The sequence below is a fragment of the Chanodichthys erythropterus genome, chromosome 16 (genome assembly GCF_024489055.1).
Source record: "Chanodichthys erythropterus isolate Z2021 chromosome 16, ASM2448905v1, whole genome shotgun sequence".
Lineage (NCBI taxonomy): Eukaryota > Metazoa > Chordata > Actinopteri > Cypriniformes > Xenocyprididae > Chanodichthys > Chanodichthys erythropterus.
In genome coordinates, this window is record NC_090236.1 from 5,965,839 (window position 1) to 6,082,815 (window position 116,977).

General features: G+C 38.9%; 3 protein-coding genes across 9 annotated transcripts; 1 reads left to right on the plus strand and 2 right to left on the minus strand.

The window, feature by feature from the left end:
* Positions 1–4,109: 4,109 nt before the first annotated feature.
* camsap2b (calmodulin regulated spectrin-associated protein family, member 2b) lies at positions 4,110–88,392 on the plus strand. 3 transcript variants are annotated; one of them, XM_067364147.1, is made up of 18 exons: positions 4,110–4,698; positions 11,891–12,150; positions 28,921–29,082; positions 45,999–46,076; positions 66,766–66,907; positions 72,170–72,309; positions 75,107–75,197; positions 75,283–75,370; positions 75,458–75,483; positions 75,729–75,798; positions 75,889–76,137; positions 76,603–78,373; positions 79,519–79,655; positions 80,029–80,249; positions 81,125–81,221; positions 84,926–85,038; positions 86,553–86,671; positions 86,915–88,392. In XM_067364147.1, the coding sequence occupies exons 1-18, from the start codon at positions 4,536–4,538 to the stop codon at positions 87,209–87,211; spliced, it is 4,224 nt and encodes a 1,407-aa protein (XP_067220248.1). In that variant the 5' UTR covers positions 4,110–4,535; the 3' UTR covers positions 87,212–88,392. The 3 variants fall into 3 exon arrangements, with proteins under 3 accessions (XP_067220248.1, XP_067220249.1, XP_067220250.1); XM_067364148.1 differs by having other exon boundaries at positions 75,732–75,798; XM_067364149.1 differs by lacking the exon at positions 4,110–4,698 and adding an exon at positions 10,684–10,702.
* LOC137003878 (sterile alpha motif domain-containing protein 9-like) lies at positions 29,900–58,190 on the minus strand. Of its 4 annotated transcripts, XM_067364144.1 has the most exons (5): positions 58,138–58,190; positions 45,519–45,588; positions 42,149–42,224; positions 41,674–41,730; positions 29,900–35,376 (listed from the first exon to the last, which is right to left on the minus strand). In XM_067364144.1, the coding sequence occupies exon 5, from the start codon at positions 35,373–35,375 to the stop codon at positions 30,471–30,473; it is 4,905 nt and encodes a 1,634-aa protein (XP_067220245.1). In that variant the 5' UTR covers position 35,376; positions 41,674–41,730; positions 42,149–42,224; positions 45,519–45,588; positions 58,138–58,190; the 3' UTR covers positions 29,900–30,470. The 4 variants fall into 4 exon arrangements, with proteins under 4 accessions (XP_067220245.1, XP_067220244.1, XP_067220247.1 ...); XM_067364143.1 differs by lacking the exon at positions 41,674–41,730; XM_067364146.1 differs by lacking the exons at positions 41,674–41,730; positions 42,149–42,224 and having other exon boundaries at positions 58,138–58,179.
* A 2,116-nt stretch (positions 88,393–90,508) lies between the features above and the next one.
* Positions 90,509–107,164, minus strand: LOC137002873 (sterile alpha motif domain-containing protein 9-like). 2 transcript variants are annotated; one of them, XM_067362800.1, is made up of 2 exons: positions 106,651–107,164; positions 90,509–95,738 (listed from the first exon to the last, which is right to left on the minus strand). In XM_067362800.1, the coding sequence occupies exon 2, from the start codon at positions 95,735–95,737 to the stop codon at positions 90,812–90,814; it is 4,926 nt and encodes a 1,641-aa protein (XP_067218901.1). In that variant the 5' UTR covers position 95,738; positions 106,651–107,164; the 3' UTR covers positions 90,509–90,811. The 2 variants fall into 2 exon arrangements, with proteins under 2 accessions (XP_067218901.1, XP_067218902.1); XM_067362801.1 differs by lacking the exon at positions 106,651–107,164 and adding an exon at positions 99,889–100,039.
* Between the last annotated feature and the right edge of the window lie 9,813 nt (positions 107,165–116,977).

Below are 116,977 nucleotides of genomic sequence, written 5' to 3' on the forward strand. Positions count from 1 at the left end.
AAAGTTAAATGCAAATGAATCTTAATGATTCTTTTTTCACCAGTTTCATAATATACTATCAGATGGCTGAATGATTTAAAAATTTTTTTGTTGTTTTTGTTTTTATTTCATCATGATCACTATAAAAATATAGTGTGAAGTTGTGTGTAAGTCTGTTTTATGTTTTATTTTACCTTCTGATTGTCTTATAGTTGTTTTATTTATAATATTTTATATTGACATTGAGGTCAAACTGTATTGCCAATTTCTTTATTTTACATTGTGAAGCTTTTATAGTTGTATTTGAATATTTTGACATTGTATGAAATTGTATTATTTGTTTTTATACTTGTGAAGCACTTTGAGTTGCATTCCATGAAAAGTGCTATACAAATAAATGTTTATTATTATCACCACTGTGTGTAGTATTTATATTAATAGATAGATAGATAGATAGATAGATAGATAGATAGATAGATAGATAGATAGATAGATAGATAGATAGATAGATAGATAGATAGATAGATAGATAGATAGATAGATAGATAGATAGATAGATAGATGATAGATATTTTGTAGTCAAAAAAGAATGAAGAAAAATTAAACCTTTGTATGATTAGAATAAATTAATGCTGCCATCTAGTGGTAGAAATACAACAACGCAGGTCAACCTACCGCTGTTGATAAGGCGATATAAAAGACAAGCGACTTATTAGAGAATTTAAATCTAATCTTATGAATATCTACCACTTATAAACAGTAAAAGCTCAGTATTTCATCACTGAGTGGATGATCAGCATTAATTATTAATTATTTAATTAGTTTCAGTCGAGAGGTTCTTGTTTTTATATAGTATATCCTAAACGGCTAGGCCATTTTTATCTATTCCCTAAATAGAAATTTAGATTGCAGATTTTTTTTTTTTTTTAATTCCTCTCATCTTTTCCAGCTGATGTTTAGCCTTCAAGCTGTACAAATGCTGTATGCTTCGTCGATCTCAAAAAAATGCGCCGGTATCCGCTAGAGGGCGACATTACTCTGTATGCACCATGGTGTGGATAGTTGGCACAGATTTTGGCACTGAAATGGAAAAACACAAACAGGTGGTCATCAGTAGTGAGACTAAATATATTAATAATCAGTTAGCTATTTTTAGTCAAGATCGTCGTTTAACATCTGATTCAGTGCACATAATGGGTGTGATGTCATTGAAACAGGGTCAGGAGCTTCAACAGTGAGTAACAGAGCCAACTGCTAAAATTAGCAGGAGAGATTTCAGTCACATCTGGGTGGAACTCTCTCTCTCTCTCTCTCTCTCTCTCTCTCTCTCTCTCTCAATAAATGACTTCCATTTGTGTTTGAGAACTAGGAGCCTCACTCCCTCACACATGAAAGGCTAGTGTGAGTGTGTGTTTGATGAAAGGGTTGTGTGTGTGTGTGTGTGTGTGTGTGTGTGTGTGTGTGTGTGTGTGTGTGTGTATGTGTGTGTGTAGAGGGCAGTAATTACAGCTATTCTCCAGAGCTGATAGTCAGAAGCCGCCACAGACGTGGTCACACCCCTTCCTGTCTGAGAGAGCCGATCCATGACTCCTGCTGCTAATACAACCTGAAGACTCACATCTGCCTCGACATCTCACGGTCTGGACTCTACTCACTATTCAGCTGTAAATGTCACAGTTAATACTCCACCTCATCAGCATCAAAGGATATGAATATCATTTTTTTTTATTGATTGAACATGCTAACAAATTTAGAAACAAAAAAACAACTGAAGGTTTTGTATCAAATATCATTTTCTATTATCTGATTGACATGTTCAGAGGTATTCATCTATGTTTGGGTGCAATCTGTTGGTGATGTCTCAAGAGTCATGACCAACAGATATCAAAATAATTAGTCAAATATTTATAAATATATTTAGTATTCGCTTTAATGAATATCTTGCACACCAGAGCCTGTCTGACCTTTAAATATGAAAAGAGGATCATGACATTAATTCATTTTTTTTTCTTTTTACATTTTCATAAATATCTGAGGCTGATGTCAAAAAACAAAACAAAAATAACACACACACGTGCTTGTTTTTGTGAATTGTCAGGACATTCTATAGGTGTAATGGTTTTTACATCTACCCCAACCCTACCCCTGAACCTACCCATCACAGAAAACTGCACGTTTTTACTTTCTCAAAAAAATTAATTCTGTATGATTTATAAGCCTTTTGATAAATGGGGGCATGGGGTAATGTCCTCATAAGTCACCTCTTCTTGTAATGTCATACCAATGTCATTACAAATTTGTGTCCTGATATGTAAAAAAAAAAAAACATGCACACACACACACACACACACACACACACACACACACACACACACACACACACACACACACACACACACACACACACACACACACACACACACACACACACGTACATATATAAATATGTGTGTGCTTATATATACTGTAAACATTTTTCAATACATACAGTATATATATATATATATATATATATATATATATATATATATATATATATATATATATATATATATATATATATATATATATATATATATATATATATATATATATATATAGCTATATATATATAAAAAAGTTGTAAATAAAACATTTAAAAAAGGAGTAGGCTATCTTTAATGTGAAATACTATTTCAGTCTTTCTACTTAAAAATGTCATGTTTAATTCATGTTACATGCCATTTTTGTAATTAGTTGTGAAATTTATTAGGAATTTTTGAGTGAAAATTGTTTCAAAGGAAATCCTACTTTAATCCTAAACATAAATATTACACACACACACACACTACAAGGATGTACTTCTATTTATTATTACAATATTTTAATATCTACGTTGTGGTCTGAGAACAGTTTTAGGGGTAGTGAGAGATCATGTAATATATTGATAAAGAGGTACATTAAAGGTGCCCTAGAACCAGTTTTTACAAGATGTAATATAACTTTAAGGTGTCCCCTGAATGTGTCTGTGAAGTTTCAGCTCAAAATACCCCATAGATTTTTTTTTTAATTAATTTTTAACTGCCTATTTTGGGGCATCATTAACTATGCACCGATTCAGGCTGCGGCCCCTTTAAATCATATGAGTTTGATGGTGTTCCGTGGCTAAAGCTAACATTACACACTGTTGGAGAGATTTATAAAGAATAAAGATGTGTTTATGAATTATACAGACTGCAAGTGTTTAATAATGAAAATAGCGATGGCTCTCTTGTCTCCGTGAATACAGTAAGAAACGATGGTAACTTTAACCACATTTAACAGTACATTAGCAACATGCTAACGAAAAATTTAGAAATAACAATTCACAAATATCACTAAAAATATCATGATATCATGGATCATGTCAGTTATTATTTCTTCATCTGCCATTTTTCGTTATTGTCCTTGCTTGCTTACCTAGTCTGATGATTCGGCTGTGCAGATCCAGCCGTTAATACTGGCTGCCCTTGTGTAATGCCTTGAACATGGGCTGGCATATGCAAATATTGGGGGTGTACATATTAATGATCCCGACTGTTACGTAACAGTCAGTGTTATTTTGAGATTCTCCTTTTCTTTGGAGGTCTTTTAAACAAATGAGATTTACATAAGAAGGAGGAAGCAATGGAGTTTGAAACTCAATGTATGTCATTTCCATGTACTGAACTCTTGTTATTCAACTATGCCCAGGTAAATTCAATTTTTTATTCTAGGGCACCTTTAAATCTCATTTAATCTGATTTTAAGATTGAAAATAGCTATAAGGCTTTAAGTTGTGGGAAATCAAGAGCTTTAAAAGTCCATAAGTGAATTGGGGTTTTGAGTCATATTTATTCAAAATTACCTGAAGTCACCATTTTTAACATTCACAACAAGTTAAATCCAAACAATATAGTAAAGCAAATTTTAGGCCTATTATATTTGTATTCAGAGTAGCCTACAAACATAATCAGCATGAGCATATTTACATAACTAAAAGGGTAGATGCGTGTGTGTAAAATTTCCTTTTTTTTGACATCTGCGTGAATCTGCCTCATCCAGCAGTGCTTGTCTGCGTCTGGGCGTTTCGCACATGCGCACTCTTCTGTCTACTTTTTTTCCAGGCCAGTGCGGCAGGCGCGGACCGCAGGGAGAAGGAGAGATTTTAAGAAGGACAGTTACAAAAGTTAAAGAAGAGGAGAAATCATGACACAAAACAGTGAACTGATCGATCGCCTCTCCTCGCCATTAAACGTGACATCCCTCATCATGGCGCGTGTGTCACCTATGAAATATTGATTTTTGTCATCTACACCAACTTGAGGATATAATGCCGGGAAACGGATGAGAACTACTGTAGACGCTTGGAATCGCTTGTTGGATATTGAATCCGGCACTAGGGGATGCAGTCGGGATCGTTTTCGTGTATATAATCAATATATGAGAGGAGGATTATTGGACTGCACGAGTGTTTGGGCCGATCCGTTATATTTCTCATCATATTTGAGCATGGGAATGTCGTCTAGCGCTCTGAGCTCATAGTCCCGTGGGACGTGATGCAGCCACGCGTAGATGTCAAGATGGGTGATGCCGCAGAGATCAAGGAGAGCAATAGGACGTTCATCGTGCCCACGATCAAATCTGTTGATCACTATGATTTCACAAGGGCCAAGATATCATGCAGTTTGACGTGGCTCATCGCCAAAGCCTTTGGATCTGGTAGGTGGCGCTTGAAGGTTTGAAAATCATTATTTTGAGTGCTGGGGGAAGTTGTCACAATAAGGGCAATACTGTATCTTTCAGTTGCTTTATACAGGGGTTTTCAAATTGGGGTCTTGGACTCCTAGTGGGACCCCAAGGGGGGTCGTGCAAGGGGGTCCGTAGAAATGTTTACAGAAAAAGTGTAAAAACCACATTTTTTAAAAAAAAGATCTAAATAAATAATCAAATAAAATTAGATCTAAATAAAAAGATTAAAATAATTAAGTAAATTAATGTGTATAAAATAAATGTAAAAAATGAATACATACAATTAGATTAACAAAAATGTTGAATATGTGTAAATAAATTATATTATTAATTTATTATATTATTTATAATTATTACGAGTATTATGTAACCAAAATTAACTAAATGTTTTCAAAATAATATTTTAGACATTTATAATATAATTTTTTCACAGTATAATTGGGTCTTTAAGAAACTATATAGATGTCTTTTAAAATAGTAGTTCAGCCAAAATGAGAAACTTCACAGGTTTGGAACAACATGAGGGTGAGTAAGTGATGACAAAATTTTAATTTTGGGTGAACTGGCCCTTTAAATTTTTAGGATGGGTCCCTTCTACAAGGATAATGAAAGGCAGTGGCATTTAGAAGATTTAAAACCCCTGGTTTGATATCTTTTGCTCAATTGTTTTGCCTTCCATAACTATATTTATTTCTGCTTACATTTATCTGTAAAGTATGTTTAATGGGAGTTTCCGTTGTGACAACTTACCCCATATAGTATGACAACATACCTCTCTATTGGTCACCATGTATTCAATCAACTGTATCTTTTTTCGTAGGCAATAACAGTGGGCATGCTTTTTTGTTAACAAGACTTTAAAGTATGTCTATATCGAAGGTGACTTTTATAATAAATGTAATAAATGTTGACTGGAGTAAAAAATTGTGACAACATACCCTGATCTCCCCTACCAGTGTTTAGAAATGCTGTGGGCATATTTTTAAATTTAAGGTCATAAGCATTTATTGGAGATATTTTGTTAATGGGTAACAGCAATTTGTTCAATTTTGAAGAAAGAAATTTGCATAAACTCAGTTGTTTTCTAATGAGTCATAAACAAGATTATACGTTAAAATTTGCCATTTTAAAGGAATAATTCACCCCAAAATGAAAATTCTGTCATCATTCAAGTTGTTCCAAACTTGTATACATTTCTTTGTTGTGCTGTACCAGAGGAAGATATTTGGAAGAATGTCAGTAACCAAACAGATCTTGACCCCCATTTACTACCATAGGAAAAAAATACTATAGTAGTCAATGGGAGGGGGCGAGATCTGTTTGGTTACAAACATTCTTCCAAATATCTTCCTCTGGTACAACACAACAAAGAAATGTATACAGGCTGGAACAACTTGAGGGTGAGTAAATAATGACAGAATTTTCATTTTTGGGTGAACTATCCCTTTAAGGTATTTTAAGTGCACATGTGTCTCACGAGAAGCAGTATACAGAGGTTAAAAACAGTGAATTTGACAAAAATCCACATGGTGGTAAGTAACTACTGCCAAGTCTGCAGAAATCATTAGCCTAGATCCCTGCATAGACTCATGAAAGGCCACAGTCTGGCTTATGGCTCTGAGTCCGTCCCCACAGTCCGTAATAAATGCTCAAAGCAGATTCCCCGCTTCTGCACACTGTAATAGGATTGAATTTTCCAAAATAACTCTCAATTGAGGATGCTGGAATTAACATAAACACAGACAAACAAACTTGCATGGACATAAAGTAATGCGTTTTTTATTGCTAGTGCGCCGCTGCGCCCACAACAGAGATGCCTAGGGAGTGCAGTGCAACAGGGCCAAGATGAAGACAGCTCCTTACAGTGTGTGTGTGTGTGTGTGTGTGTGTGTAAACCTTTTTTCTGGTGGACATAAACTCTAATGCGGTTGATAAAGCATGGATTTACTCTGATCTCTATTGCAGATGCCTCTGAATCCCCTATATTAGTGCTGACAGTCAGTGACATTAACAAAAAAAACTACTCTGCTACAACTGTCGTTTTTGGACATAGCAGCCCTTGTGAAAAACAAGTGTGCTTAACTGTATTTAATGTACACTTAAACTCTTAAAAGGCCATCTCCCTCCTGAACAGTTAAAAGCCTCCCAAGGCCACTCTTAGTGCAATACTTCCACAAAATCTTGTTAATTCACTTTTATTTATTATCAGTAATATTCTTAACTGTAAATATGTTCATATCTGTAAATATGTCTATTCTGTGTCTTTATACTTTTCATATTTTTTTTTAATTTTGTCTTTTGTTTTTATATGTGTGCACTGTAAGCTCCATTTACAGAGAAAAAATCCTTGTGATATATATATATATATATATATATATATATATATATATATATATATAATTTATTATTATTATCTTTTATAATAATAATAATAATGTATATTATAATTGTTTATTATTATAAATTATTATTTATTGTTATCAATAATAATTATATTTTATATATATATATATATATATATATATATATATATATATATATATATATATATATTATGTAAGGAATAATCCATGGCTAGCTGTGCATTAAACAATTTTAATGCACGCTGTGTAGGAAAAGAATATATTAATAATTATATATATATATAATATAATATATATATATATATATAATTAATATTATATCATGGTCAGTCTGAATACTTTATTCAGAAACACAGAATCAATTCTGCCCTGTGACCTTTATTAATAAAACAACTTTATTAATAAAATAACTTGGTTCTTTTTCTCCACAGCATGCATTAAAATAGTTTGATGCACAGCTAGCCATGGATTATCCCTTAATATTACTTATTTCAGTAATATATGTAACTTACATATATTACTGAAATAAGTAATATTAGGCTACTTAATTATACTTAGACTTTCATGACTATTTTCCTTAACACACTTAAGTATACTTTAAAAGAGAGCACTTTGTAATAATTAAACATAAAAAGTTTTAATTTAAAGTACATTTATGAGATAAAAATCATTTGTCATGCTTTAAAGAAGTTGTTGACTAGTACCACTACTTGATTATCATTTTAACTGTAGTTTGTTACTCAGTATTACATTTAAATTGAATATACTTTAAATTTACTAAATTGCTTGTCTGGCTATCACCAGACCAAGCTCAATTTAAAATCGAACATTGGTCTGGAGAGTCTGTTTGTATTTTCTACTGCACAAGAGGCGTGATCAATTAGCATTATTCACGCAATTGGATAGTCCTTCAACCAATCAGATCAACAATCCAGGTGACATACTTTGCAAAGCGATGCGAAAACTCCAGACAGGTTTAGTTTGTATTGGTTTGTAGCATTGATTGTAGAAGCAGCAATGGCATCGAGCGATTTTGCAGGTTGTGCAAAAAAAAACATGAAACTGAGTGGTATTTACACCCACTCGAGCGATTTGTTTGCTAAACTAAAGAAGTCGTTCAGCATCGTCGAGAGGTTAAAAGGAATTGGATTGATGGTCGTGCTTGCCGTCGTTTCTCTATATTCATCGTGTTATACCCGCCAATAGAAATCAAGGTGGATAAGCCAGTCTGTGATTGGTTCCCGCAAAAGTGTAACAGACACAGTAGAAATGAACGTACGGGTTTCCAGACTTAGTTGCCGGGCGAAATCAAATCGCCGGCAGATCAGGCTGGGTTTACCCAGTCTACTAAATTGCAGCATGTGTAATTACAAATATATTTAAACACATGACACAAGTTTCAACAGAAATTATATATTTTAGTTGTCATGAATGCTTGTCAGTATATTCGACAGTAACCATAAGACAATAGAAGTAAATCAAAATTATATATATTAATTTCCTTTTTAAGTGGGTCAAAAAGGCACAAATTGTATTTAATAGAAATGCAAATGAATTATTTCTGTCATAATTTTTCTTGCTAAAGTGTACTTTTCTTCACAAGAGAGGGATAGTAAAATAACATTTTTTTTTTTTTACATTTACATTAATAATCCTATTTTGGGATATATATTAATGCCATGCAAATACCAAGAGTACCATGGTGCTCTTTTTGTACGGGTGATAACATCTCCCCATCAGTCACTGTTCTTCGCAGTAAAGTGAAACTGCTGATCAGCATGAGAAACAAACACAGGAAAATGAGCCCCACCGTTGCATGGCATCCTTAGATTGAAAATAGAGTCTGGTGGATGTCTGTTCATTCAGATACTTTGCTCGGAAATGAAAAATAAACAAGGTCACAAACAGCTGTTTTGAGTGCCAGTAGGCCCTCATGGCTGTGTTGTGCATGTTGTGCTTTCTTTCCCCCCAGCCTAACATCTGTGGCATACTGCACATACCACGACAGAGAACATTCGTTTCTGTTACATCACTGAAGCCTGAGGGGTGCTGGGAGTGTGTGACGTTCACATGTGACTGTGTGCACTGTTATTCTCCTTATTAAGGCCTTTAAATGTAGCATGTCCATTACATTAAGAAATCCAGTGCTGAATGTGAAAATGATTACATTATATGCTTTTAAAGTACCTTAAATATGCTATTTTAAAGGGTACTAATTTAGTCTCCCACAATAGGTTTACATGCATCCAAGGTAAAAAAAAAAACACTTTAATTTTCTCATAATACACATTACAGCATAATTTCTTTTCTCAGTGTCTGAAACAGTTCGATCAAGGATTCAGTCTGTCTAAACCCCTTGTTTCTGAGAGCCTACTGTTTTCTGATTGATCAAATGGCCCACTCTGTTGTGATTGGTTTACCGCTTACAGCTCATGTCGGAAACAAAACATCCATTACCATATCTGAATTTCAGCTCCAGATCTTCCTCAGCGCTTGATACAAAGTTGATGTGACCAGTAATGATGCCGTTGGTGTTACTGTATCAATTTGAGCCTGATTCTTTATCCTTTGGAAGTGTATGCAAAATGGATTTGCTTTCGCAGCACAGAAAACAGCATCTTTTCAACATGTCAACAACACACACCAAACTCTTCCAGACCTTGATGCTGGGGCAAATTAGACGTTTAAAATGATAGCGTCAGCAGATTTTTATATGAATATGAGACTGATTGAATATGTTTTCTTATATCTTATAAGAAATGTAAATATCACAACTTAGTGTGAGAAACAAGCCTTCATTTCTGCCCTGCTCTCCTTTCTTTGTTCAAGAGAACTGTTTATAAGAGAACTGGCATTGTCTGATTTGTGAGGCACTGTTTTGATATTTTTATGAATCACAAAATTGGTGATAATGACTCATTTAAAAATTAAACCAGTTCGCGAGTTTAAACTAGTTGATAGTATGATCCCGTTTCAGTCAGACAACCCACTGAAGAGGAAGATTTTCAGTAAATTACTTCAATTTTGGTCTGTTTTTAAACATGGTTTCAGATAACTTGGAAATGGAATATGGTCCACAAGCTGAATTGACCACTTTTATAAGTCTTTCATAATTATTTTTGGCATTTTTGTGAAAAAGAAAGCCTGGAAGTGTTTGGAACAAAAAGTAAATCATTTCATGTTTTCATTTTTGGCAGAACTATTCCAAGTTTTTCAAAGGACATGTTTGGAATCATTATGCATAATCATATGCCTAGAATATCTTCAGAATCCAACAGAATGTAGGATATTATCTGCAGTAAAAACCTAGATAATTGACCTTAAAATAATCAGGTCTTAAAGGAACTGAGTAATGTTTCTTTACTGTAACATTTAAACTCACAAAAGTGCAGAATTGAACTTTTGAAAGGCTTTTGTGAGCTGTGGTGACTTGCTGCCTCAGGCTTTTCTCTTCTGACCCCTCACTTCCTCCCTGTGTTTGTCATGCCTTCGAGAGCCGCTTCCTGCCTCTGTCCTCAATCTACTTGGGATGAAATGCAGGGAAAAAACCTTTCCATAACCAGGCGGCACTTTATGAGCGTGTTCAGGAAAAACTGTGAGCTTTGTAGAAGGTGTGTGTGTGTGTGTGTGTGTTATGGTTTTGGCTCTGAACTGGCGGACACTGGCAGGGAAAGGGTTTCCATTGACGCAGCAACTTTACGTAAAGGTTAGGGGGAATGATTTTAACTTTCCAAGCAGTTTTAATTTAAAGCTAATTAACTTTCTTAAATCAGTTATTTTACATTTATTTGCATTATGCTACATGCCACATTCTGCTTGTACAATGTCAACAGATGATAACAACAAGCATAATAATGGAACAAAATAATTTAAAATAAAAAGCACACAGACATAGCTGATTAATAGAGATTTTTATTTACCTATCTTTTTTTTTGTTTACATTCAGTTAATTTAAACTTAAAATATTTTTTTTCATTTTGTTATTTTGTAATGTTTAATTTTTAAGCAGGAGCTGTACTGTACCTTTAAGACATGTTTCCTGCTGCTGAAAAAGAAAATGAACACACATACTCAAAGACATACTGAAAGGAAATGACCCGGGAAGAGCAGGAATCTACATTGCCTGTAGTCTGACTCACACTGAAGCATTATGGGATGCCAGGAATTTCCTTGGCCTTCTAGACTCAGACATTTGCAGCAAGCGTCAGAAACAGAGCTGAATTGTCAGTCTGTTTGCAGATGTTATTCTGATGCTGTTATTTTCAGTTTGCGTGCATCACGACTGCTGTATAATTATTATTATTATTTTTTATGGGCGATTGCTCGTGACTCAGTTTTTGCTGGCCTGTACCTGGGTGTTTACGTGTGTGTGTGTGTGTGTAATTGTGTCTGCCCAGTGATTTTAGTCTGTGTGTGTGTGACTGAATTCATGCATGCCTGTACCTGTCTGTTTGTACAGTATGTGTTTGAATCTATGGTGCTATTTTGAAGAGCGTCAGTAAATCAGATTAAGTGAGAGCCATAATGGAATTAGTCTGAAAACTGTGTGTCTTTCTTTTCAGATTCCACTCATTGACCTCACATCAGTGTGTCTAACCAAGCATTGATCCTGAATCAGATTTAAAGGCACATTGTTCTTTTTTTCCACCTAAAAAAATAAAATAGAACTGTTTTGTAACTAATATGTTGTACCTACTTCACATGATCAGCTCGAGTCATCACTTTTTCTCATTACCCTTCAAATTCTTGGACACTTTTGGTTGTGTAATCAATCACGGTCTCTTTCTTTCTCTCTTTAGACTGTGTACCCGTGGAGTTGGACGATCCGTTTTACCGGGACCAGTATGATCAAGAGCATGTGAAGCCGCCTGTTGTGTCTCTGCTGCTGTCTGCGGAGTTGTATTGCCGTGCGGGGAGTCTGATCCTCAGGAGCGACGCGGCTAAACCTCTGCTGGGTCATAACGCCATCATCCAGGCCCTCGCTCAGAAAGGCCTCTACGTCACTGACGAGGAGAGACTCGTGACTGAAAGAGACCTCTGCAAGACCCCCATACAGATGGCAAGTGATTTGGCACTACGCCTTCATTTTTTCTGTTGCAGAACTGACATGCATTCAGATTAGAGTGTAACGGTTTATCTTATTAGTGATGTGAACCTGCAAATGATTTCAAAAGACTGTAGTAATGTGTACCAATAAGGAATGCACAATTGGTACTAGGGCTGCACAATTGGGGGGAAAAGATTTTTTTTTTTTTTTTTTCTGATTAAAAAATGTTGATTTGCAATTTTAAATAACAAAATATTAAAAAAAAAAAAAAAAAAAAAAAAGCTTTAGGTTTGCTGTGCTTATATGTAGGGCTGCACAATTTAGCCAAAAATGTTGTGATTATATATTAATAATAATAATACTATTATTATTAAAATAAAATATTAAGTAAAAGAAATATTACTACTATAATATTTCACTGTGAATAAGAGTTTAAAGTCAATAATAATATTTTTTTTACCGTAGAACTGTAAAATGACAGTAATATTTATGTCTTAATTTCTTTATTTTCAAACCATAAACCATCAAGCTTTTATTTTGCACATTTTGCCTGATCTGCCTTTGCCATCATCTAACGCTCACTCAAAATTAACATTTAAAAACACCAATAATTTAATAACACTGTTAAATGTTTAGCAAATCTCAAAATTAATATCCATTTTCATGCTGTGAATTATAAAGTTGTGATGCCTAAATTGAACCACTAGCATTAAAAACAAGCTGTTTTATTGTTTTATTTTTCGATTTATTAATTATTATAATTTAATATGCCCAAAATAATATAGAATATTAATATTGACCATAATTATCGGCCTATAGGTATCAGAATTTTAATATCAGTGCATCCCTATTACCGATTGTATCTAAAGCTGTTCTCAACAAAGCAAATCTCAACATAAATATCCGTTTTTCATACTGATTTTTAGCCTTTTGTTTTTATATTATTATGAATTCAGTAACACTTCAATTTAGAGTCAAATGCTTACTATTAACTAGTTGCTTATTAGCATGCACATTGCTAGGATATTGCATGTTTATTAGTTCTTATAAAACACATATTAATGCTTATTAACACTTATTCTGCATGACAGATGGCCTCATTTAGAAAATGTGCAGAAACCATCCTAAATTTGATCTTATGATCATTTCTCAGATGTTGTCACGTGTGATTCATAGAATGAGCGTACACACAGAAAACGAGTGTACGCCTCTCTTTCAGATGTGAAATCTATTAATCGCAAATGATCTTGAACTTGCATGCAGCTGAGTGGTTTCAGTTCTCCGTGTTGTAAACGACACCTAATTAATGTCCTTTACATATAAAAGATCACCAGTCATCGTCCAAATCCTTTCATTTAGAATGGCGAACTGCAAGAATAGCTTAGATTTCCAAAAACCTACCAAGGAAAAGTGCGTACGTCTGCTCAGACCCTGACGTGGCACTAAGCACTTTTCCACGTCAAATACCGTTGTTATATTTAACCCTCAGGGGTCTGAGGATTTTTGGAACCCTGGAGAAGTTTTGACATGCCCTGACATTTGTGCTTTTTTCAGTTGTTCATAAACATATTAATGGAAAAAGTGTCATTACACTATATTCAGCACAAACTAGGCTACAGTAATATGTGAGGAACATGTATGTACATGTTTGTGTTTTTGAAGGAATAACGTTTATGCGTGGTTATTGAAAAAACAAAAAACTTAAGTCACTGAAATAAAGCCAAAAAATATATATTAAATCTTTGTTCACACGACTTCTAGGTATTTGAGGTTGTAGACTTGAGTTTTTGCTTCAAAATGAGGTAAAAATTATGCTGCCTGCTTGTTCATATAAAACAATAGAGAGATTTAAATTTTCTAAAACATCTTTGGTCAAGAAACACAGTATGCATGGAGACGTGAATCCTCATGTATAATGGGTGATTCTCACCTGAGAAGACAAAAGAATCACATAATAATGACCTGAATACACTTGCATATTAATGAGCTCTTTTAGACAGGTAGGCTGTAAAAAAAACCCTCTGTGATCATGATTCATCATGGTGTAAGTCATACATACAGAAAAAACAGCAATACTGTGAAATATTATTACAATTTAAAATAATGGTATTCTATTATATTCTTTAAAATATAATGTATTTCTGTGATGCAAAGTGTCTGAACAATTATGTTACCTCTATGGCATTTCATATAGGCTTTTAGCTTAAAAGAATGCACATTTGGAGAAATATTGATGGATTCTCATATGTTTGTCAATTTTCTATGCAGAGGAGTAATATTTACTAAAGAAGAATAGGCAATCCAGGAACTAACCGAACTAACAGAGGACAGAGATCGCTAACTATGGCTATTCACAACACTTTTCAAGACGATAAATACACGATTGAGACGATGAATGACGTATTGAATCAGAATTTGCGTCTGATTAGCGCTGGCTCCGTGGGCGTGGCTGCATTAGCGGATAATGAGCTGAATCACGGATTTCTGACATGGCTCTCTTTTCATACAGATTACATAAACATAGAATGTTTGTTTTCGATTTGACTTACACGATTTAAAACCTGATATTTCAACGTTTCTTTAGACATAAGTCTAATTTGTTTGTGATTAGTATTCACTAAGTTACAGTTCATTTTCTGAGAACTATCAGATTGGACTTCCTTCAGAGGGAGACGAGAGATCACGCATCATGTTAGTTTTCTTTATTTTACAAAAAGCACAACATTTTGTTTGTACACAAATAAAAGAAGATATTCCACAGATTAAAATGGTGTATAACTCTTAATTGTGTGTGCAACATTAACTGAGTATTTTGAGTCTCTTTCACACTGGTAAGAAAAAAACCGCGGTGGTATCGCCGGCGATACCCTCAGACCTCAGAGTGTTAAGTGTACGCATACGCTAAGATCAGATCTGTGATAAATGTGGCCCCATATTCTACATCCCTTAATCCTACCCAATACCTAAACTTAGCAAATCCCTTCTAACTATTAATAAGCAGTAATTACGAATTTATTGAGGCAATAGTCATAGTTAATAGTGAGAATAGGACCCTAATCTAAAGTGTGACCATCAATTCTTTTGTCAAAATAGTATAGAATAGTATAGTATTGCCAGCAGCCATATCAAACTGTAGCCCAAGACTGGTTGCCCACTGAAACTAAGCAGGGCTGAGCCTGGTTAGTACCTGGATGGGAGACCTCCTGGGAAAACTATGTTGCTGCTGGAAGAGGTGTTAATGAGGCCAGCAGGGGGTGCTCACCCTGTGGTCTGTGTGGGTCCTAATGCCCCAGTATAGTGATGGGGACACTATACTGTCAAAAAGCACCGTCCTTCGGATGAGACATTAAACCAAGGTCCTGACTCTCTGTGGTCATTAAAAATCCCAGGATGTCCTTAGAAAAGAGTAGGGGTGTAACCCTGACATCCTGGCCAAACTTGCCCATTGGCCTCTGTCCATCATGGCCCCCTAATCATCCCCATACACTGATTGGCTTCATCACTCTGTCTCCTCTCCATCAATAAGCTGGTGTGTGGTGGGCGTTCTGGCGCAATATGGCTGCCGTCGCATCATCCAGGTGGATGCTGCACATTGGTGGTGGTTGAGGAGATTCCCCCTTCAATATGTAAAGCGCTTTGAGTGCCCAGAAAAGCGCTATATAAAAAAGTAAGGAATTATTATTATTAGAATTTTAATATCAGCTACTTATTGGCCAAAATAATTGCTTATTGGTATTGACCAGCATTTTAATATTAGTGCATTCTTAGTACAGACTAAAACTTTCATTAGTCATAATGCCTGCACAGTGATTTTCATAGAACAAGCATGCAATGTGGAAATTATTTTGGAGTGGCCATATTTTCTTCAGGCTTTCCTTGCTGTTACTATCATAAGTAAGGCATAAATCTGGTAATGCATACTTTGCTGCTTTTGGTCGCTACCTGTATATGTAAGCTGCAGTGTGCCCTTCATTTAAGGGTGTTATAGGGTGTAAAGTGTAGGGTGGATGAGGAGGAGAACTGGACACTGCCATATTAGGAACTGCTGATGTCTGCATTGCAGTACTCCCTTTCTCTCCCTCTCTCTGTCTCTGCAGTAACAGTCAGTATCCTTTCAGTATTCAATTTAGGTGCTTTTACCTCACCGAGAGCACAGCGCTCAGTCTAGACCATCTGTTTTAACACACACAACACACACATTAAGTCACGAACACAGATACATCCACAACCTTGCAGAGTCACCCTACGTACAGTAAGCTCCAAAATGAAAACACATCTCCACATGCTATCAGATTTGTCTTTGCAGCAGCCACAGTGTGTGTTTATGATTGGCAGGGTTGTTCGGATAAGACATGCACATGTGAGATGAGCTTCAGGGGAAGGATGTGACCTTCGTTTGCCTTGCAGTCTGCAAATCTCATCCACTTATAAACAGATTGACCCACCATGTCCACAAACACAAGTCATTCTCCTGTCTCTATGAGTTTAAACTAATATGTTCACATGGGTGGGTTTTTCTGTTGGCATGGCGATTAGCACTGCGGCAGTGTGTCGAGGTGTGTGTGACTCAATTGGACAGGAGGAGTCTGCACTGCTGTGAAACTGCATTGATGATATTCCCTTTAATCAGCATATTTGGGAGAAAAAGTGTTGACTGAACATATGCTCTCACTTGACTATGTAGCAGGTTAAACACAGAAGGTAATAGTTTAAACTGTATGTACAGTGGAGACTGAAGGTCTGAAACTACTGATGAAAATGCTTCTGTTTTACATTCTTTTCTATTTTAATTCAACATTTTGCATTACCATCTAATCAGTTCCCCATGGACAAAATCAAGTTTTTCAAGTTCCAAAACATAGTTTTTTTTTGTCCACTCGGATAAATGTCACAATTGGGGAAAAAATTGATCACATCTTCATGCCGACTTCAAGGTGCGATCACATTAGTCGTGGGTCACATCAAGTTGTTCTAAACCTGTATGAGTTTCTTTCTTCAGTTGCATACAAAAGATGATGTTTTGAAGATTGTTGGTATTGGTAAATAAACAGTTTCTGGTCCCCATTGACTTCCATAGTATTTTTTTCATACTATGGAAGTCAGTGGGGACCAGAAACTCAAACAGGTTTAAAACAACTTTAGAAAATATCAAACCAAGTGGCAATTTTTTTAAAGAAATAGAGCACAATCACACATTTTAATCAAAACATTACACAAAAAAAGTAATTTTTTAGTAGCAGCTATTTGCACTGAGTGCACAAATTGCAAATAGCTGTAGATGCTATTTACACTAAGTGCAAATAGCAATATATTCTATTTACACTAAGTGAAAATAGCAGTATAATCTTTCTAATTATACTAAGTGACAATTGCAGCATTTTCTTAGTGATATGCTAATATATACACTAGATTCTATTTACAGCAATTTTGCGCGTCTTTTTTAAAACTTGAGTGGCACAACCAGACATTGGTGGGTGGAGCTAGTGTAAATAGTGTTTGCCAACAAGGCAGGCTATTTGCACTTAGTGTAAATGAAGAGTTTGGTTCCAAAACGCGATAAAACGCCATTTTCAAAAGAAATGAGTTTCCGCCAAAATCAGTATTGTATCTGGTCGGTATTGAAAAGTCATTTATTAATTTTGCGCAAAATGCAATATCCGTCGTGTTATTCTGTCATGTTTTCTCCCTTTCTTTCCAAAACATGACAAACGCCAGTCTCCTTTCTCTGCAGAATGCGATATATCCGCTCAACCAATCAAAGCGCACCATTCCACGCACTGTAAACATTGAAGGCTTTTTTAAAATGCTGTTTTTAATACCAATGTACTCGGCAAATGTGTTTATTTAACCGTGCGGTGGCGCCAGATACTCTTTAATCGGTAATGACAAATAATTTATAACATTAACAAGATGACCCGTTGAATTCATTTTGGGAGCGACGGTTGAATGTATTTTTAGTAAAATGCCTGTATATAAGTTAAATATTGGCAAAATTTAGACTCTGTCATATATGTGAATCAACTTACTTTATTGTGTATTTTCTATTTGAAAAATAACTTTTATATTGATGGATTAATTGCATATTGAAAAAAAAAAGTGTCATGGATTTATTGCATTTTGGGAAAAAAATTATAAGTTTTTATAATAAACTTTTTAAAATCAAAATGTAGATTTTAATTTTTAATGTTTTTATAGCCAAAAGTTGTTATGTGAAAGTTTGAAACAGAAAATAGTGGTTTTCATCTTGCCACTTTCTTGGTAAAGAAAACGTCCCTGAGTAAGGGAACGAGACGCTGCGTGAAACGCATTGGGAACCTTCTGCGTGATATCGTCATTGAAGCACTCCTGTATCCAACCAATCGTGTAACGAGACGTCAGAGACGGGTGACGTCACGGACCAGGAAACTATAAAGCATGCCCGGCTGCAGAGAACACTAGCTTCTGTGGTAAATCTGAAGCAAGCAATCGCAAGCATGCAGGGGTACGGCAAGAGACGCAGCGTCTCGTTCCCTTACTCAGGGAACCAGGGTTACATCTGTAACCCGAGACGTTCCCTTTCGTGGGAACTATCGACGCTGCGTGAAACGCATTGGGAACGCAATCCCAACTGTGCCGTACTTCAAGTGCTTGTTCATGTTAGCTTGAGAGTACGGAGGAGCCCGGAGTGGAGCCTACATCAAGGTTGTAATATCTGATAAACGTAAGCTGGCTTGACCATCCAGCTGCGTCACAAACGTCACTCATAGAGACGCCCGACATCAAAGCTCTTGACGCCGCCATACCCCTTGTGGAATGAGCATGGACATTAAATGGAGAGGCCTGTCCGGCCGCTTTGTATGCTAGTGAGATGGCCTCGACCACCCACTTACTCATTCTCTGCTTGGACGCCGGTCCCCCTTTATTAGGGGAGCCGTAACAGACGAACAGTTGCTCTGTTTTCCGCCACAGGGCAGCTCTGTGGATGTATGCATCCAAAGCCCTAACTGGGCAGAGCAGATTCAGTTTTTCCTGATCCAAGGATGTAAATGGAGGAGGATGGAAAGCTTGAAGCACAATAGGACCCGGGACATTGGTGGGGACCTTTGGCACATAGCCTGGTCTAGCATGAAAAAATGCTCTCACCATTCCAGGAGCGAACTCCAGATACGAGGGGGCCACTGAAAGGGCCTGAAGATCTCCAATTCTTCTCAGAGAAGTAATAGCAAGCAAAAATATAGTCTTTAAAGTTAGGAACTTTATAGACACCTCCTCCAGTGGTTCAAAGGGAGCCTCGGCTAACCCTTGTAGAACCACTGATAAGTCCCAAGCCGGGGTCCTTGTGCGTACTGGAGGTCTCAACCTCAGTGTACCACGGAGGAAGCGTGACACGAGGGGGTCTCGACCCACCGAGGAATCCCCCCCAACATGGTAGGCTGATATAGCCGCAACATAAACCTTCAAGGTTGAGTAAGATAGGCCTTCCGAGAATTTTTCTTGGAGAAAGCATAGCACAGAGCTTATTGGAGCATGAAAAGGGTCTATTTCATGTCGTCTACACCAAGTAGAGAATAGATTCCATTTATAGGAATAAAGCTTCCTCGTGGAGGGAGCCCTGGAGCTAAGTATGGTCTCAACAACCTTAGTTGAGAGACCAGCCTCTATGAACCTGGCCCCCTCAGAGGCCAGGCCCACAGTTTCCATAGTTCTGGGCGGGGATGTACTATCGTGCCGCCCGCCTGAGATAGGAGATCTGGCCTTAAGGGAAGCTCCATTGGAGAGCCATCTATCATGGACACCAAGTCCGAGAACCATATTCGGGTCGGCCAGTGCGGGGCCACCAGTATTAGGCTGACCCCTTCTTGGCGTACTTTCTCCAGGACTCGTGGGAGCAGAGCGAACGGGGGAAAAGCATACAGACGTAGCCTCGGCCACGTCTGTACCATGGCATCCAAACCCAGGGGTGCTGGATGTGTGAGGGAGTACCAGAGTGGACACTGGGTTGACTCTCCCGAAGCAAACAGGTCTACTTGTGCCTGACCGAAATTTTTCCAAATGAGATCCACCACTTCTGGATGGAGTCTCCACTCCCCGGGCCTTGGCCCCTGCCTCGACAGGGCGTCTGCCCCCACATTCTGACTCCCGGGGATATAAGCTGCCTTCAACGAAAGCAGCTTCCCCTGAGACCACAGGAGGATCCGACGGGCCAAGTAATTTAGTTGGCAAGACCGTAGGCCCCCCTGATGATTTATATAAGAGACCACTGACATATTGTCTGTGCGGACCAGCACATGGTAGTCTCTCAGGTCTGGGAGGAAGTGTTTTAGTGCTAGAAACACCGCCATCATCTCCAGCCGATTTATGTGCCAGGAGAGATGATGGTCTTCCCAAAGACCTTGGGCTGAGCGACCCCCTGCGATCTCCCTCGGGGAGAACCCCCTGGTCCTGAGCCACCACTGTAGGGGTCTCATGTGCAGGAGGCCAAACGGAATTATGTTGGACGCAGCTGCCATTAGACCCAACAGTTTCTGAAACTGTTTCACAGTGAGAGACTGGCCTAACTTCACCCCTTTTACGGTTGACAGAACAGAGCTCACACGGGCAGGAGTCAGACGTGCCCGCATTGTTGTGGAGTCCCACATAACACCTAGATAGTTGGTGATCTGAGCTGGTATCAGTACACTCTTCTTGGCATTGAGCCTCAGCCCAAGCCTTTTCATGTGAGCCAGAACAGCATCTCGATGTTGAACTGCTTGTTGCTCTGAATGAGATAGAATCAACCAATCGTCGATGTAATTCAGTATGCGAATGCCCTGGAGTCTCAAGGGAGCCAGGGCTGCATCCACGCACTTCGTGAATGTGCGGGGTGATAAAGATAGGCCAAACGGAAGAACCTTGTATTGGTAAGCTTCGCCCCCGAAAGCAAACCTGAGGAACTTCCAGTGAGAAGGATGGATGGACACATGAAAGTATGCATCTTTCAGGTCTATCGTCACAAACCAGTCCTCGGACCTGATTTGGGGAATGATCTGTTTGAGTGTAAGCATCTTGAATTTTAATTTTTGTACAGATCGATTTAACACACGTAAATCTATGATAGGACGAAGTCCTCCATCCTTCTTTGGAACTATGAAGTAACGGCTGTAAAAACCGACAGCTTGCTGGGAGGAGGAACCCTTTCTATAGCTCCTTTCTGCAAAAGTGTCATGACTTCCTGTTCCATAACCAGAGACTGCTCGGGGGTCACCACTGTGGGAAGGACCCCGTTGAATCTGGGCGGGTGAGACCCGAACTGTATTTTGTAACCCTTTTCTATCATGAGCAGCACCCAATTTGATATATTCGGTAGAGTTTTCCATTCTTCTAGAAAATCTACTAAGGGAACCAGCCTCTCGAGACTGGTCTCTGGTGTTTTTTGAGCACTTGGCTCGGCGCTCTGAAACGGCACGCCGGCAGAGGTCAGCCGAATCAAGTGACCTGACGCACACTGGATGATAGATATGGCGAGGTCCCCGGAGGGCGCTGGAGGGAAGCGGGTGTCAGATGTGTTAACACCAGGCTTCCTCCAGACGGGGGCCACCCTCCTGGGTCCTGACCCACAGATATCAGGACCGCTTTTTAGAAGCCTTCCGCGCCACAATGACGGCCCGCAGGTCTGTCTTGGCGTGGGAAGGCTTCTGTTGTGCGGCTCGCCCCTGTCCCCAGAATCTACGTGGGGGAGCACGGGCGGCCACACTTATTTTTTGTTGCGCTCTGTGGTGCGCTGAGGAGCTCGTTGCGGGCCGAGACTGCTCCCGTTCAACAGTCTCGGCGGGGACTTTAGACCGGCGGGGGAAGAACCTCTGAAACGCCGCAGATTGTTTCTTGGTCTCCTGGAACCTCTCCACGACAGTTGTAACTGCGTCGCCGAAGAGGCCCGCAGGAGACAGCGGCGCATCCATAAGGGCAGCTTTGTCTCTGTCCCTTATGTCTGAGAGGTTCAGCCACAAGTGCCTCTCCGTGGCCACCAGGGCTGCCATAGCCTCCCCGCTGGTATCAATTTCCCCCAGCAGGTCGGCTTGGTAAGCCTGCAGCAGCGCCATAGTATGGAGACACGCTGCTGCCTGACCTGCCGCCGCATATGCTTTGCCCACCAAGTTGGATGTAGTTTTAAGGGGCTTGGTGGGCAGCGTCGGTGCTTTCAGGGACGATGCCGACTCAGGCGAGAGATAGCCCGCGAGCGTCTCTTCAACCCGGGGCATCGCCGCGTAACCATGCTGTTTCAGCCCCACGATGTTACTATAGAGTGAAGTCTGGGGGCTGAACACTCGATGTTGTACTGGTCTATTCCAGGACCTAGACACCTCAGTGTGTAGATCCGGGAAGAACGGTAAGCACCGACGCTGGGGTAGTGAATGCGCGGGGAGAAAGCGTTCATCAAGCTTACTTTTCTGTTTTAAGTCTCCCCGCTCTGTTTCAGGCCAACTGATATTTAACTTGTCTACAGCTCTGGTCACTACCCCTAAGAGCTCCTCATATGCGGGGGAAGAGGATGGCGGTCCCTCTTCCCCTGCGTCGACGCTCATCACATCAACATCCTCAGATGAAGATAGATGAAGCGCCGATGTCTCTCCCCGAGGGGAAGAAACCGCAGGGCGTGCTTCCACCACGGCAGGAGAGACATTGGGTCTGGCAGCTAAAGGGAGAGATAGGGCGGAGCCCGTCTCAACCCCCGCTGCCAGATCCATCTGTGAACCCCACGAATGGAGTCTCCGCTCCGCCGGGACCCGATCCGCGGGGAACACCGACCGAGGCACCCTCTCTCTTGTCAAAGAGTGCCCGGCGAGATCTCAACACTCTAAGGGTGAGCTTCTCACAGTGCACGCAGACAGCTCCCTCGAGAGCTCAACCCCCAGGCAAACTACACACATATCGTGAGTGTCCCCGTCAGGAATAAATCGAGTGCAGGGAGACGCACACTTCCTGAACTGTTTGCCTTCCGCCATTATTTATATATATATATTGTGTCTTTTTTTGTGTATATATACAGTGTTGTGGAACTCTTGTCCTCAGACAAAGAGACGACAAACAAACACTAAATAAGACGCACAGACAGCGGTAACAATATACACAAGTGTTGCTGAAACTCTTGTCCTCAGACAAAGAGTGAAATCAGGGATGATAATAAGACAGACAAACACTAAATAAGACACACGGGATAACATGGAGCGCTTGCTGAAGATAGCAGAAGCTAGTGTTCTCTGCAGCCGGGCATGCTTTATAGTTTCCTGGTCCGTGACGTCACCCGTCTCTGACGTCTCGTTACACGATTGGTTGGATACAGGAGTGCTTCAATGACGATATCACGCAGAAGGTTCCCAGTGCGTTTCACGCAGCGTCGATAGTTCCCACGAAAGGGAACACATTTTTACTCAAATTTATCAAAATGGAGTTATTGGGTTTTGGAACCAAACTCTTCAAATAGACACTGCGTAAAGGCTCAAAATTAAGATGCAAAGTGTTGGACCCTTTGCTAATTGTCAAATAATATGTTTATTGTCAATGTGATGACCTTTTTAAATATAATGACTATTGTTAAAAATTACCTTGAGACCAGTTAAAAAGTTGTTCAGAAAAGTTTGTTCTGAGAAAAACTCTAGCATCATTTGTTGTAGGGCTGCACAATTAATCGAATTTCTAATCGCGATTACGATTACGGACGCCACAATTTCATAATCGTTCAAAGGCGCAATTACAAGGAAAAATATCCCCTTAGATTATTCTGCATGTTTAAGAGGTGTGTTATGAGCATGTCACGTTGTGAGAGGCGAATCACGACTTCAGAGTGTAAAAGGGCACCCAGCACAAAAAGAGCCATAGACAGAGCTACCAGTGACGTAGGTGTTGATATGTCGAACGCACACGAAACACCAGGACCAGCCATTTTCAAAAAGCCGTGTACACAGCCTAGTGCTGTCAAAAATATCTATATTTATATATGTATCTATACTGAAATATCAGAAAGGATACAATACTCCTTTCTGCAGTATCGATACACCGATACCAGCTGCGCGTTCTTGCTCTCCTCTTTGACAGCGAGACGAGCGAGTTGAGACGCACGCGCCTCTTCTCATTAAATCGTCTCATGATCTCCAGTTTAATAGTGTTGGTGTGACCGGGTCTGAATTTCGGCGCGGGATTGCGCATAATTCTATTCATTCCTGCAGATTTCGCGATGCGCAGACACATAATAAAGCTGCCTTTGGCTTTGACAAACAAGCGCCAAAATAAGCTCTTTTTTGCAGATTATTAATGGTCAAATACACTCAGAAACAATGCCACAATGCCCATCATGGTGAGTAGCTATTAACGTAAAACAGTTCAGGAAAAATGTGTCTGTCAAATCTTAAAGGGACAGTAGCCGAATAAACATGTCGCTCTCTATGTTGTTAATGTTAATCAAACAACAAAAGAATAAAAATAAATAAATAAATAAATGTAAAAAATCACTTACTGCTCTTGACTGATTAACTTCTGTAACTTTAATTGATTAATCTGTATTCAATTTTTACAATGAAGATTATCCAATGTTATTTTCATTTGATTAGCCTACTTTGTTTCTTTATTCAGTTTCTTACCTGATCACTACTGTTAGACCTACCTGAAAAAAGAAAGCAGTCTATTTAATTTCTATCTTTATTCTATTGTATTTATTTGTGCTATTGTTAGTAATTTGTTAATTACTGTTATTTTCTTATTTTATTACTGTTAAATTTTTTTTTTTTTTTAAATTCAGTTTACCATTTGAAATCAAGCAGACCAAGCAAAAAATTATTATTGCTTCAAACAATGGTATAAAGCTATTCAAAACATCATTCAATGTAAATTGTGATAATCGTAATTAATAATCGCAATTACAATTTCAAGGGAATAATCGACAATTATGATTTTTGTCATAATCGTGCAGCCCTAATTTGATGAATATGCCATATATTTGTTGCTTTGATATTTGTGACTTGTGAAGTGTGACAAATGTACAAATTCTTTTTGGGGCCAATGTAGGGCTGGGCGATATATCGCATGCGATTGACGCGCATTTCATCAGTAAAGCCGGTTCCCTGATTACCGCTAAATCGCCATCACCTGCTTTCAAAAGGAGCGGCATTTAATAGACAGAAACGTAGTTCACTGATAAGCCACACAATATCACGTTCATTATCGAAGGCGATTCATCTGTGATAATGAGCACGATATCGCATAGCTTATCAGTGATCTACGGCTCTGTCTATTAAATGCTGCTCCTTTTGAAAGCAGGTGTTGGTGATTTAGCGGTAATCAGGGAACCGGCTTTACTGCCGAAATGCGTGTGACAATCGCATGCGATATATCGCCCAGCCCTAGGCCAATGTATACTGTGTCTAACACAGGTAACACATTTATCTAATTTGACATTAAGCCTCTTCCTCAATTTACCCATGGTGGCAATTGTAATGCACTTACAATTTGTTCACAAATTGTACCATCCAGTCTTGAATGGGTTACTTTTTGAATCTCCTGTAAACTGCTGAATGTATGTTTATGTGTGTGAGCATTATAGTGTTATTGTAGGTGAGGCTGAAAGTCAAGAGCAGGTGAACAGGATGAAAACTCCATGCAGAATAGTTCCTAGAATTACTCTTTACCTTCTTTGGTTTGCAGTGCTCCACCCTTCAGCTGCTCTGTAAGTAGAATGGAGGACAAACACAACGGGTCTTTATGCAGAGAGAGAAAGAGAAGAAAAGCATGTTTGCATAGCAAAGCATGAGCCCTCTAAAAATGGCACCACATACATCAACACTTTATGTCTTTCAGTGAGAGATACCTGAGCTCTCAGAAGCAGTTCCAGACCTGCCGCTCTCAGCCTTTGATGATGTGAAAGCACTTCCTGTTGATGCACACTGTACCAGGCCAGTTTTCAGTGCCCAGTTCAGCACTTGAGCACTTCTTTGGATCTCTACTTTACATTTAGACTGTTAATTAGCCAGTGGATGTACGTTATGCTCCACTTTTTTATGTAAAAAAAGACTTTGAAGACTAAAACTGGACATTATTGTTTTTTAAAAGAACAGCTGAAAGTATATAATAGAGAAATGTGAAAACCTCATTAAAGGGTTAGTTCACCAAAAAATGAAAATTCTGTCATTAATTACTCACCCGCATGTCATTCTACACCTGTAAGACTTTCGTTCATCTTCGGTCACGTATATGTATGGTTTAGTCCAAATTTTCTGAAGAGACACAATCGCTTAATATGATGAACAGATTGAATTCTTGTGTGTTACACAGCACGTTTGAGCTTCCGCAAGAGGTTTGTTCTTGCACGTCAAGCAGGATCGGTTGAACATTTGTTTTTATTGGCTGATCAATGTTTATATATAAATAAAAGCCTACTTTCAATCTGTTCATCATATAAATCGATCAAGTCTCTTCAGAAAATTTGCACTAAACTGCTCAACTCATATGGATTAGTTTTATGATCTCTTTGAAAACTTTTTGAAGTGTCAAAGTGTCAGTTGCGTGGCTGTCTATGGAGAGTACAGAAAGCTCTCAGATTGCATCAAAAAGATCTTTATTTGTGTTCCGAAGATGAACCAAAGGTTTTAGGGTGTGGAATGACTTGAGGGTGACTAATGACAGAATTTTCATTTTTGGCTGAACTAACCCTTTAATAATTTACTGATTGTGTACAAAGCTGAGTAGCCATAAAAAGGAAGAGGGGATACATGCAAAGGATAAAGGCATGTATGAAGCTATTACTCATATCGTAATAATAATAGGCAAATAATAAAATATAGGGCCTATCACATATGTTATGTTGCTTGCTATGCTGTTGCATTGGGCAACAATATAATTTTTTTTCTGTTCAACTAGCTTACATAACCAGACAGTAAAATGTGATTTTTTTAAACAAACGTAATATCCCTCAATTTAATATTTTACTGTAAAGTTGTGCAGTTTTGGGGGATTTATGGTATTTTTGTTATTTATTTGGGTGAATTTTAAGATATTTTTGAAAAATACAGTTAATTACAAGGCTGTAGAGAACAGTGAACTATTGCAGACTTATATACTGAGGTTTTAATTACATTATTTTAATATAGTCAGTCGTGAATTAAAGTGTGCCGGTCTAAGGCATGAAAAATGAGTCCCAATCCAGCCCTGGTCTGTAGTGTACAGACAAACTTATCAGATTCAATCTGACACGGCTTTACAATTATCTGCTATCTCTAAACAGCACTGTTTGAGATGAACTACAGGCTTTGTGTTTGTTTTTACAATAAAGATGAAAAAATTTGTGTAAATATGAGTTTAATCCCTAAAAAAGGATTTCCATGCATTCGTTTGATTTTTGTTATGTTGTATTATGATCAAGAAGTCAGTAAATTAATGTAAGGAGGCATAGTTCACCCATAAATTAAAGGGATAGTTCACCCAGAAATCAAATGTTTTCCACCCACTGTAAACATTTGATTAAAAATTACCTTGATTCACCCAACTGTGGCTGAATGTCCAGCTGAGAGAAAGATTTTTGGACATTTAAGATAAACGCTTGGTAAGATACTTAAAAGATGTAAAACAGATTAAAGTATTCTGTCAGTATTCATAAAAAGGGATTTATATTTGCATATTGAATTAGTTTTTACTAATCAAACTGTCTAAATGGCGTTTCTTCTGAAATTGATTGATATAGCATGTTTGGATTTTAATCTAAATCTTTGCTTCATCATTTAGGGATGGTGAAAAGCCTAGGCTTGCTGATCTCCATGGATTAAACTGTAATTTCTTCATTTTAGTGGCTTGAGGATTTGTTTGGTTAAGTAACATGTCCTTTTTATAATTTTAATCAGAAAGTTACGCTTTCTTTAAGGATGGTCAAAGAGATTTTATTCCAGTCAAAGTTTACAGATATATTCTTTTATCAAGTTGGAATAAGCATCATTTTAAATGGCAAAGCACCATCACATATGGACTTTCCCAGTGTACAAATACACAAGTAATGGTTTACCACTGCTGCACTTTCCAAAGATATGACTGTTATAGTAATTAAGTGTTTTATATTGGTAAATGGGGAGAGTATATGGAGTTTTGGTTAGGCATTCCTCCAGGACACCACTTCCACAGGAGGCCTGAGACCAGAAGTGGCTGTTCCATGTCTGCTTTTCCATTCATTGCTATCAAAGCTACTTTTATGTATTTCAACAAACATTATAACATTTTCTATTTTCTGAGAAAGAATTGTGCACAGCTGAACATGGACTTTTCACTACTTTCTCCATACGTCTGGCTAAAATGGCTTCACTATCACCCTCTAGAGGACTGAAACTGTCACTGCATGCGTTGATGTTCGAGTCAACAGAAGTTAGAAAAGGGACCAAAACCAGAAACACATTGTGTGTTGCAGCTTCTTTTATTGTTTCTAAAATTAAGCTCCATTTAGCAGGTGACCTTGTGTATAAGGAGAATCTAATTTTTTTAGGTCATATTCAGTAAATTTGTATACATGCAATCTAAATCTAAAGCCAATTGTAAGCCAAGTAGATATGTTTAATTGTTCATTTTTTAACTAAAAAAGAAGATATACACTTAATTTTTTTAATTTAAATGTATCTCAACCTTTTGCTAATTTAGATAATAATGTGAAGCATTGTGAAATGGTTATGTACAGGATGTAGCTGTAAATTATGGATGTTTCTGACTGTTATATGTCAAGGCCTGCCATTATCAGTGAAATACTTGCATATGTGTTGTTATAGGAAATCATGTAATTTTTCGTATTTTTTATTTCAGAGTTCTCACCTTGCGATGATCGACACTTTAATGATGGCATACACTGTTGAAATGGTCAGCGTGGAAAGAGTTCTGACCTGCATACAGAAATTTACTCCTGTACTTCCTGAAGAGGACTTCCCTTATGATGCTGAAGAGGCAATAACCACTTGGATCAATAAGGTAAGAATCCTACTGCATTTATTATCCACTTGTTACGTCACCTGCTACCGTTTACAGTCCAAACACTTTATCAGATGGCAAAAGCAACAAATGGTGCTGAAAAATCATGATTGTAACCTTTATCTCCATACTGCAATCTCAGTTGGTCAGACAGTGATTCATATTTTATGAATCATTAAAATACTGGTGCCAGAGTCTATGTAAGCTCAGAGACAGTGTGACTTTTTAAAAGCTTAGCTTTAATGTGCGATATGAAAAAACAGTGCTCATAAATGGCTGCATGATCAGTATTCCTTACGTCCTGACTTAACAAGCAGATTCTAAATAGAAAGACTTGAGGGTTTTTCAATTTCCAATTTTCAGTGGAGGAGACCCAGAGATCGGTGTGGTCACCACAATGCCAGTGTATTGTAATAATGTGTACAATAGCAAATTAAGTTTGAATCAATCTTTTCAAAATATTTTTTGAAAAAAGTGACTAAAAGGAAAGCTAACAGTTATGTTCATCTGCAAAGTAATTGCAGTTGTCAGCTTATGCCAGTAATGTCTAAATGTAAAATATTGATGTAATAACTTCACAGTAAGGTTTAATTTGATAATATTAGTTAATGCATTATCATTAGGTATTATGAACTAACAAATGAACAACACTTTTACAGTATTTATTGATCTTGGTCAATGTTAATCTTTACAATCTTCATGTTATTGTAAAAGACTAATAATGTATTACAGTATTTTTTTATTTTTGCATTATCACACATTTACAATGATGTTGTAAAGCACTTTTTACATGCTTCTTATGTGTATATCTGTATTTTTGTATGTTGTCAAGCATTGTAAGGTGTTCTGTTCTGTACATACATTTTACCTAATAGAAAATATTGAAATAATAACTGTCAAGTGCAACATTTATTTTCTCACATATGATCTTTTATTGTGCATTTCAACTTGTAATAAAATACCATATAATTTGCTTTTGCCTTGCTACAATGTCACTATTGTACTGTTTTCATTTATTTTATTTTTATAAGTTTTTCCCATTCATTGTACTTTAATATCAAACAAATATCAACAACATCACTAAAATGAATCATAAAACAGAAAAGCATGAGGCTGACAAATATTATTTGGATACAAACATCAGGCTGACAAAAGTTACATCTGATTACATCTCATCATCACATATAATAGTAATATAAGAATAAGTGTGTAACATGTAATATAACTGATATCATTTGAGAATTGGCTCCTTGATTGAAAAATGGATTACAATGCAAAGAATCATAATAACCATGCACAATTTTTTTTTTCTTCTCTAGACTCTGTTTAGGAAGATCCTTTCTGCCAGTATATTTAGATGAAGGACAGAAATTAACAATTCATTTAGTTCATTTATCCACTCTCATGTCTGCATACTGAATGTCATAAGCAAGTGGACCATCAATAGCGAAGCCGATGTAGAAAGTCACCCTCTCTGTACTATGACCACTTCTTAGCCCTCCAAGGTAGGTGCGTCGTACAGGGATCTTTAGCTTTCCATACTCTGCATAAAGCTCACCAAGCTCCAATGTGCCATTTACTCTGAAGAGCTTGTCTTTAATTGCCTGTTCTTTGAAAATGTCTGCATTTTGCCATAGGACATTACGGTCTCTTACTTTACTGAAATCGCTGTCAAGGCTTGCTTTGGAAACCAGTCTTTCTAATCCATCAGACTTCCCTAGATAGAAGTGGGCAATTGGATTTCTGAATCTAAAAATGTGTGAGAGTTGCTTTCTGGAGGATTTTTTTAGCATTTCCACATATGTTGTTATTCGTGGATCAGTGTTATTTCTTCCAGGCCACAGCAACAATACAGCAAGGTAGTAGGGCTCTGGGTGTTGATGCTGTGTTCCAGCTTCTTGCAAGAGTTCTTTCAAAAGATCAGCAAGTTCTCTTTGGGTTTTTGCAAAAGTTGAATTTGGTTTATTCAGCTTAAGAATTATGTGGGCAAGCAAATGGTTTGTTTTGTCCTTGAGAGATTTGGTGACACAATTATTGTATATGAATGAATGTTTTTCAACAATTTGTTCAATCATGTTTTTTCTGAACTCCAGAAACTGAAGAATTCTTGGGAAATTGTTTGCTCTGTTTTCCTCTAGGAACATTCGACATTCCTCAATTTCCATGTTCATGCTGAGCTTTGGTTTACGTTTTTTCTCATTTAGTGTTTCCTCTGATGAAGAGCAAAACAGGGTGATGTATTTTTTAAAGTGATCAGAGAGCTTTTCCCTGTTCTTAAACTGCTTTTCTTTGTCAACAATGCCCCTTTCCCTTGTGTAAGTGAAAAAAACTTCAAGGAAATCAAAGGCTTTGTCTACTTGTGTCTTCAAAGAAACAAGGAATGGTTCATACTCCTTAAGAATATCAGCCCGTTTGTTGTTAGCATCATTCTGGAATATGGGAATATGCGTTATGGACATTTTTCCTTTGAAAAACTGCTGAAAGTAATAGTCTTTCATCAAGTCCCTTTCCTCAAACAATGGCAGTCCCCTCACAATGTCAAAGACTGTCATAGCAATGTCAATCTCACTCATGTATCCAGATATGTTGTAGGTGTTTGGTTTTCTATGAAGTGTCTCTTCCTGATCAGGAGTATCATCTTCCTTTGCCATGATTTGTGCCCTCTGGAAAGCTTTTATCGCTGCATCAGCTAGATCCAGATATTCTTTCAAGTCATCAGGTGTGGATTTTTTGTTCTCTTGTTTATTGTAATCAATTTTATGTTTTAGCTCACTTCTAGAGACCTGTCCAACTGTGTCGAGAGTGTATGAATTTGGTTTGATGGTTGTAGCTTTGTTTGCCCATTCCTTTGCTAAACCAAAGTTCTTTTCATTCAGATAAAAATGTCTTGCTAAAGCTTGAGGAATTACAAAGTCCTTATCAAATCGTCTTGATGCCTCTGTAAAGATTTCCTGGATTTTTTTCAGTCCGTCATTCTGTTTATTGATGTCCTCTATCAAAAGTGAAAAGAGTGTGTCTTTCTCATCACCTTCTGTTTTGCGTTGTCGTGTGATTAACATGCATTTTACTGACTGCAAGAGGTTATCTTTTCCTATTCCACTTTTGAAAAACAAGTCAGAATGCAGCAAATTTTGGACTATATCAGATCTTGGGATTTTGTGTGTCTCTTCTAACTCCTTTACACACTCTGTTGCAATACGTTGATGAACAAAACGGATTGCTTTGTACACTCCCCATTCCTCAGCTTCAAACTCAATTAGCAAGCAGGACTGAGGTTCCATTTCATCCAAAACGGTTTGCTTCCCCAGTAAATTTCTTTTAATGCCAAGAAAATCCTCACAAAGTGACACAGAAATTGCTGATTCAGCCACATAGGAATTCAGTAATGCCAGAATTGAAAGAAGTTGTGCTTGTTTTCTTTCAATATCAAGATCTTTCAGAATATTACGAGTAACATTTGTAACATACTCTTGACTGAAGTTTGTTTTCATGATCATGAAACTATAGAAATTTTCTGGTTTTTCATGCGTTTGTTGCAGTTCCTGTAGTTTCATTTCAAAGGCATCCATTTCTTCTTTAGATAGTGTTGCTGTGATGTACTGACTCTCAATGACACTGTTTGAATATCTCACTTTTGGGGTTCTTGAACGTAAACAATTTAGAATGACAACAAGTGCATTTGGAGAAATTTCCTCAAGAGTTTTTCGTATACAGTGCTGAAGTTCCTCTGTATTTTCTGTCTCTTCGGAATCATCAACTAATAAAAGTACTGGTGTTGTTCGCATAGTCTCGTTTTTTCCACACCGTACCAAGTAGGCAACTTCTTGTGCTACATCGAGTTTGGAAACAGTGTTGTCTCTCAGAACTGCACAACGGAAATCTTTCCTCAGATTCCACATTACATGCATGGCTAAAGTGGTGCCCCCACACCCGGGGTGATGAAAAAGATTCAGCATGACGCATGTGCTTGTTGGATTTTTGGTTTTAGATTCGATTATTCGTTTAAGTTGATCATATTTGTCCCGTTTTATGAATGGTTTTGCTGTATTTTTTTCTGAAAAATAGAAATTCCACCATTTTACTTCGTCACCTCTGTAGAATTTAGCTTCTTTTTCAATTTGGAATTCCTGGAATTCTGGACTATTCTCATCATACACATTCTCACACTCATTTTCACAAAGGATCTCAAGCGAAGGCATGAGGTCTTCATCATTCTTTTGGAGAACCACTGTACTTCCCTCAGCAGATGGAAGAAGTCTCTGCGCATTTTGCTTGTTCTGTCCCAGTTTCAGTATTGTCCCATTGATTTCACTGAGCTCCAGGTCATAAATGCTCCGGTGGCTGATGTCACGTTCACATCTGGCTTGAATAAAATCTCTCCATTTTTGAAAGGAAGCATCTGAAGTACATATACTTAAAATGCTCTCTGTACCCCCAAGGTTTTTATAAAATGACATGAATGTGTCAAACATTGGATCATTCATGGCTTCAACAGTGGAGAGAAGGAGGAATATGACTAAGAATCGACCTCTTGGAAGAGTGTCTGGGTTGCAGAGGAATGAAATCATGTGTTGTACCTCTCCTGCTTTGTGTATTAACCATTCGCTTGGTCTGAGTGGCCTGTCAGATTCAGTGCTGAGATCTTCTCTGCAATTACAAAATACCCAACTTGTTTGTTTGCGCAAATTGAGATTTTTCACAACTATTCCTGGATCCGCATTGAACTGACTTGGCATGTGAAGGTTTGCAATTCGCACTTTTCTATAGTTGTGGCAGGACCCACTTACTGCAGAGTTGGAATCATAGTCCAATACACAGAGCAATTTCAATATTGTCATGAACTCAAGATGCTGGAGTTGTTCAGGGTGGCTTTTGTTTGTTACAATGATAAAGTGTTCATAATAATCCAGTTTGCCGCTTCCACATGTCAGCAGATTCTTCAGCTTTTCCCCCTGGTTTGATGTTCTTTTGCTTTCAGGCTTCTTTTCCGCCTCCTTCCTCCTTTCATCCAGAACATTTTTTTGGTAATTTATTCGGGTCAGTTCATCTTGTATGTCTTTTGGATTACCAATTTTATAGATATCTCGTGTTGCAGCCCCATCTCTGATGAAGAGTGATTTTCCTTTGCTCTTTTTCCATTGATTGTCCTCATCCAGAGTATGGATATTAAACAGCTTACCTTGAACTATGCTGTGGGATGGAACAACATCCACCTCTATGACATATTTGCCAGATAGAGTGCCGTCAGGGCAGAGCACTTCTACAAAGCGTGGCTGCCTGATGCATGCCTTTGCTTTATCTGTGTGTTCTTCAAAGTATGATTTAATACCTTGATTAAAGTGATCAATGATCGTGTCCTTCTTGTCAACACTGACCCCAGTGATCTCAGCATGAGCGTATTGAGAATCTTTGGAGTCTGCTACACCAAAGTGGATGGTTCCATTTGTGCGGCTGTTCATACAACCAGCAGCAAACCTGAACACCTCTTTATTGAACTTCTTCTTTATCACATTCATATCATCGGTTCTGCCCATGAACTTGTACTCATGAACTGGATCGGTCAGATTACCTGGTCCAGTCTCTGGTGGTAAAGTGTAGTTTTGAATGTATCTGTGAGAAGCAGAGTTCTGATCAAATGGATAGAGAGTACATGAGTGTTGCAAGGATCCAGACTTCCTCATATGCTTTTCCTTTTCAGCTACTTCATAAACATTAATGTCTGATGTTTTAGGGTCAGCTGACTCTGTTGGTTCGGTTTCTTTGGAAGATGTACAACTTGTTCCTGAAATTGGAGTAGTTTTGTTTTGTGGTTGTGGGTGTTCTATTGAAGTGCTTCTTTGAGAGATGTCATCCATTAAATCTTCTTCCATAGAATTAGTCCTTCTAAAGTCAGTTTTTTCTCTTTTGTGTGATTTTCTATTTGATTTTTTAGCATTTTTGAATATTTGTGTTTCATCTGTTGAAATGCTGTCTTTGTTTTCCACGGTTGTGTCTGGTCTTGCTTCTGTGTATTGTGTGTGGGAATGGTCAGAAGAATATGATCCTTGTTGTTTAATTTTTAACTTCTCTAACCGGGTGATAATCTTAACTGCTGGACCATGCTTAATACCAAGACCCAGCAGATGTTTGAGCTCGTAACAGACTAGTTCTTCTCCTGATACTTCTTCCTCGTACAGCTTATCTGCATATATTTTATTCACTTGTGTCACCGCAGTCAGCCAGTAGTAAACTTGCTCTCTCGTCCACTCCTCCACTCGAAGAGGAAGTTCTATCTGTTGATTCATTGTAGCCATACTATAACAAATAAGAAACAAATATTTATATATATTTTTTTAAAAAAAGTAAACAACAGTCAAATGCACAGACCAATGTACAGCATAAGAAGCAAGAACTTTTGAGCATTTGAACTTTTACCATTCTTGAGCTGTATGCATGTACAGGTGTTGGTCATATAATTAGATTATCATCAAAAAGTTGATTTATTTAATTAATTCCATTCAAAAAGTGAAACTTGTATATTATATTCATTCATTACACACAGACTGATATATTTCAAATGTTTATTTCTTTTAATTTTGATGATTATAAATGACAACTAAGGAAAATCCCAAATTCAGTATCTCAGAAAATTAGAATATTGTGAAAAGGTTCAATATTGAAGACACCTGGTGCCACACTCTAATCAGCTAATTAACTCAAATCATGTGCAAAGGCCTTTAAATGGTCTCTCAGTCTAGTTCTGTAGGCTACACAATCATGGGGAAGACTGCTGACTTGACAGTTGTCCAAAAGATGACCATTGACACCTTGCACAAGGAGGGCAAGACACAAAAGGTCATTGCAAAAGAGGCTGGCTGCTCACAGAGCTCTGTGTCCAAGCACATTAATAGAGAGGTGAAGGGAAGGAAAAGATGTGGTAGAAAAAAAAGTGTACAAGCAATGGGGATAACCGCACCCTGGAGAGGATTGTGAAACAAAACCTAGGGCTGGGCGATATGACTTAAAAAAAAAATCTCCGATTTTTTCACACCAAACCCGATTTTCGATTTTAATCGATTTTTTTTTTTTTCTATTTAAAAACAAACAACAACCGACAAAGAAATTGCTCAAAACAAATGTACTCTTTATTTTGTTCAGATTTTCGCTTATGCAGTTTATGATGACCACAAACATTACTTGTTCATCCTTCTGAGATTGTCCCCATTGTAAAACCGATCGTTTAAAAATATAGTAAATACATCATTTGATAGAAAACACTTATTTAAAAATAAAAAAGACAATATTACCACTTTAACCAGCAGGTGGCGGCAAAGTAGCATGTATTTGCGCATTTGTGAGCCATTTCCTCTAATCGTTTTTCACTTTATTTTTGACTAAATGTTAAACATTATAAAGTAACTAGGTTTACAAATATATCTTGTCATTGTGAAGTATGAAATACTTACAAAACTTAAGAAAAACAATAACTTTTATGGTGAATTAATTAAACAGGAAGTGATACTGCACTTTTACCTTGTAATCACAGCAGCTGTCAGTCAATGCAGCGCAAGATCAATGATTTCAGCACTCTTATAAAAACACACATTTTATTAAATGAATCTAACTAAAGTGTACAATAAATATTTAATTTTTGAAGCTTTTTTTTCACATAAAAGTGTGAAAACTGATGGTCGAATTGAATTTAGCCGAGGAGGAACACTTAGGTACGTCCTTATTTATTTATTTTGTATGCGTGTTATGTTTGAATAACTAAATTGATGCTATGCCTATTTAAGTGACTATAATCTGATTATAAACTAAGTATTACACTACTGATGCTCAACACACCAGCAAATGACATCTCACCGGACGTTTTCGAGCTGGCTTATATTAATGCGGAAGTTCTAAAGAACGCTCCGTGCATATAGTCCATTCCAAACAACGGATGAAACGGTGCCTTTCTTTGGAAGGAGCTCTGCGCTGTTACCTGCCATGTTGTCTGTGTGCGGCTGACTGTAAGGTAAGCGGGGGGAGGGCGAGCCCACTCTGAACTACGGAAGCCTAAGGGGAGAGCCGGTGGTGGAAGTTAAAGAGAAAAACGATTTTCATTAAAAACAAATCGCCCTTAACGTCAAATTCGAGTTATCGCCCAGCCCTAACAAAACCCATTCAAAAATGTGGGGGAGATTCACAAAGAGTGGACTGCAGCTGGAGACAGTGCTTCAAGAACCACAGACGTATGCAAGACATGGGTTTCAGCTGTCGCATTCCTTGTGTCAAGCCACTCTTGAACAACAGACAGCGTCAGAAGTGGCTAAAGAAAAAAATGACTGGACTGCTGCTGAGTGGTCCAAAGTTATGTTCTCTGATGAAAGTAAATTTTGCATTTCCTTTGGAAATCAGGGTCCCAGAGTCTTGAGGAAGAGAGGGGAGGCACACAATCCATGTTGCTTGAGGTCCAGTGTAAAGTTTCCACAGTCAGTGATGGTTTGGGGTGCCATGTCATCTGCTGGTGTTGGTCCACTGTGTTTTCTGAGGTCCAAGGTCAACACAGCCGTATACCAGGAAGTTTTAGAGCACTTCATGCTTCCCGCTGCTGACCAACTTTATGGAGATGCAGATTTCATTTTCCAACAGGACTTGGCACCTGCACACAGTGCCAAAGCTACCAGTACCTGGTTTAAGGACCATGGTATCCCTGTTCTTAATTGGCCAGCAAACTCGCCTGACCTTAACCCCATAGAAAATCTATGGGGCATTGTGAAGAGGAAGATGCGATATGCCAGACCCAACAATGCAGAAGAGCTGAAGGCCACTATCAGAGCAACCTGGGCTCTCATAACACCTGAGCAGTGCCACAGACTGATGGACTCCATGCCACGCCGCATTGCTGCAGTAATTCAGGCAAAAGGAGCCCCAACTAAGTATTGAGTGCTGTACATGCTCATACTTTTCATGTTCATACTTTTCAGTTGGCCAAGATTTCTAAAAATCCTTTCTTTGTGTTGGTCTTAAGTAATATTCTAATTTTGACATACTGAATTTGGGATTTTCCTTAGTTGTCAGTTATAATCATCAAAATTAAAAGAAATAAACATTTGAAATACAGTGGGTACTGAAAGTATTCAGACCCCCTTAAATTTTTCACTGTTTGTTATATTGCAGCCATTTGCTAAAATCATTTAAGTTAATTTTTTTCTTCATTAACTCCCTGAGGTCTGAAAATGCGCCGCCGCATTTTGCAGGGTTTTTTTTCACATTGCAGCAAAACAGACTTAAAATACTCCGTCATTTTTTGTCATAGAGACATAAGTAATATATCAATTGAAACGATAGAATATCTTCTTTTATTTGTGTACACTCAGAGTAAAAACAAAATGTTGTGCTTTTTGCAAAATAAAGAAAACTGAAATGATGCATGATCTGTCCTCTCCCACTGAACAAAGTTTAATCTGATAGTTCTCAGAAAATGAACTATAACTTAGTGAATACTAATCAAAAAAAATTAGACCTATGTCTAAAGACACATTGAAATGTCAGGTTTTAAATCATGTAAGTCATATCAAAAACAAAAATTCTGTGTTTATGTAATCTGTATGAAAAGAGACACATGTCAGAAGTCCGTGATTCAGCTCATTATCCGCTCATGCGGCCACGCCCACGGAGCCAGCGCTATTCAGAGGCAAATTATGAATCATACAGGCATACATCATCTCAATCATGTATTTATTGTCTTGAAAAGTGTTTATCTGTATTTAAAAGCCATGGTTAGCGACCTCTGGAAGACATGCCGTTAGTTCCTGATATGTCCTCTTCTTCTTTAGAATAATTTGTGGACTAAATGTGCACACAGAGTGCCCTCCGGCTGCAAGTATGAATTGAAAACACCATTCCTAAAATGTCATCTTCTTCTTTAGAATAATTTGTGGACTAAAGGTGTACAGAGCGCCCTTCGACTGCAAGTATGAATTGAAAACACCAGCGCTCATAGTGATGACAATGAATATAGAATAAATTTAACTCCTCTGTATAGAAAATTGACATAAACATATGAGAATCCATCAATATTTCTCCAAATGTGCATGCTTTTAAACTAAAAACCTATATTCAGACTCTTTGCATCACAGAAATACATTATATTTTAAAGAATATAATAGAATACCATTATTTTAAATTGAGTTGAGACATGATTACAGAGGTTTTTTTCACAGCCTACCTGACTGAAAGGCCTCATTATTATGCAGCACCATTAGAGGTTCTTTATGCGATTCTTTTGTCTTCTCAGGTATAAATGACCCATTATTCATGATGACTCACACCTCCACGCATATTGTGTTTCTTGACAAAAAGTGTCTTACAAAAACTAAATCAATATATTGTTTTATATGAACAAGTAGGCATTATAATTTTTACATAATTTTGAAGCAAAAACTCTAGCCTACAACCTCCAATACCCAGAAGACTTGTAAACACAGATTTAATATATATTTTTGGCCTTATTTCAGTGACTTAATTTTTTTGTTTTTTCAATAACCACGCATAAACGTTATTCCTTCAAAAACACAAACATGTGCATACATGTTCCTCACATATTATTGTAGCCTAGTTTGTGCCGAATACAGTGTAATGACACCTTTGTCATTAATATGTTTATGAACAACTGAAAAAAGCACAAAATGTCAGGGCATGTCAAAACTTCTCCAGGCCCCAAATCAGCCTCAGACTCCAGAGGGTTAATGTACACCCAGCACCCCATAAAGCCCCGACTGGTGGAGGGCTGCAGTTGACTTTCTACAACTTTCTCCCATCTCCTGACTGCATCTCTGGAGCTCAGCCACAGTGATCTTTGGGTTCTTCTTTACCTCTCTCACCAAGGCTCTTCTCCCCCGATAGCTCAGTTTGGCCGGACGGCCAGCTCTAGGAAGGGTTCTGGTCGTCCCAAGCATCTTCCATTTAAGGATTATGGAGGCCACTGTGCTCTTAGGAACCTTAAGTGCAGCAGAAAGTTTTTTGTAACCTTGGCCAGATCTGTGCCTTGCCACAATTCTGTCTCTGAGCTCTTCAGGCAGTTCCTTTGACCTCACGATTCTCATTTGCTCTGACATGCACTGTGAGCTGTAAGGTCTTATATAGACAGGTGTGTGGCTTTCCTAGTCAAGTCCAATCAGTATAATCAAACACAGCTGGACTCAAATGAAGGTGTAGAACCATCTCAAGGATGATCAGAAGAAATGGACAGCACCTGAGTTAAATATATAAGTGTCACAGCAAAGGGTCTGAATACTTAGGACCATGTGATATTTCAGTTTTTCTTTTTTAATAGATCTGCAAAAATGTCAACAATTCTGTGTTTTTCTGTCAATATGGGGTGCTGTGTGTACATTAATGAGGAAAACAAATGAACTTAAATGATTTTAACAAATGGCTGCAATATAACAAAGAGTGAAAAATTTAAGGGGGTCTGAATACTTTCCGTACCCACTGTATATTCTGCCATGTAAATGGCTATCCACCATGGTACAATACAAGTGCAGATGGCAGACAAGTCCATGACTCATTAAGAGTCTAGATTCAACCCTTTTGGACCATGCGCCTGGCGTGACGACCATTTTTTTCATCGTTCAACTAGTAAAAGTGGATTCGGACTAGGGCTGGGTAAAAAATATCGATTTCTCGATTTTAATTGATTCTCATTTTTACGAACCAATATCAATTCTTAAATCCGAAGAATCAATTAGTCTGTTTGCAGTTGATGAATGAGCAGAATATGTAGCGCCTCCCATCCAATAAATCGCAATAATCTTTGTGCTTTGTTACTTTTGATATGAAACAAAGTCTCTGATTTCAAATGACGTCCATCTTATTGTGAGATTCAAAAAATAAATACTGTTTTGGCACTTGTTAATGTGACGCCTCAGTTAAAGAGAAGCGGCAGCAAGAGCGCATGTGAACATCCTCTCCTCTGCTTTAATACCAGTTACAGCGTGAAATAAACACGACTAAACATCTGAAGGTATGTTAAAATATACAGTACATCTTACCGAAATCCGTATCATGTCTCGTGTAATAGCTCAATCAGTGTTTCAAACTCGGAAAGACGTCAATAAAACAGCTTGTAAGCAATGTCACGTAACGTCATATTTACCTCAGTAAAACATATTCAGAGACAATAAACTCAATATAACCTTCAATAGTAGTACCTACTGACTTACATGTGTAGTTTACAGCATTAATTGAGAGATTTTTTTCCTCTAGAAAATTTGCCATGTACTGTAACTGAAATACTATATCCAAAATAATCGATATTGAATCAAATCGAAAATGTAATTGAATCGAATCGAAAGCATGTGAATAGTAATCGAATCGAATTGTGAAAATTGTGTCAATTCTCAGCCCTAATTCGGACACGCTTTAAGTGCACCTGTGCCACACGCTTCAGACCATGCGCAGGTCATTAAAATAGGGCCCTTCATTTATGATGTCATACGACTTTGATTTCATACACCGATCAGTCTGTGTAGCACCTCTTCAAGTCAAACACACCTAATAGTTAATTCCTGAATGAATCAGCTGTCTGAATTAATCAAATTAATGAATGACTCAATGACTTACTCATTTAGACATTAACGGCCACCTTCTGGCAGTTTTAGTTTCTTATTTAGAGTTCTCCTGTTGGTAAAATAAAATTTCAGTGTTTCAGTGTCATGTTTTTTATTGGTTTGGTTTTAATATTTTATATGCAATTCGATTTTTACAATTTTGTTTCTCTTTGAATGACAGTGTTCATAATGTCTTTTGCAACTCTAAATTTTAAGAGAGTTTACTTGATTTCATCAAGTATTTTTTAATACTTTATTGTTAAAAAGTAAAAACTGATGATGTATTTTAAAGTGATGTATTTTTGAATCAGGTGCATTTTTTGACATTCAAACACATTTGTCCATTAGCTTGTCCTTTCATTTTGTGATGACAGACAAAATTAAATGTGTCCTTATGGTGTTTAGCATCATGCTGTAAACTAAGACTTAAAACTTTCACTTTGTAGGAAGTAGAATATCAAAATAGTATGTTCTGTTGTTTATCTTACCTTTTGTGGAGAATGAAAACACTCTAAGCTCTGTCCATCCCTGTTTTTGTCTCACCTTGTGCTACCAAGCATACGGCTGACAAGACAAATTAAGACAAAGATATTTTAGTTAAATCCACACACAGTAATTCACTGTTTCAGAGGCCCATTACTCTACACTACAAGATAATTCATAATTGCACAGACATGCACACATCTGTGCATTGTTTCCTTAAGACAACTGTATACAGTAGGTAGTTAACCACAATAATAGTTTCAAATTGGGGACGTGTATTTGCTGCCTTTTATCGCCAAGTGGCTCTATAATCACAGACTGAGACAATTAGGAAAAAATAGGTTGTGTCTTATACTTATACAACCCCAGTCCCTGGTTAGGCTTTTTTAACAATAAAAAAGTAACAATAATCAACAACAATAATCACAAAAAAAAAAAAAAACTAAACAAAAAATAAAAAATATAACAATAATAAATAAACTGAGACTACATGACCATCAAACCTGCTGTTGTTTGAACCACTTTTTTTCAATTTCTTTGAAAAAAGTTGAACTCTGTTTGCATTTTCAGTTCATCTGGCAGGCTGTTCCAAAGCAGTGTACCTTGAACTGAAAATGTGGATTGTGCAAATTTAGTTTTTCTCTTTAGCACTGTGCAATTCTGATTAGTTGCACCTCTTGTAGTGATCCCTTTACTACTCTCTTTTGATATTAATAGTCATATAATTTCTGGAGCAAGATTATGTACACATTTAAACACCATTTTAATAAGAGACAAATTTATAACATTTTCAAAATTAAGCAAACTATATTTTTCTAAAATATTACAATGACGCCATCTATTTGGTTTCTTGTCCAGAATTTTTAGTGTTTGTTTATATAGAGATCTAACAGGTTTGATAGTCAGTTGAGAAACCTAACTCCAGACTCCAGTTATGATCAGCAGTTATGATCAGCATAATTGTCTTTAATTAATAATGAAAATATTTGAAGTAAGCAGTAATTGATGACTGGAATAATAAATAACATTATAATATTTAAAAATGAAACTAAATAGTTTTTTTTTTTTTTTTTTAATGGTTACAACACATATAGTACAGTACAGAGAAATTAAATGTTAAAATGATTGACATGATTTGACCAGCAGCTGATTAACAGATGTGACCCAAGTGTCACATCTTTCTAATCACCTGCTTATTTTTAAAATAGTCTGCCCAATCCGGGGCCCCTGCACACTGCAGCCCATGCAAACCTTTGCATTAATCTGCACCTGACTGCTTCACTCGCATCCGTTTCTGTAGAGTTAGCATGAATGCTTTCTTCAACAGTTCATTTTTAGTTAATACCCAATTGACAATCATAACACTGCTCAAACATTCTAAAACTCTACAAAACCAGATGAAACAAATGGAATGAACACTTCAATTGAACATTTTTATGAAAAACCTTTAAATACATCACAATATTTATAATGTTAGTTGGAGCTATAAAATCTCAGTTGGCGTGCCATAATGCTCCACTCAAAACTGGACTTTAGTCCGTTACTAACCTGACACAGATTTGTGGTAAAAATGGATGCAACGTAATCTACGTGATTCAATAATTTTAGAGTAAGTCGGAATATAATAAAATGTAGCAATGCATTATTGTCAGGTAAATGTATCATGTCAATTACATAATCAATTAAAAGATTATCAGTACAAAACATCAAATGCTCAGAAATAAGAGTAAAAGATGCATACCTGACATCTGGAAAATACATAATGTTGAGTGTCTGGAAAACACTGCGTTATGAGCTTATCTGGCTACAGAATCGTGCCGAGCATTTTGCTAAATCTCTTTAAATACTCAGACCAAGACAAAACATCCCCCAATGTGGGGCATGAACTTACAATAGGAATTTTTTATTGATTAGGGTTATAGACCTATGGGAGTTCGCACCTTGTTGGGGAAAAGGAGGTAGTTTGGATGAAGGACCCTGGGAAAGGGGCACACCCACCACAGTAAGCAAAGTATCTCTAAACCTTTATTACCTTTTGGTTTACTTTTGTGTGAATGAGTCCTTTGCACCAGCATTTCACCAGCATTTCACTTGCATTGACATCATAGAACATTATAATTTTTTATATATTTTACTAAGTGAACTGAGTGAAGGGGAGAATGTGTATAGGAAAGGGGGTGTAGTAGAAGGAACAAATGTGAAGGAAGGACAGGATAGAAAGAAGCTTTCCTACAACTTCACTCTGTGGGGTGTGGAGACAAATGGCTGTACGTGTTTGTGCTGTCCATATCTTAGGAGATCAAAGTATCTGAGGTTCTGTTTATTTTATAAAGTCAACAATAAGTGCTACCCTTGATATATATGCGGTACACACACCTATGTGTATATATATATATATATATATATATATATTACTGCTGTCAATCGATATAAGAATTAAATTTTATGTAATTAATCACAATTAATCGCACCTAACATTCAAGTTTTTTATATTGTAGGAATTTCACATTTAATCTCCAAATTAATGTAGTAACAACATTATAACAGTACCCTATATTTTACATATTTGTTTAATGGCATCTTTTCTGAAGGAGGACCAGTATCACCGATACCAATTTTGAAAACGACTGCACCATTGACCAACAAAAACCTGGTCTAAAGTCAATGGCGCAGTATTTTTTGTTGTTGTTGTTTTGTTATTTAAACACGGCCTAAGTGCACCTGCGCCACACGCTTCAGACCATGCGCAGGTCATTAAAATAGGGCCCTTCATTTATGATGTCATACGACTTTGATTTCATACACCGATCAGTCTGTGTAGCACCTCTTCAAGTCAAACACACCTAATAGTTAATTCCTGAATGAATCAGCTGTCTGAATGAATCAAATTAATAAATGACTCAATGACTTACTCATTTAGACATTTACGGCCACCTTCTGGCAGTTTTAGTTTCTTATTTAGAGTTCTCCTGGTGGTAGGGTAACATTTTTTTACAACAATACCACACATGTTTTTTCATTGGTTTGGTTTGGATATTTTATATGCAGTTTGATTTTTACAATTATGTTTCTCTTTGTATGACCATGTTCATTATGTGTTTTGCAACTCTAAAATCTAAATGAGAGTTTACTTGATTTCCTCAAGTATTTTTTAATACTTTATTGTTAAAAAGTAAAAACCTATAAAGTGATGTATTTTTGAATCGGGTACATTTTTTTTTGACATTCAAACACGTTTGTCCATTCATTTTGTGATGACAGACAAAATTAAATGTGTGCTTGTGGTGTTTAGCATCATGCTGTAAACTAAATCTTAAAACTTTCACTTTGTAGGAAGTAGAATATCAAAATAGTATGTTCTGTTGTTTATCTTACCTTTTGTGGAGAACACTCTAAGCTCTGTCCATCCCTGCTTTTGTCTCACCTTGTGCTACCAAGCATACGGCTGACAAGACAAATTAAGACAAAGATATTTTAGTTAAATCCACTGTTTTAATTCACTAATTCACTGTTTCAGAGGCCCATTACTCTACACTACAAGATACATACTACAAGATTCATAATTGCACAGAAATGCACACATCTGTGAATTGTTTCCTTAAGACAACTGTATACCTTGCCCAGGCATCTTAAAAGATTTCTTGAAACCCATTATTTAACCATTCAACCATAAAAAAACATTAATTTAGATCATAGACATGATTTAAATAAAAATATGAATGAACAGTTTATTTTTAAAATGTGTGTAAATGAGCCTGTTAGCAGAATGCACAGAAAAATGTATGTATGAATCTTGTTCTTGTGTGTCCCTATGTAGGCCACTTGCTTATTGTACATGTTTATTTCCCAATGCAGGTAAATGAACATCTTAGAGACCTTTTGGCCCAAGAACAGAGAGTCCAAGATATAGGAGAACCCTGCACAGTTCAAAAGGTGAGGAGATATTCAGAATATTTTGAGTCTGAAATAATTTTTTTTCCATGAAGTCCCCCTGCAGTCAATAATCTTATCCCTTAAATCTCATCTTTGATAATCAAAATGACATATTTCATAAACATTTCTTCTTGTGAAAATAATTTCTTTATGCCTTTAAATAACTGTAGCGTAACTCTACACCAGTGCTTCATTTAGTATATATGCATCCATGCATATGCCAATTAGTCTCCATCTCCACTCAATCACATCAGCTCGGACAACTCAGTCAACTGTAGATAATGCTACACAATGGCAAATGCAAATACTGGTTTAATTCAGCCAAAAATGTTTGAACCAGAAACTGATTCAGAACAAGAGGAAGAGAAAATTATATAGGCAGGCCTGGTTCTACAGGAGTGCTCAAATGAAAGCAAAAGCACCCTCAGTTGATATAGTAATATTATCAAATTTTATTTATTTTATTTGTTAATTTAACAGGGACAATGCAGTATAACATTGCTACAATTTCAAGCAGCCAGTGAAGGCTAATTTGCATCCCCAGTCCCTGGTTAGACTTTTTTTTTAACAACAGTTAAACAATAATCACAAAAAAACTAAACAAAAAATAAAAAAAATATAATAATAATAAACAAACTGAGACTGTGCATGACCATTAGTGTTCACAAACCTGCTGTTGTTTGAACCACTTTTTTAAATTTCTTTGAAAAATGTTTAACTCTGTTTGCATTTTCAGTTCAGCTGGCAGACTGTTCCAAAGCAGTGTACCTTGAACTGAAAATGTGGATTGTGTAAATTTTGTTTTTCTCTTTGGTATTTTGCAATTCTGATTAGTTGCACCTCTTGTAGTGATCCCCTTACTACTCAGTTTTTATATTAATTGGCATATAATTTTTGGAGCAAGATTATGTACACATTTAAACACCATTTTAATAAGAGAGAAATAAAATAGTACAATGATGCCATCTATTTGGTTTCTTGTCCAAAATTTTTAGTGTTTGTTTATATAGAGATCTAACAGGTTTGATAGTCAGTTGAGAAACCTGACTCCAGACAGTCACACAATATGATAAATGTGAGAAGACCATTGCGTGCATGTATAATGTAGCTGCTTTTAGAGATATGTGTGGTCTAATCATATAAAAACAATTCAGGTTTGTTCTGAGTGTTCTACACAGTCTCTTCACATGCACATCGAATTTCTAATGAGAATCTAAAATAACACTTAAATATTTAAAATGGTTAACTAGCTCTATTGCCTTTTGATTGATCTTAATTATAAAATCATTCATTTCCTTCCTCCTAATTGAAAAACAAATTGAGGCAGTCTAAAAACACTGCACCTACCACATTACCATTAACTAAAGCTCCCTTAATAAATTCTGTGAGAAAGTTTGTCATTTCTGTTGAATACTTAGGCCTAAAACCAAACAGATTTGGTAAACGCTGCAGTGTGTGTTTGTGAACATCGGTGAGCTATGGACCAACGGTCTAGGAGTAGTTTGAAAAAATATGATTTGAAAGCAAATCAAAATGGCGGACAGGAAGTTTGGGTGACTAAGGCACAATTGATTGACAAGCGATTTAACCAATCAGAACGCAGAATTTGCCATTTTGTCAGACAAAGCAGTCAGGAGTTAGAAGATTAACCTCGGTGGAGTTAAACTTGAAAAATGGTGTGTATTGACGTCTTTCCACATTTGAAACAACATTCATTCATGTTTATTTGATGCTATAAATGGACTAGTAGGAAGAGATGATCGGTTTACGAGCCTCTTGAGCTGAGGCACTACAGCAATCTGTCACAACCATGGTTACGACACATTAAAGAGCCACAAAACGTTTTTTATTGTTTGAATTTCTTAAAAAAACTACACAGTTTGAAAGCTGGGACTTTGAAAAGCTGGCACTTGGGACTTAATATCATAAGTAACCTGCTTTGTCTTGTCTGTCGATGTGTTGTCTGTATCCTCTTTGCTCCGCAATGTATTTTTCACTGTGTGTGGCGTGTCAGAGCCATGGCTTGTCGGACAAAGCAACAGTAACTAAGGGGGGCGGGTCTTTGCGAAGGGTCAATTGACATCAATGTTCTCAGCATAAAGCTATTAGCATTTTTTAAAATTTCATCATAACATTTGACCACAAGGAGGTGCTGTCCCAAAACCTTTTAAATGTGTGTCTTTTAAACCTTAAGAGCATGGTGCCGATGACACATACATTCATAATGGTACACATGGTACACCAATGCATTCAAATATGTAAGTAATAAAGTACGAGAGGCTGTGCTGTATTGTGAATAAGTCATGGCGTGAGGCACAACGCTAAGGGGAAAAATAGTCCCTGACAGTGAACAGCCACAGAAGTTACATTATTACACCATTAGATGGTGGCAAAGGCTTTATGATTCTGTCAGTCAGTAGTGAAGACTTTTACATTGAAAAGACTGAACTGTTGTAAACAATTTGCGTTTTATTATGTGTTAAAGGTGAGGTGGGTTAGCCTTCCATTCAGTGCACCACAGCTGGTTCTTTGTCCTTAGAAGACAGCTATTGTGTGTCAAATTTGGGAAAAATATCTTTTTGGAATTATAGACATTTATTTGTATGAGTGCATTAAAAAATTACCCATGGGTGACTTTGATTTGATTTTTTTTGGCACTTCCTATCAAAATTTTGACATTTGGGCATTAGCGCTTAGTTAACTAAATATAGTTCCGTGTTTACTATGCTTGTTTCGAATAGATCGGACTAACGGTTTTGAAGATATTCACTAAAATTTTTTAAATGCTGTATGTTTCCTCAGGTCATGCTTGTGATGACATACCAAGTTTGGTCTGCATACGCGAAAGCGTTGCGGAGATACAGCCTTATGTATCTCTCCTTATGTCTATTTTTTGCATGCGCATTTTTAAAATTGAACTTGAATTCCATAACTTTTCGTCGGCTTGGTCTGAAGATGATCTGGTTCAATTTTGTGCAAATTGGAGCAATGGCCTTGGAGGAGTTTTTCGAAAAAAATTCAAAATGGCGGGAAATTTATCATGATGGAAAATGACGTTATAGTAAGAGTCTGTTAATGTGGGTTTTTGGAGAGTTACCATCATGGTTATATAGTGAATTTCTTAACTTAAAAATTGAGGCAACTGATTGCCTCTATTTTTTTGAGTATTGGCAACTTACAGTGTACTAAAACTTTGAGTTGCATTAAATTAAGATGAACAAAACACTAAATATATATTTTGATTTAAATTAATGTTTATTTGTAATTTACAGTTTTTCACAAAAACTTGCTTACTGATGATATTTAAGTTTGCAAACTTACAAAAAGAGAGCCAATCTTTGTGTGGAAATAAAAAAATGATTTTGTTAGAATAGTACTTCACTTTCTTATTATTTAGGTTACCATTATTTACTGATATTTATTTCATAGTTTTACAGGCGTGTCATTTCACTGACGGAATAGCTAAAATAAACATGCACGTCTGTTTCAAAATGGGTATTTGAGCATTTGTTTAGGACAATTTATTTTTTCATATTTCAAAATTTATTTCATAGAGGTATATACACACACAAACATACACACACATGCTCCAAATATTTATATGTATGATTACCATCATATTTCATGTTTTTAAAAATAGGCTAGTTAAATATAATAGTAAAATAGTTCCAACAGATTTTCCTGTGGTACCGAAATTGGTACATACTCAGAGAACCGTAAATTTTTACTGGTATTGGTACCGACTACTGGAATTTTGGTACCGTGACAACACTGTTTGGTGGAATAGATCTGCTACGCTGCTGCTTCTGTTGATAGGACAAAACACAACCCCAACAAGCAGATCTACCGCAAGACATATGTACTGCTGCTGCTCCAAAGAGCCATGAGACTACACGTTTTAATATCTGTGTGTGTCTGGGCCCGTTTTGCGAATGGCTTAACTCTAGTGGCCTATGACTGTGTGCGCCTGGGTTACCACGCTGAATGCCTTAGCTCTAGAAACATGCACTGTTTGTTCTCATGAACAGTAGATATCACGTTGCAAGCTGATAGAGATAACAAACCCCAGCAACCACCTGAACAAGTATTATATTATAATAATATTATACATTTTATAATATCATTGACATTAACCCCGCATTGCGGTGCCAAACTTGTATAGTGTGAAATGATGCAGTGTTAGAATTTTACAGCTAAACGCTTAGCAATAGACAACCAATCGCATAATTGCCTGCTTTGGACAGTCACGGAAACACTGCGCATTGTATATAAACAGTAAATTCAGCGTTTGAGAAGAAAAATGTCAAATGCTGACAGAAAACGCGACAGTTTGAGGGAAAAAGAGACCGTTTCATTCTTACCTTTATAGTCCGATATGTCCATTCAGTATAAACCCGATAATACAGTCAGCAATACGAGGTGAGGATGCACAATGCTAGAGCTATGATTTCATGATCTGTGACATCTGAAGCTTAATTTTCGCACACAACCCAAGTCTAGGTCTATAGGTGCAAAACAGTAGTGGACAGTTACCAGATCAGTGGGCAAGGCCATAGTGTGGGTAGGGTTAAGGGTGGGGTCAGGTGAAGGGGATCATTTGCATTGCATGATTTATAAACACCCACAAATTCAAAAATGCTTACTTTAGTTCCACAGAGACCCCATACTCACACAACCATGTGGCTGCTTCGTATTCCAATTCAAAAAATAGCATGAATCTCTTGTGCAGCTCATTTACTTTTTTGATAAGAATAAATCATAATACAAATATTTACATGTGTAGTATTGTGCATGTTCAAATTCAGTATTAATTCCCAGTTCACAAGAACTTCAACTGACCATTCCACAATTTATTTTGATCATATTCCTACATGAGCCTTTTCTATGAACTCGTAGGTTTAGGACATATGCAAAAGTTTATGCGAATAAGGCTGCTTGTGTTGATCGAAGCATATTCCTAAAAAATGATATAGAAGCCTACTGTATGACACTACAGTACACAATTACTTAATTTATTAATTTGCAATTTATTATTTATTTTTAGTATTTATCACAGAGTCACACATTTATTCAGGTTTATTAATACATTAGGTAATTAAGGACCTGAAAGCCTATTATTTGTATTAAATATTTGTATTGCTTTATATGGTTTTCGTAACAAAGAGAATTATTATTTGAAGCAATCGAAATGGCTGGATAATCCACCTTTTGAACACTAGATGTCTTTAGTGTGCACCGTGTTGAAAAGCTTAGAGTAATGAACCAATTTATGATACAGTTGAGGGGAAAGCCGCAGTGCCTTGCAAAGCTTAATTTCATCATCACTATTGGTTACTTCATAAGAAATTGACAAAGCAGACCACACAAAAACGCATAGTGATAGCATAAGAAAGACCGTTCACTTATATGTTGTATTTCAGAGGGTTTCTGAAAGCATGCTGCAGACTGCTAACAGTTGTCACAGACACGTCAGGTTCCACCTCACTGCAGTACCCACGCACTCAATCACCAGTCTTCTAATCACCGCCACCTGCACGTCATTAACTCTGCAATCACCAGCACCATAAAGCCACCACACTCACACACACTCACTGTCCGGTCTCGTTCGCACTACGACATATGTATGCTTACCTTAAGGACTCCCAAACGACTTACCTACCTGCTCCAGCGATCTCCTTCATCTCCTTCGTCTCCTGGTCTCCCCGTGTGCAAACCTACCTGTGTGTGTGAGTGTCTCCATCGTCTCCCTCCACTGCATCTCTCATCCAGCATCTGCAAGTTTAAAAGGACAGTATTATATCCCATTCATCTCTCATCACGCTATATCTGCTTGTTATCACTCTGTGCTCAACTGCTTGTTAATAAATACTTAACTGGATTGCTTCTACTTCAGTCTCCGTGTCTCTGTTGTAACAGAAGACCGGACCATAACAACTTCACAGTATGAGCACCAACGACCCGTTTCAAGAGCTCGTGGACACGCTGCGCCGAGCACTCACACCACAGCTATCGTCATCTTCCTCCAGCAACGCTTCCACTCCAGCACCAGCCAGCACCGCTTCCTCACCAGCATTCACCGCCAGTCCCATGGCCAAACCGGCGCCCTACTCTGGATCGGCGGAGGAATGCAGCGGATTCCTTCTCCAATGCGAACTGGTCCTGGAGATGCAGCCGCAATTCTACACCACCGACACGGCTAAAATAGCGTTCATCATCTCGCAATTGCAAGGTAAGGCCCTGCAATGGGCAGACTCTCTGTGGACTCAAAAGGGCCCTGTGGTCAGATCTTACTCGGCGTTCGTCTCTCACTTCCGGGAGGTCTTCGGGAAACCTCTGACGGATTCATCGACTGGTGAGAAACTCTACAATCTAAAACAACGTAATCTCTCTGTTAACGAATATGCCTTGCAGTTCCGAACGCTAGCCGCCACCAGCGGATGGAATGAACAAGCTCTCATCACATCATTCCGTCAGGGGTTGGAACCCAATATGCGGCTGCATCTCGCTGCATACGAGGACTCCATTGGACTTGAACGCTTCATCCAACTCGCCATTCGCGTGGGGTCCCGTATGCAGTCGTGTCTCCTAGAGCACCAGGGCCAGTCAACCATCACCAACCTCCTCCGTCGGTCCGAACCCGTCAGCCCTCCAGAACCAGCCACCGAACCCATGCAGATTGATCATTCTCGTCTCACCACAAATGAAAGACAAAGAAGGCTGACCCTGAACTTATGTTTATATTGTGGATTACCGGGGCATGTCATCTCCACATGCCCAACCCGTCCTCCTCGGCCCGTGGTGAGTGCAATTTTTCCCTCTATCCAAAAAATGAAACCACTCACTACTGTTGTAATCCTTACTGCTGCAAACACCTCTGTTCCAGTGGTGGCGCTCCTCGACTCAGGGTCAGCAGGAAATTTCATCTCTGGTGCCCTCTGCCGACAACTCAACCTCAAAGTCTCCCCGTCTCCGACTAGCTATCAAATCCACTCCATCACGGGCAAACCCCTGAGCCGTAAGAACATCCGTCATTATGTGGGACCTCTTCAACTCTGTGTCGGCATCCTGCACTCTGAGAAGGTACATCTGCTGGTTCTGGAGGAATCCACCGCTGACGTGGTTCTAGGGCGCCCGTGGCTAGAACAACACAATCCCACCATCTCTTGGCGCACGGGCGAAGTCCATAAGTGGGGCGATCACTGCTTTCCCGACTGTTTCCCAGCGCTTCCTGTTCCAAAGTCTCCACTCTCCAAGTCTCTCTCCATGAACGCCACCTCTATCGAAAGCCCTGTCGAGAAACGCTCCGTGGATGTCCCCCCGGACTACGCCCCCTTCAGTGACGTTTTCTGCCCGCAGCGCGCCTCCAAACTTCCTCCACACCGGCCATGGGACTGTGCCATCGATCTGCTACCGGGTGAACCAGTGCCTAGGGGACGCATCTACCCCCTATCACTACCGGAGGAGAAGGCCATGGAGGAATACATCAAAGAGGCACTCGAACAGGGATACATCCGCCCGTCTACTTCCCCTGCTGCTTCAAGCTTCTTTTTCGTGGCAAAGAAGGACGGAGGCTTGAGGCCCTGCATCGACTACCGTGCCCTCAACAAAATCACCGTCAAATTCCGCTACCCACTTCCCCTCGTCCCAGCGGCCCTGGAACATCTCCGCGGTGCCACTGTGTTCACCAAGTTGGACCTCCGCAGCGCGTACAACCTCATCCGGATACGTGAGGGGGACGAGTGGAAGACCGCCTTTGTCACGCCCACCGGACACTACGAATATCTCGTCATGCCGTATGGCCTGGTCAACGCCCCCTCCGTATTCCAGGATTTCATTCACGAGGTGCTCCGGGAGTATCTCCACAAGTTTGTTCTGGTATATATTGATGACATCCTCATCTACTCCCGGAGCTTGGCCGAACATCGCCACCACGTTGCGGAGGTCCTTCAACGCTTACGGCAGTTTCACCTCTTCCTAAAAGCTGAAAAGTGCTCCTTTCACCAACCCTCCGTGCAGTTTCTAGGATACATCATTGACCACAGTGGCATCCGGATGGACGAGGGGAAGGTCACCGCTATCCAGTCCTGGCCCACTCCATCAACTATCAAAGAGCTCCAACGATTCCTAGGTTTCTCCAACTTCTACCGCAGATTTATCAAGAATTACAGTACCATCGTCAGTCCACTCACCAACTTACTCCGTAACCAGCCCAAGTCTCTGTCCTGGTCCCAACTTGCCACCAACGCCTTCGAGACCCTGAAAAGAGCCTTCACCACCGCTCCCCTCCTCGTCCACCCTAACCCGGACCTACCATTCATCGTGGAAGTGGACGCCTCCACCACCGGAGTGGGAGCGGTCCTTTCACAGCAGCAGGGGACGCCAAGTAGACTCCATCCATGCGCCTTCTTCTCCCGCAAGCTCAACCCGGCGGAGGTCAATTATAACATCGGTGACCGCGAACTCCTGGCCGTCAAGCTTGCCCTCGAGGAGTGGAGGCATTGGTTGGAGGGGGCTACTCATCCGTTTCAAGTTCTCACTGACCATAAAAATCTCGAATATCTGAAGGCTGCCAAAAGACTCAACCCTCGCCAAGCTCGCTGGGCCATGTTTTTCTCTAGATTCAATTTCTCCATCTCTTACCGCCCTGGTTCTAAGAACACTAAAGCTGACGCTCTGTCTCGTATCCATTCCCCTGAGGAAAAGCCCGAAGAGCCTGAAAAGATCCTGCCGGAGTCTATCTTCGTGAACCCTATCCAGTGGTCTGAAGAAACCATTCCCTCCTCCAATGCCTCCACACGCACTCTGCCGGGTTGCCCCCAAGGCTTGCAATACGTCACACGGGCACGTCGCACTCCACTTCTGCACAATACCCACTCATCACTTGGCACTGGTCACCCGGGGGTCAATGAGACCCTCTCGTTGCTCAAACAACGCTTCTGGTGGCCCAACATGGCCAACGACGTCAGAAGGTACGTGCAGGGCTGCAGGGAGTGCGCCATCTCCAAAAGTCCACGCCATCTTCCCACCGGCAAGCTACTTCCTCTGCCCGTTCCTGAGCGACCATGGTCAGACCTGGGAGTGGACTTCGTCACCGATCTCCCTGAGTCTGACGGTCACACGTGCATCCTGGTGGTGGTAGACCGCTTCTCTAAGTCCTGCCGTTTGATACCCCTGGAGGGTCTACCTACCGCTATGGCCACGGCAGAGATGCTATTCAACCATGTTTTTCGCTATTATGGAATACCTGAAGATATAGTCTCCAACAGAGGACCTCAATTCATTTCCCACGTCTGGAAGGCCTTCTTCTCCCTCCTGGGTGTGACCGTCAGCCTGTCATCTGGATACCATCCTCAGTCGAACGGGCAGACGGAAAGGAAGATCCAGGAGATTGGCCGCTTCCTGCGTACCTTCTGTCACGGCCACCAGAACTCCTGGAACCAGTACCTGGGTTGGGCCGAGTACGCACAGAACTCCCTCCGTCAAGCCACAACTGGACTAACACCCTTCCAGTGCGTACTCGGCTACCAACCCCCGCTGTTCCCCTGGGATGGGGAACCCTCCAACGTCCCTGCAGTCGACTACTGGTTCCGGGAGAGCGAGAGGGTATGGGACTCAGCTCACCACCAACTGCAGAGAGCCCTGCGCAGACGCAAGAGGACAGCCGACCTTCGACGCTCCGACGCTCCAGTCTATCAACCGGGGCAGAAGGTCTGGCTGTCCACCAGGGACATCAGGATGCGTCTGCCCTGCAAGAAGCTGAGTCCCCGCTTCATTGGCCCGTTCACCATCCTTCGGCAGATCAACCCCGTCACTTACCGTCTCCAACTCCCTGCACAGTATAGTAGAATTCATCCTACTTTCCACGTTTCTCTGCTAAAACCTCACCACCCTTCTGTTGTTCCCTCCACAGAACCTGACGTGGCAGCCGCCGAGCCCCCCCTTCCACTCATCCTGGAGGACGGCACAGCTTACGTGGTTCATGAGATCCTGGATTCCCGGCGCCGTGGTGGTCAGCTCGAGTACCTCGTTGACTGGGAAGGTTATGGCCCCGAGGAACGCTCATGGGTACCCAAGAATGATATCCTTGATCCTATCCTATTACAGAACTTCCACGCCAATCACCCGGACAGACCTGCCCCACGACCTAGAGGACGACCACCACGGCGTCGAGGTCCGCGGCCCTCAGGAGCGGGCCGTGGGAGGGGGGGTACTGTCACAGACACGTCAGGTTCCACCTCACTGCAGTACCCACGCACTCAATCACCAGTCTTCTAATCACCGCCACCTGCACGTCATTAACTCTGCAATCACCAGCACCATAAAGCCACCACACTCACACACACTCACTGTCCGGTCTCGTTCGCACTACGACATATGTATGCTTACCTTAAGGACTCCCAAACGACTTACCTACCTGCTCCAGCGATCTCCTTCATCTCCTTCGTCTCCTGGTCTCCCCGTGTGCAAACCTACCTGTGTGTGTGAGTGTCTCCATCGTCTCCCTCCACTGCATCTCTCATCCAGCATCTGCAAGTTTAAAAGGACAGTATTATATCCCATTCATCTCTCATCACGCTATATCTGCTTGTTATCACTCTGTGCTCAACTGCTTGTTAATAAATACTTAACTGGATTGCTTCTACTTCAGTCTCCGTGTCTCTGTTGTAACAACAGTAAACAATGGCAAGTATTTTAATGTTTGAGCAGCAAGCTCATTGGCTGCTGATTCCACAGCAAATAATCAGATGCACTATGTAGATAGCGATGTGAGAGCTACAAATTTAGTTGAGGACCTATCAGCCAGCATCTAGATGCAGAACTTTGTATATATTAGTGAATAATCAGAATAATGAATATTTCATGTAAACTGGAGTGAAGAGTTCTGCTTGTGTCATGTAAACATCTTACTGCGATTAAGACCTTACTCTGATTATTAGAAATAATCGCATGATTAGTGCACATAAACGTGGTTTCAATGTTAGGTGTCTACTTTTGATCTTCTGATGTTGTGGTTTTGTAGCTAGCTTCCGCTTCTGCCTGCTCTCTCTCTCTCCAAAAGATCTTCCTCCCCGATAGCTCTAAAGGCCCTGCTTTTTTAAATCACTAATGACACACACTGTCTGTACATTTATGCACATGTTGCTTCTACTTGCGTTAGCATACATGTTGCTTCTATGTGTATTAATTGTTACATTAGTTGAATCAATTGCTCTGTTTAACTGTGTCAACACATTTCTTGTTTGCTTTAATGACATTAGCAATACACACATTGTACATTTTAGCAGATTTCTATCTTTCTAGACATTTCATTACTGTCATTCCTGACAGTCTCCATATTTGGCACAACAATGATCTTGTCCCCCAGAAACCATTATTCACCCACATGCACATGCAACGTAATCCAACGTACGTCATCTTTACAGGATGTGGTGAGTGCACACTGCACAGTATGCATTTTTGTCACCTTATGAAAACTTAATGGCCACGAGAGAATCTCTAAGATCCTTGATTTTCTTTTTGCTTTTTATTATATCTTTTCTTATAATTTATATCTTTATCTAATTGTTTGGAAGAGAACAATCAATTTCTCTTGTCATGAAAAATAAATTCTGTCTACAGAGTCCTCGTTTACTTTTATCTTACAGAACGATTTGATCTGTACATAACTTAAAAATCAAGTTTATTCAAACACTTTCTTAGAATTTCTACATGAAATAATCATGGCTACACTCAAAAAAAAAAAAAAAAAAAAGCTCAAAAGTGGTCTCTGCGGTGGTACCATATACTCCTAAAGGGTGTATAATAATGCCTTAAAGGCCCCAGTGACAGCTTTTTTTTACCAGGCTTTGTACCAAGCCTTTTACAAAATGTTTTTTTTTTTTGGGGGGGGGGGCATCATTTATCTGATTTATTAACATTTGACAATTATTTAAATAACTAATAAGTAAGCTACATTCAAAAAAAAATTATAGAAAGTAGTTAAAAATATAACATAGCTACTAAACAATTAGTACATCATTCTACAGCTTGAGAAATCAGTGAAAATTTCAGCAGTACTTACCCTGTAAATCTTCTTTTTGAGTTAATGCCTGACTGGGTGCTGCTTTCAGGTTGTTCTTACTAAAATAGGCATGCAAATACAGTCACAGTGAAGCTAGTGTTGAGGAACACTTCCGTATTAACATGCGCAACGCCTATAAACTGCATTCACATGTCCAAAAATAGTTTTATTGTTTACCTGCCTTTGTAAATATGACCACACCTAAACCACAGCAAACTCAAACACACCCACAACCCATAATATCTATTCGGCCAAAAACAAATATCAGAAAGTCAACACTATAAACTAGAGATGAAATGAAGACTTCAGATGCAAATGTCTCTAAGTGCCGTCTGAAATTTTCTTCTAAAATAAGCATTTTTATCAAGCTTGTATGTTTATTTTCAGTTATTTTGCTTTAATGGCAATGAAAAGGACCTATTAATTGCCATTAAAGTAGAATTAATGAACCTTAAAAACTACAATATGATTTAAGTAACATTCTTTATTAACAATCTGGTTAAAAAAGTTCCATTCCAAGTGCACCACACATGAAGTAATCAACATGGTGTAAATGTAAAACAATTGGTTAAATATCTTTGCAGAAATATGCCTGAAATATGAAGACAAATGTTGTACAAACTTATTTTAAACACATCCTATATACTCAGAAATAATATAAAATAAGAAAATGCTAAATATTTCTTAGCCAAAAAGTAATAGCAATAAATAACACCAGTAATAGGCTATTATTAACAGCAAATGCTTTGTAAAAACAGAAAACAACAGCAGCTTTCAGCCTGTCACCATCATGCAAACGTCTCGGGTTACAGATGTAACCCTGGTTCCCTGAGTAGGGAACGAGACGCTGCGTGACAACGCATTGGGAACCTTCTGCGTGATGTCGTCACTGAAGCACTCATGTATCTAACCAATCGCGTAGCGAGACGTCAGAGACGGGTGACGTCACGGACCAGGAAACTATAAAGCACACCTGGATGCAGAGCACGGTAGCTTCTGGATAAGTCTGAAGCAAGCACTCACAAGTGTGCAGGGGTACGGCAAGAGACGCAGCGTCTCGTTCCCTACTCAGGGAACCAGGGTTACATCTGTAACCCGAGACGTTCCCTTTCGTGGGAACTATCGACGCTGCGTGACAACGCATTGGGAACGCAATCCCAACTGAGCCGTAGCTCAAACACTTGTCAAAGTTATCTTGACAACCCGGAGGACCCTAGGGTGGAGCCGATATCAAAGTTATAATACTTAATAAATGTGTGCTGGTATGACCATCCAGCTGCATCACATATATCACCCATGGAAACTCCTGACATCAAAGCTTTTGATGCCGCCATACCCCTAGTTGAATGGGCGCGAACATTCAAAGGAGAAGGCTGTCCGGCCGCTTCATAGGCAAGTGAGATGGCCTCGACCACCCACTTGCTCATTCTCTGCTTCGATGCTGGGCCGCCTTTTTTTAGGGGACCAATAACAGACAAACAATTGATCTGACTTACGCCACAGGGCAGCTCTGTGGACATAAGCATCCAAAGCCCTTACTGGGCACAGCAGATTAAATTTTTCCTGATCCGCAGATTCAAATGGAGGAGGATAGAAGGCCTGAAGCACAATGGGGCCTGGGACATTGGTAGGGACCTTTGGGACATAACCCGGTCTAGGATACGGGAATGCTTTCACCATTCCCGGAGCAAATTCAAGAAAAGAAGGAGCAACAGAAAGTGCTTGTAAGTCTCCTATCCGCTTCAGAGAAGTGATAGCCAATAAAAGAATCGTTTTAAGAGTGAGGAACCTCTCAGGAACCTCCTCTAGTGGTTCAAAGGGAGCCTCATCTAACCCCTGTAAGACCACGGCCAAGTCCCAGGCCGGAACCCTTGTGCGCACTGGAGGCCTCAACCTCAATGTGCCACGGAGGAAGCATGTGACGAGGGGGTCTCGACCTACCGAGATATTCCCCTCAAGAGGAGCATGTTATGCTGAAATTGCTGCAATGTAAAACCTTCAAGGTTGAGTGAGATAGGCCCTCCGAGAATTTTTCCTGGAGGAATTTTAGCACACAGCTAATAGAAGAAAGGACAGGGTCCGTATTATTGTTTCTACACCAGGTAGAAAACAAATTCCATTTGTAGGCATGCAACTTCCTCGTGGCGGCAGCATGGGTCCCTGGGACAGGAATCAAGGCTTTTTCCACATGACCCGAGCACGAAGGCATCGCTGCGTGACTTCGATCATGCGAAAAGGGTTTCCCCTCAGGGAAAACCCCTTGGTCCTGTGCCACCACTGTAAGGGTCTCATGTGCAGAAGGCCAATAGTAATCACGTTGGACGCAGCTGCCATCAGACCCAACAGTCTCTGAAACTGTTTTAAAGTGAGAGTGGTTCGAAGGGAGCCTCAGCTAACCCTTGTAATACCACAGCCAAGTCCCAGGCTGGCCTCAACCTCAGTGTGCCACAGAGGAAGCGAGTAACGAGGGGGTCTCGACCCACCGAGAAGCCACCCTCAAGAGAAGCATGAAAGGCTGAGATAGCCGCAACGTAAACCTTCAAGGTTGAAGGCGATAGGCCCTCCGATAATTTTTCTTGGAGAAATCTTAGCACAAAGCTGATAGGAGGGTGGACAGAGTCCATATTATTCTGTCTGCACCAAGCAGAAAATAAATTCCGTTTATAGGAATAAAGCTTCCTCGTGGCGGGATCTCTGGAGTTAACACTCTGAGGTCTAAAAACGCGCCGGCGCGTTTTGCAGTTTTTTTTTCACATTGCAGCAAAACAGACTTCAAATACTCCGTCATTTTTTGTCATAGAGACATAAGTAATATATCAATTGAAACTATAGAATGTCTTCTTTTATTTATATACACTCAAAGTAAAAACAAAATGTTGTGCTTTTTGTAAAATAAAGAAAACTAACATGATGCGTGATCTCTCCTCTCCCTCTGAACGAAATCCAATCTGATAATTCTCAGAAAATGAACTGTAACTTAGTGAATACTAATCGCAGAAAAATTAAACTTATGTCTAAAAAAACGTTAAGATGTCAGGTTTTAAATCATGTAAGTCAAATCGAAAACAAACCTTCTGTGTTTATGTAATCTGTATGAAAAGAGAGCCATGTCAGAAGACTGTGATTCAGCTCATTATCCGCTAATGCGGCCACACCCACGGAGCCAGCGCTATTCAGACGCAAATTCAGAGGCAATACATGCATTCATCATCTCAATCGTGTATTTATTGTCTTGAAAAGTGTTTATCTGGATGTAAAATTCATGGTTAGCGATCTCTAGAAGACATACAGTTAGTTCCTGTTTACTTTTCTTCTATGGATGAATTTTAGATGAGTTTTTGTTTCTTTAGCGCCCTCCTGCAGCTGTATGAATTGGAAACTCCATTCATGGAATAGCCTCTTCTTCTTTTAGATGAATTTGTGGACTAAAAATGCATAGAGCGCCCTCCGACTTCAAGGATGAATTGAAAACACCAGCGCTCATAGTAATGACAGTGAATATTAAATAAAAATAACTCCTCTGTATAGAAAATTGACATAAGCATATGAGAATCCAATATTTCTCCAAATGTGCATGCTTTTAAACTAAAAGCCTATATTCAGACTCTTTGCATCACAGAAATACATTATATTTTAAAGTATAATATAAAACCATTACTTTATATTGTAATAATATTTTTCTGTATGTTTCATATATCATAATGAGCTTGAGACATCACAGGAGGTTTTTTTTCACAGCCTACCTGACTGAAATGCCTCATTAATATGCAAGTCATTTCAGCTCATTACTATCCAATTCTTTTGTCTTCTCAGGTGAGAATGGCCCATTTTCAGTGGTGATTCACGCCTCCTCGCATACTGTGTTCCTTGGCAAAAAGTGTCTTACAAAAACTAAATCAATATATTGTTTTATATGAAGGAGTAGGCAGCATAATTTTTACATAATTCTGAAGCAAAAATTCTAGTCTACAACCTCCAATACCCAAAAGTCTTGTGAACACAGATTTACTATACTTTTTTTGGCCTTATTTCAGTGACTTAAGTTTTTTGTTTTTTCAATAACCACGCATAAATGTTATTCCTTCAAAAACACAAACATGTACATACATGTTCCTCACATATTATTGTAGCCTAGTTTGTGCTGAATACAGTGTAATGACACTTTTTCCATTAATATGTTTATGAAGAACTGAAAAAAGCACAAATGTCAGAGCATGTCAAAACTTCTCCAGGCCCCAAATCAGCCTCAGACTCCAGAGGGTTAAGGATGGTCTCCACAACCTCAGTTGGAAGACCAGCATCTATGAGCCTGGCCCCCTCAGAGGCTAGGCCCATAGCTTCCACAGTTCTGGGCGGGGATGTATTATCGAGCCGCCCGCTTGCGAAAGGAGGTCCTGTCTAAGGGAAAGCTCCATTGGGGAGCCGTCTAGTAAGGACACTAGGTCCGAGAACCATATTCTGGTTGGCCAGAAGGGGGCTACCAGTATTAGGCTGACCCCTTCCCGGTGTACTTTCTCCAGAACTCCCGGGAACAAGGTGATCGGGGGAAATGCATACAGACGTAGTTTCGGCCACGTCTGTACCATGGTATCCAGACCCAGAGGTGCTGGATGTGTTCGGGAGTACCAGAGTGGTCACTGGGTTGACTCTCCCAAAGCAAATAGGTCGACTTCCGCTCGACCGAAATTTTTCCATAGGAGATCCACCACTTCTGGGTGGAGTCTCCACTCCCCGGGCCTCGGCCCCTGCCTCGACAGGGCGTCTGCTCCCTTTATACCCAAGGATGAAAGCTGGCTTCAGAGAGAGCAGCTTCCCTAGGGACCATCGGAGGATCCGACGGGCCAAGTAGTAAAGTTGGCAAGACCGCAGACCCCCCTGATGGTTTATATATAAGACCACTGCCGTGTTGTCCGTGCGGACCAACACGTGATGGCCTCTCTGGTCTGGGAGAAAGTGTTTTAATGCTAGAAACACCACCATCATCTCCAACCGATTTATGTGCCGGCCTGGTATGCAGAAAGGCTTTCACCATACCAGGTGCAAACTGCTGACAGCGCTTGTAAATCACCAATTCTCTTCAAAGAAGAGACAGCCAGGAGAAAGATAGTTTTAAGTGTCAAGAACTTGTCTGACACCTTCCAGGACCTCCCATAGACCCTGAGCTGAGCGACCACTCATGATCGCCCCCAGCCCGTGAGGGAGGCATCTGTCGTAAGCATTACATGACGACCAGAAATCCCCAGCACGGGTACCTGGGACAGGAACCAGGGATCTTTCCACATGGCCAGAGCACGAAGGCATTGCCGCGCGACTTTTGATCATGCGAAAAGGATTTCCCCTCGGAGAAAATCCCCTGGTCCTGAGTCACCACTGTAAGAGTCATATGTGCAGAAGGCCAAAAAGGTATGACGTTGGACGCAGCTGCCATAAGACCCAACAGTTTCTGGAACTGTTTTACAGTGAGTGACTGGCCTAACTTCACCCCTTTCACGGCTGCGAGAATGGAACTCACACGAGCAGGAAACAAATGTGCCTGCATCATGGTGGAGTCCCAAACTACACCTAGATAAGTGGTAGTCTGAGCCGGAACTAGCACACTCTTTTTTTTTTTTTTTTTTTTTTTGGCATTGAGCCTCAGCCCGAGCCTTTTCATGTGGTACAGAGCAGCATCTCGATGCTGAACTGCTAGTTGCTCTGATTGAGCTAGAATCACTTTCTATGTAATTCAGTACGCGGATGCCCTGGAGTCTCAGTGGAGCCAGCACTGCATCCACGCACTTCGTGAATGTGCGGGGTGATAATAACAGGCCGAAAGGAAGAACCCTGTATTGGTAAGCTTTGCCCCCGAAAGCAAACCTGAGGAACTTCCTATGGGAAGGATGGATGGACACCTGAAAGTATGCCTCTCTCAGGTCTATCGCCACAAACCAGTCCTTGGACCTGATCTGTGGGATAATCTGTTTAAGTGTAAGCATCTTGAATTTGAGCTTTCGTATTGAGTGATTTAACACATGTAAATCTATGATAGGACACATCCTTCTTTGGAACAATGAAGTAGCGGCTGTAGAAGCCTGACAGCTTGCTGGGAGGAGGAACCCTTTCTATAGCTCCATTTCGCAAGAGTGTCATAACCTCTTGTTCCATAACCAGAGACTGCTTGGGGGTCACCACTATGGGAAAGACCCCATTGAATCTGGGCGGGCGAGACCCTGTAACCCTCTGATGAGCAGCATCCATTTTGATATATTCGGTAGAAGTTTCCATTCTACCATAAAATCTACTAAGGGAACCAGTCTCTCGAGACTGACCTCTGGTGTTTTTGAGCACTCGATTCAACGTTCTGGAGCGGCGCACCGGCAGAAAACAGACGAATCAAGTCATAACCGGCTCTCCTCGGAGAGTCGGTGGAGACCGTTGTGCCCTGACGCACACTGGGTGGCAGGGTTAGCATAACGGCCCCCTGAGGGCGCCAAAGGGGGACGGGTGTCAGATATTCTAACACAGGACCCCCTCCGGAGGGGGCTGCCCTCATGGATCCTGGCCCACAGATGTCAGGACCTCTTTGAAGCCTTCTTGGTGGTAATAACAGTCCGCAGATCTGTCCTACTTCACAAGGACTTCAGCTGTGTCACCTGTCCCGGTCCCCAAGCTTTCTGCGGGGGAGCAAGGGTGGTGACACCCTTTTTTTCCTTTAAATTCCTCAGAATTTAATGTATTCAATATTTCATTTAATCCTTAAATTAAATGCAGCCCAAAACAGTCAAAAATGACAGGCTGAATATATTAGAATACAAAGAGAATTATAGCTCGTAATAGTTTGCAAGGTATTATAGGGAAAGAGAGAAAGGGAAACTCCCGTCTGCTCAGTTCCCTCCAGATATATATATTATGTATAAACATTATATACAATATATACTACGTGCACGCAATCTATGCGCAGCCTTGGCAAACGCAAGATCCGAGCGAGCCGTATATTTTTTGTTGCACACTTAATCCACGCGCTGCCTCGGCAAACGCGAGATCTAAGCCTCGTGTTAGACTTTTATTCCCTCGAGAATAAAGCCAACAGGAGTGGAGATAAAAACTCCCGCTAGTTCATTTCTTTTACACTCCGGGACATTTTTATGAATGAACCGTCAGCTGCTTTGTTTTTGAACTGACGTGCATGCTCCACTCCCTAACACGATGTGTGTGAGGTGGCGAGTCCTCAGATCGATATCACAATATCCACCTCCTCAGAGCTGGCATGTGAAATACCGGTGCCTCAACCCGGGGAAGAAACCGTAGAGCGTGCTTCCACCTGGGAGACGGCACTGAACCTGGCAGGTAAGGGCAGAGAAAGGGCAACGCCCGTCTCTAACCCCTCTGTCAGATCCATTTGTGAACCCCACGAATGGCTTCTTTTCCGCGATCCGCGGGGAACACTGGAACACAGTATTCTGAGAGCGAGTTTTTTTTTTTTTTTTTATAGTGCACACAGACGGCTCCCTCGAGAGCTGCCCAGGCTTACTCAACTCCCATTCAACTGCTGTTTCTCGCCATAATACGTGTCTTTTTTATATATATATATATATATATGGATTGGTGTGAGATACTCTTGTCCTCAGACAAAGATATCGTGACTTGTTTATATGAAATAAGACAAACAACACCAAATAAGACACACGATAACATAGAGTGCTTGCTGAAGACACAGAAGCTACCGTGCTCTGCATCCAGGTGTGCTTTATAGTTTCCTGGTCCGTGACGTCACCCGTCTCTGACGTCTCGCTACGCGATTGGTTAGATACATGAGTGCTTCAGTGACGACATCACGCAGAAGGTTCCCAATGCGTTGTCACGCAGCGTCGATAGTTCCCACGAAAGGGAACATTAAATATCAAACAGGTTTACAGGATTTTGCATTCCATTGTGCTATTTGTTCTACTGGTTTTATGTTTGGCGGACATATTTAGGTGTTGCACTTGTCTCGTGTCTTTTGCAGCATCTCGCCCATGAAACGGCATAGTAAAAACACGACGGTCAAGTTAAAAAAAAGCTCAACTCTCATTCCACTGCCTGCGTCTCATTTTTATAACGCAATAACGGATTTCTGAATGAACAGTGATGTGTTCTACGTTCATAGAGCATCACGCGAGAGTGGTTAATCAGGTCGGATCATTTTCTTCTCTTAATACATTATCATGTATTATTATTGCTGTATTGTCAACATGTCTAATTGAAACACTTGCTAACATTTTTATTCAAGATTTAAAAAATAATAAAATCGAGGCAAAAGATAAATTCGAATTAATCGAAAAAAATCTTAAAAAATCACCCAAACCTAGAACTTATGGCTTTTGCATCTGAAGTCCTCAAATGCTAAGTTGGAGAGATGCTAGGTTTGCTTTTACAGATCAAATAACAAGAAGATATCAGATTTCTGTAGTGACCTCATATTCCTTGCATTCTTTTTTATTGCAATGGCTGCAAGCTAATCTGGTTAATTCACATCAGCCCTAGCACTATATGTAATATGTAATATAAGTAATTTGATTAGGTAATTTTGTGTGTGTGTCCCTTTACTAACTTGAGTGCATTTTAACAATCTTGCTGTCATGGTAACCATTCTGCATGTGTAATCCACAGGGTCGCTACAGGAGAGAGGACTCTAAAGCACGTCCGGCTCTATGTTTCCCCCTGGTGGACAATCTCCTGAAGGACAACACAGATGGCTGTTCACTGGCTGCACTACTGCACTTCTACTGTCCTGATGCTGTGCCACTGGAAGGTACTGCTGCTAGAAATTCTTCTTTGTAATGTGAGAAATATCAATCTGTTTCTCCTAATCAGTTTATATATATACAAATACAAATTATATATATATATATATATATATATATATATATATATATATATATATATATATATATATATATATATATATATATATATATATATATATATTATATTTGTATATATGTGTGTGTGTGTTAAGCAGCCAAAACTGTTTTCAAAATTGATAATAATAATAACAATAAATGTTTCTTGAGCAACAAAACAGCTTATTAGAATGATTTCTGAAGGAGAGAGAGAGAGTTGCATTTGATTTATATTTATAGAACTGCATTAGGGCCATGATGGTTACATGTCAGAAGAGGGCCTTGGCTCATTGATTGATTCTGAGACCATGAGCGGTTGGTTTTATTGTAGACTTTCTTTTTAATTTAAAGGTATAGCTCACACAAAATTAAAATTCTGTCATTATTTATCCACCCTGATGTTAATGATTTTCTTCAATGGAACACAAAAGAAGAAGTTTTGAAAAAAAAAAAAACCAGAAAAAAACAACAACTGCTTTTTGCAGTGACCAGGGAATGTCAATTTCCAAAAAGGACAAAAAGGTAGTTTAATAATGTATGCTCTATATTCAAGGTCTTCTGAATCCATACACTAGCTTTGTGTGAGCTTTATGAAAATGATCAGATTGCATTTTTTATGTCTTTTAATAAATTCTTTTATGTTGAACTGCATATTTAATTTTTGAGGAGAGCGTCAGGATTGGGAAGTGCCATGAGTTGAACTCAGATTTGTGTCACCCGCATGAGCACCATGGTAGAGCCCTGCGCGGGACTGATTTCCTTAACCCGCACCCGCCCGCTCCCGCTGAATGTCTGACCAGGACCACCCGCTCCCGCAACCCGCGTGTTCCACTCCCACCCGCGCCCGCAATGTTTGTGTCCACTCCCGCCCGCTCCCGCGGACTTTCTCTCAGAGCTTGTAAAAAATAGGCCTAAACAAAAACTCTCAGACTAAATTCTTTCAAGTTAACATCTAGAATAATAGACTTTAAACATGATTGCGTAAAAATAAGATGAAGTAGCCGCAAAACCAAAGCACCACACGTGATAAAAACATTGGGTATTTTTATTAGCATTATAAAACATTAACCGTTAAAACAAAACCAAAACTAGCGGCACCTCAGTTTTTAAACGCAGGCTACTGCATACACACTCACCGAACGATTAACTAAACAAGAAGTTTAAATAACATTTTAAGTAAATAAGCCAAAGCACAATACGAAATAACTTTAACTTATTAAATAAACACATACTAGATATACTTTAAACAAATTAAATACAAAACGAAATAAATAAAATAAATAGAATGCCTTGCTTAACAGGCTATTGCAAAGAAAATAAATAATACTAATAAATAAATAAAAATAACGTGGTGAATGATCACCGGGCCTTGCATTGCTTACTCCATATTACTATGAAGGAAAAGTATATTGCTGACTGACTGCGGTCGCAGACTTGTGCATCTTTCTTCCATGATCCGCCCACACACACTAATGTCCTCTCTGACAGTGCACTACTAGATCATGTGAGAATGCTCAAAATAAAATGAATTTTAAGAATTGTTTCCAAGTGTCTTGACTTGTCTTGCTTTGCTTTTGTCAAGTAAAGAGCCGCTTTAAATTTCTTCTTAACTTCATTTGATGACTCCGTTTCTATTACACGCCAAATCCCACCGTTTCCTGCGGGTCTCCCGCAAAGTTTTCTGACCGCCCACTCCCGCCCGGGAAAACTGGGACGCCATGTCATCCTAACTAAAGAGGACAAGGACAACCCAAGTTGTTCTCAGCGCTCAGTTCAGAAGCCTGCATCTCTGATGGTATGGGGTTGCATGAGTGCATGTGGCATGGACAGCTTACACATCTGGAAAGGCATCATCAATGCTGAAAGGTACATCCAAGTTCTAGAACAACTTATGCTCCCATCCAGATGTTGTCTCTTTCAGGGAAGACCTTGCATTTTCCAACATGACAATGCCAGACCGCATACTGCATCAATTACAACATCATGGCTGCGTAGAAGAAGGATTCAGGTACTGAAATGGCCAGCCTGCAGTCCAGATCTTTCACCCATAGAAAACATTTGGTGCATCATAAAGAAGAAGATGAGACAAAGAAGACCTAAGACAGTTGAGCAACTAGAAGCCTGTATTAGACAAGAATGGGACAACATTCCTATTCCTAAACTTGAGCAACTTGTCTCCTCAGTCCCCAGACGTTTGCAGACTGTTATAAAAAGAAGAGGGGATGCCACATAGTGGTAAACATGGCCTTGTCCCAACTTTTTTTGAGATGTGTTGATGCCATGAAATTTAAAATCAACTTATTTTTCCCTTAAAATGATACATTTTCTCAGTTTAAACATTTGATATGTCATCTATGTTGTATTCTGAATAAAATATTGAAATTTGAAACTTCCACATCATTGCATTCTGTTTTTATTCACAATTTGTACAGTGTCCCAACTTTTCTGGAATCAGGTTTGTACATGTTTATACGATGGGCATTTCAAGCAAAAATAATATTCAATGATCGCTGGGAATTATTCGATTATTATTTGTAAATCATACCCCTCCCCCGTATGCACGCACGCACGCACGCATGTATAGTCTACACACATACAAGAAGAGAGAGAGACCATTCACTTTTCAATCTGTATTATGCCATGCAAGTCTACAGTATGCTTGTGAGACAATGTGTTGTTCTTCTGTTGTCTGAGAGTTGACTGACAGCTTTTAGGTGTGTCATTGTCAGCGCGCACCACCCTCTGGTTACATGAACGTGTCACCACCACATCAGCACCGAAAACATTGGGGAATTTTTAAAACAATCATCGTGACACATCCCTAGTTTATACCTCTATTGTGCCTTTAATGTGCTATTCACTTTCACACTGTTGTTACTTTGTACACTCTTTATATCGCAGTCCTGCAATGATGAAAGAAAATTTACTCATTGCTGTCCTGTGGCAAAATTTGAGAGCTTTTGCTTGTTTGAACAAACGTATAATGGTTTCATGAGTGCGACCTGGATGCATCAATGATTGGTGAGATATGTTGTTTAATAAAATGATCCTGCCAGAAGAATAGCATGAGAACTTTATTATGACTGTTCTGTCTTTATTATCTCAGTGAGCTTTTTGGAGGTTTTACCCATGCGTAGGAAGGTGAATTTAGTGTCTTCTGATGTTTCAGTGTGGGATGAGAAACTTTTGGAAAATACTAGTGTGGACGGGGAGCGTTTTGAAACGAAAACGCCATTTTCAAAAGTACCTGGAAGTAGTATTTGTGTTTGTAATACAATGAATTTCCATGTCATTTGTCTCCTTGGTTACTGATTGATTAGCGTGCACATGATGTTGTTTTGCTTGATTAGTTCACTCTGTTGTTTAAAGCCCCCTGTAGTCAGTAATATTATCCCTTAAAACTCATCTTTGATCACCAAAATGCCATATTTAAACATTTTTTCCATTATTTCATGTCTTAAAATAGCTTGAATATAACTCATTTACCTCATTTAGTATACACAGATCCTTGAATATGCAAATGAGCCGCGCCTCCACTCACTCGCACAAGCTTGGCCAACTTACTGAGGGAAACGCTGCAAAATGGTATCCCTCTGCACAACATAGGACACATAACGGTAATTAATATGATTAGCCTTTTGCTTGACTACGTTATCAAACAGCTAATAATGTGTTGCTAATGTTAAAATATACTGGGATAACCGGGCTTCTCTTGAGACTCCACTGCTTCAGAGCGATCAGTTAATGAAATGCTAAAGCCCGTCGGCACGTTGATGTGATTGGTAACAATTTCAATTTCAAACCAAGGTTTTGAAACTGTCTTTAGATCACTGCATTTTTAAAGACAAAATGCTCAGCAATGCTGTTGACTTGAATTTGCACATGGTTTGTTTTAAAGAAAATTAAAAACACCACACAGACATATAAACAATATGAGTATACTGTCATTTTTGTTTTTCTATTATTAAACACTTGACTGCTGCACTTAAATCCTGTTTATTTTGATATCTTTTCCTCAACCATTTGTGACACTGCTAGACCACATCTCTGACATTAAACTGCACTATTAGTAGTGATTTTCTAATCTTGTACAAACACTGCTGAAGTTTCTTGTGTAGTCTAGACTAGACTTTTTCTGAGGAACAGGCCTATAACACTACAATATTTTAGTCAGAAAGAGTGTGTCTTAATTTAGTTGAGAGGTGTAGTTGAGAGTACATACAGTACCCTCCAACAGAGGCCTATACAGATAAAGCCTCAACAAAATACTCTGCCCCTAATCTGGCCCTGTAGATAACAGGCGTACACACACAAACAGCATCAGGAAAACTACTTTATCCACTAAACTCCTTCTGAAGTCCCTCACAACAAGAGTATAACACCATTCAAATATTCAGGGTCAGCTGAAGAACACTGTCTCTGTCTCTCTTTAAAAGTGACATATCAATATAAAGGCAGCGTTTATATGATTTTAAACTCTGTTTAAAAGAAATTAAGTTGAACTACAAAAGCCTCTTGATGACACCGTTTGGGGTAAGATTTTTAAGGTGTTTGAAAGAAGTCTCTTATGCTCACCAAAGTTGCATTTATTTGATCAGAAATACAATAAAACTGTAATATTGTGATATTGTGAAAAATTATTACAATTAAAAATAAATTGACATGATCCTTAAGAAATCATTTTAATATGTTGATTTGGTGCTCAGGAATTATTTCTTCTTATTATTATCAATGTTGAAAACAATTGTACTGATTACATTTGAGTTTTTTTTTTTTTTTAGTATTCTTTGAAATCAGGAAAGTTGAAATAGAAATCTTTTCTGTCACTTTTGATCATTTTATTGATTTATCAAATGATCATCTTTGCTGAATAAAAGTGTTAATTTCTTGATACGAATGAGGGTACATGAGGGTGGAAGAAGAAATGAGTGAAAGGAATAAACAGAGTGAGTAGGAGTGCGTGAAAGGAAGTTTGAGAGAGAACAGACAAGCAGTTATTCAAACATAAACACATCCCCACCCCGTGACTTGGAGGATTCTGTTCATTACATCACACATTCTGTTCCCGCCCTCAAAGCCTTCATTGGCTTCTACTTGTGTTCTGTCTCCACCCCCTCAGATTAATTCAAAATGTCATTGGCTGTTATGTGGTTTGTTCCCTCCCCATCCAGACATCTGTATCAAAGAAACAATGTCATTGGCTGACAGTCTGTACAATCTCCAGCTGATCCAGGAGTTCTGCAGGGAAAACCTCAGCAACTGCTGTCACTTCACCCTGGAGGATATGCTGTATGCCTCCAGCACCATCAAGGTAAAGCCTGACATCCACATGCAGCACTTCTTCACTTCTTTTACTGATACAGTTTTACTGAAAGATTGATTGATAGATTTATTTCGCTCAATAGATCATCTTGACATGTTTTGATGTTGATACTATACTGTATTTTTTCACATTTCTTGCATTTGTTTTTGCATGTATTTAGTGTTACATCACTATTACTGTTTAACATACTAAGTGTTACAAACCCTTTACTCTAAATATTAAATGTCTTGTCCTGTACTATTTATTCTATAGACATGAACCTGTGTGGCTTATTGCAGAGATCTGTGCTTTCTTAAAAGGATAGTTCACTCAAAAATGAAAATTATGTCTTCATTTACTTATCCTCATGTTGTTCCAAACCTATATGACTTTCTTTCTTCTGTGAAACATACTCAGATAACACACATACATCTACAAGATGTCTGTTAAAGATTGCTTCATCTGGAAAGCATCTGCTGTTTACAAACATCTTATGTTTTACATCTGATAGACATCTTTAAGATGTCAGTTTTACATACATTCTAAATAATAAACATCTTAAAGACATCTTCTAAGTGTGCTATCAGGGTAAAGATATTTTGAGAAATGTCTGTTTTTTTGTTTTGTTTTTTGTCCATTGTCCATACAATGGGATTCAATAGTCACCAAAACTGACATTCTACAAAATATCTTCTTTTGTGTTCAGCAGAAGAAAGTAAGTCATACAGGTTTGGAACAACATGAGGATAAGTAAATGATGACATTGTTAATTTTTGGGTGAACTATCCCTTTAAACCGTGTGGCCGTGGTGGTGAGTGCTGCATGACAAGCGCTGCTGTCATTTTCTTCAGAAATTGTAAAACTTTCATTTGGTGTGCTGATTTTATTCCACCATAATACTGAAGACCATAATATGTAAGCTGACTAACCAGTGGAAAATTGCATTGCTTATTTTCCTGGTATGATTTAGTATCTGACGTTTACTCAGATGTTTCAACACAATGAGTAGGATGTGTGTTTCCCATTTGGTTCAGTGTTGCAAACATTGTATGGTTTCTAGGATACAGATTATGGCCACTTTCTGTGGTGATTTTCCACTGAATATCCTTTTTTAGTTCGAGGCCAGTATGAATGAGTGATCACTGGAGTATTACAGGGAATTTCAGCAGGGCTGATGCAGGATGGGAAAGACTACCAGTGCGTGTTTTAAATCTGACCGTTTGGAATGACTGAGTCATGGTTTGTGTGTGTGAGAGCGCTGCTATGTGGATCGCCTCAGACAGTAATGTTATTGAAGCAGTTTGTCTAGATAAACACACTCCATGTGTAGCCGTTACCTCACACAGCCACCATCATAACAACAGCCAGTAAAATTTTTTTAGCAAATGTGTTAAATTTTCCAAACCGGCAGCTGTAGATTTGCCATTATATCAGATGAGTCTGTGGTCGATTATGTAAACCAGGTTAAAATGCTTTCAGCCAGTCACATGCTCTCCAGTAAAACAAAGGTACATCTAATTTCTTTGATTATTTAGGCTTTAAATGTTGTGATTACACTAAATGAGGCCTTTTTCATGAGGCTAACAGCCCCTAACTGTGGTGAAATAAAGGTGTCGGACTGAATAAATCTGCAGAGAGTGCTGGGTCTGTTCTGTTTGTGTCAGGCTGCCCCAGTTGCTTTGTTCCTCTTGTCGGGTCAGAACACCCTTTTATGTTTTGAAAGAGACTCTTCTCATGGCTGCTGTGCAGTTTCTTTCAATAAATGCACTATATTAGGATATATACTAATGAAAGTGCATTTTGAACAGTTATTATAGTATTTCAAATGCTTAAACTTGCACTTGTTTTTCCTTCACAACAGAATGTGATGTCAGATGAATACATAAACACATGACCCTCTAAATGTATACATCATATTCACACAAACCTGTATTAAAGGAAATCTTTTTTTCTGAAATAATAGCTGGATGACATTTTTTTTAACTTAATATGCAGTGCAATAAGAGCATGTGACATTTTTCAAATAGAAGACAATATATATTGCATATATTACTGTAAACAGTATGCTAGTTTGCTGGTATTCATTTTAAATACACTGTAGTCATTAAAGGGTTAGTTCACCAAAAAATGAAAATAATGTCATTTATTACTTACCCTCATGCCGTTCCACACCCGTAAGACCTTTTGTTAATTTTCGGAACACAAATTAAGATATTTTTGTTTAATTCCGATGGCTCAGTGAGGCCTCCATAGCCAGCAATGACATTTCCTCTCTCAAGATCCATTAATGTACTAAAAACATATTTAAATCAGTTCATGTGAGTACAGTGGTTCAATACTAATATTTTAAAGCAACGAGAATATTTTTGGTGCGCCAAAAAAATAAATAAAAAATAACGACTTATTTAGTGATGGCTGATTTGAAAACACTGCTTCATGAAGCTCCGGAGCGTTATAAATTGAAGGTTAACAAAGGTTTTGCGGGTGTGGAATGGCATGAGGGTGAGTAATAAATGACATTATTTTCATTTTTGGGTGAACTAACCCTTTAAGTTAGTAAAGGTCTGTAAAGGCTCAATCTCTATCTAAAGGAGAACAGTGGCACCTTGTGGTTATAGAACAACATTACATGAGCAGCACTTCTCACACACACACACACACACACACACACACACAAACACATCAGGCCCTATGAGACCCTAGAGATTGTCCAAAATTTGTCCATCTATGTCTCTTCAGTTCTCCTCTGTCTTTGATCTGTGTCTTTTTCTTCTAATTAATATTAACATCTGTTTGTGTGTTTCAGAGTAACTACCTTGTGTTTATGGCAGAGCTATTCTGGTGGTGTGAAGTTGTGAAACCATCTTTTGTTCGGCCCCGCACACTCAATACCAAAGGTAAGGTCCATCTCGTCGGCCGTTATGTTTGGTGTTCATGCTGTGCATTTGGTTAACTCTAAATTTCATATATTTTCTTTTGTAGCCATCTCTAACCTATCTCAGTCCAATAATATGGCTCCCATAACCAAACAAAACCTGATCCACAGACCAGGCAGTCCAGAGCAGTCTAGGTTTGTCTTATATACAATGCAAGTTTGAGATCTCATTTGTCATGATTTTATGCAAGAATTTATATTTCAAACAATTTCGTTCTATAGGTCACAACCTAAAAATGACATCTCAGGTAAGACATAAAAATTTTGAGTCATTCTTTCTTAAAACTAAGAAACACATTTTGCACCCCTCTTTAGTTTTATGTGTATCCTGTATCTCAACTGGTAAAACATGGCTTTAGCAATAGGTTCCATTCACAGCGAACACACATATTGATACAATTTATAGCTAGAACGCATAGAATAAATGTAGATGACGCTTTTATTTAGTTGTAAACATTTACCTGCTCTTGCTGTAAATTTCTTTCTTTTACAGCAGTTATCAGCCAGTCATCCTCCTTGTCATATGTGGACGGATGTGTGGGAACATGGCCAAAAGAGAAACGGTTTGTGCCCTGTATTAGCTCTCTATCACTTTCACTCTTTTACTCTGTCTTTACAAGCTCTAGATATATAAATCTTTGTCTTCACCTCAGGTCCTCAGCTCATGGGATATCATTTGAGATTCCACTTGATGACAGCACGAGTTCATCTTCAAGACGTGGACTGAGCCGATCAGCAAGCACAGAAGGTTTGTGTTTTAAAGTCCACCATGCAGCCCGAGGAATGCGGAGGAACCTTTCATTCCAGCCCGTTAATGGGAACGCCCACAGCAAAATACATGAGGAGGATGATGAAAAATCCAACAGACAAATCAGCAGACATCGTCTGGGAAATTACACTGGGTACTTCTTGCAATTTTATTTTCTTTATTTTGTTTGGGCGAATGTACAATAAATGTGAACTTGGATGGATGTTGGATGCTTATCCCTGAAGTTCAGATGAAATCTACTATATCAGGAAGGGCACAATCTTCAGTGACTAGAGGTTTATATTTCAGTTCTGGTGGAAGAGTGACCTCTGACCCGACCCATGAAGTATTGACGAACGCGGAAGCGCAGATAATAGAGCAAAACAAAACACTGGTCATGAATTAAAAGTCTAAAACGAGAATTTTTAAGGATAAATGTCAGAGGATTTCGATATAAGAGAAAGGGAGCTTGAGTTTGTTGCCCAGCCCTATTTGTTTGAACTGTGAGAGGCGTCTACTCTCACCTAAGCTTATGCTACTATGTCGTATGTTGTGTTTTAAAGTAAGTTATCTAAATCTTGAGAGTTCTCTATAATTTAATGTATATCCCATGTTTCAGGTACTCAAATGGTGTGTCAGCAGATAACCTCAGCCCTCCGTATGACCCTCAGCCCAATACTCCTAGTATAGAAGAAGCCCTGAAGATCATCCATGACTCTGAACAACCCCACAGCAGCTTGCACCCCCCATCTGGGGACAGCACCTTTTTCCTACACAACCCATCTTCCCACAACTCCGCCACTGACTCAAATGATTCCGAGGACTCTCTTTCCAAGGTCAGAGCAGACGACGCGGACCTGAATTCCACCTCTACTGACATGGACACTGGAATCCATGTCCGTACCGAGGACATCCAGGATGGACAGGATGAGGATTCATCATTAAAGGACTACTCGGACATGGACCCGGACCATGAGGCTCGTTCCTGCCCACTTCCGGAGACGTCTGGCAGCCCGTGTCCAAGCCTTTTGGGAATGCATTCCCTGGCCACCAGCATGGCCTCCTCGTTGGGTTCTGCGGTTCGAATGACCAGCTTCGCTGAACAGAAATTTCGTAAACTAAACCATGGTGATGGCCGCAGCAGCGGTAGTGGCGGTAACACGCCTGAGAGTGGTGAGCTGAACGTCACAAGCCCAGGAGCGTCAGGGACGGTTCGCTCGATTACTCCTGATGCACGCAGCCCTGCTCGCATCACTTCCCCTCGTGATCCCTCGCAACTGTTGGCGTCGGAGATGGTGCAGTTGAAGATGAAGCTGGAAGAGAAACGCAGAGCTATTGAGGCACAGAAGAAGAAAGTCGAAGCGGCTTTCACACGTCACAGGCAGCGCATGGGCAGGACTGCCTTCCTCAACGTGGTTAGGCGTAAAGGAGTCGTGTCGCCACTAGGGGGCGACAGTAAAGGCCCAGATGGTCAGGAAAAACAGATCGGCGACCCAGAACCTCTAAAGACACCCTTGAATTTGAATGACTCCAATTCCAGACTTGAGAGATGTCGACCAGACGGTGCACCACCAAAATCACCCCTGGAGGAAGCAGCCGTGGAGGTGGACTTGGCAGAGTACACGCGATCCATCGAGCGCCTGAACACATCACTGAACTTCCTACAGTCAGAGATGCAGCGTTTGGCACAGCAGCAGGAACGCATCATGCAGATGCGTGATCATCAGAGTTGGGTGATTCCGCCACCGGACCCGGTGCCACGCAAACAGCTGCGTGAGTTGCGCAGCAGCAGTGTAGTGGGCCGAGGTTCGGTGGGGTCGCTCTCCCCCATTTTGTCATCCACCGGCTCACCACGCACATCACACCGTTCACCCTCGACGATCAAAAGGAAGTCTGCGTCTTTCCATGCAAGGACGCCACGGACGCCAAGGCCCAACGACCTGAAGGTCACGCCCTTCAGCCGCATACTCAACACGCAGCAGTCGGTGGACAGCTTGCCTCGACTTAGACGTTTCTTGCCCAGCCAGATGCAGACCAGCTCATTTGCCTACTTGGGACATGATGAGGGACCTTCAAGTGAAGATGCACAAAAAGCAGCTGCAAATCCACCATCTGCTCAGGTGAACGCAAAGCAGGAAGAAGCAAAACATGATAGAAACATGAATGTGCCAACATCTGAGGTTCTGTCTCAGCCAACAATGGACCGTTCGACAGAAACAGCAAGTGGGGACACAAATGAAGAAGAGTCACAAGAGAAGAAGGATCTGATTGAGGTTCCTCTCTCTATTCTGAAGCCTCTAGATGGGCATAATCTGGAGAGCAGCAGAGAAACAGAGACTGGACCAGAATTTAGATCAGACCAGAAGATGTGCTGTGGCTTCTTCTACAAGGTGAGACTTAGATATTTACATACAAAGTATGGAAGCTGAAAGTATACTTCACAATGCTTAGGGTATCTGTACTGTCAAAATCACAGCCTTTCAGAGTGTACTCCATTTGATAGCATGCAAGCTGAGAGTACATTGTATGTGGGGTTAGAAAAATTTGACTGTTCATCTACATTGTATAGGTGTATGAGTATACACCGATCAGGCATAACATTATAACCATAGATAGATGAACTGAATAACAATGGGATATATTAGGCAGCAAGTGAACATTTTGTCCTCAAAGTGGATGTGTTAGAAGCAGGAAAAATGGGCAAGCCTAAGGATTTGAGCGAGTTTGACAAGGGCCAAATTGTGCACATGTGGATCGCTGGTCCGTGTGGTCCGATCCAACAGACGAGCTACTGTAGCTCAAATTGCTCAAGAAGTTAATGCTGGTAGAAAGGTGTCAGAATACACAGTGTATCACAGTTTGTTGTGTATGGGGCTGCATAGCCGCAGACCAGTCAGGGTGCCCATGCTGACCCCTGTCCATCGCCGAAAGCGCCAGCAGTGGGCACATGAGCATCAGAACTGGACCACGGCAATTTCAGGAATGGTTTGAGGAGCACAATGAGTTTAAGGTGTTGACTTGGTCTCCAAATTCCCCAGACCTCAATCCAATCGAGGATCCGATCTATGGAGGCCCCACCTCGCAACTTACAGGATCTGCTGCTAACATCTTGGTGTCAGATACACCACAGCACACCTTCAGGGGTCTAGTATAGTCCATGCCTCGACGGGTCAGGGCTGTTTTGGCAGCAAAAATGGGACCAACACAATATTAGGAAGGTGGTCATAATGTTATGCCTGATCGGAGTATACTGTATATGCTTTATTTATTTCAAACAACATAAATCAAATACATTTATTTCTTTGATATAAATGGTTGAGACCGCATATGTTTCTCTGTTCAGAAGCTTCAACAAGTGTCTTTGTTGTTCTTTTTCATTCATTTTAAGTAAACACTTCTTTGAAATGAACATTTTGTGTTTTTCTTCATGTTGCACATCACAATGTTCTATGAGAGACATTGTCTCATACAGCCAGCTGCACATGAGCTTCTGTGTCAGACTGAATAACTGTTTGTTTGTGTTGCTGTGACTCAGGACGACCTGAAGGGAGAGGAGGATATTGCACAGAAGAAAGCAGCTCTGATGGAGAAAAGGTTGCGGAGGGAGAAAGAGATGCAGATGAAGAAACAGCAACAGGAGGCAGAGATGGAACAGAAGAAAGAAGCAGCACGGTATGAAAAACACCACAAATAACACAACACAATAGCAGAAAATGAAATGATCGCAGAAAACAAAGATAGCACAGATCGCAGATCAGAGATAGCACAACCAATTCAACAGCCTTTATTCAATATATAAAGCTCTATTTCTTTGTGATAAAATGGCATAAAAATGTGTTTTATTTAAAGCAGGGGAACTAATTATTTTCATTTTACATGCAGCAGTATAACAATACTTAGTAATATAATGTAATAATTACCTATATTTGTTTTACTAAAACTTCATGCAACATTCACCTGTTTTGCTTCTGTATTTAAATTAATCTTAAATGGTTTGTAAATGTTGTAAGCTTGAAATGCATAAGTTCTCTGCTTCCTTGATCAGAATGAAAGCGGAAGAGGATCTTCTGAGGAAGGAGGAGGAGAAGGCAAGACGGGAGTTTATAAGAAATGAATATATGAGGAAGAAGCAGCTCAAACTGATGGATGACATGGACAGTGTCATTAAGCCCCGCCCCCCTGGTGCAAAGCAAAAGAAGCCACGCCCCAAATCTATGCACAGAGACATCATGGAGTCTCCAAAACCTCCAGCACGGACAGCCACAGGTATGATGGGAAATCCAGGTTGTCAGCCTTTAAGTCAGCGTTGCTATGCCAAACTGTTCAAAGAGAGCCGCAGCAGTTACACTTTATAGAGATTTGAATCTACGAATGGCTTACTTGCTGTCTATGCTTATTAAACTGGGATATATGTTATTTTATTAATGTTAAAATCATTTTAATAATAATATTATAATTAGTAATTGTATTTATAATATTAAAACTATTAAATCTATTTTATTTTTTAAAACATTTATTTAATATTTAATAATATTAAAACTGTACTAATTCTAATAATTTCAGATTATTAATAATATTAATAATATTTTATCTGTATTCTTTATTAATTAATAAACATTTAATTTTAATTTTATTAATATGTATTAATTCTAACGATTTTATATTGATAATTATTAATATATTTTTATAAAGTATTTATATTTTAATAATATAAAAAAATCGAATCATTTTATATTTTTTAATAATATTAATCATTAATAATATACCAATGTTTTATTTTTTAAGAAATAATTATTAAACTGGGATATATTATTTTAATAATCTTAAAATAATTTTAATAATAATATTCTAATTATATTTATAATATTAAGAATATGAATATTATATCTATATTTTTAATAAAATGTTTGTATCTTTAATAATATAAAGAAATGTAATTCTAATTATTTCATATTTTTTATAATATTAATCATTAATAATATACCTATTTTTTATTTTATAATAAAATATTTATATTTTTAATAACATAAACATTCTACATTTAATTTGCTGATCCAAAGAGCTTTTGAAACTATCTTCTAAAAGAAAATGTAAGCAAATTATATATATGCATATGTCAAAAAGTGTATTTGTGTGTTCAGGGTCACGGCCTCGTGGATATTCCGTGTCCAGCTTATCACTCGCCTCCCTTAACTTGGCAGACAATGAGAGCGTCCAATCAGATAAGAGGACATCTAGGTGAGACCATGTCCAATTCACGACTACCTTTCCTGTAAAAGATCATTCAAAAGCAGAGAAAACAATGAAAGAATTGTCATGATTACAAATGGCACGCTCTTGTGTTAATCAACACTGACACTGACATCTCTATTGCTGTGAGACCAGTCATGTTCATAACCTTCTGTCCTCCCCCTGTCTTTGGTATCTCTGTCTTTTCTCTGTGCTGGTTGCTCAGAGGCAGCAGACTGTCTCCTGGCAGTCTGTGTTTCTTTCTGAGCTCCCCTAAAGGGAGAAAGGGAAGGTCAGTCTGCAGACAGCATCACACCCATGTCATTACCTCACAGTGCTGACGCCTGTCATTTCAGCTTAGGCGCTGAACAAACTCATTCGCTTGGACAGATCAGTTCACTGGTTCATGCTGATTGGTGAAACGTAATAAACTGTTACATAATTATCATCTTTGAATCACTTTTGTTATAAAACGATCAATGCTACAGCACACAACATGACATTTTTAGTTTTTCCTTGATTTTCCTGTGATTTTCATGTTTCTTTGCAGTGGTGTTTATTTGTCAGCTTCTTTATCATTGCAGCAACAGAAAATGGCTCATATTTTAAGCAACTGTTTATGAGACTCAGGTACTGTTTACACCCAGTATTAAGATGTGTTTTGGTCGATCAGATCGCAAGTAGATGAGGGAGACACATACCCGATAACACCTGGTGTTTTAATCCGTGTCTCTTGTCCACTTTCAACCACTCCTCTCCTGTTTTCTTCGAGAGGAGGATCAATGGGTGGATAAATGTATGGTCTTTTTTTTTTTTTTTTTTTTATATATCTCAGAATTCTGATTTTATAACTCGCAATTGCAACTTTATATCTCGCAATTCTGTCTTTTTATCACGCAATTGCGACTTTATATCTCAGAATTCTGACTTTATATCACGCAATTGCGACTTTATATCTCAGAATTCTGACTTTATATCATTCAATTGCGACTTTATATCTCAGAATTCTGACTTTATATCATTCAATTGCGACTTTATATCTCAGAATTCTGACTTTATATCACGCAATTGCGACTTTATATCTCAGAATTCTGACTTTATATCACGCAATTGCGACTTTATATCTCAGAATTCTGACTTTATAACTCGCAATTGCGACTTTTTATCTCAGAATTCTGACTTTATATCATTCAATTGCGACTTTATATCTCAGAATTCTGAATTTATATCACGCAATTCCGACTTTATATCTCAGAATTCTGACTTTATATCACGCAATTGCGACTTTATATCTCAGAATTCTGACTTTATAACTCGCAATTGCGACTTTATATCTCAGAATTCTGACTTTATAACTCGCAATTGCGACTTTATATCTCAGAATTCTTTTTTTTAATTTTTATTTATTTATTATAAACTTACAACATATATATATATACACACAGACAGACAAACTACAATGTATGGTCTTTTAAGATCTTTCCATGTAATGAACAAAATAAGCTCACGCAATTTACATATAAATGCTCCTGGAGACAATTGAAAAATATACGGAGACTATAAGCTTTCGTTTCTGCTCTGATAGCCACAAGACCGCAAAACGCGGTGAGTGCATGTGAGAAATCAGGAATGATGAAAGAACATTGTGCTTGGTACGTTTTTCGTCTTCAAACCAATCTTGGCTCTCCAGCCAACAAAGTTAAATCCCGTCTGGCTAGCGCACTTCCCATATAATTTACGCATTAGGTCAGTAGGCGGCCTTCTGTGGCTGTTCGAACACTTTTAACCACACTAGTGTCTACACTTTCATTTTCAACTACCTCTGGAGGTGGATGAAATTGGACAAGCTTAAAATGTTTTAGACCCCGTTTATACCTGTATTTAGCGCCATCCACTTGTGATCTGATCGACTTAAATGAATCTTAATACCAGGTGTAAACAGAGCCTCAGTGTAGTATTGTGTATTAACCAGGTGCAATTTGCTAAAGCAACAAGTGAGACTGTAAATTCTGTCTCCTCCATGTTAGTTTCTGTCCAAACCGGCCACGACAGAAAAAATGACAAACAACATGGATTTGTTCATCCACCTGGTTGACATCTCAGTGCTACAGAAGCATGCTCAACATCACTGTATAAAAACATCACATATGTTCTGATTGGCTATGACTTATATGACAAGTCGTGCAGCATTTTTGTTTTTACTTGTCACCGGAAGCTTGCACCTGGTTAGAACATGGTGCAATGAGAAAGCTACGTCTGCTGCATCCATGCTTCGCTTCTGTGATTTTCCAGCCTTCAGCTTCTCGGCATCAGTGTGTGGTGTTATGCTTACTAGGGATGTGTGAGACTAGTCAACTAAACAATACTGCTGCTGCTAGTTGACATTGGACATACTAAACGTTTATTTGAGGAATTCCGTGTATAATATTGAGTTTGTACTTATTGGTCCCGCACTTCCTATTGATTCAGTTGATTTTTAATAATTATGTCTATGGCTAATGTTGATTAAGTGAATGTTAAAAGGGATAGTTCACCCTAAAATGAAAATTAAGTCATCATTTACTAACCTTGGTGTTGTTCCGTATATCATTCTTTCTTTTATGGACCTTGGCCACTGGTCTTCTCTGCACAGCTGCATGACGAGTGCATTTGTGAGACTCTGTTAGCACCGCAGTTCATTCCGTCTCGCCAGAAAAAGCACACAAGTTGTGAGAAATCAAGATTAACAAAAACGCACAAATACAATGCTTAGAAATCCCAAAAAAGTATCTGTGTACTTTCTTTACGGAGTCAAATATCACCAGACCAGAACTCCTGTCTGATGACAGTCAGAATGACAGTTGACAGATGTGAAAGGACGCGATAACTACTTGTTGTGACAAACACAACAAATATATTCACCTCAAAGAAGGTACATGGGTTGTATTTCATGTCGCGTTTTTATTAATATTGATTTCTCACAACAGCGGTGCTTATAGAGTGTCACGAATGAGCATGTCTCATAGCCGTGCACAGATCAACAGCCAAGGTCAGGATTTTCTTTAAACAATACAATTAATTTCAGTTTGTTTTTCACCAAACCCTATCGTATACCACTAGAATGCTTGGAATATACATCATGTGTCGCATGGGATCATTCTGTGATACTTTTTTAAAAAGCTGCCATTATATGGATGAGCGCAAGAGGGACGTTTTTTTTTTTTTTAAATCTCTTTTTGTGGTCCTTAAAAAAAGAAGGGAATACAGCATTAGAACAACACCAGGGTGAGTAAATTATGACTTAATTTTCATTTTAGGGTGAACTATCTCTTTAAGTTAAGTAATGTACAATGAATGATCATAATGCAAAGCGCACATACATTACCTATTTTTTAGCGGCATTCCGTATTGGTTTTGACTCTTTGATTCGTAGATTAAGTAGGCTGTTTCAGATGGATCGCTTATCCAGACTGTTTTATACTGACTGTTATCTTGAGTTTTTTTTAGACTAGTTGACTAGTCGGTTACAAAATTTTCATTTAAACATTATGGAAATTAGTCATGGCACACATCCCTAATGCTTACTACTATTTTTTTTGGGCAGTGGCAAACTTATGAGTTGATTTTTATATAAAAATGTCCTTTTCCAGCAGCAATAAGGGCCCTCTTGTTAAATTAGTACTTCAGTCTTTATAAAAGAGATGTTTGCAGTGTGTATATTTGTTTATTCTCAGGCCGGAGTCCACAGAGGGCTTTCTGTCACCTTGTCCATCAGTCAGTGGAAACGGGGAGAACTGGGAGCTCGAGTCAACAACATCGTCTGCAGCTTCTAACACAGAATACACAGGTGGGCAGATGACATGACAGTCCTGCAGTGTCACATTCTATATTCCAAAACTATTTCAACTTTTTTCATTATTATGCGTGCGTTTGTATGACTTGTTCATTTAGATTCTACAATATTGTTGAAAAATTCACAGTCAGTAAGATTTTGTAATTTTGTAATTTATTTGATTAAAAAAAACAGTAAAAACTGTAATATTGTGTAATATTATTAATATTAAAAAACATTAAAGGGTTAGTTCACCCAAAAATGAAAATTCTGTCATTTATTACTCACCCTCATGCCGTTCCACACCCGTAAGACCTTCGTTAATCTTCGGAATGCAAATTAAGATATTTTTGTTGAAATCCGATGGCTCCGTGACGCCTGCATAGGGAGCAATGACATTTCCTCTCTGAAGATCCATAAAGGTACTCAAAACACATCTAAATTAGTTCATGTGAGTACAGTGGTTCAATATTAATATTATAAAGCAACGATAATATTTTTGGTGCACAAAAAAAAAATAAAAAATAACGACTTATTTAGTGATTGCCGATTTCAAAACACTGCTTCAGGAAGATTCGCATCATGACTCGGATGGCGTGTCAAACCGCCAAACTGCTGGAATCACGTGACTTTGGCGCTCTGAACCGCTGATTCAACATGCTGACTCATAATGATCCAAAGCTTCCTGAGTAATAAATGACATTATTTTCATTTTTGGGTGAACTAACCCTTTAATACATTTTAAAATGTAATTCCTGTAATGGCAAAGCCACATTTACAGCATCAATATTTGGTACTCAAGAAACATTTCTTATTATCGGTGTTAAAACAGTTTTGCTGTTTATTATTTTTGTGGAAATCGTGACTTTTTTTTCAGGGTGCTTTGATGGATAGAAAGTTCAATAGAACAATACTGATTTGAAATAGAAATATTTTGCAACATAATGAATGTCTTTACTGTCACTTCTGATCAATTTAATGTGTCCATTCTGAATTAAAGAATTAATTTCTTTGAGGAAAAAAAAAACATTACTGACCTTTAAAGTTTTGAACAGTAATGTATATGTAGTGTTTGTACTTTTTAAAATTAATTTGTTTTAATGAATTGCAAAAACAAATGATGTACCAATTTAAAAGGATAAAAAATTAAATTTAAACAAAAATTTTTACTGTACTTTATCAGCTGCAAACAGATTGTATGCATTAATATGTCATTTACTCCAAAAATGAAATGGATAGTTCACCCAAAAATGAAATTCTGTCATTAATGACTCACCCTCATGTCGTTCCAAACCCGTAAGACCTTCGATCATCTTCGGAACACAAATTACGATATTTTTGATGAAATCCTTAATGACAGAATTTTCATTTTTGGGTGAACTAACCCTTTAAACACTGAACCTGGACATTTAAAATGGATGGAATTACATATATAACAGTACTGACCCTTATGTCATAACCTTGACCCTCAACAGTCTGCACACAAATGTTGATCGTTTCCTCTAATTCTTATGTCTCTTCCTCTCTAGGGCCAAAGTTATACAAGGAGCCCAGTGCTAAATCAAATAAATACATCATCCAGAACGCACTGGCTCACTGCTGCCTCGCGGGCCGCGTCAATGAGGGACAGAAGAACAAAATCCTGGAGGTGAGGGCAAAAATGTTACAATAAATGCTGTAGAAAATCAGCTTTGATCTGGAGATCAAAGAGGAGGAGCTCAATTCTATTTCAGTTTAATTTAAGTTGTGAAAAAAAGTATGCTATGTAAGAAACTTAATTTTATTTATTTATTTATTTGTCAGTTGTTCTAGAGGTCTAGATTGTCATTTAAAACCTGAATGGAAATAATAATCATTTCATATATGTAAGTATTTGTTTTATTTTTCCCAGGAAATGGAGAAAACCGAAGCCAACAACTTTCTAATTCTGTTCCGAGACACTGGCTGCCAGTTTCGCTCCCTGTACTCATATTATCCAGAGGCGGAGGAGATCAACAAGCTAGCTGGCATCGGGCCCAAGACCATCACGCCCAAAATGATCGAGAACCTTTACAAATACAGCTCGGATAAGAAACAGTTCAGCAAAATCCCCGCCAAAACCATGTCAGCTAGCGTGGATGCCATCACCATTTACAGCCACCTCTGGCAGAACAAGAAACAAAACACACCCAAAAAACTCCTCAAATAAGTTCACAGCTCACTGGCAGATTTCTGCCTATCGGACATTACAGTGCACATCCTGAATGTAATGAAAACACTTTCGCAGGCTTTGTCAGGTGGTCACTTGTGGCAAGTTTGAGACCCTCTGCTCTACAGTCTTTGCAGCACTGAAGGATGCGCTTTTACGCCCTTTTTATTTCAAATATGTTCAATTTTGTGGCCTTATGCTTGTTTTGTCGTGTCTTTTATGCAATGCTTAATGCACAGTTACTGAGTCATTACATCGTATGAAGATACACAATCTGCTTCTTTTGTGTTTGTGGAAATGCAGGTGTAAAAGAATATTAGGGACATGCTAAACTTGAAGACTAATTTTTCAGAAGGTCATGCAGTTGAAGCATTTAATGTACTGGAACCTGAGAAACAAACTCTTGCTTTATTTAATGTCTGTGTTTTTATATTTTGGGTAGGATTCGTAAATCTTGTTGCACATCTGCTTCTCCAGAGGATCGTGTGTAAAATTAGCTACAGTAAGAGTAGTTCACTCAAGACTCTTTCTGAACACACTCGTGTTGCTCTATATCTGTCATGTAAAAGTAATGACGGGGCCTTTAACTGATGAAGTTAAGGACCAAAACTAAACATTATAGCTTTAGATCCCTAGATATGTTGCTATCACTTGTGTCACGGCCCAGTGTGCCATGTATGTTTGAAACATACATTTTAGAGAGACAGATCAGTTAAGCTGACAGAGTAGTGTAAAAAAATCCATTTAAATAATAGAGAGGAAACACTGAGATATTGAATATCATATAATGAAGCTTCAAAGAGATGGTATTATTGCTAAATGATGTTAAATAAATCATTTTTAATTATGAAGTGCATTTTAAAGAGCTGGGATATTTGGGCAGGCTGTTGTCTGGTAACACATTTTGTCTTCTGGCGCAAAAGAGTCGAAAGATATTTGTTATTTTTACTAAGTGAAGTAAATCATCGTTTGAATTTATTGATTCTGTACAGATATAGTTTTACATACTAAGCATATTTTTTAAGCCATTGAATATTACTGATATTTTTCATATGAAAAAGATGTTTAACAGGTCAAAGTATGAGTCAGTCCTGGCGACGGGACGTGATAAAAGCTGTTCTGAGTGTTGTTCATTTCCACACGCTGTCTAATCTTTTTCCAGGTCATGTCCGCTGTTTGTTCGTCATACGCTTTGTCTATTTGTATTTGAATGTTAACCTTAACATAAATACAGATTTACATCCAAAACATTGACTTTTTTGACCCTTTTTTCCCTTGTGTTATGACCCAATATTGTTGTCTACTTATTACATCATCCATGATTTTGTGAGTAATTATGGGTATAGAAGGGAATCATGAAGAATTTAACTATTCTGGTATTGGTTCCTTCAAAGAAGTATAATAATTGTTAATCTAACTGTAAAGGAAGAAAATACTTAGAAATGCAATGCAAAGATTATGTCAATAAGAAAAACATTTACACAGAATTTTAAACGAACTTTTACTCTCCTTAGAGGCAACATAAATTTTTCCAATAAACAAGCTAATAAAACAATGTTAAAAACTCAATTACAATGTTAATTCATTATCATTTGTTAAAAAAAATACTAAAAATGCATATTGTGTTTATTTAAGGTGTGAAAATTCAATAACCAATAACAACAGTGATATTTATGGTAGTTCTGCATGCTTTAACCAATTCTGACTAGCAATAGCATATAGCAAATCATAGTCCATGGCTTTGACACATAAACTAAAGACCATGTTTTGTTTTTTTTTAATTAAAGGTATTAGCCCTTCAGTATTTCCTGCACAAACTTAATTTAATTATGAAATACATCAATGCCAAAAAGTAAACTGCTTTTGTCAAGCCATTTCCGAGGTAAAGTCACTCCACAATTTCCACGCAATTTCAATAGCACCCTCTAGAGGTGAGAAACTGACTTAGCAGACAGGAAATGGCCATGTTTGGTTTAACAGTAGTTGAGGAAATGGCACAAGACAGGGGGTCCATAGAAAGGTCTAGTGAAAAACTGTAAAAATGTAAAATAAATAAGATAAAATAAAGTAATTAATTAAAATTTCCAATAAAATGTGAATAAAATTGTGATTAAAATAAAACGTAGTTATCAATCTTATTAAATAGAATAAATTAGATTAAAATAAAAATAATTTTTTTTATAAAAAATAAAATATAAAAACAAATAAATACATAATACATTTAACAGTACATTATATATACAGTACATTTATATTTTTTTTTTTTCAGTGTATAAACTGGAGTGTATAAAAAGATAGAAAATTGCGCGAGGATGATCATATTTGATTGAAAACCCCTGTGCTAAGATATGTATTGCATGTTAAAACAGATAGCAGTATTTTGATGAACAAATGCAAAAATTACATTATATTATTGATATACTTTCTCAATCTAACTTACCTATATAACTTTTAGACACATTTGTGTTCATTTGTGTTGAGGATTTATAGAAGTGCTTATGTTTTGTCCATTCTGTTTTTCCTCTGGTCATTTTAGAGTTCTCACCTGGCGATGATTGACACTTTAATGATGGCGTACACACTTGAAATGGTCAACGTGGAAAGAGTGCTGACATGGATCAACAAGGTGAGATCCCTGCAGTTCACATATCAGTTTGTAAACATATTGCCTGCATGTGAATTTTAGTGAATTTCAGAATGACATTTTTTTTATTTTTTAGCTGAATTCATTAGCTAAAATGTCTTTACCTTGTACAACAGCATTATATTATGATACATTTTCCATGTTTAGTGCAGGTAGGCTTTTATCATGGAACCTCCTTGTGTTGTAGACCTTAAACCAGAATTTTACCTTGGTGAGAAAAAAAAGTACACTTCTAAAATGTACTTAAAGTGCTCTATTTTTACGCACTAATTTTGTACTTAATATACTAAAAATTGTTCTTTAGTACTTCTTAAGATAAAAACATCTAAGTGTACTCAACTGTGCTATTTTGAGACAACATGAAATACGAATTAAAATGTGCTTTTAATATACTATCTCTGTATTTCAAAAATATATTTAGTTACAACTTATAGTACATTTGAACTCATAGTGTACTACAAGTGTTAACTAAATACATTTTTAAATAGAGATAATATATTAAAAGCACATTTTAGTTCATATTTCATGATGTCTCAAAATAGCACAGTTGAGTACACTTAGATGTTCTTAATATTATCTTAAGAAGTACTAAAGTCGAGTTTTTAGTATATTAAGTACAAAATTAGTGCATGAAAATAGAGTACTTTAAGTACATTATAGAAATATACTTTTTTTCACCTGGGTAGCCACATACATATAACACCACCCAATACCAGCAGGTCAAATCAGCATACATGTTTATTTGAGGACATTTTCATTTTTCTCATTGGGTATGCAAAAATCCTATTTACATTATTATTATTTATTTTTTTTATCATAATGTGGTCAAGATTGTTAAGCAAAGTACAACAGATTAAATCGGTGATCAATTTTAGAAATTTTTGCAATAAAAAAGAAGGTTTTAGTCTTTAGATTGAGATCTAAATAACTAGAAACAGACAGTTGTCATACATTATCTATCTGTCATCTTCATACTGAATATCATAAGCAAGTGGTCCATCCATGGCAAAGCCAATGTAGAAGGAGACGTTCTCAGTGCTGTAGCCGCTTCTCACTCCACCCAGAAATGCAGGACGCAACGGGATCTTGAGATTTCCATACTCTGTGAAGACCTCACCTTGCTCAATAGTTCCACTTACTCTGAGGAGCTTGCTGTTTATTGGGGTTTCCTTAAACATTTCTCCTGTTTGCCAGAGAATGTTGCGATTCTTCACACTACTGACGGTCTCAGATCTGTCAAGGGAAACTTTTGTCACCAGCCTTTGTATTCCATCAGATTTTCCCAAGAAGAAGTGTGCAATGGTTGACCTTGTTCTGTACATATGAAAGAGATTCTTTCTTGCTGAGCTTCTGATTTTATTAATGTACATCTTAATTCCAGTACTGTTGACATTTCTGCCTGGCCATAGCAACAATATGGCAAGATAGAAAGGCTCTGGGTATGGGTGCTGTGTACCAACATCTTGCAGAATGTCTTTTAAAAGATCATTGAGGTCCTCATTGGATTTTGATAACTTTGATTTCGGCCAAATCAACTTAAGTATTATATGTGCAAGCAGATGGTTTGTTTTGTCCTTGGTACTTTTGATGGGAGAATTTTCATGTATGAATGAGTATTTTTCAGCAATCTTTTGTACTGTATCCTTATTGTGCTCCAAAAATTGGAGAAGGCCTGGGAAAGTATCTGCCCTGTTTTCCTCCAGGAACATTCGGCACTCTTCAATCTCCATGTTCAAACTCAGTGTTGGTTTCTGCTTTTGCTCTTTTTGTTTGTCCTCTACAGAGCTGCAAAATAATGAGATGTAATGTTGATAGTGTTCTGAGATCCTCTTGCGAATCTTTGCTTCTTTCATGCCATCAGATCCTTTTTCTTTCAAGTAAGTGAAGTAAATTTCCAGGAAGTCAAATGCCTCTTTCACTTGTGATTTTAAAGATGTAAGGAAAGATTCAAAGCCCTGAAGAACAGCAACAAATTCAAGATTGGATTTCTTTTTAGAAACAGGCATGTTTGAGCAGGACACCTTTCCTCTGAGAAAGCTCTGAATGTAATGATCTTTCATTGGATCACCATTCTCAAACAATGGCAGTTTTCTGATGATGTCAAAAACAGTCATGGCTGTGTCAATTTCACCCATGTAGCCAGATATATTATATGGGCTTAACTTTCTGTAAAGTTCCTGTTCATTTTCTTGGGCATCATCTGTCTTTGCCAGGCTTTGAGCTCTTCTGAAAGCTTTGGTTGCTGTGCTTGCTAACTCAAGATATTCCATCATGTCCTCAGCTGTGCATGGTTTCTTTTCTTGCTTTTTACGCTCAAGTTTGTGTTTTAATTCACTTTTTGCAACTTGTCCAACTGTATCTACGGTGTAGGAATTTTCTTTGATGGCTTTTGCACTATCTGCCCACTTTTTAGCTTCAGAAAAGTTCTTCTCTTTCAGGTACAAGTGTCTTGCTAGAGCTTGGGGAATTGTGAAGTCTTTATCAAACCTTTCCGAAGCTGCAATAAAAATCTCTTGTATTTTATTAAGACCACCTTCTCCTGAGTTTATGTCTTCTATCAGTGGTGAAAACAGAGTGTCTTTCTCATCACCACATGTCTTGCGTTGACGAGTGATCAGCATGCTTTTCATTGATTGAACAAGAACATTTTTGACTGCAAAGGTTTTGAAAAAGGCATCGCAATGCAACATGTCAAGGACAATGTCAGCTCTAGAGCAGTTATGGTTCTCCTCTAGTTGTTTGACACATGCTGTTGCAAGATGCTGATGAACAAAGCGAATTGCTTTGAATCCCCCATATTCTTCTGCCCCAAATTCAATCAGCAAACAGGAATAAGGCTCCATTTTCTCCAACACGGATTCTCTTCCCCAAAATGCATTTTTGATGCCCAGAAAATCTTCACATAAAGATCTTGAGACGGCTGGTTCAGCCACATATGAATTTAGCATAGCCAATATGCAGAAGAGCTGTCCTTGTTTGGTGTCAACTCTGAAATCTTTCAGTATGTTAGTTGCAACATTTTCAACATACACTGGGTCGAAATTAGTTTTCATGATCATAAAACTGTAGAAGTTTTCAGTTGTGAATGACTTTATTTCTTGGAGTTCCTTAAGCTTCATTTCAAAAGCACATTTTTCCTTGTCAGATAGTTCTGCTGTAATGAACTCACTCTGATCAACACTTTTGTTGTGTCTGTCTTTTGGAGTTTTTGTTCGTATGCAGTTTAAGATGACTACACTTGCCCCCGTTTCTCCTGTGATTGCCCTCAATGAGTGCTTGAGTACTTGTGTGTTTTCTGTTTCCTCTGAGTCTTCCACTAATAGCAGGACTGGTGTTTTTAATGAATGCTCACTTTTTCCACACTTTATCAGATGAGCAACATGTTGGGCTACTTCTTCCTTTGAAACAATGTTGTCTTTCAACACTGCACATCTGAATTCTTTTCGCAGATTCCACATCACATGCATGGCCATGGTGGTGCCACCACATCCTGGGTGATGAAAAAGATTTACCATGACACAAGCACTTTTGGGATCTTTGGTCTGAGATCTGATACTGTTCTCTAGTTTGGAATGTTTGTCGCGCTTTATGAATGGCTTTGCTGCAGGTTGCTCTGAGAAATAGAAGTTCCACCATTTCACTTTGCCTCCTCTATAGAACTCAGATTCAGTTTTATTTTTGAACTCTTCAAATTCTGCAGAGCTCTCATCATATTCATTTTCACATTCATTTTCACACAGGATATCGAGTGACGTCATCAGGTCCTCATCTTTATTTTGGAGAATCACTGAACTTCCTTCACCAGATGGAAGAAGTCTCTGAGCATTTTGCTTGTTCTGTCCCAGTTTCAGTATTGTCCCATTGATTTCACTGAGCTCTAAGTCATATATACTCCTCTGACTGATGTCATGTTCACATCTGGTTTGAATGAAATCCCTCCATTTTTGAAAGGAAGCATCTGAAGTACAGACACTTAATGTGTTTTCTGTACCCACAAGGTTTTTATAAAATGACATAAATGTGTCAAAAATTGGATCATTCATGGCCTCAACAGTGGAGAGTAGGAGGAATATGACTAAGAATCGTCCTCTTGGAAGAGTGTCTGGGTTGCAGAGGAATGAGATCATGTCCTGTACTTCTCCTGCTTTATGTTTTAACCATTCACTTGATCTGAGTGGTCTGTCAGGTTCTGTGTTCAGGTCTTCTCTGCCATTACAAAATACCCAACTTGTTTGTTTGTACAAGTTGAGATTTTTCACAATTGTTCCTGGATCTCCATGGAACTGGCTTGGTTTGTGAAGATTTGCAATTCGAACATCTCTGTAGTTGTGGCAGGACCCATGCACTACAGAGTTTGCATCAAAATCCAACACACAGAACAGTTTCAATGTTGTCATGAACTGAAGATGCTGGAGTTGATCAGGGTGGCTTTTGTTTGTTACAATAATGTAGTATTCATAATGATCCAGTCTGCTTCCTCCACATGTCAGCAGATTCTTCAGCTTTTCCCCCTGGTTTGATGTTTTTTTGCTTTCAGGCTTCTTTTCTGCCTCCTTCCTCCTGTCGTCCAGAACATTTTTTTGGTCGTTTATTCGGGTCAGTTCACCTTGTATGTCTTTTGGGTTACCAATTTTATAGATATCTCTTGTTGCAGCCCCATCTCTGATGAAGAGTGATTTTCCTTTGCTCTTTTTCCATTGATTATCCTCATCCAGAGTCTGGATATCAAACAGCTTACTCTGAACTATGCTGTGGGATGGAACAACATCCACCTCTATGACATATTTGCCAGATAGAGTGCCGTCTGGGCAGAGCACTTCTACAAAGCGTGGCTGCCTGATGCATGCCTTTGCTTCATCTGTGTGTTCTTCAAAGTATGGTTTAATGCCCTGATTAAAGTGATCAATGATCGTGTCCTTCTTGTCAACAGTGACCCCAATAATCTCAGCATGAGCGTATTGAGAATCTTTGGAGTCTGCTACACCAAAGTGGATGGTTCCATTTGTGCGGCTATTCATACAACCAGCAGCAAACCTGAACACCTCTTTATTGAACTTCTTCTTTATCACATTCATATCATCAGTTCTGCCCATGAACTTGTACTCATGAACTGGATCAATCAGATTACCTGGTCCAGTCTCTGGTGGTAAAGTGTAGTTTTGAATGTATCTGTGAGAAGCAGAGTTCTGATCAAATGGATAGAGAGTACATGAGTGTTGTAAGGATCCAGACTTTCTCATCTGCTTTTCCTTTTCAGCTACTTCATCAGCATTCATGTATAATGTTTTAGGGTCAGTTGACTCTGTTGGTTCAGTTTCTTTGGAAGATGTACAACTTGAAGTTCCTGAAAGTAGAGTAGTTTTGTTTTCTGAAGAGGACACCCTTACAGGTTCACTTGGTTGTGAATATTCTATTGGAGTGCTTCTTTGAGAGATGTCATCCATTGAATCTTTTCCCATAGAATTAGTCCTTCTAACTTCAGTTTTTTCTTTTTTGTGTAATTTTCTCTTTGATTTTTTAGCATTTTTGGATATTTGTGTTTCATCTGTTGAAATGCTGTCTTTGTTTTCCACAGTAGTGTCTGGTCTTGCTTCTGTGTGTTGTGTGTTGGAATGGTCAGAAGAATACGATCCTTGTTCTTTCATTTTTACCTTCTCTAACCGGGTGATAATCTTAACAGCTGGACCATGCTTAATACCAAGATCCAGCAGATGTTTGAGCTCGTAACAGACTAGTTCTTCCCCTGATACTTCTTCCTCGTACAGCTTATCTGCATGTATTTTATTCACTTGTATCACTTCAGTCAGCCAGTAGTAAACTTGCTCTCTCGTCCACTCCTCCACTCGAAGAGGAAGTTCTATCTGTTGACTCATTGTAGCCATACTATAACAAATAAGAAACAAATTAAAAACGCAGTAAACAACAGTCAAATGCACAGACCAGTGTACAGTATATGAAACAAGAGCATTTGAACGTTTACCATTCTTAAACTGTATGCATGTACATTAATCAATGTTTTGTTTATATGTAAATGAAAGCATACATTAAATGTTTATCGTATTCGTCTCTGCAGAGGACATGGCTTGATTCATATTGATCACTTTTACAATGGAGGGACAAAAATCTAGGTTTCAGATGAAGAAAGATTTATGAGGTTGGAACTAAGATTTATGAGGTTGACTACTAGTCACCTAGTAGTCACGATATACTAGACTACATCATGTAGTGCAGGGCTATTCAACTGGCGGCCCCGAAGCAACCTTCAAGTGGCCCAGCCTGTGGTCCCACCAAAAACGTGCGCTGCATTTATAGTTAATTCATACCACTACTATCAATATGACTTTCTCAACAGTGAAACGTAAAATTGTCAATGAAATCCAGTGAAGGAGGGATAGGCGGAATTGCGCTGAACGACACACAACAGCGCGCGCGTGTCCTCAGTTGTCCTCGCGCCTGAATAGTCAAATACACGTGCACACAGATGTCTAAATATCCATCGTATGGAGTATCTCACATGGATACAGTCGGTTATGGTTTAAGTGGACATAAACAGGTGGGTAATAACTAGATATGCGTCAGTTACGTCCATGCATTCAGCAGCCCAATTAAATACCTGTCTGTCATTAATGTTAATCAAACAACAGAAAATGCTAAATAAATGTAGGCTATATGTTAAATAAACCTACTGTATCTGGGGAAAAAAAAAGAGATTATATTGAATTTACTACTGTTTTTGTAATTTGCTTTTTTGCTCTTTTATATAGCCTAACACAATAAATTTCTCATATTAGCCCATGCTCATATTGTCCACCTCTTGCCCACCTGTACATACCAGCTGATATACAATGTAGTCTTGATTTGGGTGAACAATCTGCATTTAAAAGTTTGAAAGGGTTTTAAATCTTTAAATCAAGTAAAATGATTCAAAATAAAGTAATTTAAGTATAACAAAGTCAACTTTAATCATATAAAATGTAATTTACCAACATCAAAATTGTGGCCAGTGAAAATGCTGAGTGGCTAGCAACTTTGGTAAACCATGAGCCACTGTGGCTGGTGAGCAAAAAAGTTAATGTCAAGCCCTGATTTCATCTTACAACCGGAGCTGTGCAAACCGATCAAAGTTAAAAGAGAAATAATGAATAGACCTTATGTTTTTCAATAAATTTGTGTTGGTTTTAAAATTTGTCGTTACGAGCTGCTTCGCCGCTGAAATGACTGGCCCATGCTAACCTTCTTGGTTTGAAAATCTGGCCCAACTGAATTTGTAATTGAATAGCCCTGATGTAGTGTATTGCATGCACTCTTAAATGCGGGAGAATCCCCTAAATTATCATTACATGTGTGTACGGAACATGGCTCACTCTCGAAAATGCGATGATTGACAGTTTGGAAACTTGTTGTTTAAGTCTCATAAAGCGAACTGGTTTATGAAGTTATTAATAAGTGAGCAGACATGAATCGCAATGTATTGGTCTTATTTTCAGCATAAAGCATTTGGATTTATTTTGGTTTATTATGGGCTTATTCGGTTGTCTGACGTCACGCTGCATCGCTTCCGGGTCCAAATACCACAAGAAAACAACAAATGGTGCTAATATAGAGAATACGAACCGACGTCACGCCTCGTTGCATGCCGGGGCGGCGCCGCCATGTTGACAGGATCGCCCTCTATTACTCGTACTGAAATTAATACGGATTCTTGCTTACCTTTTGTTTTTGTTTCTGCCGTTAAGTGGAACGTTAACATTTTTAATGGTATCGTCGTTTGCAGGGAATAGAAGCTATTTAATTGCGTCGCATGATCATTTTATTACATTTTTTTTTTCACTGAAGTTTTGTATAATTTCGTTTACAACGTTGATCTGTTTACCGTGTCGCACGCTGGACGCTCACCACTGCCTCAGCCATCGTATGAATATCCTAATAAATCTATGTGATCAACACACTGAGAAAAGTCGATTCATTCATTTGTTGGAAACATTTAAATGGTGCTTAAACGAGCATATTGAGTAGGCCTACAACTGTTGTCATTGTAATCCCCCTTTTCCACGATCACAGATGAGGAGAATCAGAGATTATGGGTCAAATTCAGCGGACAGACGGACACGAACACAATGTATTTTTATATTTATTTTAACAAATGACAACCACACTAAGCAATTTCATACCTTTATAAAACCATTATGAAGAAAATGTATGAAATGCTTGCATTTTTAAGTGATACTGAAAGTTTATATTTTGGTCTCATCCGTTTTTCTGCATGTGCTTTATCTGTAAATAGAATTTGGTCTCTAATAAGTGCATTAAGCCTTTTCTTGAGATGACACGAGAGGAAACCGTTTTTATAAACGTGTTGCGTTCATATTTTGGGCTTGTGGCGACCAGGGCGGGCGAGAGCCGTGAGGGAACGGCGCGAGGCCGGTGGCGCGAATGTTAATGAGCATCACCTGGGAGGCGCACCGGCCTTGAGTCCCTCACGGAGGAGCTCCGGGAGCATAAAAGGAGGAGCAACTACAGTGAAGGACGGGAGAGGACCAGGCCTCTCGCCCGCCCTGCTCGCCACAGGGCTCATTTGCGTATCTCCACGCAGTATGCTTTAATACATATGTACAGAATTGTTTGTTTGTCACATGAAGCGTTTTTCTTGTTAAGCATTTGAATGTCCCCGTCAAGTTCTGCTTATTCACGAGCGCAGTGAGAGTCAGACTTGCAAAGGTAATATTAATTATTAAACCAAACGAAATCAAAACGTTCAAAAACACTTAGCAATGCCATTCTTTTATTGAGTGATAAGCAGTGGGTTTAATCAGTGCCATTAATAATAGATTTGCCATCCGGCGTCTTCTCGTCATCTCCTCGACCTGCTTTCCCTTGGTGTTTTTACACGTAGAAAAGGCGAAAAAAAAATTTTCACTGTCTTGTTTTCTCTCAGAATGATGATCTGAGTTACTATCACAATTATCGATGCAGCATTAATGACATACAATGGTGACATTTTTCACAATCATGACAGAAAACAAAGGCTGCGCGATCCTGTCAAGATGGCGAATAAACAAGGAAGTTACCCAGAACTCAATGCGGCGTGACGTCAGATTCGTATTCTCTATACGCACACAATGTGGTGTAATACTTCCAAAAAATTATAATCATAACCTTTATCTCCATACCAAAAGTTCCAGCTGGCCAGACAGTGATTAACGTTTTATAAATCGTTAAAATATTAATGACTGTGACGCTGTGAGCATTAAGACTGTTTTGTAGACTGTAAGTATTTTAAATTTTTAAATTTAAAATGTTAAATGTTTATTATGAGATGATATGGCATTCTCAAGTGAAACGAGTCGAGGCTTGGACTTAGTAACGGCGATCCTTGCATCACGACTTAATTTTACAAGCTGATTTTACAAGCAAGATCTGGCAACTCGAATGAGTCAAGCTCGTGCTTTTCCTGTGATTTCCTGTGATACCGCGCATACAAAAGGGAGACTGGGAGACATCACTCCCCTCCCAACGTTGTTTTGCGCTGTATTTTGGCCTTCAGAAAACGGCGCTCGGTTTCGGGTAAAAAAAGTATGAGCCTTCAAGTTTCCCAAGACGACACATAATGATACAGAACCTACAAGACTGGTGGAGCTGCTTTTCCATCGGGCCAAGCTGTTTGTTTAACCGTTCCATTCCGTGCCGAGCCGTTTCGTTTTACACTGTGGTGCTGCGATAACGGAGCTTTTTGCAAAGTAATACAAACGAGTCAGTTGTTGCCTTGGTAACGCAAGAGTTTACAGACGACACGAGAAGTAATGGCGACTGCGCTATGAAGGATGACCAAATTTTTTTTGTATCTTGTATTCTTGTATCTTGTAACTGTATCACTCATTTGTGTTCACATCATTCAAATAGCGCCTTTAGCAAGATACGGATAAACTGGCAGCCAGGTAACAGACAAGTGATCGATCCTGTGTGGAAATATCACTACCATAATCACTACACGCATTCTAGCGGTAGTCAGTGTACGCAGGGAAATTTCTCTTACCCCTTCGTTCGAAGTGTGGTCCCGAAAAATCTTCGTTTGAAGGGCTATCTGGCCCTTCGCCTTACCCCTACCACTCCAGCCAAAAGAGTATCGAGACACCTCTAGCCCTCCACGTGAACGCGCAAAACGAAGGGGTAACGTTAGGTAAAAGGGGAGGGGTAAAAATGGGATTGGGCCTTAAAGTTTTTTTTATTTTTATTTTTTATTATTATTATTTTTTAAACTTTTAGAAATATCAGTATTCAACTTTTTTTGTTTTTAAACATCAAAACATTATTTATGCATCTGTACAGTAAGGTTAAATGCATTAATATCTCCAGCTCTAAGCTGCATTTTACAATCTGTGTAAATACATCGGGCACTTCAGATGCAGCTTCGGTGTTTCCTCTGCATTGCAAAGATAAATTTTGTTGATGATTTCAATCCATTCAGTCCAAAGAATCGCATGAACAAGAGACGATCTGTAAAGGTGTAAATTGCGAGAAAATGATTTGCAGCATTTTGCTGTTATAAGTGCAATTCATGTATTGCAGCTTTGTATTCTCTGTATTCTGACTTCCATTTTTCCTCACTTACACTTTTGGCACGTTTTTTTTTTTTTTCCCACCGAAATACGGCCAAAAGTATTGCAAGCCTGTGAACAGTGATTTGGCAGCGAAAACAGCAGTTTAAAGAACTGCGAAACGGATAAAAAAAAGCTGTTGAAAATGTCTAAATCACTTATTGTGTACGTAAAACAAAAATGTCCCAGAATAACCCAGTACTGTTCCGTCTTTCTTTTAGCTGCGCTTACAGTTTTGGCACGGTTGTCACTCACTGAGTTTTGCAAGCGTGAAGAGCAAGGCGAGTCCTCCTTCTTGTAGACAATCAAATGAGCTTGTCGCGGACTCTTGATTTACTCTTAACTGATTTAATAAACTGATTCTGATTCTTATCCAGACGCCAAAACATTTATTTTCTTTTAATTCAGCATCGCTGCCGGAATTGTACTTTTAGGGACATATATATATATATCACTGATACCAATGTCTATGAAATTTATTTTTTTTTCCTCTCAATTTTAGCCATTAAGTTTTAATGTATAATTGATATACAGTATAATTGAAAATACAGTATAAATGAAAGCTGTCAATTTTAATAATTATTAGACTTTAAAAACTATAACAGCTTTTAATTTAAGTGAACTTAAAACAATCTTCACATAAGCCCAATATAATAAATGTCACATTTACCTGTGCCGTTCAGTATATCAGGACCCAGTCAGACTGGTTCAGGGGCCGTATTCACAAAAACATTTTATCTTACCGCTAAGAGTTCTCCTAAATAACAGTAAAAGTTCTTAGCTAAGAGTTTTATCTTAAAACCTATTCACAAAGCTGCCAAAATCAACTTTTAGTAAGGAACAGAGAGAAGGTTAACACTTTATAATAATGTTCAGTTATAAGTCACTTATAAATTATTAATGATGAACGATCATTTGCAAAACATGACTATATGTTCATAAATTATTAATAAGTGATATACTAACATTTTATGAATGTTTTATTAATTATTTTATCAAGTAATTTATAATTTATTATGATGAACAAATCATTTACAAAACATGACAATATATGTTCATAAATGAATAATAAGTGTTATGCTCATAGGCGTAATTTGTGGGTGGGACACGTCCCCACCACTTTTCACCAGGGGCGATGTTGTCCCTACAACTTTTTGAAACATCTTGCAGCATATGGAAGGCCAAAAAGGCCAAAAACACGTGAATTTTAACACGTCAACAACACGTTAAATATTAAGTGTATTTCACGCGTAGTTAACACATATTTTACACGTTAAATACATGCATTTGACGTGTATTTGACGTGTGAAATACGCGTTAAAAATCTGTTTGAATGGGTCAGTGTCATTGGCTGCTGAAAACCTGGGTCAAACCATTTCTGTGAGCTTAAGAAGGTGTACCATTCATTTACTATAATGCCACCATTTAACATGCTAGATCAGCTTCCTCAGCCCTTTTATTTGTTCATTTTTGTATAATCTATTTTGTGACTCTCTCTCATCATCTCAGCAGAGATGTACATTTCATTCGGATTAGGCCTACATAATCAGAGAGTAGCCTATTTCTTTTCACTTTCTTTTCACCCACTCCATGTCTCCCGATAGGCCTATTGCGCATCTTATCTTAGTCATGCAGTTTTTTCAATCAAATATTAAAAAAATTACATAATAATAGGCCTATTTAAACATAAAGAACACGTATTTGGTTTCATTTTTTAATGGCTGAATGCTAATTTTGGTTAATTTTCATGGCCGACACACATTAACCGACCATTAACTGTTAACTGATAAGATTTGAATGTTAAATAAGGATTAAATAAAAATAAAATTGACAAGTGTAGTCACAAACAATACAAACATTTCTCATCTTTTTTTCTTTTTTTTTTTTTTTCTCGCTTGCGCAAACAGCAGAACAACAAAACATGAGTATTCACACATTGTCAACTGATCACGGATAACTCCAGGGTGAAAGTTAAAGAATTACTTTACTAAGGAGGCACCGGTGCGATCACTTCAAATAACTTAAAATACTCCATACAGATAAGAGTACATCATAAAACCGTATAAAAAAATCTGAAATATCTAGTATTTGTGTAGGCCTATACTCACAATAACAACAAAATGTTGTACTTTTGTAAAATAAAGCAATCAGGATGTGCTTTCTGACGTCTGTCACCATGTGAACTTGAGTGTACCATATAATGAACCGAAACTAAGCGTATATTTGCCCCACACACTTAAAAAAATATAGCCTATTGAAAGCTTGAAATTTCTAATCTTAAAGAACCAATTCAAAACGAAAACAGATACTCCCTGATGTAGTTCTTTTGAGAGTTGCATTTCTCTCCAAAGGCGTGTCCTCCACTATAGTGGAACAATTTAACACAATTAGTGGTTTAGAACATTTAATAATTATTGCACAGACCACAACTGGCCAACAGATAAGTCTAAGAATAAATGATGCTCGATACGACTCGACTCATGATCTGCTCTTGCTCACGACATGAAAGTTATACTGTATACGTGTTGGTAACCATTAAAAAATTAAACCAAATACGTTTTCTTTATGTTTAAATAGGCCTATTATAATGTCATTTTTTTAATATTTGATTGTGAAAAATGAACTGCATGACTAAGATAAGATGCGCAATATATCGGGAGACATGGATTGGGTAAATTCAGTTTTTGGAAGTGAAAAATAATTCATTGTAAAATTTACAGTGAAAAACCATAAATTGACATTCCCACAATTCCCTGCGTGACACTTCACATTTGATATATTTTCGTTGAAATAACTCTGTTTCTTCTTAGTTTTTCTCATTTTTTTCTAATCAGTATGTACATTAGGGTTTTATGTTACATCTAATGTTGTTAAATTAATGTTTATTGCATTTTTTAAATTTTATGCATGTTACCATGATGGTGTTTAGTGTGTGTGTGAATGACACTGTGTGCACCTTCTATATGTTAGTGTTGTCCTCAGCTTGTGGAAAATCTGCTTGTGATGAACTTTGATTCATCATGTGACTCTTATCACCACTGTGTTTGGTGACTGAACAAAACTGTGCAGCAGGTCTATCATCTCTAGTCACACACTTCAGCTATAGCCTATGTGTACCACCCCAACACACAACAGAGAAAAAACTTTGCAGGTCATATGGCTGAGAGAGAGCATACTCACATTCAGTGAGCTTATAATGCTGCATTTTATTGTCAGTAAAGGTAAGGGTGTTTCTAAAAAACATGGCAAAAGTGGAAAAATTAAATCTATTTTTTCATAAAACGGCAATTTAAATATATTATTTCTATAGATTATACAAAAATGACCAAATCAAAGGGCTGAATAAGCTGATCTAGCATGTTAAATGGTGGCATCCTAGTAAATGAATGGTAGACCCCCTTAAGCTCACAGAAATGATTTGACCCAAGTTTTCAGCAGCCAATGACACTGAACCGTTCAAACAGATTTTTAATGCGTATTTCACGCGTGATTTTTTTTCAGCCATATTTAACACGTGAAATACTCGTTAAATATGTGTGAAATACACGTATTTAACATGTTGTTGACATGTTAAAATTTACGTGTTTTTGGCCCTTTTGGCCTTCCATAGTGGCATGGCCATACCAATACACATGAAACATCTCAAATTGATTAGCAAAGCATTCATTTCATTCGTTTGTTAAATAAGAGATGATCTGGCACTGGAATGTGTTGTTTTTTAAATCATGCTGAGCGTTCGTTTATGTTGCCACTGTTATCAGTGGCATGCGACTGTGCTCTCTTGGTGCTTGTGCACAGTCCACGCAGAATAGCTTTATCACTGAATGCAGGTTTTAATGACGTAGGGGTCGGTGAACGTAAAAAACGGTGTGTACTGATGTTAATTCATGTTTATTACTAGTAGGAAGAGATGATCGGTTCATGTGCCGCTTGAACTGAAACGCAGTGATCACACACACACATGTCCTACCCACTTTTTAAAACAAAGTTACGCCACTGGTTATGCTAACAATTTACAAATGTGTTGTAAGTTATCTTTAAAAAAGTTTAAATCATGAAATAAATCAGATCATTAGTAGATGGCTTATAAGTTATTAGATACATTAGTTATCACTTATAAATCATTATCATTATGACAAAATTGTTTTAGTATCATTATCAAAATAAACAATAGTCAATCATGAATAAATGATGAACAAACCAGTAGTAGATGATCAGTATATGATTTATTGATGAAGTTGTAAGCTAGTCAGTGTTCAAAAGAACAAACTTGCAGGTATGCTAAAGCACTATTTTTAAGAAGAGTAATTTATTTGTTTTGAAGTGGATGAACATTTATAAATGCCTTACAGTCAGGTGATTCCAGTGGATTATATTAAATCCTTTCACTCATCAGCACAGACTTGTGTTCTGTGTGGAGTGTGTGGGATCTAGTGATAAAGTGAAACTCTGAACCGGTTTTACCTTCCACTGAAGCTCACATCAGGTGCACAGAGTTAAACACTCCATGTGTGTCAGACAAGACAGCTGTCTATACCCTCACCAGTCAGCACTTACACTGCAGTACACACTACAAAGTATCCAACACCTGTTATAGATGTGTAAACGCATGAATAAATAATTTACAAAGCTTTCTGTATGTGACCGCGTTGAGCATGCTGAGGAGAGTTGAAAAATCACAGACAGAACGTTTTTCTCATGCTGTTCTCTTATTCCATCCAGCGCCATCTGGGCCCAGAATAAACTCTCCAAATCTCAGCAGTTCCAGTTCTCCCTTGTCTTCTATTACACAATGTAGATCATGCAATAGCCAGAATTAGGCCGGTTACACCTGCACCATTTAGATGCAGAACTCTAGATGCAGTATTTTTTTTATTGAATAATCAGAATAATGAAAATGTCATGTAAACTGAAGTGAAGACTTTTTTAATGTCATGTAAACATCTTACTGCCATTAAGACCTTACTCTGATTATTAGAAATAATTGCATTATTAGTGCACATAAACGTGGTGGAAAATGTTGTCAATGTTAGGTGTCTACTTTTGATCTTCTGATGTTGTGGTTTTATAGCTAGTTTCCGCTTGCTGCTTCCTCTCTCTCTCTCTCTCTCTCTCTCTCTCCGAAAAATCTTTCACCCCGAGAGCTCTAAAGGTTCTGCTTCTTAAAATCACTAATGACGCACACTATCTCTACATTTACGCACCTGTTGCTTCTACTTGCGTTAGCATACATGTTGCTTCTACGTGTGTTGTTACATTACTTGCATCGATTGCTCTATTTACCTGCGTCAACACATTTCTTGTTTGCATTAATAGCATTAGCAATACACACATTGTACATGTTACCAGATTTCTATCTTTCTAGAAATGTAATTTCTGTCATTCCTGAACGTATTTATATTTGGGAGGTACACACAATGCTCTTGTCCCCCAGAAACCTTATGAAAACGTCATGGCTACGAGAGAATCTCTAAGATCCTTGATTGCTTGCTTTTTGTTTAGTATGTAAGTGCTAGGCAAGCAGACAAGTCTTGGCTCCTGTTCTTCGCCTCTGACAGCAAAACAGGAAACAGATCTTGCAAATTGCATTGTCTGAAAAGGGACCTTACCCCTTTAGTAAGATACAGGAAAAATAAAATAGAGATAGAAAAATAGAACATTTCCACATATCTTTTCTTATAATTTAGATCTTTATCTAATTGTTTGGAAGAGAACACTACATTTCTCGACAAATGACATTAAGTAATACATGATGTCATGAAAAATAAATGACATCTACAGAGTCCTCATTTACTTTGGTCCTACAGAACAATTTGATCTTTACATGAAAATCAAGTATATTCAAACACTTTCTTAGAATTTCTACATGTATCAATATCATGGCTACACTCTCAGAAAAAAAAGGTACAAAAGCGGTCTCTGAGGTGGTACAGATAGGCATTTACTCCTAAAGGCCCCAGTGACCGCTTTTTTTTCTTTTTTTTCAGGCTTTGTACTAAGCCTTTTACTGAAGGCTTTTTGTTGTTGTTGTTGCATTGTTTCTCTGGTTTATTTACATTTGACAAGTATTTAAATAACTGATAAATAAACTACATTTAAATAAAATTTATAGAAAGTAGTTAAAATATAACATAGCTACTAAATCATTAGTACATCATTCTACTGCTTGAGAAATCAGTGAAAATTTCAGCAGTACTTACCCTGTAAATCATCTTTTTGAGTTAATGCCAGACTGGGTGTTGCTTTCCGTTTGTTCTTACTAGGCATGCAAATACAGTCACAGTGAAGCTGTTGAGGAACACTTCTGTGTTAACATGTGAAATGCCTAAAAACTGCATTCAAAAGTCCAAAGAACATTTTTTTTTGTCCGCCTTTATCTGACCACACCTAAACCACAGCAAACTCAAACACCCACATAAAATATATTCAGCCAAACACAAATATCAGAAAGTCGAAACTGTATACACTAAAGATGAAATGCTAAGTTGGAGAGATGCTAGGTTTGCTTATACAGATCAAATAAAAAGAAGATATCAGATTTCTGTAGAGATTTCAAATTCCTTGCATTCTTTTTTCTTGCAATAGCTGCAAGGTAATCTGGTTAATTCACATTAATTCACACTATGTAATATATAATATAAGTAATTTGATTAGGTAATTTTGTGTGAGTGTCCCTTAACTAACTCGTGTCTAATTATGATGCATTTTAGCAATCTTTCTCTCATGGCAACCATTCTGCATATGTAATCCACAGGGGCGGTACAGGAAAGAAGACTAAAGCACGTCCTGCTCTTCATCGCCCCCTGGTGGACAATCACCTGAAGGATACCATAGACGGCTGCGCACTGCTGCACTTCTACTGTCCTGATGCTGTGCCTCTGGAAGGTACTGCTGCTAGAAACTCTGTAATGTGAGAAATAATCGATCTGTTTCTCCTAACAATTTTCAACCTTCTCACACTATATTGTGAATTGTGTGTGTATATATATATATATATATATATATATATATATATATATATATATATATATATATATATATATATATATATATATAAAATATGTTAAACACAGCAAAAACTATTTTCAACATTGATAATAATAATAATAATAAAAATAAATGTTTCTTAATCAACAAAATAGCATATTAGAATGATTTCTGAATGAGAGGGGTATATTTATAGAGTGGCATTAGAGCCTGATATATGATGGTTACATGTCAGAAGAAAACAATGAGTGGTTGGTTTTATTGTAGACTTTCTCTTTCATTTAAAGGTATAGCTCACACAAAATTAAAAATTCTGTCATTATTTATCCACCCTGATGTTAATGATTTTCTTTAGTGAAACACAAAAGAAGAAGTTTTGAGAGGGGAAAAAAAAGCCAAAAAACTTTTTGCAGTGACCAATGGCTTTTTTTCTTTTTTTTTTTGTCTCAAAAAGGACAAAAAGGTTGTCCATATAATGTATGCTCTGTATTCAAAGTCTTTTGAATCCATACAGTAGCTTTGCCTTAGTTACAGACATCAATAAATAATTTCATTTTTTGTGCAAACAAAAAATTAATAGATTTTTAATAAATTCTTTTATATTGAACTGCATATTTTTATTTTATTTCATTTTTGAGGAGAGCGTCAGGATTGGGAAGTGCCATAAGTTGAACTTAGATTTGTGTCCCAAGCACCATGGCTTATTGTGTCATAGTATGTGTTTAAGTGTGTGTCAAGGTTCTGATATGTGTTATCTGTGGCCTTGTCAAAACTAATACGTTTTCACTTGAAAACACATCTTTTTCATTCCGTTTTGGCCTTCCGTCCACACTGAGATGGCATTTTTATCCTACGAAATCTGAGCTTTTTGAAAACACTGTTTTTGCATTGTAGTGTGTACTGTGAAAATTTAGGTATTTGAAAACGATGAGGCATTTTTAGTCATGTGACGCATATTGAACCAATTGATATGCATGTCTATACTAGGGATGGGCATTTCAAGCAAAAATAATATTCGATGATCGCTGGGAATTATTCGATTATTCGTAAATCACACCCCTCCCCCGCATGCACGTACACACAAATGTATAGGCTATACACACTCTAGCAGAGAGAGAGACCATTCACTTTTCAATCTGTATTATGCCATGCAAGTCTACAGTATGCTTGTGAGACGATGTGTTGTTTTTTCTGTTGTCTGAGAGTTGATTGACAGCTTTTAGGTGCGCTATAGGCAGCACTCAACATCCTCTGGTTACATGAGCATGTCACCACTGCATCAGCACCAAAAACATGGGGAATTTTTTAAGACAATAATCGCAGAAACTATTCGATATTCTATAATTAAATCAACTAATTGAATATTCGAAAATCGTGACACATCCCTAGTTTATACCTCTGTTGTGCCTGTAATGTGTTATTCACTTTCACACTGTTGTTACTTTGTACACTCTTTATATCGCAGTCCTGCAAAGATGAAAGAAAGTTTACTCATTGCTGTCCTGTGGCAAAATATGAGAGCTTTTGCTTGTTTGACCACACATATAATGGTTCCATGAGTACAACCTGGACTCATCAGTGAATGGTGAGATGTGTTGTTAAATAAAATGACCCTGCCAGAAGAATAGACTGAGACCGGCCGCCTCACAGATGTCTTTAATCGAGACCCCACTGGACCAGGCCCAAGATGAAGCCATTCCTCTAGTGGAGTGGGCTTTAACTCCTATGGGGCAATCCAAGCCCACAGAGGAGTAGCAGAGAGCAATGGCGTCGACTATCCAACGCAAGAGACGCTGTTTTGAGACCGAAGACCCTTTGGTGTGGCCGCCAAAACAAACAAAGCTGATCTGACTGCCGGAAAGGCTGCGATCGCTCAACATAGGTCTGCAACGCTCTGACGGGGCATATCAACTCCAGCTCTTGCTCATCCGGACCAGAGAGAGGTCCCAGGTGGGAACGGTGAGGGGACGAGGTGGATTCAATAGCCTAGAACCCCTCAGAAAACGCACTACAAGGCTGTTCCGTCCCACTGACTGGCCAGCGATAGGAAAATGAAACGCTGCAATGGCTGCTATGTAGATTTTAAGCGTGGAAGGGGCTCGCCCCGAATCCAGACGCTCCTGGAGGAAAGACAGTATCGGGGACACATCACACTCCACCGGGTCTAAGTTGCGTGTAGAACACCAGTCAACGAAGACCGCCCATTTCTGAGCATAGAGACGTCTTGTGGACGGAGCTCTTGTTTGAGAAATGGTATTTAGCACGTCCCTGGGGAGGTCAGCTGGCTCCCATCGAGGGACCACAGGTGCAGAGCCCAAAGCTCTGGCTGTGGGTGCCAGATTGTCCTGTTCGCCTGAGACAAGAGGTCCCATCTCAGGGGCATGGGCCACGGGGCTCTCGTGGAGAGACTGAACAGCTCTGAGGTCCAAACTTGGCTCCTCCAGAGCGGGGCCACTACGAGGACTCTGTGCCTGTCTTCCCTGACTCGTCTGATGACCTGCGGGATCAGACCGATCGGGGGAAAAGCGTAAAGGAGGGTGTTGGGCCAAACGTGGGTCAGAGCATAAAATAAGTTGGGCAATGAGAGTTGTCTTCTGAGGCAAAGAGGTCTACCTCTGCCTTCCCGAAGAACTCCCATATCGTGAGAACTGTCTGGGGGTGGAGCATCCACTCGTCCGAGGGGACATTGCTCCGAGATAGCATATCTGCTCCCAGATTGCTCTCCCCAGATATATGTGTCGCCCTGAGCAACTGAACCCTTGGTAATGCCCATTCCAAGAGACGCTTTGCCAGAGCGCATAAGCGGCTGGACAAAAGACCTCCCTGGCGATTTATGTACGATACCACTGTCATACTGTCCGATTGGACTAAGACGTGGCGTCCCGTCAGATGAGCCTGAAACGAGAGAAGGGCTCGCATTACTGCCAGCATCTTGACGCAGTTGATGTGTAGATGGCTCTCCTCGTGAAACCACGAGCTGAAGACCGATCTGCCCTCGCACAGATCGCCCCAACCCGAGTTGGATGCATCTGTTGAAAGCACCGTCCTCCGTGAAACCGCCTTTAGGGGTACTCCAAGACTGAACCAAGCAGGGTTCGTCCAAGGTTTCAGGGCTGAAAGACAAGCCTGACTGACCTTGAGACGCAGGCGGCCACGCTACCAAGCGTAAGGAGGGACCTGAAACTTCAGCCAATACTGCAGAGGCCGCATGCGAAGAAGGCCGAGCTGAAGAACTGGGGAGGCGGAAGCCATTAGCCCTAGCAGCCTCTGGAAAAGCTTCAGAGGGAGATAGGCTTTTTTCCTGACGGAAGCCGCGAGCTGCTGAATGGCCAGAGCACGCTCTGGCGAGACTACTGCCATCATGCGGACTGAGTCGAAAACTGCACCCAGGAACGAGATGCGCTGAGTGGGAAGCAGTGAGCTTTTGGCTAGGTTGACCCTGAGACCTAGGCACTCTAGGTGGCTGAGGAGCACGGATCTGTGGTGTTCAAGCTCTGCTCGCGAACTGGTCAGAATGAGCCAGTCGTCGAGATAATTCAGAACAGATTCCCATCTGTCTCAGAGGGAAAAGCACCGCGTTCATGCACTTGGTAAAGGTGCGAGGAGCAAGAGACAGCCCGAAGGGAAGGTACGCCACTCCCTCGAATGCGAATCTCAAGAATCGCCTGTGATGGGGGGCTATGTGGATGTGAAAGTATGCATCTTTCAGATCCAGTGAGCAGTAGTTTGGTACTACCAGGCTGGCCATGGATCTTCCAATCGCCTGGGCTGTGGCCTTCGTGGCGCGCAGGGCTAGGTCGGTGGCTCTGCGGAGATCCCTGAAGGCGGGCGCATCAATGCCAGACTCGTCCAGGGAGCGGAGAAGTTTTGCCTGAAACACTTGGAAGATCACCATGGAGTGGAGCGCTGAGGCGGCATGGCCCGCAGATGAGTAGGCTCTTCCAGCCAGGGCGGAGGTGGTCCTGCAGGGCTTAGATGCGAGGGCCCTCTTTGTCTTTCAACCCACAGCCGCGGGGGGACAGAGGTGAGCAGCCACTGCTTCGTCCAGGGGCAGCAGGTGTTCGTAACCCTTCTCATTCGAGCCATCTACAGTGGTGAGGGCTGAGCAGTGGGTCGTGTGAAGGCGGGCAGAGTAGGGAGCACGCCACGACTTAAGATCCTCATGCACCTCAGGAAAAAACGGGGCGGAGCGCTGGCGAGGAGCTTGACGACGACCTGGCAGGAACCATTCGTCCAAGTGGCTTCGCGATGGTTCCTCCGGCGGGGCCCACTCGAGGTCCATTGCCTCCACTGCTTTGGACAGGACGCGGAAAAGCTCGGCGTCCATGCCCGCGCCGTGATCGATGGGCTCCAGAAGAGGCAGAGGGGTGGGATCGTCCGACTCACCAACCCATCCTTCCGTCTCAGAGGCCGTGAGAGACATGGAGTCGTCGAGCGGCTCTTCATCTGATGCACCGAAGGCAACCAGGTTGCATCCGCTGAGGGACATTGCTCCGGGTGTGAGAACATGACGGGGGACAATTCTCTAGTGGGAGAGGGTGAGGCACGCGGGCGCTGGGTCGACGTGAGCTCGCACGACTCCAGGTGCTGAACCGCTCTGCCCCGTTGTCTCTTCCTGGCCAGCTCACGGGAGGAAGGAGACAGGAGGGCGCGAGCGGTGGGGTTGCCATCCCAGAAGAAGGCGTCCCGCGAGCGCAGAGAAGCCAGACTCATGCATTCACAGTGCGGGCATGAGGCCCCGGTGAGCGCACCATCAGCATGGGACTTGCCCAGGCATCCACCGCACTTGTCGTGCCCGCCGTGTTTGTGCAGAGGGGCTCTGCACGTGCCACACGAGTGGCGCTGCATTTTGACAAATGCCGCCTCCGTTAAAATGGCGATTGAGGGGCTCTTTGTAGAGCGGCAAGGGCTCTTTTAGAGCGGTTAGAACCGCTGGAAATTTGCTCTTTGAGCGGTTAGTAAACTGCGGGGAAAAGCTCTCTTAGGGATGGCGGCAGGAGGCACGCTGAGAAGGCGGCGGGAAGCGGGAGGGGGAGGCAAACGATGAGGGCACGGGCGCTAGCACAAACCGGCGGCTCAGCTGGGTCCGCTGCAGGAGCCTCTTCGACGCCGGCGAGCTTCTTCCTAGGCGGCGAGCTGGCTTCAGCGGGGATCAGCGAAGAGATGCGTTGTCGTCGCTGAAGGAGAAAGGACTGAAAAGGCTTCAGTAGCGGGGAAAAAGGGAGACTTTTCCCCATACGCAGTACGAGTGAAGTATCGAAAGAGAAACACAGTTTTCAAAAGTATCTGGATGTAGCATTTGTGTTTGTGAATGAGTTGGTTTTTCCATGTAATTTGTCTCCTCGGTTACTGATTGATCAGCGTGCACCTGATGTTGTTTTGCTTGATTAGTTCACTCTGTTATTTAAAACCCCCTGTAGTCAGTAATAGTATCCATTAAAACTCATCTTTGATTACCAAAATGCCATATTTAAACATTTTTTTTTTCCTGTAAAAAAATAAAATAAAAATTAATGCCTTAAAATAGCTTGAATGTAACTCTACATCTTTGAGTACTTTCTGGACCTTGAATGACGATAATTACGTTTCTTTCTATTGGGGATAAAAAAATCTCTTGAATTTCATCAAAAATATATTAATTTGTGTTCTGAAGAGGAATGAAGGTCTTGGAATGGGTGTGTAATGACATGAGGGTGAGTAATTAATGACAGAAATTTTGGTGAACTAACCCTTTAAACACTTAAACACTGAACTTGGACATTTAAAATGGATGGAATTTCATATATAACAGTACTGACCCTGCACACAAATGTTGATCGTTTCCTCTAATTCTTATGTCTCTTCCTCTCTAGGGCCAAAGTTATACAAGGAGCCCAGTGCTAAATCAAATAAATACATCATCCAGAATGCACTGGCTCACTGCTGCCTCGCGGGCCGCGTCAATGAGGGACAGAAGAACAAAATCCTGGAGGTGAGGGCAAAAATGTTACAATAAATGCTGTAGAAAATCAGCTTTGATCTGGAGATCAAAGAGGAGGAGCTCAATTCTATTTCAGTTTAATTTAAGTTAATAAGGTATTATTCATTTATATAAGAGATTTAATTATATTTTAGTTATTTTATTTATTTATTCAGTTATTTTTTCATTTCTTTTGTTTTGTTTAGAAGGAATCCATTTCAAAACATGAGTGGAAATAATAATCATTTCATGTGTGTAAGTATTTGCTTTATTTGGAGATATAATTGAGAAAACCGAAGCCAACAACTTTCTAATTCTGTTCCGAGACACTGGCTGCCAGTTTTGCTCCCTGTACTCATATTATCCAGAGGCGGAGGAGATCAACAAGCTAGCTGGCATCAGGCCCAAGACCATCACGCCCAAAATGATCGAGAAACTTTACAAATACAGCTCGGATACAGTTCAGCAAAATCCCTGCCAAAACCATGTCAGCTAGCGTGGATGCCATCACCATTTACAGCCACCTCTGGCAGAACAAGAAACAAAACACACCCAAAAAACTCCTCAAATAAGTTCACAGCTCACTGGCAGATTTCTGCCTATCGGACATTACAGTGCACATCCTGAATGTAATGAAAACACTTTCGCAGGCTTTGTCAGGTGGTCACTTGTGGCAAGTTTGAGACCCTCTGCTCTACAGTCTTTGCAGCACTGAAGGATGCGCTTTTACGCCCTTTTTATTTCAAATATGTTCAATTTTGTGGCCTTATGCTTGTTTTATCATGTCTTTTATGCAATGCTTAATGCACAGTTACTGAGTCATTACATCGTATGAAGATACACAATCTGCTTCTTTTGTGTTTGTGGAAATGCAGGTGTAAAAGAATATTAGGGACATGCTAAACTTGAAGACTAATTTTTCAGAAAGTCATGCAGTTGAAGAAGCATTTAAAGGTGCCCTCGAATGAAAAATTGAATTTATCTTGGCATAGTCAAAAAACAAGAGTTCAGTACATGGAAATGACATATAGTGAGTCTCAAACTCCATCGTTTCCTCCTTCTTATATAAATCTCATATGTTTAAAAGATCTCCGAAGAACAGGCGAATCTCAACATAACACCGACTGTTACGTAACAGTCGGGGTGTACGCCCCCAATATTTGCATATGCCAGCCCATGTTCCCAACATTATGAAAGGCATTAGACAAGGGCAGCCATTAACGTCTGGGTCTGCACAGGTGAAGCAAGAACAATAGTGAAAAATGGCAGATGGAGCAATAATAACTGACATGATCCATGATAACATGATATTTTTAGTGATATTTGTAAATTGTCTTTCTAAATGTTTCGTTAGCATGTTGCTAATGTACTGTTAAATGTGGTTAAAGTTACCATCGTTTCTTACTGTATTCACGGAGACAAGAGCCGTCGCTATTTTCATTATTAAACACTTGTAGTCTGTATAATGCATAAACACAACTTCATTCTTTATAAATCTCTCCAACAGTGTAGCATTAGCCGTTAGACACGGAGCACAGCCTCAAATTCATTCAGAATTAAATGTAAACTATATATCAGTATACAATACTCACATAATCCGACACATGCATGCCGCATGCATGACGAACACTTTGTAAAGATCCATTTGCGGGTTATATTAGCTGTGTAAACTTTGTTTATGCACTGTTCAAGGCAAGCGCGAGCTCTGTGGGCGTGGAGCACGAGAATTAAAGGGCCAGTAGCCCTGAATCGGCTCATTTATAGTGATGTCCCAAAATAGGCAGTTAAAAAAAATGTATTAAAAAAAAATCTATGGGGTATTTTGAGCTGAAACTTCAAAGACACATTCAGGGGACACCTTAGACTTATATTACATCTTTTTTTAAAAAAGTTCTAGGGCACCTTTAATGTACTGGTACTGGAACCTGAGAAACAAACTCTTTTGCTTTATTTAATGTCTGTGTTTTTATATTTTGGGTTCGTAATTCTTGTTGCACATCTGCTTCTCCAGAGGATCGTGTGTAAAATTAGCTACAGTAAGAGTAGTTCACTCAAGACTCTTTCTGAACACACTCATGTTGCTCTATATCTGTCATGTAAAAGTAATGACGGGGCCTTTAACTGATGAAGTTAAGGACCAAAACTAAACATTATAGCTTTAGATCCCTAGATATGTTGCTATCACTTGTGTCACGGCCCAGTGTGCCATGTATGTTTGAAACATACATTTTAGAGAGACAGATCAGTTAAGCTGACAGAGTAGTGTAAAAAAATCCATATAAATAATAGAGAGGAAACACTGAGATATTGAATATCATATAATGAAGCTTCAAAGAGATGGTATTATTGCTAAATGATGTTAAATAAATCATTTTTAATTATGAAGTGCATTTTAAAGAGCTGAAATATTTGGGCAGGCTGTTGTCTGGTAACACATTTTGTCTTCTGGCGCAAAAGAGTCGAAAGATATTTGTTATTTTTACTAAGTGAAGTAAATCATCGTTTGAATTTATTGATTCTGTACAGATATAGTTTTACATACTAAGCATATTTTTTAAGCCATTGAATATTACTGATATTTTTCATATGAAAAAGATGTTTAACAGGTCAAAGTATGAGTCAGTCCTGGCGACGGGACGTGATAAAAGCTGTTCTGAGTGTTGTTCATTTCCACACGCTGTCTAATCTTTTTCCAGGTCATGTCCGCTGTTTGTTCGTCATATGCTTTGTCTATTTGTATTTGAATGTTAACCTTAACATAAATACAGATTTACATCCAAAACATTGATTTTTTTGTTCTCTTTTGTTATGACCCAATATTGTTGTCTACTTATAACATCATTCATGATTTTGTGAGTAATTATGGGTATAGAAGGGAATCATGAAGAATTGAACCATTCTGGTATTGGTTCCTTCAAAGAAGTATAATAATTGTTAATGCAAAGATTATGTCAATAAGAAATACATTTGTGCAAAAATTGTTTACACAGAATTTTAAATGACCTTTTACTCTCCTTAGAGGCAACATAAATATTTCCAACAAACAATAAGCTAATAAAACGTTAACTCATTACAACGTTAATTCATTATCATTTATAAAAGAAAAATACTGAAAAGGCATATTGTATTTATTTAAGGTATGAAAATTCAATAACAGTGATATACGTCTCGGTTATTTGAAAGCATTTAAAGGATTAGTTCACTTTCAAATAAAATTTCCTGATAATTTACTCACCCCCATGTCATCCAAGATGTTCATGTCTTTCTTTCTTCAGTCGAAAAGAAATTAAGGTTTTTGATGAAAACATTCCAGGATTTTTATCCATTTAATGAAAGTCAATGGAGCCCAAACAGTTGAAGGTCAAAATTACAGTTTTACATCGATCCCAGACGAGAAATAAGGGTCTTATCTAGAGAAACCATCGCTCATTTTCTATTTTTTTTTTTTTTTAATTTTATACCTGTTAACCATAAATGCTCATCTTGAACTAGCTCTCTTCTTCTCTATTTGAATTCCAGTAGTGTAGATGCTGCTAAGTGTATTACTGCCCTCCACAGGTCAAAGTTTGAACTAAAATGTC

What these genes read in the sequence shown, in the direction of transcription:
- camsap2b (XM_067364147.1), top strand. Translation starts at nt 4,536, where the DNA reads ATGCAGCCACGCGTAGATGTCAAGATGGGTGATGCCGCAGAGATCAAG. An exon ending in GCAAGACCCCCATACAGATG is followed by an intron (nt 12,151 to 28,920) that starts GCAAGTGATTTG and finishes TTTTTATTTCAG; the next exon opens with AGTTCTCACCTTGCGATGAT. An exon ending in CAGAAGAAAGAAGCAGCACG is followed by an intron (nt 79,656 to 80,028) that starts GTATGAAAAACA and finishes TTCCTTGATCAG; the next exon opens with AATGAAAGCGGAAGAGGATC.
- LOC137003878 (XM_067364143.1), bottom strand. Translation starts at nt 35,375, where the DNA reads ATGGCTACAATGAATCAACAGATAGAACTTCCTCTTCGAGTGGAGGAG.
- LOC137002873 (XM_067362800.1), bottom strand. Translation starts at nt 95,737, where the DNA reads ATGGCTACAATGAGTCAACAGATAGAACTTCCTCTTCGAGTGGAGGAG.